The sequence below is a fragment of the Nelusetta ayraudi genome, unplaced genomic scaffold, assembly GCF_046127955.1.
Source record: "Nelusetta ayraudi isolate G7.1 ecotype Tasmania unplaced genomic scaffold, CSIRO-AGI_Nayr_v1 ptg000026l, whole genome shotgun sequence".
Taxonomy (NCBI): Eukaryota; Metazoa; Chordata; class Actinopteri; order Tetraodontiformes; family Monacanthidae; genus Nelusetta; species Nelusetta ayraudi.
Genome location: NW_027466076.1, coordinates 2,213,113 through 2,357,291, shown reverse-complemented (window position 1 = coordinate 2,357,291; position 144,179 = coordinate 2,213,113). Strand labels below are relative to the sequence as shown.

General features: G+C 47.0%; 2 protein-coding genes across 2 annotated transcripts; both read right to left on the bottom strand.

Annotated features, from left to right (window-relative positions):
- Window positions 1-63,085: 63,085 nt before the first annotated feature.
- On the bottom strand, window positions 63,086-83,381 carry sema3e (sema domain, immunoglobulin domain (Ig), short basic domain, secreted, (semaphorin) 3E). The gene is made up of 17 exons (XM_076028946.1): window positions 82,379-83,381; window positions 72,833-72,993; window positions 72,532-72,591; window positions 72,059-72,178; window positions 69,707-69,800; window positions 69,319-69,435; window positions 68,813-68,955; window positions 68,588-68,702; window positions 67,884-67,953; window positions 67,631-67,775; window positions 67,044-67,269; window positions 66,823-66,914; window positions 66,510-66,551; window positions 66,142-66,308; window positions 65,607-65,677; window positions 64,857-64,990; window positions 63,086-63,610 (listed from the first exon to the last, which is right to left on the bottom strand). Exons 1-17 carry the CDS (start codon window positions 82,488-82,490, stop codon window positions 63,086-63,088), a joined length of 2,394 nt encoding a protein of 797 aa, XP_075885061.1. The 5' UTR covers window positions 82,491-83,381.
- A 16,225-nt stretch (window positions 83,382-99,606) lies between these two features.
- Window positions 99,607-126,169, bottom strand: sema3ab (sema domain, immunoglobulin domain (Ig), short basic domain, secreted, (semaphorin) 3Ab). Its single transcript, XM_076028940.1, has 18 exons — window positions 125,882-126,169; window positions 125,333-125,711; window positions 116,411-116,571; window positions 115,948-116,010; window positions 112,721-112,840; window positions 110,913-111,003; window positions 110,039-110,158; window positions 109,372-109,514; window positions 107,733-107,847; window positions 107,574-107,643; window positions 107,314-107,458; window positions 106,991-107,210; window positions 106,810-106,901; window positions 106,680-106,721; window positions 105,562-105,719; window positions 104,158-104,225; window positions 103,137-103,282; window positions 99,607-102,256 (listed from the first exon to the last, which is right to left on the bottom strand). The coding sequence occupies exons 2-18, from the start codon at window positions 125,448-125,450 to the stop codon at window positions 101,687-101,689; spliced, it is 2,442 nt and encodes an 813-aa protein (XP_075885055.1). The 5' UTR covers window positions 125,451-125,711; window positions 125,882-126,169; the 3' UTR covers window positions 99,607-101,686.
- Between the last annotated feature and the right edge of the window lie 18,010 nt (window positions 126,170-144,179).

The following is a 144,179-nucleotide window of genomic DNA, read 5'->3' as shown; positions in this document are numbered from 1 at the left end:
GCTCTTTCATCAGGAGCCCCCAAGAAGCGCCCACAGCAAATTTGGGGCTTCTAGTACTTGAGGAACCCTAACCCTAACCTTAACCCTAACCCTAACCCTAACCCTAACCCTAGCTTCAGCCTTATTTCAATGCAAGTCTATGGGGTGAAATTTCAACTTTGTCCTAGAGACATGGGGCCACTTGCTCTTTCATCAGGAGCCCCCAAGAAGCACCCACAGCAAATTTGGGGCTTCTACTACTTGAGGAATCCTAACCCTAACCTAAACCCACCCTAACCCTAACCCTAGCTTCAGCCTTATTTCAATGCAAGTCTATGGGGTGAAATTTCAACTTTGTCCTAGAGACATGGGGCCACTTGCTCTTTCATCAGGAGCCCCCAAGAAGCGCCAACAGCAAATTTGGGGCTTCTAGTACTTGAGGAACCCTAACCCTAACCTTAACCCTAACCCTAACCCTAACCCTAACTTCAGCCTTATTTCAATGCAAGTCTATGGGGTGAAATTTCAACTTTGTCCTAGAGACATGGGGCCACTTGCTCTTTCATCAGGAGCCCCCAAGAAGCGCCCACAGCAAATTTGGGGCTTCTAGTACTTGAGGAACCCTAACCCTAACCTTAACCCTAACCCTAACCCTAACCCTAACCCTAGCTTCAGCCTTATTTCAATGCAAGTCTATGGGGTGAAATTTCAACTTTGTCCTAGAGACATGGGGCCACTTGCTCTTTCATCAGGAGCCCCCAAGAAGCGCCCACAGCAAATTTGGGGCTTCTAGTACTTGAGGAACCCTAACCCTAACCTTAACCCTAACCCTAACCCTAACCCTAGCTTCAGCCTTATTTCAATGCAAGTCTATGGGGTGAAATTTCAACTTTGTCCTAGAGACATGGGGCCACTTGCTCTTTCATCAGGAGCCCCCAAGAAGCGCCCACAGCAAATTTGGGGCTTCTAGTACTTGAGGAACCCTAACCCTAACCTTAACCCTAACCCTAACCCTAACCCTAGCTTCAGCCTTATTTCAATGCAAGTCTATGGGGTGAAATTTCAACTTTGTCCTAGAGACATGGGGCCACTTGCTCTTTCATCAGGAGCCCCCAAGAAGCGCCCACAGCAAATTTGGGGCTTCTAGTACTTGAGGAACCCTAACCCTAACCTTAACCCTAACCCTAACCCTAACCCTAGCTTCAGCCTTATTTCAATGCAAGTCTATGGGGTGAAATTTCAACTTTGTCCTAGAGACATGGGGCCACTTGCTCTTTCATCAGGAGCCCCCAAGAAGCGCCCACAGCAAATTTGGGGCTTCTAGTACTTGAGGAACCCTAACCCTAACCTCCTAACCCTAACCCTAACCCTAGCTTCAGCCTTATTTCAATGCAAGTCTATGGGGTGAAATTTCAACTTTGTCCTAGAGACATGGGGCCACTTGCTCTTTCATCAGGAGCCCCCAAGAAGCGCCCACAGCAAATTTGGGGCTTCTAGTACTTGAGGAACCCTAACCCTAACCTTAACCCTAACCCTAACCCTAACCCTAGCTTCAGCCTTATTTCAATGCAAGTCTATGGGGTGAAATTTCAACTTTGTCCTAGAGACATGGGGCCACTTGCTCTTTCATCAGGAGCCCCCAAGAAGCGCCCACAGCAAATTTGGGGCTTCTAGTACTTGAGGAACCCTAACCCTAACCTTAACCCTAACCCTAACCCTAACCCTAGCTTCAGCCTTATTTCAATGCAAGTCTATGGGGTGAAATTTCAACTTTGTCCTAGAGACATGGGGCCACTTGCTCTTTCATCAGGAGCCCCCAAGAAGCGCCCACAGCAAATTTGGGGCTTCTAGTACTTGAGGAACCCTAACCCTAACCTTAACCCTAACCCTAACCCTAACCCTAGCTTCAGCCTTATTTCAATGCAAGTCTATGGGGTGAAATTTCAACTTTGTCCTAGAGACATGGGGCCACTTGCTCTTTCATCAGGAGCCCCCAAGAAGCGCCCACAGCAAATTTGGGGCTTCTAGTACTTGAGGAACCCTAACCCTAACCTTAACCCTAACCCTAACCCTAACCCTAGCTTCAGCCTTATTTCAATGCAAGTCTATGGGGTGAAATTTCAACTTTGTCCTAGAGACATGGGGCCACTTGCTCTTTCATCAGGAGCCCCCAAGAAGCGCCCACAGCAAATTTGGGGCTTCTAGTACTTGAGGAACCCTAACCCTAACCTTAACCCTAACCCTAACCCTAACCCTAGCTTCAGCCTTATTTCAATGCAAGTCTATGGGGTGAAATTTCAACTTTGTCCTAGAGACATGGGGCCACTTGCTCTTTCATCAGGAGCCCCCAAGAAGCGCCCACAGCAAATTTGGGGCTTCTAGTACTTGAGGAACCCTAACCCTAACCTTAACCCTAACCCTAACCCTAACCCTAGCTTCAGCCTTATTTCAATGCAAGTCTATGGGGTGAAATTTCAACTTTGTCCTAGAGACATGGGGCCACTTGCTCTTTCATCAGGAGCCCCCAAGAAGCGCCCACAGCAAATTTGGGGCTTCTAGTACTTGAGGAACCCTAACCCTAACCTTAACCCTAACCCTAACCCTAACCCTAGCTTCAGCCTTATTTCAATGCAAGTCTATGGGGTGAAATTTCAACTTTGTCCTAGAGACATGGGGCCACTTGCTCTTTCATCAGGAGCCCCCAAGAAGCGCCCACAGCAAATTTGGGGCTTCTAGTACTTGAGGAACCCTAACCCTAACCTTAACCCTAACCCTAACCCTAACCCTAGCTTCAGCCTTATTTCAATGCAAGTCTATGGGGTGAAATTTCAACTTTGTCCTAGAGACATGGGGCCACTTGCTCTTTCATCAGGAGCCCCCAAGAAGCGCCCACAGCAAATTTGGGGCTTCTAGTACTTGAGGAACCCTAACCCTAACCTTAACCCTAACCCTAACCCTAACCCTAGCTTCAGCCTTATTTCAATGCAAGTCTATGGGGTGAAATTTCAACTTTGTCCTAGAGACATGGGGCCACTTGCTCTTTCATCAGGAGCCCCCAAGAAGCGCCCACAGCAAATTTGGGGCTTCTAGTACTTGAGGAACCCTAACCCTAACCTTAACCCTAACCCTAACCCTAACCCTAGCTTCAGCCTTATTTCAATGCAAGTCTATGGGGTGAAATTTCATCCTAGAGACATGGGGCCACTTGCTCTTTCATCAGGAGCCCCCAAGAAGCGCCCACAGCAAATTTGGGGCTTCTAGTACTTGAGGAACCCTAACCCTAACCTTAACCCTAACCCTAACCCTAACCCTAGCTTCAGCCTTATTTCAATGCAAGTCTATGGGGTGAAATTTCAACTTTGTCCTAGAGACATGGGGCCACTTGCTCTTTCATCAGGAGCCCCCAAGAAGCGCCCACAGCAAATTTGGGGCTTCTAGTACTTGAGGAACCCTAACCCTAACCTTAACCCTAACCCTAACCCTAACCCTAGCTTCAGCCTTATTTCAATGCAAGTCTATGGGGTGAAATTTCAACTTTGTCCTAGAGACATGGGGCCACTTGCTCTTTCATCAGGAGCCCCCAAGAAGCGCCCACAGCAAATTTGGGGCTTCTAGTACTTGAGGAACCCTAACCCTAACCTTAACCCTAACCCTAACCCTAACCCTAGCTTCAGCCTTATTTCAATGCAAGTCTATGGGGTGAAATTTCAACTTTGTCCTAGAGACATGGGGCCACTTGCTCTTTCATCAGGAGCCCCCAAGAAGCGCCCACAGCAAATTTGGGGCTTCTAGTACTTGAGGAACCCTAACCCTAACCTTAACCCTAACCCTAACCCTAACCCTAGCTTCAGCCTTATTTCAATGCAAGTCTATGGGGTGAAATTTCAACTTTGTCCTAGAGACATGGGGCCACTTGCTCTTTCATCAGGAGCCCCCAAGAAGCGCCCACAGCAAATTTGGGGCTTCTAGTACTTGAGGAACCCTAACCCTAACCTTAACCCTAACCCTAACCCTAACCCTAGCTTCAGCCTTATTTCAATGCAAGTCTATGGGGTGAAATTTCAACTTTGTCCTAGAGACATGGGGCCACTTGCTCTTTCATCAGGAGCCCCCAAGAAGCGCCCACAGCAAATTTGGGGCTTCTAGTACTTGAGGAACCCTAACCCTAACCTTAACCCTAACCCTAACCCTAACCCTAGCTTCAGCCTTATTTCAATGCAAGTCTATGGGGTGAAATTTCAACTTTGTCCTAGAGACATGGGGCCACTTGCTCTTTCATCAGGAGCCCCCAAGAAGCGCCCACAGCAAATTTGGGGCTTCTAGTACTTGAGGAACCCTAACCCTAACCTTAACCCTAACCCTAACCCTAACCCTAGCTTCAGCCTTATTTCAATGCAAGTCTATGGGGTGAAATTTCAACTTTGTCCTAGAGACATGGGGCCACTTGCTCTTTCATCAGGAGCCCCCAAGAAGCGCCCACAGCAAATTTGGGGCTTCTAGTACTTGAGGAACCCTAACCCTAACCTTAACCCTAACCCTAACCCTAACCCTAGCTTCAGCCTTATTTCAATGCAAGTCTATGGGGTGAAATTTCAACTTTGTCCTAGAGACATGGGGCCACTTGCTCTTTCATCAGGAGCCCCCAAGAAGCGCCCACAGCAAATTTGGGGCTTCTAGTACTTGAGGAACCCTAACCCTAACCTTAACCCTAACCCTAACCCTAACCCTAGCTTCAGCCTTATTTCAATGCAAGTCTATGGGGTGAAATTTCAACTTTGTCCTAGAGACATGGGGCCACTTGCTCTTTCATCAGGAGCCCCCAAGAAGCGCCCACAGCAAATTTGGGGCTTCTAGTACTTGAGGAACCCTAACCCTAACCTTAACCCTAACCCTAACCCTAACCCTAGCTTCAGCCTTATTTCAATGCAAGTCTATGGGGTGAAATTTCAACTTTGTCCTAGAGACATGGGGCCACTTGCTCTTTCATCAGGAGCCCCCAAGAAGCGCCCACAGCAAATTTGGGGCTTCTAGTACTTGAGGAACCCTAACCCTAACCTTAACCCTAACCCTAACCCTAACCCTAGCTTCAGCCTTATTTCAATGCAAGTCTATGGGGTGAAATTTCAACTTTGTCCTAGAGACATGGGGCCACTTGCTCTTTCATCAGGAGCCCCCAAGAAGCGCCCACAGCAAATTTGGGGCTTCTAGTACTTGAGGAACCCTAACCCTAACCTTAACCCTAACCCTAACCCTAACCCTAGCTTCAGCCTTATTTCAATGCAAGTCTATGGGGTGAAATTTCAACTTTGTCCTAGAGACATGGGGCCACTTGCTCTTTCATCAGGAGCCCCCAAGAAGCGCCCACAGCAAATTTGGGGCTTCTAGTACTTGAGGAACCCTAACCCTAACCTTAACCCTAACCCTAACCCTAACCCTAGCTTCAGCCTTATTTCAATGCAAGTCTATGGGGTGAAATTTCAACTTTGTCCTAGAGACATGGGGCCACTTGCTCTTTCATCAGGAGCCCCCAAGAAGCGCCCACAGCAAATTTGGGGCTTCTAGTACTTGAGGAACCCTAACCCTAACCTTAACCCTAACCCTAACCCTAACCCTACGCTTCAGCCTTATTTCAATGCAAGTCTATGGGGTGAAATTTCAACTTTGTCCTAGAGACATGGGGCCACTTGCTCTTTCATCAGGAGCCCCCAAGAAGCGCCCACAGCAAATTTGGGGCTTCTAGTACTTGAGGAACCCTAACCCTAACCTTAACCCTAACCCTAACCCTAACCCTAGCTTCAGCCTTATTTCAATGCAAGTCTATGGGGTGAAATTTCAACTTTGTCCTAGAGACATGGGGCCACTTGCTCTTTCATCAGGAGCCCCCAAGAAGCGCCCACAGCAAATTTGGGGCTTCTAGTACTTGAGGAACCCTAACCCTAACCTTAACCCTAACCCTAACCCTAACCCTAGCTTCAGCCTTATTTCAATGCAAGTCTATGGGGTGAAATTTCAACTTTGTCCTAGAGACATGGGGCCACTTGCTCTTTCATCAGGAGCCCCCAAGAAGCGCCCACAGCAAATTTGGGGCTTCTAGTACTTGAGGAACCCTAACCCTAACCTTAACCCTAACCCTAACCCTAACCCTAGCTTCAGCCTTATTTCAATGCAAGTCTATGGGGTGAAATTTCAACTTTGTCCTAGAGACATGGGGCCACTTGCTCTTTCATCAGGAGCCCCCAAGAAGCGCCCACAGCAAATTTGGGGCTTCTAGTACTTGAGGAACCCTAACCCTAACCTTAACCCTAACCCTAACCCTAACCCTAGCTTCAGCCTTATTTCAATGCAAGTCTATGGGGTGAAATTTCAACTTTGTCCTAGAGACATGGGGCCACTTGCTCTTTCATCAGGAGCCCCCAAGAAGCGCCCACAGCAAATTTGGGGCTTCTAGTACTTGAGGAACCCTAACCCTAACCTTAACCCTAACCCTAACCCTAACCCTAGCTTCAGCCTTATTTCAATGCAAGTCTATGGGGTGAAATTTCAACTTTGTCCTAGAGACATGGGGCCACTTGCTCTTTCATCAGGAGCCCCCAAGAAGCGCCCACAGCAAATTTGGGGCTTCTAGTACTTGAGGAACCCTAACCCTAACCTTAACCCTAACCCTAACCCTAACCCTAGCTTCAGCCTTATTTCAATGCAAGTCTATGGGGTGAAATTTCAACTTTGTCCTAGAGACATGGGGCCACTTGCTCTTTCATCAGGAGCCCCCAAGAAGCGCCCACAGCAAATTTGGGGCTTCTAGTACTTGAGGAACCCTAACCCTAACCTTAACCCTAACCCTAACCCTAACCCTAGCTTCAGCCTTATTTCAATGCAAGTCTATGGGGTGAAATTTCAACTTTGTCCTAGAGACATGGGGCCACTTGCTCTTTCATCAGGAGCCCCCAAGAAGCGCCCACAGCAAATTTGGGGCTTCTAGTACTTGAGGAACCCTAACCCTAACCTTAACCCTAACCCTAACCCTAACCCTAGCTTCAGCCTTATTTCAATGCAAGTCTATGGGGTGAAATTTCAACTTTGTCCTAGAGACATGGGGCCACTTGCTCTTTCATCAGGAGCCCCCAAGAAGCGCCCACAGCAAATTTGGGGCTTCTAGTACTTGAGGAACCCTAACCCTAACCTTAACCCTAACCCTAACCCTAACCCTAGCTTCAGCCTTATTTCAATGCAAGTCTATGGGGTGAAATTTCAACTTTGTCCTAGAGACATGGGGCCACTTGCTCTTTCATCAGGAGCCCCCAAGAAGCGCCCACAGCAAATTTGGGGCTTCTAGTACTTGAGGAACCCTAACCCTAACCTTAACCCTAACCCTAACCCTAACCCTAGCTTCAGCCTTATTTCAATGCAAGTCTATGGGGTGAAATTTCAACTTTGTCCTAGAGACATGGGGCCACTTGCTCTTTCATCAGGAGCCCCCAAGAAGCGCCCACAGCAAATTTGGGGCTTCTAGTACTTGAGGAACCCTAACCCTAACCTTAACCCTAACCCTAACCCTAACCCTAGCTTCAGCCTTATTTCAATGCAAGTCTATGGGGTGAAATTTCAACTTTGTCCTAGAGACATGGGGCCACTTGCTCTTTCATCAGGAGCCCCCAAGAAGCGCCCACAGCAAATTTGGGGCTTCTAGTACTTGAGGAACCCTAACCCTAACCTTAACCCTAACCCTAACCCTAACCCTAGCTTCAGCCTTATTTCAATGCAAGTCTATGGGGTGAAATTTCAACTTTGTCCTAGAGACATGGGGCCACTTGCTCTTTCATCAGGAGCCCCCAAGAAGCGCCCACAGCAAATTTGGGGCTTCTAGTACTTGAGGAACCCTAACCCTAACCTTAACCCTAACCCTAACCCTAACCCTAGCTTCAGCCTTATTTCAATGCAAGTCTATGGGGTGAAATTTCAACTTTGTCCTAGAGACATGGGGCCACTTGCTCTTTCATCAGGAGCCCCCAAGAAGCGCCCACAGCAAATTTGGGGCTTCTAGTACTTGAGGAACCCTAACCCTAACCTTAACCCTAACCCTAACCCTAACCCTAGCTTCAGCCTTATTTCAATGCAAGTCTATGGGGTGAAATTTCAACTTTGTCCTAGAGACATGGGGCCACTTGCTCTTTCATCAGGAGCCCCCAAGAAGCGCCCACAGCAAATTTGGGGCTTCTAGTACTTGAGGAACCCTAACCCTAACCTTAACCCTAACCCTAACCCTAACCCTAGCTTCAGCCTTATTTCAATGCAAGTCTATGGGGTGAAATTTCAACTTTGTCCTAGAGACATGGGGCCACTTGCTCTTTCATCAGGAGCCCCCAAGAAGCGCCCACAGCAAATTTGGGGCTTCTAGTACTTGAGGAACCCTAACCCTAACCTTAACCCTAACCCTAACCCTAACCCTAGCTTCAGCCTTATTTCAATGCAAGTCTATGGGGTGAAATTTCAACTTTGTCCTAGAGACATGGGGCCACTTGCTCTTTCATCAGGAGCCCCCAAGAAGCGCCCACAGCAAATTTGGGGCTTCTAGTACTTGAGGAACCCTAACCCTAACCTTAACCCTAACCCTAACCCTAACCCTAGCTTCAGCCTTATTTCAATGCAAGTCTATGGGGTGAAATTTCAACTTTGTCCTAGAGACATGGGGCCACTTGCTCTTTCATCAGGAGCCCCCAAGAAGCGCCCACAGCAAATTTGGGGCTTCTAGTACTTGAGGAACCCTAACCCTAACCTTAACCCTAACCCTAACCCTAACCCTAGCTTCAGCCTTATTTCAATGCAAGTCTATGGGGTGAAATTTCAACTTTGTCCTAGAGACATGGGGCCACTTGCTCTTTCATCAGGAGCCCCCAAGAAGCGCCCACAGCAAATTTGGGGCTTCTAGTACTTGAGGAACCCTAACCCTAACCTTAACCCTAACCCTAACCCTAACCCTAGCTTCAGCCTTATTTCAATGCAAGTCTATGGGGTGAAATTTCAACTTTGTCCTAGAGACATGGGGCCACTTGCTCTTTCATCAGGAGCCCCCAAGAAGCGCCCACAGCAAATTTGGGGCTTCTAGTACTTGAGGAACCCTAACCCTAACCTTAACCCTAACCCTAACCCTAACCCTAGCTTCAGCCTTATTTCAATGCAAGTCTATGGGGTGAAATTTCAACTTTGTCCTAGAGACATGGGGCCACTTGCTCTTTCATCAGGAGCCCCCAAGAAGCGCCCACAGCAAATTTGGGGCTTCTAGTACTTGAGGAACCCTAACCCTAACCTTAACCCTAACCCTAACCCTAACCCTAGCTTCAGCCTTATTTCAATGCAAGTCTATGGGGTGAAATTTCAACTTTGTCCTAGAGACATGGGGCCACTTGCTCTTTCATCAGGAGCCCCCAAGAAGCGCCCACAGCAAATTTGGGGCTTCTAGTACTTGAGGAACCCTAACCCTAACCTTAACCCTAACCCTAACCCTAACCCTAGCTTCAGCCTTATTTCAATGCAAGTCTATGGGGTGAAATTTCAACTTTGTCCTAGAGACATGGGGCCACTTGCTCTTTCATCAGGAGCCCCCAAGAAGCGCCCACAGCAAATTTGGGGCTTCTAGTACTTGAGGAACCCTAACCCTAACCTTAACCCTAACCCTAACCCTAACCCTAGCTTCAGCCTTATTTCAATGCAAGTCTATGGGGTGAAATTTCAACTTTGTCCTAGAGACATGGGGCCACTTGCTCTTTCATCAGGAGCCCCCAAGAAGCGCCCACAGCAAATTTGGGGCTTCTAGTACTTGAGGAACCCTAACCCTAACCTTAACCCTAACCCTAACCCTAACCCTAGCTTCAGCCTTATTTCAATGCAAGTCTATGGGGTGAAATTTCAACTTTGTCCTAGAGACATGGGGCCACTTGCTCTTTCATCAGGAGCCCCCAAGAAGCGCCCACAGCAAATTTGGGGCTTCTAGTACTTGAGGAACCCTAACCCTAACCTTAACCCTAACCCTAACCCTAACCCTAGCTTCAGCCTTATTTCAATGCAAGTCTATGGGGTGAAATTTCAACTTTGTCCTAGAGACATGGGGCCACTTGCTCTTTCATCAGGAGCCCCCAAGAAGCGCCCACAGCAAATTTGGGGCTTCTAGTACTTGAGGAACCCTAACCCTAACCTTAACCCTAACCCTAACCCTAACCCTAGCTTCAGCCTTATTTCAATGCAAGTCTATGGGGTGAAATTTCAACTTTGTCCTAGAGACATGGGGCCACTTGCTCTTTCATCAGGAGCCCCCAAGAAGCGCCCACAGCAAATTTGGGGCTTCTAGTACTTGAGGAACCCTAACCCTAACCTTAACCCTAACCCTAACCCTAACCCTAGCTTCAGCCTTATTTCAATGCAAGTCTATGGGGTGAAATTTCAACTTTGTCCTAGAGACATGGGGCCACTTGCTCTTTCATCAGGAGCCCCCAAGAAGCGCCCACAGCAAATTTGGGGCTTCTAGTACTTGAGGAACCCTAACCCTAACCTTAACCCTAACCCTAACCCTAACCCTAGCTTCAGCCTTATTTCAATGCAAGTCTATGGGGTGAAATTTCAACTTTGTCCTAGAGACATGGGGCCACTTGCTCTTTCATCAGGAGCCCCCAAGAAGCGCCCACAGCAAATTTGGGGCTTCTAGTACTTGAGGAACCCTAACCCTAACCTTAACCCTAACCCTAACCCTAACCCTAGCTTCAGCCTTATTTCAATGCAAGTCTATGGGGTGAAATTTCAACTTTGTCCTAGAGACATGGGGCCACTTGCTCTTTCATCAGGAGCCCCCAAGAAGCGCCCACAGCAAATTTGGGGCTTCTAGTACTTGAGGAACCCTAACCCTAACCTTAACCCTAACCCTAACCCTAACCCTAGCTTCAGCCTTATTTCAATGCAAGTCTATGGGGTGAAATTTCAACTTTGTCCTAGAGACATGGGGCCACTTGCTCTTTCATCAGGAGCCCCCAAGAAGCGCCCACAGCAAATTTGGGGCTTCTAGTACTTGAGGAACCCTAACCCTAACCTTAACCCTAACCCTAACCCTAACCCTAGCTTCAGCCTTATTTCAATGCAAGTCTATGGGGTGAAATTTCAACTTTGTCCTAGAGACATGGGGCCACTTGCTCTTTCATCAGGAGCCCCCAAGAAGCGCCCACAGCAAATTTGGGGCTTCTAGTACTTGAGGAACCCTAACCCTAACCTTAACCCTAACCCTAACCCTAACCCTAGCTTCAGCCTTATTTCAATGCAAGTCTATGGGGTGAAATTTCAACTTTGTCCTAGAGACATGGGGCCACTTGCTCTTTCATCAGGAGCCCCCAAGAAGCGCCCACAGCAAATTTGGGGCTTCTAGTACTTGAGGAACCCTAACCCTAACCTTAACCCTAACCCTAACCCTAACCCTAGCTTCAGCCTTATTTCAATGCAAGTCTATGGGGTGAAATTTCAACTTTGTCCTAGAGACATGGGGCCACTTGCTCTTTCATCAGGAGCCCCCAAGAAGCGCCCACAGCAAATTTGGGGCTTCTAGTACTTGAGGAACCCTAACCCTAACCTTAACCCTAACCCTAACCCTAACCCTAGCTTCAGCCTTATTTCAATGCAAGTCTATGGGGTGAAATTTCAACTTTGTCCTAGAGACATGGGGCCACTTGCTCTTTCATCAGGAGCCCCCAAGAAGCGCCCACAGCAAATTTGGGGCTTCTAGTACTTGAGGAACCCTAACCCTAACCTTAACCCTAACCCTAACCCTAACCCTAGCTTCAGCCTTATTTCAATGCAAGTCTATGGGGTGAAATTTCAACTTTGTCCTAGAGACATGGGGCCACTTGCTCTTTCATCAGGAGCCCCCAAGAAGCGCCCACAGCAAATTTGGGGCTTCTAGTACTTGAGGAACCCTAACCCTAACCTTAACCCTAACCCTAACCCTAACCCTAGCTTCAGCCTTATTTCAATGCAAGTCTATGGGGTGAAATTTCAACTTTGTCCTAGAGACATGGGGCCACTTGCTCTTTCATCAGGAGCCCCCAAGAAGCGCCCACAGCAAATTTGGGGCTTCTAGTACTTGAGGAACCCTAACCCTAACCTTAACCCTAACCCTAACCCTAACCCTAGCTTCAGCCTTATTTCAATGCAAGTCTATGGGGTGAAATTTCAACTTTGTCCTAGAGACATGGGGCCACTTGCTCTTTCATCAGGAGCCCCCAAGAAGCGCCCACAGCAAATTTGGGGCTTCTAGTACTTGAGGAACCCTAACCCTAACCTTAACCCTAACCCTAACCCTAACCCTAGCTTCAGCCTTATTTCAATGCAAGTCTATGGGGTGAAATTTCAACTTTGTCCTAGAGACATGGGGCCACTTGCTCTTTCATCAGGAGCCCCCAAGAAGCGCCCACAGCAAATTTGGGGCTTCTAGTACTTGAGGAACCCTAACCCTAACCTTAACCCTAACCCTAACCCTAACCCTAGCTTCAGCCTTATTTCAATGCAAGTCTATGGGGTGAAATTTCAACTTTGTCCTAGAGACATGGGGCCACTTGCTCTTTCATCAGGAGCCCCCAAGAAGCGCCCACAGCAAATTTGGGGCTTCTAGTACTTGAGGAACCCTAACCCTAACCTTAACCCTAACCCTAACCCTAACCCTAGCTTCAGCCTTATTTCAATGCAAGTCTATGGGGTGAAATTTCAACTTTGTCCTAGAGACATGGGGCCACTTGCTCTTTCATCAGGAGCCCCCAAGAAGCGCCCACAGCAAATTTGGGGCTTCTAGTACTTGAGGAACCCTAACCCTAACCTTAACCCTAACCCTAACCCTAACCCTAGCTTCAGCCTTATTTCAATGCAAGTCTATGGGGTGAAATTTCAACTTTGTCCTAGAGACATGGGGCCACTTGCTCTTTCATCAGGAGCCCCCAAGAAGCGCCCACAGCAAATTTGGGGCTTCTAGTACTTGAGGAACCCTAACCCTAACCTTAACCCTAACCCTAACCCTAACCCTAGCTTCAGCCTTATTTCAATGCAAGTCTATGGGGTGAAATTTCAACTTTGTCCTAGAGACATGGGGCCACTTGCTCTTTCATCAGGAGCCCCCAAGAAGCGCCCACAGCAAATTTGGGGCTTCTAGTACTTGAGGAACCCTAACCCTAACCTTAACCCTAACCCTAACCCTAACCCTAGCTTCAGCCTTATTTCAATGCAAGTCTATGGGGTGAAATTTCAACTTTGTCCTAGAGACATGGGGCCACTTGCTCTTTCATCAGGAGCCCCCAAGAAGCGCCCACAGCAAATTTGGGGCTTCTAGTACTTGAGGAACCCTAACCCTAACCTTAACCCTAACCCTAACCCTAACCCTAGCTTCAGCCTTATTTCAATGCAAGTCTATGGGGTGAAATTTCAACTTTGTCCTAGAGACATGGGGCCACTTGCTCTTTCATCAGGAGCCCCCAAGAAGCGCCCACAGCAAATTTGGGGCTTCTAGTACTTGAGGAACCCTAACCCTAACCTTAACCCTAACCCTAACCCTAACCCTAGCTTCAGCCTTATTTCAATGCAAGTCTATGGGGTGAAATTTCAACTTTGTCCTAGAGACATGGGGCCACTTGCTCTTTCATCAGGAGCCCCCAAGAAGCGCCCACAGCAAATTTGGGGCTTCTAGTACTTGAGGAACCCTAACCCTAACCTTAACCCTAACCCTAACCCTAACCCTAGCTTCAGCCTTATTTCAATGCAAGTCTATGGGGTGAAATTTCAACTTTGTCCTAGAGACATGGGGCCACTTGCTCTTTCATCAGGAGCCCCCAAGAAGCGCCCACAGCAAATTTGGGGCTTCTAGTACTTGAGGAACCCTAACCCTAACCTTAACCCTAACCCTAACCCTAACCCTAGCTTCAGCCTTATTTCAATGCAAGTCTATGGGGTGAAATTTCAACTTTGTCCTAGAGACATGGGGCCACTTGCTCTTTCATCAGGAGCCCCCAAGAAGCGCCCACAGCAAATTTGGGGCTTCTAGTACTTGAGGAACCCTAACCCTAACCTTAACCCTAACCCTAACCCTAACCCTAGCTTCAGCCTTATTTCAATGCAAGTCTATGGGGTGAAATTTCAACTTTGTCCTAGAGACATGGGGCCACTTGCTCTTTCATCAGGAGCCCCCAAGAAGCGCCCACAGCAAATTTGGGGCTTCTAGTACTTGAGGAACCCTAACCCTAACCTTAACCCTAACCCTAACCCTAACCCTAGCTTCAGCCTTATTTCAATGCAAGTCTATGGGGTGAAATTTCAACTTTGTCCTAGAGACATGGGGCCACTTGCTCTTTCATCAGGAGCCCCCAAGAAGCGCCCACAGCAAATTTGGGGCTTCTAGTACTTGAGGAACCCTAACCCTAACCTTAACCCTAACCCTAACCCTAACCCTAGCTTCAGCCTTATTTCAATGCAAGTCTATGGGGTGAAATTTCAACTTTGTCCTAATTTGGGGCTTCTAGTACTTGAGGAACCCTAACCCTAACCTTAACCCTAACCCTAACCCTAACCCTAGCTTCAGCCTTATTTCAATGCAAGTCTATGGGGTGAAATTTCAACTTTGTCCTAGAGACATGGGGCCACTTGCTCTTTCATCAGGAGCCCCCAAGAAGCGCCCACAGCAAATTTGGGGCTTCTAGTACTTGAGGAACCCTAACCCTAACCTTAACCCTAACCCTAACCCTAACCCTAGCTTCAGCCTTATTTCAATGCAAGTCTATGGGGTGAAATTTCAACTTTGTCCTAGAGACATGGGGCCACTTGCTCTTTCATCAGGAGCCCCCAAGAAGCGCCCACAGCAAATTTGGGGCTTCTAGTACTTGAGGAACCCTAACCCTAACCTTAACCCTAACCCTAACCCTAACCCTAGCTTCAGCCTTATTTCAATGCAAGTCTATGGGGTGAAATTTCAACTTTGTCCTAGAGACATGGGGCCACTTGCTCTTTCATCAGGAGCCCCCAAGAAGCGCCCACAGCAAATTTGGGGCTTTCATCAGGAGCCCCCAAGAAGCGCCCACAGCAAATTTGGGGCTTCTAGTACTTGAGGAACCCTAACCCTAACCTTAACCCTAACCCTAACCCTAACCCTAGCTTCAGCCTTATTTCAATGCAAGTCTATGGGGTGAAATTTCAACTTTGTCCTAGAGACATGGGGCCACTTGCTCTTTCATCAGGAGCCCCCAAGAAGCGCCCACAGCAAATTTGGGGCTTCTAGTACTTGAGGAACCCTAACCCTAACCTTAACCCTAACCCTAACCCTAACCCTAGCTTCAGCCTTATTTCAATGCAAGTCTATGGGGTGAAATTTCAACTTTGTCCTAGAGACATGGGGCCACTTGCTCTTTCATCAGGAGCCCCCAAGAAGCGCCCACAGCAAATTTGGGGCTTCTAGTACTTGAGGAACCCTAACCTACCCTTAACCCTAACCCTAACCCTAGCTTCAGCCTTATTTCAATGCAAGTCTATGGGGTGAAATTTCAACTTTGTCCTAGAGACATGGGGCCACTTGCTCTTTCATCAGGAGCCCCCAAGAAGCACCCACAGCAAATTTGGGGCTTCTAGTACTTGAGGAACCCTAACCCTAACCTTAACCCTAACCCTAACCCTAGCTTGCAGCCTTATTTCAATGCAAGTCTATGGGGTGAAATTTCAACTTTGTCCTAGAGACATGGGGCCACTTGCTCTTTCATCAGGAGCCCCCAAGAAGCGCCCACAGCAAATTTGGGGCTTCTAGTACTTGAGGAACCCTAACCCTAACCTTAACCCTAACCCTAACCCTAACCCTAGCTTCAGCCTTATTTCAATGCAAGTCTATGGGGTGAAATTTCAACTTTGTCCTAGAGACATGGGGCCACTTGCTCTTTCATCAGGAGCCCCCAAGAAGCACCCACAGCAAATTTGGGGCTTCTAGTACTTGAGGAACCCTAACCCTAACCTTAACCCTAACCCTAACCCTAACCCTAGCTTCAGCCTTATTTCAATGCAAGTCTATGGGGTGAAATTTCAACTTTGTTCTAGAGACATGGGGCCACTTGCTCTTTCATCAGGAGCCCCCAAGAAGCACCCACAGCAAATTTGGGGCTTCTAGTACTTGAGGAACCCTAACCCTAACCTTAACCCTAACCCTAACCCTAACCCTAGCTTCAGCCTTATTTCAATGCAAGTCTATGGGGTGAAATTTCAACTTTGTCCTAGAGACATGGGGCCACTTGCTCTTTCAACAGGAGCCCCCAAGAAGCGCCCACAGCAAATTTGGGGCTTCTAGTACTTGAGGAACCCTAACCCTAACCTTAACCCTAACCCTAACCCTAACCCTAGCTTCAGCCTTATTTCAATGCACTAGCTTCAGCCTTATTTCAATGCAAGTCTATGGGGTGAAATTTCAACTTTGTCCTAGAGCATGGGGCCACTTGCTCTTTCATCAGGAGCCCCCAAGAAGCGCCCACAGCAAATTTGGGGCTTCTAGTACTTGAGGAACCCTAACCCTAACCTTAACCCTAACCCTAACCCTAACCCTAGCTTCAGCCTTATTTCAATGCAAGTCTATGGGGTGAAATTTCAACTTTGTCCTAGAGACATGGGGCCACTTGCTCTTTCATCAGGAGCCCCCAAGAAGCGCCCACAGCAAATTTGGGGCTTCTAGTACTTGAGGAACCCTAACCCTAACCTTAACCCTAACCCTAACCCTAACCCTAGCTTCAGCCTTATTTCAATGCAAGTCTATGGGGTGAAATTTCAACTTTGTCCTAGAGACATGGGGCCACTTGCTCTTTCATCAGGAGCCCCCAAGAAGCGCCCACAGCAAATTTGGGGCTTCTAGTACTTGAGGAACCCTAACCCTAACCTTAACCCTAACCCTAACCCTAACCCTAGCTTCAGCCTTATTTCAATGCAAGTCTATGGGGTGAAATTTCAACTTTGTCCTAGAGACATGGGGCCACTTGCTCTTTCATCAGGAGCCCCCAAGAAGCGCCCACAGCAAATTTGGGGCTTCTAGTACTTGAGGAACCCTAACCCTAACCTTAACCCTAACCCTAACCCTAACCCTAGCTTCAGCCTTATTTCAATGCAAGTCTATGGGGTGAAATTTCAACTTTGTCCTAGAGACATGGGGCCACTTGCTCTTTCATCAGGAGCCCCCAAGAAGCGCCCACAGCAAATTTGGGGCTTCTAGTACTTGAGGAACCCTAACCCTAACCTTAACCCTAACCCTAACCCTAACCCTAGCTTCAGCCTTATTTCAATGCAAGTCTATGGGGTGAAATTTCAACTTTGTCCTAGAGACATGGGGCCACTTGCTCTTTCATCAGGAGCCCCCAAGAAGCGCCCACAGCAAATTTGGGGCTTCTAGTACTTGAGGAACCCTAACCCTAACCTTAACCCTAACCCTAACCCTAACCCTAGCTTCAGCCTTATTTCAATGCAAGTCTATGGGGTGAAATTTCAACTTTGTCCTAGAGACATGGGGCCACTTGCTCTTTCATCAGGAGCCCCCAAGAAGCGCCCACAGCAAATTTGGGGCTTCTAGTACTTGAGGAACCCTAACCCTAACCTTAACCCTAACCCTAACCCTAACCCTAGCTTCAGCCTTATTTCAATGCAAGTCTATGGGGTGAAATTTCAACTTTGTCCTAGAGACATGGGGCCACTTGCTCTTTCATCAGGAGCCCCCAAGAAGCGCCCACAGCAAATTTGGGGCTTCTAGTACTTGAGGAACCCTAACCCTAACCTTAACCCTAACCCTAACCCTAACCCTAGCTTCAGCCTTATTTCAATGCAAGTCTATGGGGTGAAATTTCAACTTTGTCCTAGAGACATGGGGCCACTTGCTCTTTCATCAGGAGCCCCCAAGAAGCGCCCACAGCAAATTTGGGGCTTCTAGTACTTGAGGAACCCTAACCCTAACCTTAACCCTAACCCTAACCCTAACCCTAGCTTCAGCCTTATTTCAATGCAAGTCTATGGGGTGAAATTTCAACTTTGTCCTAGAGACATGGGGCCACTTGCTCTTTCATCAGGAGCCCCCAAGAAGCGCCCACAGCAAATTTGGGGCTTCTAGTACTTGAGGAACCCTAACCCTAACCTTAACCCTAACCCTAACCCTAACCCTAGCTTCAGCCTTATTTCAATGCAAGTCTATGGGGTGAAATTTCAACTTTGTCCTAGAGACATGGGGCCACTTGCTCTTTCATCAGGAGCCCCCAAGAAGCGCCCACAGCAAATTTGGGGCTTCTAGTACTTGAGGAACCCTAACCCTAACCTTAACCCTAACCCTAACCCTAACCCTAGCTTCAGCCTTATTTCAATGCAAGTCTATGGGGTGAAATTTCAACTTTGTCCTAGAGACATGGGGCCACTTGCTCTTTCATCAGGAGCCCCCAAGAAGCGCCCACAGCAAATTTGGGGCTTCTAGTACTTGAGGAACCCTAACCCTAACCTTAACCCTAACCCTAACCCTAACCCTAGCTTCAGCCTTATTTCAATGCAAGTCTATGGGGTGAAATTTCAACTTTGTCCTAGAGACATGGGGCCACTTGCTCTTTCATCAGGAGCCCCCAAGAAGCGCCCACAGCAAATTTGGGGCTTCTAGTACTTGAGGAACCCTAACCCTAACCTTAACCCTAACCCTAACCCTAACCCTAGCTTCAGCCTTATTTCAATGCAAGTCTATGGGGTGAAATTTCAACTTTGTCCTAGAGACATGGGGCCACTTGCTCTTTCATCAGGAGCCCCCAAGAAGCGCCCACAGCAAATTTGGGGCTTCTAGTACTTGAGGAACCCTAACCCTAACCTTAACCCTAACCCTAACCCTAACCCTAGCTTCAGCCTTATTTCAATGCAAGTCTATGGGGTGAAATTTCAACTTTGTCCTAGAGACATGGGGCCACTTGCTCTTTCATCAGGAGCCCCCAAGAAGCGCCCACAGCAAATTTGGGGCTTCTAGTACTTGAGGAACCCTAACCCTAACCTTAACCCTAACCCTAACCCTAACCCTAGCTTCAGCCTTATTTCAATGCAAGTCTATGGGGTGAAATTTCAACTTTGTCCTAGAGACATGGGGCCACTTGCTCTTTCATCAGGAGCCCCCAAGAAGCGCCCACAGCAAATTTGGGGCTTCTAGTACTTGAGGAACCCTAACCCTAACCTTAACCCTAACCCTAACCCTAACCCTAGCTTCAGCCTTATTTCAATGCAAGTCTATGGGGTGAAATTTCAACTTTGTCCTAGAGACATGGGGCCACTTGCTCTTTCATCAGGAGCCCCCAAGAAGCGCCCACAGCAAATTTGGGGCTTCTAGTACTTGAGGAACCCTAACCCTAACCTTAACCCTAACCCTAACCCTAACCCTAGCTTCAGCCTTATTTCAATGCAAGTCTATGGGGTGAAATTTCAACTTTGTCCTAGAGACATGGGGCCACTTGCTCTTTCATCAGGAGCCCCCAAGAAGCGCCCACAGCAAATTTGGGGCTTCTAGTACTTGAGGAACCCTAACCCTAACCTTAACCCTAACCCTAACCCTAACCCTAGCTTCAGCCTTATTTCAATGCAAGTCTATGGGGTGAAATTTCAACTTTGTCCTAGAGACATGGGGCCACTTGCTCTTTCATCAGGAGCCCCCAAGAAGCGCCCACAGCAAATTTGGGGCTTCTAGTACTTGAGGAACCCTAACCCTAACCTTAACCCTAACCCTAACCCTAACCCTAGCTTCAGCCTTATTTCAATGCAAGTCTATGGGGTGAAATTTCAACTTTGTCCTAGAGACATGGGGCCACTTGCTCTTTCATCAGGAGCCCCCAAGAAGCGCCCACAGCAAATTTGGGGCTTCTAGTACTTGAGGAACCCTAACCCTAACCTTAACCCTAACCCTAACCCTAACCCTAGCTTCAGCCTTATTTCAATGCAAGTCTATGGGGTGAAATTTCAACTTTGTCCTAGAGACATGGGGCCACTTGCTCTTTCATCAGGAGCCCCCAAGAAGCGCCCACAGCAAATTTGGGGCTTCTAGTACTTGAGGAACCCTAACCCTAACCTTAACCCTAACCCTAACCCTAACCCTAGCTTCAGCCTTATTTCAATGCAAGTCTATGGGGTGAAATTTCAACTTTGTCCTAGAGACATGGGGCCACTTGCTCTTTCATCAGGAGCCCCCAAGAAGCGCCCACAGCAAATTTGGGGCTTCTAGTACTTGAGGAACCCTAACCCTAACCTTAACCCTAACCCTAACCCTAACCCTAGCTTCAGCCTTATTTCAATGCAAGTCTATGGGGTGAAATTTCAACTTTGTCCTAGAGACATGGGGCCACTTGCTCTTTCATCAGGAGCCCCCAAGAAGCGCCCACAGCAAATTTGGGGCTTCTAGTACTTGAGGAACCCTAACCCTAACCTTAACCCTAACCCTAACCCTAACCCTAGCTTCAGCCTTATTTCAATGCAAGTCTATGGGGTGAAATTTCAACTTTGTCCTAGAGACATGGGGCCACTTGCTCTTTCATCAGGAGCCCCCAAGAAGCGCCCACAGCAAATTTGGGGCTTCTAGTACTTGAGGAACCCTAACCCTAACCTTAACCCTAACCCTAACCCTAACCCTAGCTTCAGCCTTATTTCAATGCAAGTCTATGGGGTGAAATTTCAACTTTGTCCTAGAGACATGGGGCCACTTGCTCTTTCATCAGGAGCCCCCAAGAAGCGCCCACAGCAAATTTGGGGCTTCTAGTACTTGAGGAACCCTAACCCTAACCTTAACCCTAACCCTAACCCTAACCCTAGCTTCAGCCTTATTTCAATGCAAGTCTATGGGGTGAAATTTCAACTTTGTCCTAGAGACATGGGGCCACTTGCTCTTTCATCAGGAGCCCCCAAGAAGCGCCCACAGCAAATTTGGGGCTTCTAGTACTTGAGGAACCCTAACCCTAACCTTAACCCTAACCCTAACCCTAACCCTAGCTTCAGCCTTATTTCAATGCAAGTCTATGGGGTGAAATTTCAACTTTGTCCTAGAGACATGGGGCCACTTGCTCTTTCATCAGGAGCCCCCAAGAAGCGCCCACAGCAAATTTGGGGCTTCTAGTACTTGAGGAACCCTAACCCTAACCTTAACCCTAACCCTAACCCTAACCCTAGCTTCAGCCTTATTTCAATGCAAGTCTATGGGGTGAAATTTCAACTTTGTCCTAGAGACATGGGGCCACTTGCTCTTTCATCAGGAGCCCCCAAGAAGCGCCCACAGCAAATTTGGGGCTTCTAGTACTTGAGGAACCCTAACCCTAACCTTAACCCTAACCCTAACCCTAACCCTAGCTTCAGCCTTATTTCAATGCAAGTCTATGGGGTGAAATTTCAACTTTGTCCTAGAGACATGGGGCCACTTGCTCTTTCATCAGGAGCCCCCAAGAAGCGCCCACAGCAAATTTGGGGCTTCTAGTACTTGAGGAACCCTAACCCTAACCTTAACCCTAACCCTAACCCTAACCCTAGCTTCAGCCTTATTTCAATGCAAGTCTATGGGGTGAAATTTCAACTTTGTCCTAGAGACATGGGGCCACTTGCTCTTTCATCAGGAGCCCCCAAGAAGCGCCCACAGCAAATTTGGGGCTTCTAGTACTTGAGGAACCCTAACCCTAACCTTAACCCTAACCCTAACCCTAACCCTAGCTTCAGCCTTATTTCAATGCAAGTCTATGGGGTGAAATTTCAACTTTGTCCTAGAGACATGGGGCCACTTGCTCTTTCATCAGGAGCCCCCAAGAAGCGCCCACAGCAAATTTGGGGCTTCTAGTACTTGAGGAACCCTAACCCTAACCTTAACCCTAACCCTAACCCTAACCCTAGCTTCAGCCTTATTTCAATGCAAGTCTATGGGGTGAAATTTCAACTTTGTCCTAGAGACATGGGGCCACTTGCTCTTTCATCAGGAGCCCCCAAGAAGCGCCCACAGCAAATTTGGGGCTTCTAGTACTTGAGGAACCCTAACCCTAACCTTAACCCTAACCCTAACCCTAACCCTAGCTTCAGCCTTATTTCAATGCAAGTCTATGGGGTGAAATTTCAACTTTGTCCTAGAGACATGGGGCCACTTGCTCTTTCATCAGGAGCCCCCAAGAAGCGCCCACAGCAAATTTGGGGCTTCTAGTACTTGAGGAACCCTAACCCTAACCTTAACCCTAACCCTAACCCTAACCCTAGCTTCAGCCTTATTTCAATGCAAGTCTATGGGGTGAAATTTCAACTTTGTCCTAGAGACATGGGGCCACTTGCTCTTTCATCAGGAGCCCCCAAGAAGCGCCCACAGCAAATTTGGGGCTTCTAGTACTTGAGGAACCCTAACCCTAACCTTAACCCTAACCCTAACCCTAACCCTAGCTTCAGCCTTATTTCAATGCAAGTCTATGGGGTGAAATTTCAACTTTGTCCTAGAGACATGGGGCCACTTGCTCTTTCATCAGGAGCCCCCAAGAAGCGCCCACAGCAAATTTGGGGCTTCTAGTACTTGAGGAACCCTAACCCTAACCTTAACCCTAACCCTAACCCTAACCCTAGCTTCAGCCTTATTTCAATGCAAGTCTATGGGGTGAAATTTCAACTTTGTCCTAGAGACATGGGGCCACTTGCTCTTTCATCAGGAGCCCCCAAGAAGCGCCCACAGCAAATTTGGGGCTTCTAGTACTTGAGGAACCCTAACCCTAACCTTAACCCTAACCCTAACCCTAACCCTAGCTTCAGCCTTATTTCAATGCAAGTCTATGGGGTGAAATTTCAACTTTGTCCTAGAGACATGGGGCCACTTGCTCTTTCATCAGGAGCCCCCAAGAAGCGCCCACAGCAAATTTGGGGCTTCTAGTACTTGAGGAACCCTAACCCTAACCTTAACCCTAACCCTAACCCTAACCCTAGCTTCAGCCTTATTTCAATGCAAGTCTATGGGGTGAAATTTCAACTTTGTCCTAGAGACATGGGGCCACTTGCTCTTTCATCAGGAGCCCCCAAGAAGCGCCCACAGCAAATTTGGGGCTTCTAGTACTTGAGGAACCCTAACCCTAACCTTAACCCTAACCCTAACCCTAACCCTAGCTTCAGCCTTATTTCAATGCAAGTCTATGGGGTGAAATTTCAACTTTGTCCTAGAGACATGGGGCCACTTGCTCTTTCATCAGGAGCCCCCAAGAAGCGCCCACAGCAAATTTGGGGCTTCTAGTACTTGAGGAACCCTAACCCTAACCTTAACCCTAACCCTAACCCTAACCCTAGCTTCAGCCTTATTTCAATGCAAGTCTATGGGGTGAAATTTCAACTTTGTCCTAGAGACATGGGGCCACTTGCTCTTTCATCAGGAGCCCCCAAGAAGCGCCCACAGCAAATTTGGGGCTTCTAGTACTTGAGGAACCCTAACCCTAACCTTAACCCTAACCCTAACCCTAACCCTAGCTTCAGCCTTATTTCAATGCAAGTCTATGGGGTGAAATTTCAACTTTGTCCTAGAGACATGGGGCCACTTGCTCTTTCATCAGGAGCCCCCAAGAAGCGCCCACAGCAAATTTGGGGCTTCTAGTACTTGAGGAACCCTAACCCTAACCTTAACCCTAACCCTAACCCTAACCCTAGCTTCAGCCTTATTTCAATGCAAGTCTATGGGGTGAAATTTCAACTTTGTCCTAGAGACATGGGGCCACTTGCTCTTTCATCAGGAGCCCCCAAGAAGCGCCCACAGCAAATTTGGGGCTTCTAGTACTTGAGGAACCCTAACCCTAACCTTAACCCTAACCCTAACCCTAACCCTAGCTTCAGCCTTATTTCAATGCAAGTCTATGGGGTGAAATTTCAACTTTGTCCTAGAGACATGGGGCCACTTGCTCTTTCATCAGGAGCCCCCAAGAAGCGCCCACAGCAAATTTGGGGCTTCTAGTACTTGAGGAACCCTAACCCTAACCTTAACCCTAACCCTAACCCTAACCCTAGCTTCAGCCTTATTTCAATGCAAGTCTATGGGGTGAAATTTCAACTTTGTCCTAGAGACATGGGGCCACTTGCTCTTTCATCAGGAGCCCCCAAGAAGCGCCCACAGCAAATTTGGGGCTTCTAGTACTTGAGGAACCCTAACCCTAACCTTAACCCTAACCCTAACCCTAACCCTAGCTTCAGCCTTATTTCAATGCAAGTCTATGGGGTGAAATTTCAACTTTGTCCTAGAGACATGGGGCCACTTGCTCTTTCATCAGGAGCCCCCAAGAAGCGCCCACAGCAAATTTGGGGCTTCTAGTACTTGAGGAACCCTAACCCTAACCTTAACCCTAACCCTAACCCTAACCCTAGCTTCAGCCTTATTTCAATGCAAGTCTATGGGGTGAAATTTCAACTTTGTCCTAGAGACATGGGGCCACTTGCTCTTTCATCAGGAGCCCCCAAGAAGCGCCCACAGCAAATTTGGGGCTTCTAGTACTTGAGGAACCCTAACCCTAACCTTAACCCTAACCCTAACCCTAACCCTAGCTTCAGCCTTATTTCAATGCAAGTCTATGGGGTGAAATTTCAACTTTGTCCTAGAGACATGGGGCCACTTGCTCTTTCATCAGGAGCCCCCAAGAAGCGCCCACAGCAAATTTGGGGCTTCTAGTACTTGAGGAACCCTAACCCTAACCTTAACCCTAACCCTAACCCTAACCCTAGCTTCAGCCTTATTTCAATGCAAGTCTATGGGGTGAAATTTCAACTTTGTCCTAGAGACATGGGGCCACTTGCTCTTTCATCAGGAGCCCCCAAGAAGCGCCCACAGCAAATTTGGGGCTTCTAGTACTTGAGGAACCCTAACCCTAACCTTAACCCTAACCCTAACCCTAACCCTAGCTTCAGGCCTTATTTCAATGCAAGTCTATGGGGTGAAATTTCAACTTTGTCCTAGAGACATGGGGCCACTTGCTCTTTCATCAGGAGCCCCCAAGAAGCGCCCACAGCAAATTTGGGGCTTCTAGTACTTGAGGAACCCTAACCCTAACCTTAACCCTAACCCTAACCCTAACCCTAGCTTCAGCCTTATTTCAATGCAAGTCTAATGGGGTGAAATTTCAACTTTGTCCTAGAGACATGGGGCCACTTGCTCTTTCATCAGGAGCCCCCAAGAAGCGCCCACAGCAAATTTGGGGCTTCTAGTACTTGAGGAACCCTAACCCTAACCTTAACCCTAACCCTAACCCTAACCCTAGCTTCAGCCTTATTTCAATGCAAGTCTATGGGGTGAAATTTCAACTTTGTCCTAGAGACATGGGGCCACTTGCTCTTTCATCAGGAGCCCCCAAGAAGCGCCCACAGCAAATTTGGGGCTTCTAGTACTTGAGGAACCCTAACCCTAACCTTAACCCTAACCCTAACCCTAACCCTAGCTTCAGCCTTATTTCAATGCAAGTCTATGGGGTGAAATTTCAACTTTGTCCTAGAGACATGGGGCCACTTGCTCTTTCATCAGGAGCCCCCAAGAAGCGCCCACAGCAAATTTGGGGCTTCTAGTACTTGAGGAACCCTAACCCTAACCTTAACCCTAACCCTAACCCTAACCCTAGCTTCAGCCTTATTTCAATGCAAGTCTATGGGGTGAAATTTCAACTTTGTCCTAGAGACATGGGGCCACTTGCTCTTTCATCAGGAGCCCCCAAGAAGCGCCCACAGCAAATTTGGGGCTTCTAGTACTTGAGGAACCCTAACCCTAACCTTAACCCTAACCCTAACCCTAACCCTAGCTTCAGCCTTATTTCAATGCAAGTCTATGGGGTGAAATTTCAACTTTGTCCTAGAGACATGGGGCCACTTGCTCTTTCATCAGGAGCCCCCAAGAAGCGCCCACAGCAAATTTGGGGCTTCTAGTACTTGAGGAACCCTAACCCTAACCTTAACCCTAACCCTAACCCTAACCCTAGCTTCAGCCTTATTTCAATGCAAGTCTATGGGGTGAAATTTCAACTTTGTCCTAGAGACATGGGGCCACTTGCTCTTTCATCAGGAGCCCCCAAGAAGCGCCCACAGCAAATTTGGGGCTTCTAGTACTTGAGGAACCCTAACCCTAACCTTAACCCTAACCCTAACCCTAACCCTAGCTTCAGCCTTATTTCAATGCAAGTCTATGGGGTGAAATTTCAACTTTGTCCTAGAGACATGGGGCCACTTGCTCTTTCATCAGGAGCCCCCAAGAAGCGCCCACAGCAAATTTGGGGCTTCTAGTACTTGAGGAACCCTAACCCTAACCTTAACCCTAACCCTAACCCTAACCCTAGCTTCAGCCTTATTTCAATGCAAGTCTATGGGGTGAAATTTCAACTTTGTCCTAGAGACATGGGGCCACTTGCTCTTTCATCAGGAGCCCCCAAGAAGCGCCCACAGCAAATTTGGGGCTTCTAGTACTTGAGGAACCCTAACCCTAACCTTAACCCTAACCCTAACCCTAACCCTAGCTTCAGCCTTATTTCAATGCAAGTCTATGGGGTGAAATTTCAACTTTGTCCTAGAGACATGGGGCCACTTGCTCTTTCATCAGGAGCCCCCAAGAAGCGCCCACAGCAAATTTGGGGCTTCTAGTACTTGAGGAACCCTAACCCTAACCTTAACCCTAACCCTAACCCTAACCCTAGCTTCAGCCTTATTTCAATGCAAGTCTATGGGGTGAAATTTCAACTTTGTCCTAGAGACATGGGGCCACTTGCTCTTTCATCAGGAGCCCCCAAGAAGCGCCCACAGCAAATTTGGGGCTTCTAGTACTTGAGGAACCCTAACCCTAACCTTAACCCTAACCCTAACCCTAACCCTAGCTTCAGCCTTATTTCAATGCAAGTCTATGGGGTGAAATTTCAACTTTGTCCTAGAGACATGGGGCCACTTGCTCTTTCATCAGGAGCCCCCAAGAAGCGCCCACAGCAAATTTGGGGCTTCTAGTACTTGAGGAACCCTAACCCTAACCTTAACCCTAACCCTAACCCTAACCCTAGCTTCAGCCTTATTTCAATGCAAGTCTATGGGGTGAAATTTCAACTTTGTCCTAGAGACATGGGGCCACTTGCTCTTTCATCAGGAGCCCCCAAGAAGCGCCCACAGCAAATTTGGGGCTTCTAGTACTTGAGGAACCCTAACCCTAACCTTAACCCTAACCCTAACCCTAACCCTAGCTTCAGCCTTATTTCAATGCAAGTCTATGGGGTGAAATTTCAACTTTGTCCTAGAGACATGGGGCCACTTGCTCTTTCATCAGGAGCCCCCAAGAAGCGCCCACAGCAAATTTGGGGCTTCTAGTACTTGAGGAACCCTAACCCTAACCTTAACCCTAACCCTAACCCTAACCCTAGCTTCAGCCTTATTTCAATGCAAGTCTATGGGGTGAAATTTCAACTTTGTCCTAGAGACATGGGGCCACTTGCTCTTTCATCAGGAGCCCCCAAGAAGCGCCCACAGCAAATTTGGGGCTTCTAGTACTTGAGGAACCCTAACCCTAACCTTAACCCTAACCCTAACCCTAACCCTAGCTTCAGCCTTATTTCAATGCAAGTCTATGGGGTGAAATTTCAACTTTGTCCTAGAGACATGGGGCCACTTGCTCTTTCATCAGGAGCCCCCAAGAAGCGCCCACAGCAAATTTGGGGCTTCTAGTACTTGAGGAACCCTAACCCTAACCTTAACCCTAACCCTAACCCTAACCCTAGCTTCAGCCTTATTTCAATGCAAGTCTATGGGGTGAAATTTCAACTTTGTCCTAGAGACATGGGGCCACTTGCTCTTTCATCAGGAGCCCCCAAGAAGCGCCCACAGCAAATTTGGGGCTTCTAGTACTTGAGGAACCCTAACCCTAACCTTAACCCTAACCCTAACCCTAACCCTAGCTTCAGCCTTATTTCAATGCAAGTCTATGGGGTGAAATTTCAACTTTGTCCTAGAGACATGGGGCCACTTGCTCTTTCATCAGGAGCCCCCAAGAAGCGCCCACAGCAAATTTGGGGCTTCTAGTACTTGAGGAACCCTAACCCTAACCTTAACCCTAACCCTAACCCTAACCCTAGCTTCAGCCTTATTTCAATGCAAGTCTATGGGGTGAAATTTCAACTTTGTCCTAGAGACATGGGGCCACTTGCTCTTTCATCAGGAGCCCCCAAGAAGCGCCCACAGCAAATTTGGGGCTTCTAGTACTTGAGGAACCCTAACCCTAACCTTAACCCTAACCCTAACCCTAACCCTAGCTTCAGCCTTATTTCAATGCAAGTCTATGGGGTGAAATTTCAACTTTGTCCTAGAGACATGGGGCCACTTGCTCTTTCATCAGGAGCCCCCAAGAAGCGCCCACAGCAAATTTGGGGCTTCTAGTACTTGAGGAACCCTAACCCTAACCTTAACCCTAACCCTAACCCTAACTCCTAGCTTCAGCCTTATTTCAATGCAAGTCTATGGGGTGAAATTTCAACTTTGTCCTAGAGACATGGGGCCACTTGCTCTTTCATCAGGAGCCCCCAAGAAGCGCCCACAGCAAATTTGGGGCTTCTAGTACTTGAGGAACCCTAACCCTAACCTTAACCCTAACCCTAACCCTAACCCTAGCTTCAGCCTTATTTCAATGCAAGTCTATGGGGTGAAATTTCAACTTTGTCCTAGAGACATGGGGCCACTTGCTCTTTCATCAGGAGCCCCCAAGAAGCGCCCACAGCAAATTTGGGGCTTCTAGTACTTGAGGAACCCTAACCCTAACCTTAACCCTAACCCTAACCCTAACCCTAGCTTCAGCCTTATTTCAATGCAAGTCTATGGGGTGAAATTTCAACTTTGTCCTAGAGACATGGGGCCACTTGCTCTTTCATCAGGAGCCCCCAAGAAGCGCCCACAGCAAATTTGGGGCTTCTAGTACTTGAGGAACCCTAACCCTAACCTTAACCCTAACCCTAACCCTAACCCTAGCTTCAGCCTTATTTCAATGCAAGTCTATGGGGTGAAATTTCAACTTTGTCCTAGAGACATGGGGCCACTTGCTCTTTCATCAGGAGCCCCCAAGAAGCGCCCACAGCAAATTTGGGGCTTCTAGTACTTGAGGAACCCTAACCCTAACCTTAACCCTAACCCTAACCCTAACCCTAGCTTCAGCCTTATTTCAATGCAAGTCTATGGGGTGAAATTTCAACTTTGTCCTAGAGACATGGGGCCACTTGCTCTTTCATCAGGAGCCCCCAAGAAGCGCCCACAGCAAATTTGGGGCTTCTAGTACTTGAGGAACCCTAACCCTAACCTTAACCCTAACCCTAACCCTAACCCTAGCTTCAGCCTTATTTCAATGCAAGTCTATGGGGTGAAATTTCAACTTTGTCCTAGAGACATGGGGCCACTTGCTCTTTCATCAGGAGCCCCCAAGAAGCGCCCACAGCAAATTTGGGGCTTCTAGTACTTGAGGAACCCTAACCCTAACCTTAACCCTAACCCTAACCCTAACCCTAGCTTCAGCCTTATTTCAATGCAAGTCTATGGGGTGAAATTTCAACTTTGTCCTAGAGACATGGGGCCACTTGCTCTTTCATCAGGAGCCCCCAAGAAGCGCCCACAGCAAATTTGGGGCTTCTAGTACTTGAGGAACCCTAACCCTAACCTTAACCCTAACCCTAACCCTAACCCTAGCTTCAGCCTTATTTCAATGCAAGTCTATGGGGTGAAATTTCAACTTTGTCCTAGAGACATGGGGCCACTTGCTCTTTCATCAGGAGCCCCCAAGAAGCGCCCACAGCAAATTTGGGGCTTCTAGTACTTGAGGAACCCTAACCCTAACCTTAACCCTAACCCTAACCCTAACCCTAGCTTCAGCCTTATTTCAATGCAAGTCTATGGGGTGAAATTTCAACTTTGTCCTAGAGACATGGGGCCACTTGCTCTTTCATCAGGAGCCCCCAAGAAGCGCCCACAGCAAATTTGGGGCTTCTAGTACTTGAGGAACCCTAACCCTAACCTTAACCCTAACCCTAACCCTAACCCTAGCTTCAGCCTTATTTCAATGCAAGTCTATGGGGTGAAATTTCAACTTTGTCCTAGAGACATGGGGCCACTTGCTCTTTCATCAGGAGCCCCCAAGAAGCGCCCACAGCAAATTTGGGGCTTCTAGTACTTGAGGAACCCTAACCCTAACCTTAACCCTAACCCTAACCCTAACCCTAGCTTCAGCCTTATTTCAATGCAAGTCTATGGGGTGAAATTTCAACTTTGTCCTAGAGACATGGGGCCACTTGCTCTTTCATCAGGAGCCCCCAAGAAGCGCCCACAGCAAATTTGGGGCTTCTAGTACTTGAGGAACCCTAACCCTAACCTTAACCCTAACCCTAACCCTAACCCTAGCTTCAGCCTTATTTCAATGCAAGTCTATGGGGTGAAATTTCAACTTTGTCCTAGAGACATGGGGCCACTTGCTCTTTCATCAGGAGCCCCCAAGAAGCGCCCACAGCAAATTTGGGGCTTCTAGTACTTGAGGAACCCTAACCCTAACCTTAACCCTAACCCTAACCCTAACCCTAACCCTAGCTTCAGCCTTATTTCAATGCAAGTCTATGGGGTGAAATTTCAACTTTGTCCTAGAGACATGGGGCCACTTGCTCTTTCATCAGGAGCCCCCAAGAAGCGCCCACAGCAAATTTGGGGCTTCTAGTACTTGAGGAACCCTAACCCTAACCTTAACCCTAACCCTAACCCTAACCCTAGCTTCAGCCTTATTTCAATGCAAGTCTATGGGGTGAAATTTCAACTTTGTCCTAGAGACATGGGGCCACTTGCTCTTTCATCAGGAGCCCCCAAGAAGCGCCCACAGCAAATTTGGGGCTTCTAGTACTTGAGGAACCCTAACCCTAACCTTAACCCTAACCCTAACCCTAACCCTAGCTTCAGCCTTATTTCAATGCAAGTCTATGGGGTGAAATTTCAACTTTGTCCTAGAGACATGGGGCCACTTGCTCTTTCATCAGGAGCCCCCAAGAAGCGCCCACAGCAAATTTGGGGCTTCTAGTACTTGAGGAACCCTAACCCTAACCTTAACCCTAACCCTAACCCTAACCCTAGCTTCAGCCTTATTTCAATGCAAGTCTATGGGGTGAAATTTCAACTTTGTCCTAGAGACATGGGGCCACTTGCTCTTTCATCAGGAGCCCCCAAGAAGCGCCCACAGCAAATTTGGGGCTTCTAGTACTTGAGGAACCCTAACCCTAACCTTAACCCTAACCCTAACCCTAACCCTAGCTTCAGCCTTATTTCAATGCAAGTCTATGGGGTGAAATTTCAACTTTGTCCTAGAGACATGGGGCCACTTGCTCTTTCATCAGGAGCCCCCAAGAAGCGCCCACAGCAAATTTGGGGCTTCTAGTACTTGAGGAACCCTAACCCTAACCTTAACCCTAACCCTAACCCTAACCCTAGCTTCAGCCTTATTTCAATGCAAGTCTATGGGGTGAAATTTCAACTTTGTCCTAGAGACATGGGGCCACTTGCTCTTTCATCAGGAGCCCCCAAGAAGCGCCCACAGCAAATTTGGGGCTTCTAGTACTTGAGGAACCCTAACCCTAACCTTAACCCTAACCCTAACCCTAACCCTAGCTTCAGCCTTATTTCAATGCAAGTCTATGGGGTGAAATTTCAACTTTGTCCTAGAGACATGGGGCCACTTGCTCTTTCATCAGGAGCCCCCAAGAAGCGCCCACAGCAAATTTGGGGCTTCTAGTACTTGAGGAACCCTAACCCTAACCTTAACCCTAACCCTAACCCTAACCCTAGCTTCAGCCTTATTTCAATGCAAGTCTATGGGGTGAAATTTCAACTTTGTCCTAGAGACATGGGGCCACTTGCTCTTTCATCAGGAGCCCCCAAGAAGCGCCCACAGCAAATTTGGGGCTTCTAGTACTTGAGGAACCCTAACCCTAACCTTAACCCTAACCCTAACCCTAACCCTAGCTTCAGCCTTATTTCAATGCAAGTCTATGGGGTGAAATTTCAACTTTGTCCTAGAGACATGGGGCCACTTGCTCTTTCATCAGGAGCCCCCAAGAAGCGCCCACAGCAAATTTGGGGCTTCTAGTACTTGAGGAACCCTAACCCTAACCTTAACCCTAACCCTAACCCTAACCCTAGCTTCAGCCTTATTTCAATGCAAGTCTATGGGGTGAAATTTCAACTTTGTCCTAGAGACATGGGGCCACTTGCTCTTTCATCAGGAGCCCCCAAGAAGCGCCCACAGCAAATTTGGGGCTTCTAGTACTTGAGGAACCCTAACCCTAACCTTAACCCTAACCCTAACCCTAACCCTAGCTTCAGCCTTATTTCAATGCAAGTCTATGGGGTGAATTTCAACTTTGTCCTAGAGACATGGGGCCACTTGCTCTTTCATCAGGAGCCCCCAAGAAGCGCCCACAGCAAATTTGGGGCTTCTAGTACTTGAGGAACCCTAACCCTAACCTTAACCCTAACCCTAACCCTAACCCTAGCTTCAGCCTTATTTCAATGCAAGTCTATGGGGTGAAATTTCAACTTTGTCCTAGAGACATGGGGCCACTTGCTCTTTCATCAGGAGCCCCCAAGAAGCGCCCACAGCAAATTTGGGGCTTCTAGTACTTGAGGAACCCTAACCCTAACCCTAACCCTAGCTTCAGCCTTATTTCAATGCAAGTCTATGGGGTGAAATTTCAACTTTGTCCTAGAGACATGGGGCCACTTGCTCTTTCATCAGGAGCCCCCAAGAAGCGCCCACAGCAAATTTGGGGCTTCTAGTACTTGAGGAACCCTAACCCTAACCTTAACCCTAACCCTAACCCTAACCCTAGCTTCAGCCTTATTTCAATGCAAGTCTATGGGGTGAAATTTCAACTTTGTCCTAGAGACATGGGGCCACTTGCTCTTTCATCAGGAGCCCCCAAGAAGCGCCCACAGCAAATTTGGGGCTTCTAGTACTTGAGGAACCCTAACCCTAACCTTAACCCTAACCCTAACCCTAACCCTAGCTTCAGCCTTATTTCAATGCAAGTCTATGGGGTGAAATTTCAACTTTGTCCTAGAGACATGGGGCCACTTGCTCTTTCATCAGGAGCCCCCAAGAAGCGCCCACAGCAAATTTGGGGCTTCTAGTACTTGAGGAACCCTAACCCTAACCCTAACCCTAGCTTCAGCCTTATTTCAATGCAAGTCTATGGGGTGAAATTTCAACTTTGTCCTAGAGACATGGGGCCACTTGCTCTTTCATCAGGAGCCCCCAAGAAGCGCCCACAGCAAATTTGGGGCTTCTAGTACTTGAGGAACCCTAACCCTAACCTTAACCCTAACCCTAACCCTAACCCTAGCTTCAGCCTTATTTCAATGCAAGTCTATGGGGTGAAATTTCAACTTTGTCCTAGAGACATGGGGCCACTTGCTCTTTCATCAGGAGCCCCCAAGAAGCGCCCACAGCAAATTTGGGGCTTCTAGTACTTGAGGAACCCTAACCCTAACCTTAACCCTAACCCTAACCCTAACCCTAACCCTAGCTTCAGCCTTATTTCAATGCAAGTCTATGGGGTGAAATTTCAACTTTGTCCTAGAGACATGGGGCCACTTGCTCTTTCATCAGGAGCCCCCAAGAAGCGCCCACAGCAAATTTGGGGCTTCTAGTACTTGAGGAACCCTAACCCTAACCTTAACCCTAACCCTAACCCTAACCCTAGCTTCAGCCTTATTTCAATGCAAGTCTATGGGGTGAAATTTCAACTTTGTCCTAGAGACATGGGGCCACTTGCTCTTTCATCAGGAGCCCCCAAGAAGCGCCCACAGCAAATTTGGGGCTTCTAGTACTTGAGGAACCCTAACCCTAACCCTAACCCTAACCCTAACCCTAGCTTCAACCTTATTTCAATGCAAGTCTATGGGGTGAAATTTCAACTTTGTCCTAGAGACATGGGGCCACTTGCTCTTTCATCAGGAGCCCCCAAGAAGCGCCCACAGCAAATTTGGGGCTTCTAGTACTTGAGGAACCCTAACCCTAACCTTAACCCTAACCCTAACCCTAACCCTAGCTTCAGCCTTATTTCAATGCAAGTCTATGGGGTGAAATTTCAACTTTGTCCTAGAGACATGGGGCCACTTGCTCTTTCATCAGGAGCCCCCAAGAAGCGCCCACAGCAAATTTGGGGCTTCTAGTACTTGAGGAACCCTAACCCTAACCTTAACCCTAACCCTAACCCTAACCCTAGCTTCAGCCTTATTTCAATGCAAGTCTATGGGGTGACATTTCAACTTTGTCCTAGAGACATGGGGCCACTTGCTCTTTCATCAGGAGCCCCCAAGAAGCGCCCACAGCAAATTTGGGGCTTCTAGTACTTGAGGAACCCTAACCCTAACCTTAACCCTAACCCTAACCCTAACCCTAGCTTCAGCCTTATTTCAATGCAAGTCTATGGGGTGACATTTCAACTTTGTCCTAGAGACATGGGGCCACTTGCTCTTTCATCAGGAGCCCCCAAGAAGCGCCCACAGCAAATTTGGGGCTTCTAGTACTTGAGGAACCCTAACCCTAACCTTAACCCTAACCCTAACCCTAACCCTAGCTTCAGCCTTATTTCAATGCAAGTCTATGGGGTGAAATTTCAACTTTGTCCTAGAGACATGGGGCCACTTGCTCTTTCATCAGGAGCCCCCAAGAAGCGCCCACAGCAAATTTGGGGCTTCTAGTACTTGAGGAACCCTAACCCTAACCTTAACCCTAACCCTAACCCTAGCTTCAGCCTTATTTCAATGCAAGTCTATGGGGTGAAATTTCAACTTTGTCCTAGAGACATGGGGCCACTTGCTCTTTCATCAGGAGCCCCCAAGAAGCGCCCACAGCAAATTTGGGGCTTCTAGTACTTGAGGAACCCTAACCCTAACCTTAACCCTAACCCTAACCCTAACCCTAGCTTCAGCCTTATTTCAATGCAAGTCTATGGGGTGAAATTTCAACTTTGTCCTAGAGACATGGGGCCACTTGCTCTTTCATCAGGAGCCCCCAAGAAGCGCCCACAGCAAATTTGGGGCTTCTAGTACTTGAGGAACCCTAACCCTAACCTTAACCCTAACCCTAACCCTAACCCTAACCTTAACCCTAACCCTAACCCTAACCCTAACCCTAGCTTCAGCCTTATTTCAATGCAAGTCTATGGGGTGAAATTTCAACTTTGTCCTAGAGACATGGGGCCACTTGCTCTTTCATCAGGAGCCCCCAAGAAGCGCCCACAGCAAATTTGGGGCTTCTAGTACTTGAGGAACCCTAACCCTAACCTTAACCCTAACCCTAACCCTAACCCTAGCTTCAGCCTTATTTCAATGCAAGTCTATGGGGTGAAATTTCAACTTTGTCCTAGAGACATGGGGCCACTTGCTCTTTCATCAGGAGCCCCCAAGAAGCGCCCACAGCAAATTTGGGGCTTCTAGTACTTGAGGAACCCTAACCCTAACCTTAACCCTAACCCTAACCCTAACCCTAGCTTCAGCCTTATTTCAATGCAAGTCTATGGGGTGAAATTTCAACTTTGTCCTAGAGACATGGGGCCACTTGCTCTTTCATCAGGAGCCCCCAAGAAGCGCCCACAGCAAATTTGGGGCTTCTAGTACTTGAGGAACCCTAACCCTAACCTTAACCCTAACCCTAACCCTAACCCTAGCTTCAGCCTTATTTCAATGCAAGTCTATGGGGTGAAATTTCAACTTTGTCCTAGAGACATGGGGCCACTTGCTCTTTCATCAGGAGCCCCCAAGAAGCGCCCACAGCAAATTTGGGGCTTCTAGTACTTGAGGAACCCTAACCCTAACCTTAACCCTAACCCTAACCCTAACCCTAGCTTCAGCCTTATTTCAATGCAAGTCTATGGGGTGAAATTTCAACTTTGTCCTAGAGACATGGGGCCACTTGCTCTTTCATCAGGAGCCCCCAAGAAGCGCCCACAGCAAATTTGGGGCTTCTAGTACTTGAGGAACCCTAACCCTAACCTTAACCCTAACCCTAACCCTAGCTTCAGCCTTATTTCAATGCAAGTCTATGGGGTGAAATTTCAACTTTGTCCTAGAGACATGGGGCCACTTGCTCTTTCATCAGGAGCCCCCAAGAAGCGCCCACAGCAAATTTGGGGCTTCTAGTACTTGAGGAACCCTAACCCTAACCTTAACCCTAACCCTAACCCTAACCCTAGCTTCAGCCTTATTTCAATGCAAGTCTATGGGGTGAAATTTCAACTTTGTCCTAGAGACATGGGGCCACTTGCTCTTTCATCAGGAGCCCCCAAGAAGCGCCCACAGCAAATTTGGGGCTTCTAGTACTTGAGGAACCCTAACCCTAACCTTAACCCTAACCCTAACCCTAACCCTAGCTTCAGCCTTATTTCAATGCAAGTCTATGGGGTGAAATTTCAACTTTGTCCTAGAGACATGGGGCCACTTGCTCTTTCATCAGGAGCCCCCAAGAAGCGCCCACAGCAAATTTGGGGCTTCTAGTACTTGAGGAACCCTAACCCTAACCTTAACCCTAACCCTAACCCTAACCCTAGCTTCAGCCTTATTTCAATGCAAGTCTATGGGGTGAAATTTCAACTTTGTCCTAGAGACATGGGGCCACTTGCTCTTTCATCAGGAGCCCCCAAGAAGCGCCCACAGCAAATTTGGGGCTTCTAGTACTTGAGGAACCCTAACCCTAACCTTAACCCTAACCCTAACCCTAACCCTAGCTTCAGCCTTATTTCAATGCAAGTCTATGGGGTGAAATTTCAACTTTGTCCTAGAGACATGGGGCCACTTGCTCTTTCATCAGGAGCCCCCAAGAAGCGCCCACAGCAAATTTGGGGCTTCTAGTACTTGAGGAACCCTAACCCTAACCTTAACCCTAACCCTAACCCTAACCCTAGCTTCAGCCTTATTTCAATGCAAGTGTAGTATCTGAAACTGCTGCTGCCTTCCTATGCATATGACACCATTTGATATATGGCAGAATGTGAACTCAATCTGAACCCACTGCTGCCTTCCTCCCAAAAAGGGGAATTATTGTCCATGTATGGTTTTGTTATTACCACTGTTATTTGATTGAAACCAGATGGTCATTAGGGGTGTAACTATGAATGCATACATCCCCCCCATATCCTGGATCTTCCTCCTCTTCTTGTTGGGAGGCATAAAAGGTGATGCGAACAAAGCATCATTGGAGTTGCTCACATCTGGCCCAGAGACCTCCACAGGCTTTCCATGGTGCCTGTCTGACTCTTGACTTCTTTGAAATAAACCAGTTTTTATCCAACTAAGTCTGTGTCAGTGAAGACTCCTTCAACATCTACATCACCTGAATCCACCAGAAGAATTCACCACAAATTTGGCGTCACGAACAGGATCTGCTGTGGCTGCTGACGCTGTCGCCATCTGCTTCCTTGGCCTGGCTGCTGCTCCTTGTCGACAAAAGGTAATAATGCGCAATGTTCCTTTTGTCTTAGGAGTGTTGGCTGGTTCAGTTAGGCCTTTGGCTGGCTGTCGTCTGGTCACACTGTACAAAGATCATTTGTGTGGGTGTGGATTTGGGTGTTGATGTTGTAGGACCCTTCGTCAAAATTCTTTTTTTATTATTTTAAACGTTTTAGGATACCTTGGGAAGTTCGCTGATATGCGAAGATTTTTGTTTTAGTTCCCCTGGAAAGTCGCCGGCGTGCGAAGTGTAGGTTGGTTTGGTGGAGTTCCCCTGGAAAGTCGCTTTTCAGTGACGTGTAGGTTGGATTGGTGGCCAGGATGTTCGCTTTTTAGTGAAGTTTGTTGTTTTAAGTCTCCTCCAGGACGTTCGCTCTTTAGTGAAGTTTGTTATTTTAAGGCTCCCCCAAGAAGTTCACTGTTTAGTGAAGTGTTTTATTTGTGCACGTGTTTTGAGCGTCTGGGACGTTCGCTCGAGCTGCCGCGGGATTTGACCTAAGCCCTCTGGGAGGCCGTCTAGCATACGTGGCCGTGAAATCCTGGATGTCCGTTAGGGATATTCTGGTCAGCAGCTTTCGGGCGGCTGGAACTGTGGGTTAAATATCAGGTTGTAAATGACCTCTCTGGCATATGCTGACGAGTGATGTTTGATGCCGTTTGATCTGATATCCACACTTCAAGGTAGCACAAATTTAGTTTGCATAATTTTTATGCTGTAGTCTTTTTCTTTGCGGCCGTAGTTGATATGCCGGTTAGGAGTGTGTGATTGTGTTATTTCTGTCGGGTACCGTTGTCTGTGTTTTTCTTTTGAGGGGATGTGTGTGTGTATGAGAGGAGGAGTGACTGGGATTTTTGTTCTCTGTGTGTCTGTCTTGATGTTCTTTGTGTGTGGAGAAGTTGGAAGTTTGAAGTTTTACATCACCTGTGTTAGAGCTGATATTAGAAATATAGTGGTGTATGTGGAGAGGTTGAGCTGATTCTCTCATTGTTAAGTTTATGAGCCTACTGGGGACTTTTGCATAGACTGAAAATAAGGTGTTTAGAGGGACATATGTCTTTCAACATCTAGTTAACTTATGAGCCCCAGCTAGAACGTTTTATTGTTTATTAGAATATTTTGAAGTTAATTTCTATGAGCCCAAATGAGGACTTTATTAGAATATTTTGAAGTTAATTTCTATGAGCCCAAATGAGGACTTTTTAGAATATTTTGAAGTTAATTTCCATGAGCCCAAATGAGGACTTTTTGCTTAGGTAACATTTTTGGAGGTCTCTGTTGAGGTGGTGAAGAGAGGAGCCTCATCAGTAACTTTCTGTTGCACCAACACACATATGCGTTGAATGTGCTGGCTCTTGTGTGCGTGTGGCGCTGGCTGTGAATGAGCAGCCGGAGCTGTGAGTGCGTGCAAGGGGAGCTAGATAAAGAAACGTGTGGAAATAAAGAATTTTCATTTTGTTAGTTTCAAAATTGGGTGATTTTGTGGGTTTTTCTTTTCTCATAAAGATTGTGTGCATTTTCTTTTAGTTCATTTTGGGTTATCTTGGCCTTGGAGGTTTTTTGGACTAGGGCGTGGTCTGTCTTTGTGTGGTCAGTCAGGGGTTGGTGCGCCTGGCTCCCAAGGAGCTGAGTGGGGTGTTTCACCTTCGGTGGTCAAGTGTGGACTGGAAGTTCTTTCCGGCCTCGAGGGGCGGGGCTTGTTCGCTCCTCCTACAAGTGGGGGTTATTCTTTTTCCTCACCCCCTCCTCACAGTTTTTGAGATAAAAAAAAAAAAAAAAAGGGGGGAGTAGGTCTGATATGATAGAGCGGTTTGGCTATAATAGAGCGGTTTATTAACTTTTGTTGATGGCTGTTTATAATTTGATAATAATTGTTTATAACTTTATAAACTAAAATAATGATTTCTCAGTAAGTAATAATAAAAAGTAAATAAGCTTTGTGTTTTCTTTAGAGAATTTCACCAGTTTATTTATTATCTAATTTTTTCTCTTTTCCTTTTCTGTATTTGTGATTCATCTGAACCTGGATCCTTTGGAGGCAGACAGGAGGACGAGTTGCCCTGTTGGTGACGGCATAGAGGTCTTGCATTTAAGACCAGTGAAATTTATATATACATGTATTGTTTATGATTTGGAAATTACGCTTGCTCTCTTGTGGCCTCCTTTTGAACAGGTTCGGAAGGACATAAAATACGTTTATACACATTCCGAACTATTCTTGCATACTCTGATTTTTTACAGGTCATTTTTGAATCTTTTGTCTTTTTCTAGCTCGGTGCATATCATCTTGCTTTACCTTTGTTATCTCTGTTTTTGAAAATTAAGGGTCAATTTTTTAGAATTCATAACTGAGTTTATTTTTTAGATTGAGAGCCCATATCGGAAACCTTTCAGTTCTTTTTTTTACAGTAGATAAACCCCGCGAAAGACGAAAATGACGGAGGTTGTTGCTAAACCCATAACACCACTTGAGGTGATGCAGAAAAATAATCCTCTTGTTAAAGGTTTACCAGAAGCCTCTAAGAAGTGGAACAAGCGTTGGCCAGATATTGAGAGACCCTGGCCAGTTGAAGGTACTTTCAATTCGGATGTGATCAAAACAATGAGCGTGCTCATTACCGCATACAAAGCTAAAGAGAAGAAAGGTAAAAAAGGTAGATCACGTGCTGAGAAGAGACAAATTGAACTCGCAATGTTGCAGCTTTTTGAGGATGAGGGACAAAAGTTGAGAGCTGCGGCTGAAGGAAAAGATAAAGTGGCTATGGAAGTAATCGCCAAAGCCACAGAGTCAACAGCGACACTACTGGAAAAAATCAATACTCCTTTCTCGCATACTGCTCCTGTGAAAAATCCGCCATCTTATCAGGAAGCGGAGTACGTTGACATTTATCCACAGCTTCCAGTAATTAAGCAAAAAGGTAATTACAGTATTAAAGATGACCGGGACGAAATACTCGAGACGGGGAAAGCAAAAACAACGGTGAAAATGTATCCTTCCACGAAAACTAAAAATACAGCAGTGGGGAAACTAGAGGGTAAAATGAGAAAGTTGGAGCTGGATGATAGTGACAGTGACTCGGGAGAGGCCATTGGCGGCTACGATCCTGCCATTAAAAAGATGCTGGCCAGAGCGGAGAAACTAGGATCTAAACTCCGGAAAGCAAAGAAAATAAATCGAGATCCCTCTGATGAGAGTTCAGAATCTGACAGTGAAGATGATCCCGACTTTGATCACTCTTCCATGGGAGAGAGACAGAAGTCTCTCAGGACCCTTGAAAAGAAAATATTGCAATGTCGTTCAGACATTTGTGAGGCCAGAACTCCAGAGGTCTGTAAAAAACTGGAAAGAAAATTGAGTGACTTGGAGTCGATGGAAAAATCTTTCCATAGGGAACAATCAGGCTATGCCTTGCGTTCAAGAAAAGGAGGAGCATCTGCTAAAATGTGCCCAGTGGTCGTTCGCGGACAAACCTTCGAATATAAGCCTTGGCAAAACTCGGACATGTCCGACATATTGGAGAAACTACCAATTCTCCAGGATGGGGCACATCCTTGGATTTCAAAATTAGAGGAGCTCATGGTAGGCACACAGTCTGCAGTGGGTGACATCAAGCGACTCTTAGCTAGCCTCATTGGTGTCCCTGCTATGGAGGAACTTTTGCAGAAGGCTAAGATGCTTCGCTTCATAGGTACAGCGGTAAATGATGCTGAATTATTTGCTGCATATAGAGGTCAATTTTGGGGTGCGTTGCGTGATGCCTTCCCAACAAACGTACACCCTGACAACATTCTAATAGAGCCGTTGGGAGATCATGAGAATCCCAGAGCTTATGTGCCAAGAGCTCTCCAATCTTGGAGAAACGTTACCGGCAATGACCCCGACGCTAATCAAATGGAACAATCTATTGTGCGGACTAAAATCCAACAGGGACTGCCACTGGCAGTACGCAGTAAATTAGCAGAGGTAGTTGGTCTCGGCGGCATGGCCAAAAACGTGTACATTGATCACATTGCCCATCAGGTTGAACTTTTTCGGAAGAAGGAGTCTGACTTGAAAACTCAAGAGCAGGAGACTCTCAGAAAACTCAATCAGTTGCTGCTAGGCGATAATAAACGCAAAGAGAAAACACAAGCAGTGGTCATGACAGGTCAACCTGGTCAGGTGTCATCGATGCAATCCAATCAAACCAATGTTCAACTTTACAGACCACAACTTCACTAATTACTACTCAGCAGACTATGACGCTGTTGACTACATCTTTAAGTACTCATGTCACTCTACAAGCTGTTACTATTCCGACGATGACAACGCGACGGGCGGAGACGACTCTGTCTCCAAAAGATGACAATGTGGTTCAACCAACGACTGTGACAACTACAGTTGTTACGACCGAATCTATTCCGAAGCAAATTGACCTGGGAGTAGCCTTACGGGATTCAGAAGGGCGACACAAATCTTCGCGTGCCAAGGCGGGACGTGATCACAAACACAAAACTTTGCGTGCCAAGGCGAGACGTAATCACAGATGGACAGCGTTTGGATTCGATTCATCTGTCTTGGAGATTTCGGATCCATTTGCGGCGAAAAATTTGTGGTTTCAACAGCTAACTCATGCAGTGAGATCACAAGCATCAGTAAAGGGCCCATGCATCGTAAGAGTGCCTTCACCAAGCACTTGGCCTTCAATTCTAGAGGCAATAGCAGAGCCGTTGCCTTACGAGTGTCAATTTTCTTTGTTGACATGGCTTTTCCATCTCCAAAGGGGTATGGACCTGAGATCGAGAAATGTGTCGATGGATGAGAACACCGGTATTTGCGATCCTTACAGAGGGCTGCCATACATTAATCTATTGGATCAACAGGATGATCTTTTAGCAGCAGTACCTGATTCTATTGGGGTGAAAACTGGGAGAGTTCCTACATGTTTTTGTGCCAACGATACTTATGACTTTGTGTTTCTATTCTCTTCCTTGTGGGCGAGTGCCCAAGGGGGGAAATAGTATGTGTACTCATGTTTGATGTTTGATGTATCTCTTGTAATGGAAGTACATTTGTGATGTTCTGTATACAAAAGATACTGGCAGATATTTTCTCTGTTTCAGGACGATAGTTGGGGAGCCTACGTGGGGGTGTCAACTATGTTCAGAATGGACTCAGAAACTCAAATAAGCTGATGAACACTGGAGGACCCTGAATGAGGATGCAGAACATGTGAAGATCCTGCATCAGGGGACTGTGAACAACAGAACTCATTGAAACCACTGTGTATTAACCACTGTGTTTATTTGTATTAACCTGAATTAATCTGAATTGCAACACAACATTTATTTTTTGAGAATAAAGTTATTTGGGGGATTTTATCAGTAGGCAGATGCTTATGGGAACTCAATCTCTTTTTCTTTGTTTTGGTGAACAGGGACAGGGGTGTTAGGCAGGGAAAGGTCCACGGTGTAGGTCCGATGGGATGACCAGCCAAGCCCTGGATGTTTTTGATTTTGTTTTTGAGTTTCTCATGTGTGTGTTTGCCAAACTTTTCCCTGAATGCTGTTTTCTCTACAGAATTGATTTGGAGGGCCGTAAGGTGGTCGCCTAGGACAGAGGGGCCGTGAGAGAATTTTCCTATCTAGAAGGTTTTGATGGCTTTGATTGAAAGATAGCTGTCTGATAGGTTTTTCGCTCTCACACTCTACAAATTTACAGCGTTGCTTATAATCATTATGATATATGAGGTGACAATTACCTCATCAAGTTTGTACTTTGTATTTGTATTTACATCCTTTGCGATACATATATCATGTGTGGGTATCTTCTGTTTGTTTCGAGACTTTATGAAGTCTCGAAGGGGGGAAATATGTAGTATCTGAAACTGCTGCTGCCTTCCTATGCATATGACACCATTTGATATATGGCAGAATGTGAACTCAATCTGAACCCACTGCTGCCTTCCTCCCAAAAAGGGGAATTATTGTCCATGTATGGTTTTGTTATTACCACTGTTATTTGATTGAAACCAGATGGTCATTAGGGGTGTAACTATGAATGCATACATCCCCCCCATATCCTGGATCTTCCTCCTCTTCTTGTTGGGAGGCATAAAAGGTGATGCGAACAAAGCATCATTGGAGTTGCTCACATCTGGCCCAGAGACCTCCACAGGCTTTCCATGGTGCCTGTCTGACTCTTGACTTCTTTGAAATAAACCAGTTTTTATCCAACTAAGTCTGTGTCAGTGAAGACTCCTTCAACATCTACATCACCTGAATCCACCAGAAGAATTCACCACACAAGTCTATGGGGTGAAATGTCAACTTTGTCCTAGAGACATGGGGCCACTTGCTCTTTCATCAGGAGCCCCCAAGAAGCGCCCACAGCAAATTTGGGGCTTCTAGTACTTGAGGAACCCTAACCCTAACCTTAACCCTAACCCTAACCCTAACCCTAACCCTAGCTTCAGCCTTATTTCAATGCAAGTCTATGGGGTGAAATTTCAACTTTGTCCTAGAGACATGGGGCCACTTGCTCTTTCATCAGGAGCCCCCAAGAAGCGCCCACAGCAAATTTGGGGCTTCTAGTACTTGAGGAACCCTAACCCTAACCTTAACCCTAACCCTAACCCTAACCCTAGCTTCAGCCTTATTTCAATGCAAGTCTATGGGGTGAAATTTCAACTTTGTCCTAGAGACATGGGGCCACTTGCTCTTTCATCAGGAGCCCCCAAGAAGCGCCCACAGCAAATTTGGGGCTTCTAGTACTTGAGGAACCCTAACCCTAACCTTAACCCTAACCCTAACCCTAACCCTAACCCTAGCTTCAGCCTTATTTCAATGCAAGTCTATGGGGTGAAATTTCAACTTTGTCCTAGAGACATGGGGCCACTTGCTCTTTCATCAGGAGCCCCCAAGAAGCGCCCACAGCAAATTTGGGGCTTCTAGTACTTGAGGAACCCTAACCCTAACCTTAACCCTAACCCTAACCCTAACCCTAGCTTCAGCCTTATTTCAATGCAAGTCTATGGGGTGAAATTTCAACTTTGTCCTAGAGACATGGGGCCACTTGCTCTTTCATCAGGAGCCCCCAAGAAGCGCCCACAGCAAATTTGGGGCTTCTAGTACTTGAGGAACCCTAACCCTAACCTTAACCCTAACCCTAACCCTAACCCTAGCTTCAGCCTTATTTCAATGCAAGTCTATGGGGTGAAATTTCAACTTTGTCCTAGAGACATGGGGCCACTTGCTCTTTCATCAGGAGCCCCCAAGAAGCGCCCACAGCAAATTTGGGGCTTCTAGTACTTGAGGAACCCTAACCCTAACCTTAACCCTAACCCTAACCCTAGCTTCAGCCTTATTTCAATGCAAGTCTATGGGGTGAAATTTCAACGTTGTCCTAGAGACATGGGGCCACTTGCTCTTTCATCAGGAGCCCCCAAGAAGCGCCCACAGCAAATTTGGGGCTTCTAGTACTTGAGGAACCCTAACCCTAACCTTAACCCTAACCCTAACCCTAGCTTCAGCCTTATTTCAATGCAAGTCTATGGGGTGAAATTTCAACTTTGTCCTAGAGACATGGGGCCACTTGCTCTTTCATCAGGAGCCCCCAAGAAGCGCCCACAGCAAATTTGGGGCTTCTAGTACTTGAGGAACCCTAACCCTAACCTTAACCCTAACCCTAACCCTAACCCTAGCTTCAGCCTTATTTCAATGCAAGTCTATGGGGTGAAATTTCAACTTTGTCCTAGAGACATGGGGCCACTTGCTCTTTCATCAGGAGCCCCCAAGAAGCGCCCACAGCAAATTTGGGGCTTCTAGTACTTGAGGAACCCTAACCCTAACCTTAACCCTAACCCTAACCCTAACCCTAGCTTCAGCCTTATTTCAATGCAAGTCTATGGGGTGAAATTTCAACTTTGTCCTAGAGACATGGGGCCACTTGCTCTTTCATCAGGAGCCCCCAAGAAGCGCCCACAGCAAATTTGGGGCTTCTAGTACTTGAGGAACCCTAACCCTAACCTTAACCCTAACCCTAACCCTAACCCTAGCTTCAGCCTTATTTCAATGCAAGTCTATGGGGTGAAATTTCAACTTTGTCCTAGAGACATGGGGCCACTTGCTCTTTCATCAGGAGCCCCCAAGAAGCGCCCACAGCAAATTTGGGGCTTCTAGTACTTGAGGAACCCTAACCCTAACCTTAACCCTAACCCTAACCCTAACCCTAACCCTAACCTTAACCCTAACCCTAACCCTAACCCTAACCCTAGCTTCAGCCTTATTTCAATGCAAGTCTATGGGGTGAAATTTCAACTTTGTCCTAGAGACATGGGGCCACTTGCTCTTTCATCAGGAGCCCCCAAGAAGCGCCCACAGCAAATTTGGGGCTTCTAGTACTTGAGGAACCCTAACCCTAACCTTAACCCTAACCCTAACCCTAACCCTAGCTTCAGCCTTATTTCAATGCAAGTCTATGGGGTGAAATTTCAACTTTGTCCTAGAGACATGGGGCCACTTGCTCTTTCATCAGGAGCCCCCAAGAAGCGCCCACAGCAAATTTGGGGCTTCTAGTACTTGAGGAACCCTAACCCTAACCTTAACCCTAACCCTAACCCTAACCCTAACCCTAACCTTAACCCTAACCCTAACCCTAACCCTAACCCTAGCTTCAGCCTTATTTCAATGCAAGTCTATGGGGTGAAATTTCAACTTTGTCCTAGAGACATGGGGCCACTTGCTCTTTCATCAGGAGCCCCCAAGAAGCGCCCACAGCAAATTTGGGGCTTCTAGTACTTGAGGAACCCTAACCCTAACCTTAACCCTAACCCTAACCCTAACCCTAGCTTCAGCCTTATTTCAATGCAAGTCTATGGGGTGAAATTTCAACTTTGTCCTAGAGACATGGGGCCACTTGCTCTTTCATCAGGAGCCCCCAAGAAGCGCCCACAGCAAATTTGGGGCTTCTAGTACTTGAGGAACCCTAACCCTAACCTTAACCCTAACCCTAACCCTAACCCTAACCTTAACCCTAACCCTAACCCTAACCCTAACCCTAGCTTCAGCCTTATTTCAATGCAAGTCTATGGGGTGAAATTTCAACTTTGTCCTAGAGACATGGGGCCACTTGCTCTTTCATCAGGAGCCCCCAAGAAGCGCCCACAGCAAATTTGGGGCTTCTAGTACTTGAGGAACCCTAACCCTAACCTTAACCCTAACCCTAACCCTAACCCTAGCTTCAGCCTTATTTCAATGCAAGTCTATGGGGTGAAATTTCAACTTTGTCCTAGAGACATGGGGCCACTTGCTCTTTCATCAGGAGCCCCCAAGAAGCGCCCACAGCAAATTTGGGGCTTCTAGTACTTGAGGAACCCTAACCCTAACCTTAACCCTAACCCTAACCCTAACCCTAGCTTCAGCCTTATTTCAATGCAAGTCTATGGGGTGAAATTTCAACTTTGTCCTAGAGACATGGGGCCACTTGCTCTTTCATCAGGAGCCCCCAAGAAGCGCCCACAGCAAATTTGGGGCTTCTAGTACTTGAGGAACCCTAACCCTAACCTTAACCCTAACCCTAACCCTAACCCTAGCTTCAGCCTTATTTCAATGCAAGTCTATGGGGTGAAATTTCAACTTTGTCCTAGAGACATGGGGCCACTTGCTCTTTCATCAGGAGCCCCCAAGAAGCGCCCACAGCAAATTTGGGGCTTCTAGTACTTGAGGAACCCTAACCCTAACCTTAACCCTAACCCTAACCCTAGCTTCAGCCTTATTTCAATGCAAGTCTATGGGGTGAAATTTCAACTTTGTCCTAGAGACATGGGGCCACTTGCTCTTTCATCAGGAGCCCCCAAGAAGCGCCCACAGCAAATTTGGGGCTTCTAGTACTTGAGGAACCCTAACCCTAACCTTAACCCTAACCCTAACCCTAACCCTAACCCTAGCTTCAGCCTTATTTCAATGCAAGTCTATGGGGTGAAATTTCAACTTTGTCCTAGAGACATGGGGCCACTTGCTCTTTCATCAGGAGCCCCCAAGAAGCGCCCACAGCAAATTTGGGGCTTCTAGTACTTGAGGAACCCTAACCCTAACCTTAACCCTAACCCTAACCCTAACCCTAACCCTAGCTTCAGCCTTATTTCAATGCAAGTCTATGGGGTGAAATTTCAACTTTGTCCTAGAGACATGGGGCCACTTGCTCTTTCATCAGGAGCCCCCAAGAAGCGCCCACAGCAAATTTGGGGCTTCTAGTACTTGAGGAACCCTAACCCTAACCTTAACCCTAACCCTAACCCTAACCCTAGCTTCAGCCTTATTTCAATGCAAGTCTATGGGGTGAAATTTCAACTTTGTCCTAGAGACATGGGGCCACTTGCTCTTTCATCAGGAGCCCCCAAGAAGCGCCCACAGCAAATTTGGGGCTTCTAGTACTTGAGGAACCCTAACCCTAACCTTAACCCTAACCCTAACCCTAACCCTAGCTTCAGCCTTATTTCAATGCAAGTCTATGGGGTGAAATTTCAACTTTGTCCTAGAGACATGGGGCCACTTGCTCTTTCATCAGGAGCCCCCAAGAAGCGCCCACAGCAAATTTGGGGCTTCTAGTACTTGAGGAACCCTAACCCTAACCTTAACCCTAACCCTAACCCTAACCCTAGCTTCAGCCTTATTTCAATGCAAGTCTATGGGGTGAAATTTCAACTTTGTCCTAGAGACATGGGGCCACTTGCTCTTTCATCAGGAGCCCCCAAGAAGCGCCCACAGCAAATTTGGGGCTTCTAGTACTTGAGGAACCCTAACCCTAACCTTAACCCTAACCCTAACCCTAACCCTAGCTTCAGCCTTATTTCAATGCAAGTCTATGGGGTGAAATTTCAACTTTGTCCTAGAGACATGGGGCCACTTGCTCTTTCATCAGGAGCCCCCAAGAAGCGCCCACAGCAAATTTGGGGCTTCTAGTACTTGAGGAACCCTAACCCTAACCTTAACCCTAACCCTAACCCTAGCTTCAGCCTTATTTCAATGCAAGTCTATGGGGTGAAATTTCAACTTTGTCCTAGAGACATGGGGCCACTTGCTCTTTCATCAGGAGCCCCCAAGAAGCGCCCACAGCAAATTTGGGGCTTCTAGTACTTGAGGAACCCTAACCCTAACCTTAACCCTAACCCTAACCCTAACCCTAACCCTAGCTTCAGCCTTATTTCAATGCAAGTCTATGGGGTGAAATTTCAACTTTGTCCTAGAGACATGGGGCCACTTGCTCTTTCATCAGGAGCCCCCAAGAAGCGCCCACAGCAAATTTGGGGCTTCTAGTACTTGAGGAACCCTAACCCTAACCTTAACCCTAACCCTAACCCTAACCCTAGCTTCAGCCTTATTTCAATGCAAGTCTATGGGGTGAAATTTCAACTTTGTCCTAGAGACATGGGGCCACTTGCTCTTTCATCAGGAGCCCCCAAGAAGCGCCCACAGCAAATTTGGGGCTTCTAGTACTTGAGGAACCCTAACCCTAACCTTAACCCTAACCCTAACCCTAACCCTAGCTTCAGCCTTATTTCAATGCAAGTCTATGGGGTGAAATTTCAACTTTGTCCTAGAGACATGGGGCCACTTGCTCTTTCATCAGGAGCCCCCAAGAAGCGCCCACAGCAAATTTGGGGCTTCTAGTACTTGAGGAACCCTAACCCTAACCTTAACCCTAACCCTAACCCTAACCCTAGCTTCAGCCTTATTTCAATGCAAGTCTATGGGGTGAAATTTCAACTTTGTCCTAGAGACATGGGGCCACTTGCTCTTTCATCAGGAGCCCCCAAGAAGCGCCCACAGCAAATTTGGGGCTTCTAGTACTTGAGGAACCCTAACCCTAACCTTAACCCTAACCCTAACCCTAACCCTAGCTTCAGCCTTATTTCAATGCAAGTCTATGGGGTGAAATTTCAACTTTGTCCTAGAGACATGGGGCCACTTGCTCTTTCATCAGGAGCCCCCAAGAAGCGCCCACAGCAAATTTGGGGCTTCTAGTACTTGAGGAACCCTAACCCTAACCTTAACCCTAACCCTAACCCTAACCCTAGCTTCAGCCTTATTTCAATGCAAGTCTATGGGGTGAAATTTCAACTTTGTCCTAGAGACATGGGGCCACTTGCTCTTTCATCAGGAGCCCCCAAGAAGCGCCCACAGCAAATTTGGGGCTTCTAGTACTTGAGGAACCCTAACCCTAACCTTAACCCTAACCCTAACCCTAACCCTAGCTTCAGCCTTATTTCAATGCAAGTCTATGGGGTGAAATTTCAACTTTGTCCTAGAGACATGGGGCCACTTGCTCTTTCATCAGGAGCCCCCAAGAAGCGCCCACAGCAAATTTGGGGCTTCTAGTACTTGAGGAACCCTAACCCTAACCTTAACCCTAACCCTAACCCTAACCCTAGCTTCAGCCTTATTTCAATGCAAGTCTATGGGGTGAAATTTCAACTTTGTCCTAGAGACATGGGGCCACTTGCTCTTTCATCAGGAGCCCCCAAGAAGCGCCCACAGCAAATTTGGGGCTTCTAGTACTTGAGGAACCCTAACCCTAACCTTAACCCTAACCCTAACCCTAACCCTAGCTTCAGCCTTATTTCAATGCAAGTCTATGGGGTGAAATTTCAACTTTGTCCTAGAGACATGGGGCCACTTGCTCTTTCATCAGGAGCCCCCAAGAAGCGCCCACAGCAAATTTGGGGCTTCTAGTACTTGAGGAACCCTAACCCTAACCTTAACCCTAACCCTAACCCTAACCCTAGCTTCAGCCTTATTTCAATGCAAGTCTATGGGGTGAAATTTCAACTTTGTCCTAGAGACATGGGGCCACTTGCTCTTTCATCAGGAGCCCCCAAGAAGCGCCCACAGCAAATTTGGGGCTTCTAGTACTTGAGGAACCCTAACCCTAACCTTAACCCTAACCCTAACCCTAACCCTAGCTTCAGCCTTATTTCAATGCAAGTCTATGGGGTGAAATTTCAACTTTGTCCTAGAGACATGGGGCCACTTGCTCTTTCATCAGGAGCCCCCAAGAAGCGCCCACAGCAAATTTGGGGCTTCTAGTACTTGAGGAACCCTAACCCTAACCTTAACCCTAACCCTAACCCTAACCCTAACCCTAGCTTCAGCCTTATTTCAATGCAAGTCTATGGGGTGAAATTTCAACTTTGTCCTAGAGACATGGGGCCACTTGCTCTTTCATCAGGAGCCCCCAAGAAGCGCCCACAGCAAATTTGGGGCTTCTAGTACTTGAGGAACCCTAACCCTAACCTTAACCCTAACCCTAACCCTAACCCTAGCTTCAGCCTTATTTCAATGCAAGTCTATGGGGTGAAATTTCAACTTTGTCCTAGAGACATGGGGCCACTTGCTCTTTCATCAGGAGCCCCCAAGAAGCGCCCACAGCAAATTTGGGGCTTCTAGTACTTGAGGAACCCTAACCCTAACCTTAACCCTAACCCTAACCCTAACCCTAGCTTCAGCCTTATTTCAATGCAAGTCTATGGGGTGAAATTTCAACTTTGTCCTAGAGACATGGGGCCACTTGCTCTTTCATCAGGAGCCCCCAAGAAGCGCCCACAGCAAATTTGGGGCTTCTAGTACTTGAGGAACCCTAACCCTAACCTTAACCCTAACCCTAACCCTAACCCTAGCTTCAGCCTTATTTCAATGCAAGTCTATGGGGTGAAATTTCAACTTTGTCCTAGAGACATGGGGCCACTTGCTCTTTCATCAGGAGCCCCCAAGAAGCGCCCACAGCAAATTTGGGGCTTCTAGTACTTGAGGAACCCTAACCCTAACCTTAACCCTAACCCTAACCCTAGCTTCAGCCTTATTTCAATGCAAGTCTATGGGGTGAAATTTCAACTTTGTCCTAGAGACATGGGGCCACTTGCTCTTTCATCAGGAGCCCCCAAGAAGCGCCCACAGCAAATTTGGGGCTTCTAGTACTTGAGGAACCCTAACCCTAACCTTAACCCTAACCCTAACCCTAACCCTAGCTTCAGCCTTATTTCAATGCAAGTCTATGGGGTGAAATTTCAACTTTGTCCTAGAGACATGGGGCCACTTGCTCTTTCATCAGGAGCCCCCAAGAAGCGCCCACAGCAAATTTGGGGCTTCTAGTACTTGAGGAACCCTAACCCTAACCTTAACCCTAACCCTAACCCTAACCCTAGCTTCAGCCTTATTTCAATGCAAGTCTATGGGGTGAAATTTCAACTTTGTCCTAGAGACATGGGGCCACTTGCTCTTTCATCAGGAGCCCCCAAGAAGCGCCCACAGCAAATTTGGGGCTTCTAGTACTTGAGGAACCCTAACCCTAACCCTAACCCTAGCTTCAGCCTTATCGTCAACACGAATTCAATGCAAGTCTATGGGGTTAAATTTCAACTTTGTCCTAGAGACATGGGGCCACTTGCTGTGTCATCAGGATCGCCAAATTTGGGGCTTCTAGCACGTGAGGAACCCGAAACCCTAACCCTAATTTCAGCGTAAAGCTTACCCCTGACCCTAATTTGGGGTACTTCAAAGTTGACAACTTTGCCATTGACATCACGGTATTTTTCATTTTTTCACGTGGATTATTTCCAAAACTATACAGTAGAAATGGACTTGTGAGGTATCATCATAAAGTATGGGAGCTCTACTATCACCATCAGTTGACATATTTCACGGGAAATCATTTTTGGCCTTTTTGTGGGACATCCTCTGCAGTATTCAGAGACGCTTTTCTTCCATGCTGAGCTGCGTGAACACTCTTGAGAGACTTCTACTGGAAAACTAATCTTTCTGCCTCATTGGACTTTAAGATGGAACTCCGCCAGTTGTTGGACTCAAACCTCCAACCACAGGATTAATACGGCAGCGCTCTTACACCCTGAGCTATCGGCTGACTCTTGAAGTTCATCCACTGCCACATTCATCCTTCATTATTGGGCCAATGAACTTGAACATGGATCTCTGCCTTTACCCTAAAATAACTGTCATCTGGTTCCAACTGGGATTTGAACCCACATCTCCTACACCCCAGTCAGAGGTTTAACCTACTGAGCTAAGCAGCTTGTGAGCTTGGTGACTGTGTAGGCAGATTAGTAGCCCTGTTTATACAGCCATCCTCATTATTGACTCTCTGCTTATGATAAACACACGACTGTAAACTGTTTTAATTTTAGTATACAGTGACCTTGATGTATACCCATATCAATTGATCCTCTTGATTTAATCGTGACTCAAAAGTTATGTGGAAATGAGTTGAAGAATTTTCTATTTTTTGTCACTTGTTGTCCTTTGTTTTAATTGATTATTTGTTTGTGTGTCTTTGTCACTGCTGTCTCGTTGTCAGTGTCAGGTGAAGCACTGAGGCCTTTCTGGTTCTCTGCTCCTCAGCGCTGAAGACGGTCTTGTGGGGAGCAATGCTGACTCCCAACTCTGAGGTCACAGGATCGAAACCCAGCGTGGACCAGAGGTACAACACTGGTGTGTGTGTGTCTGTGTGTGTGTCTAAACCCAAAACAACCTAAAACAAACAAAATCAAACCAAAAACCAAAACAAAACCTAAAACCAACAAAACAACCAAAACTTGCGTTGCGTCCGTCGAATTTCCGAGCATTTCAATCTTCAAGCATTTGGAATTTCCTTCAACTGAGATCAACAGGAAGCAGCAAACAAGTAAGTGTCCTTCCTTCTTTTCAAAACTCTATTTGAATTCAATTTTAAAAGAGTGAGGAGAATTTTTTGGTCAAAATTGGACATAAAACTTCAGCTTCAGCTCCACTTGTTGTGTTTCACTTGTACAAAGTGACAACTGTTTATTTCTCCTGCAGCTGCACTTTATTCAAGAGGCCACCAATGTCACATCCTGGCATCATCCACAGTCCTCAGGAAGCTGCTCAGCAGGTTGGCTCAGTGGGTTAGACTGCAGACTCTGGTGTGGGAGAGCAGGGTTCAAATCCTGGTGTCCACCATGAAAAGTTTCTTTCTTTTGAAGTCAAAGTGAGAGAGACAAAAAAAAAATAAAATGAAACATCATCTCAAGAGGACAGAAAGTTCTGTTTGTATGTTTTTCATCAGGACAAAAGATTTAAAAAAAAAAACTTCAATCAGCTGTAACTCACCAAATTGACCGTCCAGTCATAATTTAGGATGAGATGGGATGGTGCAAAGCAAACTGTCAACATGTCCAAAAATCTGAAAAATTGCATATTGAATTGTGGGGTTTTTTTTCTGGGAGAAAAAGATTCAAAAATGACTTCAATATGGCTGAACCTCACCACAATGAGGGTCCTATCTTAGCATAGCACGAGACAGAGTGGCACAATGCAAAATCTCCTGGAACCCAAAACTTCCAAAGTATAAATGGGCCAACAGGAGGACTTCAAGAGTGGCCCAATAGCTCAGTGCATTAGAGAAAGAGCTGCAAGTCCCAAGGTTGCTGGTTCAAGACCCATGAAAGACTGACTGACGTTTTCAATTCAAGAGGTGCAACTCTGCTCGTCATCAGAATTCAACCATCCTCTGCAGTATTGACAGACATTTTTCTTCCATGCTGAGCTGCGTGAAAACTCTTGAGACAGTTCGACTGGAAAACTAATCTTTCTGGTCCATTGGACTTTAAAATGGTACTCTGCCAGTAGATGGCTTCAAACCTCCAACCACAGGATTAATACGTCAGCGCTCTTACACCCTGAGCTATCTGCTGACTCTTGAAGATCATCCACTGGCACATTCATCCTTCATTATTGGGCCAATGAACTTGAACATGGATCTCTGCCTTTAGCCTAAAATATCTGTCATCTGGTTCCAACTGGGATTTGAACCCACAGCTCCTACACCACAGTCAGAGGTTTAACCTACTGAGCTAAGCAGCTTGTGAGCTTGGTGACTATGAAGGTTAATAAGTCACTGTGTTGATACAGCCATTCTCCATGTCACCCTCTGTTGATGATAAACACACGACTATAAACTGTTCAATTATACAGTCAAATGTATGTTACATTGACTATATAATTTGATCTTCTTGATTTGATGGTGATACGATGTTCTATGAGGAAATGAGTTGAAGAATCATTTGTTTTGGTTACTCATTGTCCTTTGTTGTGTATCTCTGTAGCTGCTCCATGTTTGTCAGTGTGTGCTTGTCAGTGTGTGTGTGTGTGTGTGTGTGTGTGTGTGTGTGTGTGTGTCAGGTGAAGCACTGAGGCCTTTCTGGTTCTCTGCTCCTCAGCGCTGAAGACGGTCTTGTGGGGAGCAACGCTGACTCCCAACTCTGAGGTCAAAGGATCGAAACCCAGCGTGGACCAGAGGTACAACACTGGTGTGTGTGTCTGTGTGTGTGTGTCTCAACCCAAAACAACCCAAAACAAACAAAATCAAACCAAAAACCAAAACAAAACCTAAAACCAACAAAACAACCAAAACTTGCGTTCCGTCGAATTTCCGAGCATTTCAATCTTCAAGCATTTGGAATTTCCTTCAACTGAGATCAACAGGAAGCAGCAAACAAGTAAGTGTCCTTCCTTCTTTTCAAAACTCTATTTGAATTCAATTTTAAAAGAGTGAGGAGAATTTTTTGGTCAAAATTGGACATAAAACTTCAGCTTCAGCTCCACTTGTTGTGTTTCACTTGTACAAGGTGACAACTGTTTATTTCTCCTGCAGCTGCACTTTATTCAAGAGGCCACCAATGTCACATCCTGGCATCATCCACAGTCCTCAGGAAGCTGCTCAGCAGGTTGGCTCAGTGGGTTAGACTGCAGACTCTGGTGTGGGAGAGCAGGGTTCCAATCCTGGTGTCCACCATGAGAAGTTTCTTTCTTTTGAAGTCAAAGTAAGAGAGACGGAAAAAAAAAGGAAACATCATCTCAAGAGGGCAGAAAGTTTTCATGAGGACAAAAAATAAAAAACCTTTCAATCAGCTGTAACTCACGAAATTGATGGTCCAGTCATAATTTAGGATAAGATGGGATGGTGTAAAGCAAACTGTCAACATGTCCAAAAATCTGAAAAATTGCATATTGAATTGTGTTTTGTTTTTTTTCTGGGACAAAGGGATTAAAAAATGACTTGAATATCGACTTCAATAATTCAACCCAAAACTTCCAAAGTATAAATGGGCCAACAGGAGGACTTCAAGAGTGGCCAAATAGCTCAGTGCATTAGAGAAAGAGCTGCAAGTCCCAAGGTTGCTAGTTCAAGACCCATGAAAGACTGACTGACGTTTTCAATTCAAGAGGTGCAACTCTGCTCGTCATCAGAATTCAACCATGCTCTGCAGTATTGACAGACATTTTTCTTCCATGATGAGCTGTGTGAAAACTCTTGAGAGCCTTCGACTGGAAAACTAATTTTTCTGGGCCATTGGACTTTAAAATGGAACTCTGCCAGTTGTTGGACTCGAACCTCCAACCACAGGATTAATACGGCAGCGCTCTTACACCCTGAGCTATCTGCTGACTCTTGAAGTTCATCCACTGGCACATTCATCCTTCATTATTGGGCAAATGAACTTGAACATGGATCTCTGCCTCTACCCTAAAATATCTGTTATCTGGTTCCAACTGGGATTTGAACCCACAGCTCCTACACCACAGTCAGAGGTTTAACCTACTGAGCTAAGCAGCTTGTGAGCTTGGTGACTATGAAGGTTAATAAGTCACTGTGTTGATACAGCCATTCTCCATGTCATCCTTTGTTGATGATAAACACACGACTATAAACTGTTCAGTTATACAACCACATGTATGTTAAATTGACTATATAATTTGATCTTCTTGATGTGATGGTGATACGATGTTCTATGAGGAAATTAGTTGAAGAAACATTTGTTTAGATTACTCATTGTCCAAATTTGTGACTTCTAGCGCGTGAGGAACCCCGAAACCCTAGCCCTAACCCTAGCTTCAGCCTTATCGTCAACCCTAATTCAATGCAAGTCCATGGGGTGAAATTTCAACTTTGTCCTAGAGACATGGGGCCACTTGCTTTTTCATCAGGAGCCCCCAAGAAGCGCCCACACCAAATTTGGGGCTTCTAGTACTTGAGGAACCCTAACCCTAACCCTAACCCTAGCTTCAGCCTTATCGTCAACCCTATTTCAATGCAAGTCTATGGGGTGAAATTTCAACTTTGTCCTAGAGACATGGGGCCACTTGCTTTTTCATCAGGAGCCCCCAAGAAGCGCCCACACCAAATTTGGGGCTTCTAGTACTTGAGGAACCCTAACCCTAACCCTAACCCTAGCTTCAGCCTTATCGTCAACCCTAATTCAATGCAAGTCTATGGGGTGAAATTTCAACTTTGTCCTGGAGAAATGGGGCCACTTGCTTTTTCATCAGGAGCCCCCAAGAAGCGCCCACAGCAAATTTGGGGCTTCTAGGACTTGAGGAACCCTAACCCTAACCCTAACCCTAGCTTCAGCCTTATCGTCAACCCTAAGCCTATGGGGTGAAATTTCAACTTTGTCCTAGAGACTTGGGGCCACTTGCTTTTTCATCAGGAGCCCCCAAGAAGCGCCCACACCAAATTTGGGGCTTCTAGTACTTGAGGAACCCTAACCCTAACCCTAACCCTAGCTTCAGCCTTATTTCAATGCAAGTCTTTGGGGTGAAATTTCAACTTTGTCCTAGAGACATGGGGCCACTTGCTCTTTCATCAGGAGCCCCCAAGAAGCGCCCACAGCAAATTTGGGGCTTCTAGTACTTGAGGAACCCTAACCCTTTGAGGAACCCTACCCCTAACCCTAACCCTAACCCTAGCTTCAGCCTTATCCTTAACCCTAATTCAATGCAAGTCTATGGGGTGAAATTTCTTGAATTCTGTAGCACTTCATCATGTGAACTCAGCGCGATGACGTCAGCAGACACGCAGGGGTGAAAGCGGAGGGGGTGCAGCTTGCCGGCGAGGGTGACACCCCGCTGGGTTTGATCATGTTAGTCATGCACCCTTCTATGCACGAAATAACCGTTTTGCAGGGCGTGCATTTAGCTGCTTTATCATTTTCTTTTGTAAAGTGAAGACAAACCTTGGAGTGCTGCTGCACACTTTCCATCGCTACCTACTTGCACACTGCTCTGCGTTTGCCCCTCCGCCAGGAATCGAAACTTAAACATTTGAACAACTCCGTGAGCATCGGAACCTTAGAACCGGTTCCAGTCGATGCTTGATGCTCGATGCCCAACCCTAGTGATGCCGCAGTGCCTTGTCCATGGTTTAGCCCCACCTTCACCCTGGCACTGCTGAGATGGATTCCAGCACACAGCACGACCCTGAGCACCGGAGCAGCAGTGATAGAAAATGACTGACGGGACATATAAAATGCACAATACGATTATGAGATTTATTATTTTGGTCTTATAAAGTGAGTCCTCCTGAGGCGTGTCAATGACATTCATGTATTAGAATGTGCATAACTAAGAGCATTTCCTCGGGTGCCTTTCCGCCATAAGAGTTCTTCCACGTGAATGCAAAAAACACAAACATGGGCAGACTGCAGAGAGGAGGTGGGCATATTGATTGGCTGAGTGGAGCAGCTCTAGTCTATAACTCCAGTCCTGTCCAGTGGGAGAGACAAACACACCGGTTGCCTGCAAACTGTAAAAGCAAAACCTTGAATTTTTAATGCCGGGATTTTCTTCCAGATTCCAAAATAAAATCCAGAGCCAGTCGGGGGAATTCCTCCCGCTTTTTCTGCCCAAACTAGCCGGAGCTCAAACTCGGATATCTGCTCCCGCTTGCTCTCGTCCAACCTGCAGAGTCAATACGGCACGGCCGGTGTGCCGCACTTGCATTGCCATTGCCTAACAGCCAGCTGTTGGTGCTGTCACAGTGCAAAGGTCAGTGTGATGTAATAAGGAAAAAAAGCACAGGGATAAACGGGAGGGATTAGAGGAGAGGACAACTCCCACACGGGGCTACAAATGCAGTGATTACACCGAGATTAATGACACAGCATCGGCTGCATCTCGCGCACACACGCACAGACACATGTGCGCAGACAGCCAACGGGATGGCCGCTAACTCCCGCCAATGCCTAATGTTCTGTAACACTTGCGGAGCTGCACCCAGACACAAGCGGGAAGAGAGACGGACGTCCTCGCAGATTCTCAGGAACGCCTTTTTCTAAAAATACCATCTGGCGACGGCGGCGAGCAGCATTGCTCAGCGTTGTGCGTCCGACACGTCCCCAATTTTTGTTCTATTTTCGGGGTGCCGGCACCTCCTCTCGCGGTTCCACGTTTGCCACATCAGCCGATAAAATAAACCAAAAGACCCCGCGAGACGCAGAAGGGGTTGTGAGGTGCGGATTGTTTGTTATTTGTTGTGTGTGATTTGTTATCGCTGTGCCGTGTTGTTTGCACATGCGATGCAAGTGCCACACCTGCAGCCGGCTATTTATACGACTGAGTGTCATGCTTCGCCCCAGGCGGCAGAGGTCGGATCATTTCCCCCAGACTGCTCATCAGATGCAACTCTCTTCCAATTCAAGTGCGTGATTCCATCGAAGGCCCTTCCGTTAGTGCTATTGCTAACCGTGCACTTTACGACCACGTACGCAAGCATGTTTTAATTAATCCTTTGCTTTGTTTTTAATGACTGTGATTATGTGTGTGTGTGTGTGTGTGTGTGTGTGTGTGTGTGTGTGTGTGTGTGAGACCAGCCCAGGGACAGAAGATGTAAATTAGCAGCTTTGCTAACTCTTGCATATTTGCAAAAGTGCTTGCGCTAATTTTCATTAATACGCTTGTCCCTTTCAAATTAATGTTTAAATAAATAAATAAATAAAGCCTCCCCCTCTAATTTGCCCATTCATTTCAATGTAGTTGCTCTCCCAGGGCACACACCGAAAAAGGTTTTGACTTTTTGATGAGAATGCACAGTAGTGTCAGTTCCCACCATGCCTCTGTAACTCACATGATTTGGCCAATCAGAACCATTCTGGAGAACGTCACTTACAGACACATCAGGACACAGCCAATCAGCACGAGCTGACACACAGCAGCAGGTGCGACGGCGTGACATCACGCTAGCAGTGAACTCTTTTCTGGCGATTTTCTGGCCTTTTAAACAACTAAAAGACCATAACTGAAAAATCTACAATAGAAAGATTTGCTATGAATCGCCTTTCAGGTCACAGTCGTCCTGTCAGCCGTTTCAAGGGCGTTTATTTTTGTATTGCGGTCTACTGGAAAAATGCTTTTTGGGTCCATGGGATTTCTTTTTTTGGTACAGTACCTCAAGTGGCCACTGGGGGAAAATCGGTGCGCATGCATATTGCCAGTCCGGTAGTGGTATCCAGTTCTTATAATACACCCATGCACACCACACACACTCTCTGTTTCCTTCCTGCTATCCTCATCTCACGCTTCCTTTCCTTCGCGGCCTGTGTCCTCTGAATTTCTTCTCACCGCAGCGGGCGGGCGGGGGGAGCGGCGAGTCAGATGATCTACACCTCCGACGACACTCTCACTCCCTGGGCCGCACTCTCTAAATCTCATGTGACGCGAGGTGCGCGAGCTGCGGGAAGCCTCGCAAGACGGGCCTCATTTACGACCTCTCGTGTCCTCGCCGTTTCCACTCTTTGGGGGATTTATGTTTTTTTTTTTTTAAGGGCAAATTCAGGCCACATGCTGGAGGCGGTCAGTCCAGCCTCCCTGTGATCTGAATGCTGAACGTCCCGATGGCTTTGTGGAGGAGGGTTGGGGGGGGGGGGGGGGAGGGGCACCGGACCTCAGAGGCAGCTGCGAGAGGGAGATAACAGCTAGCGTTTATGTTGACGAGTGTGGATATCTGTATTTTTTCACATTGCTTTTCATTGAATTTTTTTTTTTCCCCGCCCTAGCGCCGCTCATCCATTTACGTATGTTTACATACATTGATCTGAAATACACGCCTAAGAAGTTCCACCTCGACTGTTGGTTGGCAAATTGATCGGGCGAGCCTGTTGTTCAGTGTTTGATCTTTAACTTGACGTCAACGTGAGAAAACGAGAACAAAAACTCATCCAAGTGACACCGTCTTGCGTTTCCGGCTTCCAGTCCTGCATTTTCCGTGCTTTGCTACTCGCAGTCCTCGCCATTCGCCTTCCCTCCCTGCCATTTTCCTGCTGTAATAGAGTGTTCTGCTGCATTGGCTTCAATTAGGGACGGCGCTGTAGCGACGGCAAAGCGAGCCTTCGAGTGGAGGGAAAAAAGGGACGGCATGCCGAGAACGCGAGGCGGCAGCCACAGACACTGTTTTTCATAGTGCCCTTTGACCCCGCCAGTCCTTTCGGTAGATCAATGGAAGAATTTATGGCACTTCACTACATAAAACCAGTCTCCTCTTTGTCCCCTGACCCTTGAGGTAACGATTTTTTGGGGAGATTGGAAAACCGGGCGGGCGAGCGAGTGAGCATCCGTCCCTGGGTGCGTCCTGATTGCGCCTCCTGCCTGTGTCAGTCGCTCTGTATTGGCAGCAGGTGGACGCAATCAGCGGCTGCAGGGGCCCCCGCCGACGGACCCAGGGGCCAGTTTTAAACCTTGACAGAGTCAGAGGCTGCTGCCACAGGGAGGCTGTTTGAATGGGTTCAAAGCCTGTTGCTATGGCAGCCGTGTGGAATAAATCAGCAGCATGGATTCCGACTGTACGGAGACGGCGGCACCCTGCCGACCGCCGAGCCAAGCGAGACCCAGTGTGAACTAGTTTGGCGCCGGTGTTTCTTTTGCGGCAAAAACAAGAATATGTATGTTTGTTTTTTTTTTTTTTAAAGAAATCGGAATCACTATTAGATCACGTTGCAACAGATTCTGTTTCTTCTCGTAGGTGCTGCACGCAGGAGCACTGCAAATATTTGTATTGAATGTCAGTGGTGGGTAATGTCTTTGCCTGAATGCAGGGGTGATGGTCTGTTCCATCATATTCTGCTTTGAACAACAATTTTCATTGCCGTGATGCAGGGTAGGCAGGTCGCACAGCAGGTGTCATATGTTAAGATTGAATTTGGACTTGCATTTCTGTGCATGTGTGGATGTGCGTGATCATGATAGACTGAGAATATTCCCTCCTATGGCTGAATGTTACCAGTCTATTATATATAGGATTACAATCTTGTAACCAGGTATCAGGTGGCGGGTCTTACACATGTTCTATTATTTATTCCCAAATGAATGGCTTTCTGATTCTTAAATAGGCCAGAATCTATGTGTGTCTGTCAGTGTGGAAGAAACTCACCTTCAAAGGTTACACCAGGGGAGAGCGGCGGTCCATCTTTTTTTTTTTTTTTTTTTTTAATGACAGATATTTCATAAGGTGTTAAAAGCAGACACAGTATTTTCCTTCTATAAGACACAGTTAAATATGCAACTCTATAATAGGAAACAACACGGTTAAAAAGTATAAAGTGACGGAAAAAAAAAACGTGGACATAAATAAGGCACAAAATGGAAAAAGTAGCGATCCCTCCGACCGGACGCAAGCTATTTACAGGCGTGACAAAGCATTTTTCTCTGAGACGTCCAGTGACTGCTTCTCCGTACATTGGTGAGGCTGATGCTGGCGCAGCCACAGTTACACACGTTTTCCTGCTTTGAGCAAATTGTAACGGCGCTCATCGTGGCTATAATTACAAAACCCCGTCGACCGCACAATGATCATCTGCTAGCGAGCGCGCGGGGGGTAGGGGGGCTAAAGGTGTGATGGGAGCCGGAAGGGAGGCTAGCAAGTGCACAGCTAGCTAGCAAACGGCATGGCCTGACCAATAGGAATTCAAGATAAATAATAATAATACTAATAATAGTAAGATACCAAATACACACCTTAATGCTGACACATCCGAACACAACGTCGACGATAATAGTTGTAATCACCTGGCGTGACGTTTTTTTTTTTGTTTGTTTTGTTTCTTTACAAGTGCTTAGTCATTATTTCCAATGAGAGAATCAAGCAGACAGACATGCCTTGAAATTTTGGTGTCGCTCAGAGCGTCGGCCTCACGCAACCGGAGCCGCGTGTTTTTGTTTTTTGCACTGCACAAAAGCAAGAAGCACAACGTTTTCCAGTTTCACGACATCACACACACGACCACAAAAGCCAAGAAAATAAGTTAGCGCAGCGACGAGCAAACAAAGAGGAGAAGGTCGGAGATTGTCGTGCCGGGAGGCGGAGCGTGAGGTTTGGTTTCGTTTGGGTTGGCAGCCGGGGTCGGGCCGCGTCTGTTCCACGGCGGCTGATGCTTAATGTCCTGTCGCTTCGGATCAAAGGCGACGCCGTTTCATCCTGTTTGTCGTCTCCTCCGAGTTGCTCGGTTGATACGGCCGTTCTTTAGCATACACGGCGGCGCCTTATTAGCTCATCCCGACTCGAGGGAGGCGGAGAAATGTTGTCTCTTCAAACGGGAGGGAACACGACAGTGAAATCAGCGGGTGATAAATGTCGCTACAGAAACGGCGGCAGCCTGCTTCTACTGAGGCTTCTTATCTTTTCTTCTTCTTCTTTTTTTTTTAAATGTTGCTGCTCTTGTTCAAAGCAAGAAATGAAAAAAGCTTTTACACGGTACAGTGAGTCTGACCTTTATGGTGATTGTGTGTGTGTGTGTGTGTGTGTGTGTTTGTGTGTGCGTGTGCGTGTGTGTGTGTCCACTCTCCTCAGGTGTCCACCGTGTGCCGAGGCGCTCGGTGGGAGTTCTCGTCCGCTTTCCCTTTCCCCCGCCTTTCGCCCGCCGCCGCCGCCGCGTACTTCCTCTTGGCCTTCTTGCGCTTCTTGTCCGAGCACCACACCCTCTCGCAGTATTCCTCCACCCGCTGGGCGTTCCCGTAGCCAATCAGCTGCAGGAAATCCTTGTACCACATGCGGGAGTGAGACCCCGGGAGCGAGGATGACGGCAGCGGCAGCGGTGGCGGTGGCAGGGCCCGGGGGCCGACGCTGCCGCGGCCAGTAGGGGGCGAGGGCGGGCGGTGGTGCTGGCAGGTGGTGGCGGCGACGGCGTCGTTGGGCCCGCGCGTGGCCGACTCCACCCGCTCGCCCGGCAGCACGCGCAGGGAGACGCGCAGCAGTGTGTGCACGTAGCCGTGCTCCACCGTCTGGCACACGTACACGCCGGCGTCGGAGGCTCGCAGCCGCAGGAGCAGCAGCCCGTGGGAGGTCACCACCACCCGCTCGTCTCCGCGCACCTGCACGGAGGAGGAGGAGGAGGAGATGGAATCAATTTTATTTTTCTTTTAGATGAGAGAAATTCTCCTTTTTTTTTTGCAGCCGTCGATTGTGGGCATCCTCCAGTGACACATTAGTTCCTCTACCAAAGAGGAACTTTTAATTAAAAAAAAAGAACCTAGAGAAGTAAATTAAGTGACGGATAAATTAATGGGCCCTGGCACTTTACTAGAGCATTTAATTAAATTATACAATGTTATTTGAGGTACGCAGTCCATTCATTTGTGTTCTTCTTTTTTTAGGCTAAACTTTGCTTCTGCAGACAAACATAGACTTTCTAAACACATTACCTACATATTCAGTGATTGTTTGAGAGCATGGATGGACTGGCAGTATAGCGGCGCACTAATCTTTCCCCAGTGGCCACTGGAGGTACTGCAACAAAAGAATCCCATGGGCCCAAAAAAACATTTATCCCCATAGACTGCAATACAAAAACATATGACTTTAAACCGGCTGACAGGACGACTGTGACGTGAAACGCGATTCATCGCAAATCTTTCTGTTGTAGATTTTTTTTTTTTTTAGTTATGGTCTTCTAGTCGTTTAGAAAAACGATAAAGTCCAGAAAATCACCAGCAAAGAGTTCATTTCCAGCGTGACGTCACAACGTCGTACGTGCTGCTGTGTCTCAGCTCGTTCTGATTGGCTGCGTCATGACGTGTCTGTAAGTGATCTCCAGGGTCGTTCTGATTGGCCAAATAGATCATGTGACTTACAGAGGCATGATGGGAAGTGACACTACTGCGCACGCTCTATGAGCCCATTAATGCGGAAGTCAAAAACTTAAAACAGTGCTTGATTTAAAAAAAGAGGGGGTTTTCAAAGTAGATGCTGTGCTGTGCAGGCAGGTTTTCAACCATGGTTGATCTCCAACCTCTTTTATAATGCTACAACCATTGGAAACATCCAATAATATCGATGTATATGCAATAAAATGTCATACTTCAACAGCGAATATTGAGTGAAAAGACTAATACATCAACAAACAAGAGCATTCAGCAAGTATGATGTCTGTGTGTGTCTGTGTGTGGGCAGGTGCGTTACTTCATGCGTGCAGGTCTATGCATGCTCACCCGCACAAGGTGCTCATATATGCATGTAGGTGACTCAGCAATTCATGCCGCCTGCCGCTGGAGTGTGACAGTCCTGTATTTCATTCTGCAGCCCTGACGTTCCCTCAACGAGCAGCAGCACCGAACTCACCTCCTGCTTGTCTTCGCCCTTCTGCAAGAACCACAGCACCCTGGCTTGAAGCGACCGGGGGACGCACTCCAGCAAGGTGCTGTTGCTCTCCACGCCGTACGCCAGCCTCTCCTCGGCTCTCTCCCACTGCCCGTCTGCACGCAAAGGCACGGTGGTGAAAAAAACAAAAAAAACAAAAAACAAATATGAGAACCAACTGATGAGGATCTTAAAATCACGAGAGAATCACACATTTGTGCTTATACATATATATACATATATATATATATATATATATATATATATATATACATATCAGGGCTGTCGAAATTAACACGTTAATGACGCGTTAACTCAAACTCCTTTGAGTTTTTTTGTCCTGTTAGTCGTGAGTTGACTCAGGATGCTAATGCGATTAATCACAATTAAGATTTTTAATTGACTAACAGCAACAACATTCTTATGTAAAAACAAGATCCATTCTATGGGTAAGAAAACCAAATAACTTATTGTACTGTGACTATGCATTTTTATTAATGTGTTTATGGGCAGCATATTCGGCTTTTACCAATATAAAAATCCTAAATTATCCCAAATATTACACACTGGACCCTTAAGCTGTGCCGGTTGCCGATTCTAATGAGCCAGTAATTTTTTTATTTGTTTGGTATTGCAAGGGAATACATACAAGCACACACACACACACACACACACACACACACACACACACACACACACACACACACACACACTGCCATTTCGCACACTAACCATCAATTTGCAGTCCATTGCACAGCTGGACAGCGTTGCCATGGCGAACATCCTGTCGCCTGAATCGTCTGCTGAGATTGGAGCAGGGAGAGAGGAGAGGGGAGGGGAGAGGGGGAGAGTGAGAGAGGCGAACATGTCATGAAATTGCCAGCGATCGGTGAGAGGGAAGAAAAAGAGCAGTGAAGGAAAGTGGTGGAAAAGGATGCTCGGCGCATACTGATGGCCGTTACATAACACAGGGGGCCGCCATGTCTCCCGCAGCCTGTGATACCGACTTGATAAGGGGGGAAAAAATAGAAAAAAAAGCAGCTTCGGAGCATCGTGACATTCAGCGATGCAAGATGCACTGATGGAACAGAAGTGTGCGCTGCACTTCGGTGTCAAGTGCTGATATCGCACAAACACACCTGTGGGAGTGAGGCAGTGAGGCTTGCCGCTGAATTTTGAGTGTGTGTGCCTGTGTGTGTGTGTGTGTGTGTGTGTGTGTGTGTGAGTGTGTGTGTGTGTGTGTGTGTGTGTGTGTGTCCCTGCCTACCTCTTGGGGTAGACTCCAGCAGGGTAGAATCTGGAGCAGGTGATGCCGTCCCAGGCGCAGTAAGGGTCTCTGGCCAGGCAGCAGTCGGCACATTCGGAGCCGTAGAGGTCACACTGGTGCAATCTGACCTGGGCCACGCCCACTTCCGAGCCCACGTACAGCTGTTGCTGTGGAGGCGATCACGCAAACAGGGTTGTGATGAACACGAAAGGGGGACAGCGCGCGGTTGAAACCGTTAAAAGTTGACGCGCATGCTTCTGGGATCGGTCCACATGTCAAGATCTTGAGATGTGTCAATGTCATCCCCTTGTGGCCATGCAGCGGAATTGCACGAATAGATCAACTGTGCATTCAAGCGGCGTGCTTACCCTTTTAGGGGAAATGATGATCTCCCGTATGGCTGCGGGCTCCTGCGGACAAGGCAAGGCACATTTCACAACATTGAAGCTTTGTTCCACAAAAGTCATCTGACAATCGCAGACATTACACTCCTTGACATGGCACCAAACAGCAACTGTGTTTGCACATGAATAATAATTGCTTATACATATCAAATACAGTTTGGACAGTTTTGGACACTCCGGTATCTATGCAGTAACTGCTGTAGCAGCAGCAGGGATGCACTATGATACCGCACAATGCCACCTTTACTCAAACACATTCCAGTGAAAAATAGCATACCTTGAACACTTGCAACTCCTCCAGCAGCACCTCCTCCGTAGTGTCGGTGTCTTTGTTGTAGATGGTGATAACTTTCAACACCACTGAGTCATCTAACGGGAAGATATTAAAATAACATATCTGCAAAATTTTGATCGCATCAGACACAAAACTGTATGTTTGCGCCCAAAATCTTGCACGCAGTGTGTTTAGAGGCATTCACTCGTGACAGCTGTGTGTACCGGTGCCGATGTAGAGGACGTGGTAGTGTCCATCCTGGGCCTGGACTCTGTCCACTGCGATCTGGGTCAGCTTCCTGCTGCCCGGTTCTGTCTGCAGCAGGACGGGTCTGCGGTGCTGGGGGAGGATGGACCGGTACATCACGGGGTGGGAGCGCGCAAAGCGCAAAACCTCATCGGGAAACTCCTTGGAGCTGGCGAAGCCGCCTCCGTTCACCTTGCTGGCGCACTGTCGAGGGGGTAACGCGAGGATGATGGTGAGAGCAGCGTCCGGAGACGAGAGGTGGGCTTTCATTGCCACTGGAGCTTGACGGAGTGTAAGGTAAAAGAAATGAGAATGCTGCCGTGCACCCTGCGTTGGCTCTCGGTGTCTCTGCTTGTGCTGCTGATGTAGCTACAACCCCACCAACATTCATCACGGCTGCCCTACACGCTCTCGACGCTGCCCTCTTGGAAGGACGCGTCTTGTCGGAGTGCCGGGAATGCATAATGACGCTGAGCACCACCAGCCGACATCCTCCAATACCCTCCTCAGCCAGGAGCCTCTCCTCAACCCCTCCAAAGCCCATCGCGCTGGCTCAAAGACTCACCGATCCTGGTCGGGGGTACGGGACCCTGTCCTCTTGTGGAGTCCAGTGATGCTCGGGCTTCTCCCGGTAGGCGTACGGACCATTGAAAGCAGCTCTGATGTCGTCCATTTGATAGACACACACTGCGTAGCCTTTAAAAACGGCGCTGCAAAAAAAAGAAGAAGAGAGATTTCATTTTGGCTTGGTGTTCAAGGAACGAACGGACACAGTGACTTCCACGAGGATGTGACTGCGTCGCCCTCACCATCCTCACCTGGTTGTGCTGAAGAGCCCGAAGATTTCTGGGTTCTTTCCGTCCTTGTTGTTGAGTACAAACACATCCTCTGAAACACAGAGAGGAGAATTTAACATCTGCATCGGCCCATTTCAATTCAGGTCTGCGTGGTCAACATCAGAAGTGGACAAACTTTTTCACTGGTGGGCCACAATAGGTTCTAAAGTGTGGCAGAGGGGAGCAACCTCACGGTATTTAGCACTTTATGTTATGACTCTTAAAACATTGAAAATATGGATGACATACAGCTATTTTATGACTAACTTACTATTAATATCATTTCTTCAAGTTCGGCTGGCCAGATTAAAAAGCCTAATGGGCCGCATATGGACCCCGGGCCATAGTTTGCCCATGCCTGTCAGATATGCATTTTTTTTTTTTAACAGAACATGCTATGCTAATACACGTATTTAAATGGTGTGTCCCAAATGGAATTAACTGATAAGAGAAAATAGCTTGCAGATTGGAGGCGTATCATACAATGTAATTAAAATGTACATAGAATGGGTGTTGTGCTGAATGTGATAAATGATGTTTTTCACCACTAGATGGCATCAAACCTTATGCAGTGGGCCTTCAAGTGTTAAAATGCATTTTAATTAATCAATAATAATTATAAATAAATGAAAGTTTATTCCCAGATCATCAGCAGGTCGTGCAAAACATCGATCTTACAGCCTCACCGAGATCGTCAAAGTGCGTGTCGATGCCGTTCGGCCCGGCCACGGAGCAGATGAGACGGGTCTTCAGGAAGGAGCTCCATCTATTCACCAGCATCCTCTGACCCCCCTGATCATTCTGACAGATTGGTAGCAGCACAGGGAGAGTCAGCACAGGGAGAGTCAGCGCAGGGCCGCTGCAGCTTCAGCAGGAAGCCGAGAAAGTTTACAGGGCATTAGCTTTCTCACCGCGCACACTCGGCCAACGTGAGTGTATACGGCCTTCTTCGCTCCCTCGACATCCGACTCCAGTTCGGTGAAGAAGAAGTAAACCTTGTCGTCATCCCTGTCGTCGTTGTCGGGGATGATTGTGGAGCCCACGAACTTAGGTTCTGTTGGGGGAAAAAAAAAAATCACGATTGTGATGATTATTACAGGTAGTAGAACCATAATTAGGAGCAAACCCCCCCCCCCCCCCAAAAAAAAAAAACATGCATGTTTTTCATTCACTGTTTTTTTTTAGCTGTTTTACAAATTCACACAATTCCACCAAAACAGGATTTCTGACTAATTAGTTTTGCAGAACAATCTTCATCATTTAATAATAACTCCTTTTAGGTTAAATTGATAATCAGTAATTATTTTACAAACTAAACATTGAATACAAACATGTCATGTCATTAAGTGTAATTAAAAACCCTATATCTTATTTGCACCTATATCATCATAATATTAATAATAATACAGTCACTAACCACTGAGCTGCTGCCTGTCATTTCTCTCAGTGCGGGTGTGCGTCTGGTCGTTGAGGCGACACAGGGCGCCATCGTTCTCCCAGTAGTCCGTATACAGGCCAATATACAGCTCTCCACCTGACAGAAACATACACACACGCACACATTGCTAATAATTAGCTATACATGCTTTATTAAGGGCGCAACGCCCTCATGTTGGGGATCGAATAGTTTCACGCAAATGACCACAAGATGGCAGCATCTACTTCTTAAACCGCGAGACAAGTGTGGCCGAACCGCCTCGCGGTTGGAATCGTTACACATGCAGATAAAATTAGCACATGCGCCACAGAACAAGGTCTCGCGGGTGTTCAGTTCGTGCAGACAGATTTAGCGAGCTGTGTCTTACCGGCGAGTGTGGACGTGACCGGGCTGTTGGGGTTGTATGGACAGCGCCCCCTGCCACTCATAACGCTGTCTTCCTCAAGTGCGAACTGCCTGTCCTGGGATTGAAAAACATGTTTTAATATTCAAACTTTTTCGTCATTGGATCTGAGACTCGCGTCAGTGGACATCTTGTTCATTCCCCTCGGCAATCTTGTCTTACAACAACAACATGGGAAGTGAGTGAGGCTTCTAAGGAAAATTTCCCTTTTGTTGAAAAGCGGTTTATTCATCTGTTCTCACTGACTCTATAATTTGTTGGAAAACTGGCAACTTTAGCGAATCTAAGCATGTGACTGGCAACACCCATCACACAGAGACACAGAGAAGTATGGACATGATGTGGAGAACACTTGATATAGAACTTTTTTGCGACTCTTGGTGTCATTGTGCCACCACTGAAAACCGTCTTATTGCAGTTACATTTCAGCGCAGCCAGTGGCAATCCAATACCTGCACTATCTGGCGCCTAATCCTCCGAGATGACCATGCTAGTCTGAGAAGATTCCAGGGTCATCTGTGGAATCAGACATCGTGCAGGGTAACAACCCTACCCAACAATTGGTTTGAGTGACCAGGTCAGAGGTCAGCATTGGGGGGGAGGTGATACTGCCATAGGTTTCTACCGCCTGCTAACAAGTCTTTTTATGTTGTTCAAAAAAGAAAATTAAATGAAAAGGTTACCATCATAGCTTGCTTGTTCGTTCTTGCTGTTTTTCTTTTTTTCTAAGGAAAATTTGGCACATTTTTCTTCACGGAGGTGATGGCAATCTAACAAATACGTGATCCATTGAAAATATGACCTCACAGCATCACTGTCGGCCAAATGCTCCGGCTTCCTAACCGACTCCACAATCAGAGCTAATTGTGAGGTGACAACTGAGATACGATCCACTTCTTTTGAAAAGCTTAAACAGCTACGCAGCGATTACTGGCAAAGTCTCGTTCCTGCACCCTATGCAAAATAAACCCCGGCAACATGTGAAGGGGCAGGTTGAAAGAATTACTGTAGCAAAGGTGCAGATCTGAAAGTGATGGATGAGAGTGTGGACGGGAGATAGATGAGGCAAGGAGTGATGGATGAGAAATCAAAGGACTGTTGTCTTAATGTGTATAACCAACTTCGACTCTCTTGAACTTGTTGCCCTGCACCGCGTTCACACAGGCACGCACACACACACACACACACACACACACACACACACACACACACACCAGCTCCCCGTAGAACCAGAGCTCATAAGCTGCGGGCCACCACACTGTTTATGACTGTCAGTGGCAGATCACAGAGGGTGTCGTGCGTTGATTTATGAGCTGGCGGAGAACCCCACGGTGCTCCGACGACTACCCTGAGTTTGACTGTAACTGAAGTCGGTTTCTAAGTTAAACTCATTCATCATGAAACGCGGCCTACCCAAACCGAATGGAAAAGAGGCAGGATGGGCTGACTCAGGATTAACCTTCTCTGATATTCAAGGTAAAATAATCATAAAACAGCCGTAATTGCAGAGGAGGGAAATATAAGAAATTGTAGAATTGTATTATTTTTAACACCCAATCTAAATACAGTATGGTTTAGGTTTTAAAGGGCAATATGAATTACGGTCAGCCGTCATTGTTTAATAAATGTGACTCAGTTTGCTTTAATTGTTCCTCCAGACAAGATGTAATTTCATACCCTACATATAAAATTATTTTCAGGAAACCACATTGAGAAATGCAAGCAGGACTCAGATATGCGAGCATAGCACTGTTCAAATATTAATCAATAAGTCACCGCACACCCGCGCGCGCACACACACACACACACACACACACACACACATGCATCTGTGAGCATCCTTGTGAGGATTTAGGACAGGCTTCCATTCCAACCCTAACCCTAACTACAATGTGCCCAACCCTGACCTTTGACCTCAGAAGTTGCCGCTCCAGTCATGGACATCCCATCCTGCTCCTTACCTGCGCTGCTCTCACAAAATGAAAACTTCCAGAGATTCCATAAAATTGGCCACATATGTCTTCAGATTCCGTGCTCGTTGTTGGCATGTGGGTTAAAACCCAACCGTAGTAGCGTAGCATGTGCTAAGGGTTTAGGATCACAGCAGTCCAAGCTGTACTAACAATCCCAGCATCTCCTGGGTGGAACCTTGTCCAAACAGCATGAAGAATTTGATGACAGCCAGAGAAATAGGGTAGAATCCATGCGAACAGATCCCTCTAAATTCTTGAATCTTACGCAGATAATATCTCAACTAAAGTTTAACAACAGTTTTATCTATTGCTTTAAAAAAAAAAAAAAAAAAAATCGACATACCTGTCCTGTGTGTCCCACTCGAGCCAGGCCGCAAACAGGGTTGAAGGCTCCTGTTCCGCACACCAGTAAATGGGTCTGGTTGTACTTTTGCAAGACCTTGACGTAGTTAGCACATTCTGGCTGTTGGAAGAGGTACAAATTAATTAAGTGATGGGAGAGACTGCGGGGAGGCGGAAGGGGTCAGATGGATGGACTGAGGCCAAGCAGGGGGGCGGGGGGGATGATGCGATGGGAGAAATGCCATGGTTCATCATCAATGACATCAATACCTCAGGTTAAAGAAAGGTTAATGAGCACAGTGGCAAATGTAAACCAGCGCAAACACACTGATTGAATCAATCTCCATAATTGACGTACTTTAGCTTTATAATAGGTTAATCGGATTTAGGATGTGCAATGTCATGTTTGGGCTTCGAGCTTTGGCCACGGCCCCCACAGGGCTGCTGGAGGCACAAATTGGTATGCAGCCTTACCTTCTCTCTCCCCTTCATCAGACACTCCTCGATCTGAGAATCTGTACTGGCCCACTGGATCTAAAAGAAAACACACTGGGTTACAGGCAGTGAAAATGAGCATGAAAAACACTGTCAAAATTCATTTAAAATTTGTTTAATAATAATATATAGACCAAACCACCATTATGTCTGCTGGAAAAAAAATATCAGGGACCAGCACTGACATATATAGCATGAAACTGCTCTGTTTGGCTAACCCATTACCCCCAGAGTGCGCAAGTTCAATGTGTCTGACTTCCTAGCAGACGGTCTGGCCTACCTCTCTTGGATCTGTGTTAACCCGGTCCAGACTCAGGGAGAACAGAGTATTTTTGGCCCCGACGTAAAGCCTCTGGTGGCCCTCGTCCAGCAGCATGGTCTGGGGCTGAAGAGACGCTCCATGTCCCTGGAACACCCACGACCTGTTCAGCTGCCAGAGCTCTGCAGACAAACAAGCGCACACATCGACAAAATAATTACAGCAACACGATTGAAATCTGCAAATTACCGAGGATTCCTGTCGGGTGACGGAGACTCGTGTCATCTATTGCAATGACCTGCATTGCCTGAAAAGATTACGTTTGGATGTGTAAACTCTCCTTAAGGGATTTGGCTCGCCTGGGTTTGTAGCCTGTCTCTGAATCCCATGGCCAAGGACCCTCTGCCACATGTGTTTCTGATTTGCAGCTCCCACGAGAGGACAAAGAGCAACAGTAGGCTTATCATTCAATCTCATCTTCACATTTTCTACACCTTTTTCTCCCCTCCCGTCAATTTAGCCATGCGTCTCGGGCAATTGGCTCGTTCAATAAACTTTAAGTGCACCCAGTCTCCTCTTTGGTGAGCATTTGTATTTCCAGCAAATCACAGCGGACCTCCCAGACGTCTCTCCGTCGCCCCGGACTCAGCTTACGGGTCACAACTGCGATATGAGGCCTGGGAAAAGATGGTGTGATTAATAAGAGGGACATTTGATGTGACCTATGCTCTCTTCTACCAGGAGGAAGCAGTTTTATCACACAGGAAACGGAACCACTCTCTTTATCTGCCATTCATTTTGAAATCGCCTGCCACTCCCTGTCAGTCTTGATTTAGATGATCCGGTATGCCTTAAAGGAAGCGGTGTTCCGTGACAGATGTGTCATTACATGTAAACATGCTCACACACTCATCCAAGGTAACCGCAGAGCAAGTAGCTACACAGATAGTTTGCATGCAGTCAGATGTGAACTGAGGCTGACAGGCAGCTCATTTATACGAGCTCTCTGTCAGCTTTTGAAAGCCTCGAGTGCAAAAGGATTGGAGGTGAGTTAAGCCCCAGGGGTGAGAACTTCCTCTCAAAAATCTTTCACTAACACACGAGCGAGCTGACGCAGGTGTCCTTGTAAAACGAAAAAAAAAGAAAAAAGAAGAGGGAATGTGCTCAACAGAGCTGTTAAAACACACTGATTCCAGCCCAGAAGAAGGGTGTGCGATCGGATTCACCGCGGACTGTCGTCAGAGGACTCCCTCATGTTGGAAGAGGGGGAAAAAAAACGTCAACTTGAGCACTTGCGTGGTTAAATCTACTGCAGCAGTGAGGGAAAGTTCACGCAAAGTTGACGTTTTCACCCATTTTCTACTCACCACAATGTCAGTGGAGGCTCTGGAGACATTTCCTAATCCACATAACGGCTCTGGGGTTTCACAGGGAAAACCTCCACCCAAGGCCAACACAACAGAAGTGACCTCGAACTCAGAGAAAACCAACATAAAATGACTCCGTACTTTCTCCACACTTCTTGCATTGTGCCACCCAGGTGTCGGTAAGACTAAGCAGTCTTGTGGCACTTGAAACTTTTTGTTTTTTTTGCCCGAAATATCAACCGAACCTTTTAGCGAAGAGCAGAAGTAACTTGTTGCGCAAGCTAACACTTGTTCCCGCCAGTGAGGTTAGAGTCGCTACACAGCAAACTTGTGTGACAATGTACAAGCAGTTTAAGGCCATGTTATGTTTTACTTTTTTTGTTGTTGTTTGTTTGTGTTATTTTCAAGCACACAGCTAGCGGCTACACAGCTAGCAGGTATAAAAAACCTCCATCAATCATCAATCAATGTCAAATGAAATGTAAACTTTTTGGGAACAATCCCTTTGAACTTTGAATCATTCTGAGATATTTCAATGTGATTTTGTGTGGGCCGGGGGGGGGGGGGGGGCAGTTATGTTGAAATGAAGTTTGTTATGTTTTTAGTGATACTTGATCCTCAAGGTGGAAGGCGAGAGCAGTTATCCCATTTCTGCAGATGACTCATAGCAAGTGTGTACATTGAGTCGGGGGTGGGGGATGCTTCTATTTGTTTAACATTGGATTAGGTATCCACAAAGGAGTGGCTGTGTATATTTGGCTGCTATTACAATTTCTGTGTTGGAGACAAGCGGCCGTTTGTTTTAGCAGCATTAGCGCTCGGGCTGGTGGATGGCGGAGAGCGAGGGCATGTGGCAGTGATGTTGTGCCAGGGTTCAGACATGCTTCCTGTAATTATCTAATTTACACACACATACACACACATACACACTCAGGGCTCCCAGTTTTTTCTGTCCTTGTCTATGGTTTTCTCGATTTCGCTCTCTCTCACATGCACAGACACACACACACACACACACACACACACACACACACACACACACACACACACACACACACACAAACACATACATGCTTACAACATGCCCCCTTCCACACTGGTAAAAAGGTAAAACATAAACATGATACTAACAATCTGTCCCTGATGCTCTGAAAAATATTTAATCTCAAGTGAGCATTTTGAAAAGTTCCATTAAAAAAAAATCACCAAGTAGTTGGAGAAGTTAAAATAAGCTAACTTTGTCAATTGAAGTTGCAATTGTTGAAGCTGGTACAAACTAGAAACTAAATATTTGCCATTGCAAGTTACACCATGGTAGCCTGACCAATCAAACCAACTATAAATAGCTAAAAATAAAGAGAAATATGAATAAATAAAAATGAGTTTGCGCTGGCTTAATACAGTACAGTACAGTACACATACACTTGCTAGCTCTTACTCCAACATGTGCGCCTATACAGAGGAGATGTGAAACCATTCACACACTAACCCCTTCCTACTCCTCTGAGACTGTGGCACTCCACTCACATTTCTCCCAGAGTTAAGCCGGACTTGGATCAGCCGCGGCCCTCAAAGCCTGAAAACCCCCCGCTATTGTACAAGTGTCCAGCTGGGCCCTTGTACAGTCGGCCCTTTCTTCGAGTTACGCGTCTGCAACCACTCGTACCGATGACGGACTCGGACGGATATTCAGAGCGAGGGGGTAAACAGCGCGGCAGTCAAACCCTGTTACCTTCCAACCCGGCGCCTGTCGGCGTCAATAAGGATGAGTGGCAGCCGATCCGTGTCGACAGCTCTGAGCCTCACGCACCACCATTCCGACGTGCGCACGCCCGCGTTAATTCACAGGGACTCACGGGTGCGTTCCGTAGCGTGGTCGACAAAATTGACTGATTTGGGCCAAAGCTGTAATCATATTTTCAAATATAAAGAAAAGAGGGGTGTCGATAGACACAACAGCGTAATTGCGCTTGATTGCAGAGCGCGGTTGGCGCGTTGTGATCTCTCAAATGCATCGAGAGACGCTTGGGAGTGCCGAGTGTTGTCTGAAAGGGCTCAAGTCTGTCATTATGTGCACCAGCCAAAGACGTTTGCCACCACAGCTTAGAGTGGAGAATGAAAAGGCGGAGGAGGAGGTGAGGACAGGGAGGGAGGGAGAGAAGGAGGATGGGTTCCAGATTTTTCTCTTCCTGCTCTCCGAGGTATTTCATTGTGTGCAGCCAGAGAGGGTTACTTCGCCGTCAGCTGAGGATGAGGAGGAGGAGGAGACGGGGGTTTCTCCATCAGCGGCGGAGCCAGGGAAACACAAAGGCCCACTGTGATCCCACTTTAAATGTACCGCGATGAACGGGAAATTAAACGGGACTCCCCGAAGACAGACGCTTTCATCGGCTGCCTGCGGAGCTCCGAGAGAGACCACCACCACCACCCAACCCCAGCCGCCAACCCCCAGACGATTTTGGTGAAGTGGAGTCGAAAGAGGAGAGCTTTGCGGGGCTTTGAGGAGGAAGCAGAAAGTGGGATGGTGGTCGGGAGGTAGCGGAGGGAGGTCGGGTGCCCACAGTGGCGCAGTCGCTCGTGTGTGGAGGCCGCAATCACCGTTTAAAGTCGATCCCGTCCCGGCCGCGCGAGGCGCGTACCTCCTGTCAGAAATCGAAAGTTTTTGCAGTGGCGTGTTTGCAGTTTGGGGGGGGTGATTCATGGCCTCGTTGAGTAAAGGCACATGGCCTGGAAGAGAAACAAAGTGGGCGAGTTCTTGGAGTCGGCTGGAGCGGGAGCGGGGACAAGAATGAGGAAGCAGCCTGTCGGGCCCCTGGGTGAGCCGGTGAACAGGGGCGAAATGCTATTATCGATACTCAGCCGCGGCTCCCAGGAAAACTCTTGTGTGTAGCTGAAGGTAATGATTCTATGGAGCCAAATTAAAGCCACATGAAGCGTCCCGGCTGCAGGCCAGTCATAGGGAAAAAGCAAATGGATCCTCCCCCCCCTCTCCTCCTGTAATAAGGACTGAGCGCAAGTCAGTTAGATTATTGATGTTATAAATCAGGAGAATATCCGGACAGGAGACAGTTCAGGGATACACCTCATAATATAGAGTGCCCCTCTGGTGTTGTTTAAATTGCATGGAATAACTACGCTGTGACTTCTCTGCGTTTTATGTGTTTTTATTTTCTTCTGTAAAAACATTTCAAAGGTCCCATATTTTTCCCCTGCTCAGATCTTTATTTTTCTTACTGAGCCCCGGCAGAGCGGCTGCCACATTTGATTTTCCCCCAAATTCAATAGAGCTCCAAAAAAAAAAGAAAATACATAGCACTGTGTTTACAGCCTCTCATAAAATGTCTTGGTTGAGCTTCTTGATAAAGCTAATGCTCTGTTGGACCTTCGGAAGGAGACAAAGACACAAAAAGCAACATTCACACACAGCATCAGTGAGGTCTGTGTTCCCTTTATGATGTCACAAATGGAGAAATGCCAGCAAAAAGTCAAGGACGGAGTTCGCTGACTCATGAGAGGCACGTTATTGCAAAGGGAATTTTGCAGAACCCCAAGAAATGTCCCGACTTGCTTTTACTGCTCTTGCTATCGCTGAAAATTCTGAATCGATGAATCACAACTTCCTGCCAAGTTGTGGAGAAATAAAAAAAAAAAGAAATTAAATATAGGGATGAGCAGCCGCTGTGTTACATGTTTGAACTTCATTCAGGTCCCAGTTGCACCGGTGGATGTTAGCATAATCCCCTCTGGCCAAAAAAACCACATCGGCTCCCCCACACATGTTTATGATCCTGGGCGGGGGTGGGGGGGCTAACGTAAGCTATGCACTGTTTGTCGATGCGTATGCTGAAGTGATGGTCAGATGCTCTTTGTTTAAATCTCTTTCATCCCAAGTGCTGCTGCTCTTCAAAGCCCTTCACAAAAAAAAAAAAAAATGGACCAACCAAAAAAAGGAAAGCGAAGCGAGCCCAGTAATTCAAGTCGTGGACCGCGATGAATGAAAACAAACAGGGATTTCTTCGCCACGCTCGTTGTCGTGATTGGAATTTTATTCAATTCTTGGAATTTCGCAGAACAGATGGGATTATCCCAGTACCCTTTTCCTCTCCCCCTTTCTTTTATGGAAAGCATAAATATGTAAACCTTGTAAGTCTCGTACTATAAAAAAAAAAAAGTGGCATTTTCACCACCTGTGACCCTTCCACCATCCACTTCCAACACCTGTGAACATCCCCTCCGAAGGCCGAAACAGCCTCGTTTCTCGTTTTCTGCTTTAACAAACTGGCCCCGTCCTCTCGGCGTGGCCCTGTCGCCGGGGAAAAGGTCAGAGAGGATATTAGAGTTGTACCAGCTGCCTTCCCCTCCGGACATCTCATTAACGAGCCGCCGAGCGCACACATCGCACAATGGGAGAGGAAGGGATGCTGAGAGGTGAACGGACAGAAAGGAGGAAAGCGAGAAAGCTGGAGAGGGATGAGAAGGAATCGGCCGCGCAAAACAAACCTCGCAGGGGTGTTTTTTTTCTTTCTTTCTTTCCTTCTTTTTTTCTTTCGTTATTATTCATCCGTACCCTTTGTTTTCTCGTACAGCTTGCCACATGATCCATGGCTGCCCGGCGACCGCGGCCCGTGTTATAAATGTTAATCACGGATCCTTGTTGTGCGTCAGCGGAAGAGATTTTGCAAAACTTTTAACGTTGTGCAAAAAAATAAAAAAGGAGAAAAGTTTGAACCTGCTCAAAGAAAGAAAATCCCCTTTCCTTTTCCTCGACTTTGTTTTTGCCAGACGTAACTTTAGGCCATGCTGGTATTCCCCCCCCTCCGTCTCTCCTTCAGATAAGAGTCACCTTCAGCCTCGTCATTTATCGCTTGTAAAATACATAGCGGGAGGTTTACTTAGAGGAAGACTTGAAATTATGGATCAAAAGTGGCTTTCAAATGCCAGTAATTGCTACCTGTGTTCGCACCTGCGTGCACTTCTCCTCTGTTTGCTCAAATACAACCGTTTTCCAGAGGTGTGACGAGGAGGGGAAGATGTCTTCTGACCAGCACAACTGCCAAGACTCACAAACCTCCGAGTCCATTTTTTTCTTCTTATTATTATTTTATTTGCAACATTTTCTGTCTTGCATGTGATTCTCCCCATCCAGCGTATTAGCCCAGGGCAAATGTTGGCACGAGCTAAGAGAAGCCAGTGTGTTTATATATACTCGTAAACTTGTGCAGTATTATGTTAAAGCTGCCAAAGCAAATTATATCAAACTAATCTCGGGTTGCATGTTTACATCATGCTTAAGTGATTTTGATTTTAACGTAAACACAACATTGGCAGGCGCGCTCAAAGGAAATCCTACGTCCGTGTGGTTCATTTGTCAAGTGTTATTCCATTGGTCCCGGCTGCTGAGCTCGTTCATGTGTACGGAGGTTTTAAGCTCGTCGGCAGAAATAACAATGATGATGATGATGATGATGATGATGATGATATGCCCAACCGTGTTATTTCTAAGGAATGTCGGAAACAAATTTGGGATCTTTTACGGAAGTTTATTTGCTCCAAACAGGTACAGCAGCCAGTGGGCGTCGGTATTAAAACGTCTTTGTCCAAATGAATGGTCCAGCGTCTTGACAAACGATTTGAAGTCTTTGCATTAGAAAGTCAGTGTGTTGTTTAAAGGCAGATTAAGCTGCTTTTATTAAACGATACACACGAGTCGGTCCTGCGTCACATGGCCACCAAAAGCGGGATTGACGGTAACGACGTGGAGTGCAGCGGCTCGCAGGAAGTCCTGCCCGCTGCGAAAGCGACACATGCTAGCGGTGCCGCAGCTTCATTAGCAGCAGAATTGATGGTTGCCATAAAAGAAGCCCTCATTTCGCTCCACAGGCCACGAAATGCGAAGCCGCTTGCCAAGAGCCTTTGGATGATGTAGAACCAAAGATAATTGAGCTCCGTCCAAAAACACAGTACAAAAAGAGCAGATTTCACTTCCCGCTGTATAGCTAAACATTTTCGGGTGGAACCGTAACCCAGATTTCGGAGGGATCCGATTGGTGGAAAGTTGAGGCATCCGAGCTGTTTTGACGTCCTTAGTCTGTATTTAAGCCCTTCAGAAGCTGTGCACTCGCGGATTAGACGCAGACTTTGTGATCTTAATTCGATTCCTGATCCCATTTAGGTAGCAACATTTGAAAAGTGGAGTTAATTGGGGGTGTAAGCAAGTGTAAGGATGACTGGGATGAAAGTGAAACAAATGGGGGATCTCCAGCGATCCATAAGTCCGGACTTGGATGTGCGGATCAGATGAAAGGGAAACAACAGCAAAAAAATAGAAAGGAAAAAAAAAAAAAAAAGATTCCGTGCCGCATGTTAGTTGTGGCTAACATCAAAGCAAGCAGCGATGCCGCATTGCAATAAGGTCACTCTGTGCACATGTGACTGCGACGTGAACATGCGCAAGAATTGACCCCCTGAAGCTGCGAGAAACCCGATCTGGTGTTTTCATCACTGCTGCTATTGATCCGGCACTCGCTTGTTGTCCGTTTCTGACCAGAGGCAAGGTGAAAATCCTCCAGCAGGGATATCCAATCCTTTTAAAAGTGGAGGGTCTGCTTTTTTCCAGCCCGTTTTGATATAGCAGGCATTATGTTAATGCTTTCTTAGTCCTCAGGGCCGAGTAGCTAAAAACCATCTCCCTATCGATCTCCCTGAACCGCATCCAAGTCAGAGGCGTGCGAAGAATTCGCACTATTCCGCCTGTGGAAGTGTGTAGCTGTTTTTCTCTCTCTCTCTCTTTCTCTTTCTCTCTCTCTCTCTTTTCCGTGCTCACAGAATTGGCTGGTGGAGCCCATGAGGCATATATTAAGGCTTAGCTGTTTTTCATTCCATAATGATAGGATCCAACTGGAGGCTTTTTGGTAGCGCGCACTGCTAGCCAGAACACGTATCAAAGAGGAGAAGCGGATTGGGGCATGGGGGGGGGGAGGGCGTCAATCACAGCAGCTGCCCCCCACCACCACCACCCTTCCCCCAGGCAGGTGGTGAATTATTGGAGACGTCTGTCAAGATCGGATCATTTTTCTAAGAAGGCGTTAAAGACTGACTGCCTTTCGAGCGATTGGTTGGCCTCCCTGTGCATCCGTGATGCGGGGAAGTCATTTTTCTTGATGCTTCTGTCTGTCTGTCTGTCTGTCTGTCTTGTCTTGTCTTGATGTTTCGTGTTAAAAATAAAAGATAAATCAAGCGAAACTTGCCCACATCCGAAGCGAGCAAGCCGCGCTCCACTCGACGCCGCATCAACGAGTTACGGCGCCAAGCGAATTCCCCACCAGTGTCTGCGCAGTGACTGACGGGCTTACGTGGAATCATCTCCTTCATTTTTGATATATTTTTTGGCAAAAAATAAACAGAGAGGTGGCGCGGGAGAGTAAAAAACAGATCGAGAAGATCGAGAAACCCCTGTTACTGTAGGAGAGACGCACCACAATCTGTCTGCATTCCAAACGGGCACGGACGGCCATATCACACACGCACGCACACACACACACACAAACATACACAAAAAGACACCACACACACACACACCTCACATCTCCATCTCTGCAAAGAGAAAAGCCACATTGTGCATTCTCAGCCACCGTGGCTGAGGGATCAAAACAAACTAAAGCGGGAGGGGTGGGCGGCTGCTGGCGAGGGGTGAGAACCGGAGGGGCGGGGGGGGGGGAAGTTGGGGGGAGGGAGGGGGTTCTCCCGGACTTGAGTGAAAGTATGCCAGAGCGGGAGCTGCTGCTGCAGACGCCTTGGAAGACTTTTTTTTCTTTTTCCCTCTGGGGCTGCGCTGCGACTTTACAGCAACTTCAAAAAGAAAAACTCATTAGATAGACTCAACCTGCTGCTTTTCACCGCCCCCGCCCCCCACACTCTACATACACACACACACACACACACTCCCCTGACTGTCAGAGACAAGACAGAGCGTCAGTTGGACAATCAAGACCTTTAATTATTAACATCTGGACCGGACTGCTTTTGTTTGTCGGCTCTGGAGATCCTCCTCCGTGACGGCCGCGTGCGTCTTTGAGGTGAGGCTGTGGCGACTGCGTGCTGTTGCATTAATGACGAGCCCGTATCGCCGCCGTTGCAACACAACCACACACACGCAGACTCACACAGACTCGCCATCACTTTGCGGCCGGCGGCTTCCTACCTTTGTGCGAGAGCCGTATCCTCGGGTAGACGGCGTGGGCTGCCCGGGTTGGGCTCAGCACCACGACGCACAGCAGCGTCAGCACAGTCCCCGCGCATTTATCCATCCTCATTGTGACAGGCGCTCCACATTTACTCACAAAAACCCCCAAAATTAAAAAATCCTAATCCGCAGCAAAGTCCAGGAAAAGAAACGACAAAAAAAAAGAAAGAAAAGTCCCCTTGTTGCCTCTGGTGCCAATCACCACCTGGACTATAAATATCTAGATGTGTACGTCTTGTCTATTGAGCTTCTATAACTGCTTCCTCCCGATGGCGGTCCACTGATCGCCGCATCCGCCCACCACTTCTGCTGGACAGCTCCGGCTATTCTTCTTGTTTAGTCTTGTAACCAGGGAGAATAGAAGTCCAGTTGCTACACTCACGCCGCAGTGCCCACTGCTTTCTGTCCATATGTCCGTCCGTCTGTTTTGGTTTGGTCCTGCGTGGCTCTGTGTGTGTGTGTGTGTGTGTGTGTGTGTGTGTGTGTGTGTGTGTGTATTGTGTGTGTGTGTGTGTGTGTGTGTGTGCCTGGCCCCGGTTCAGGTTCTCTCTGTTGATCAAATCAGTCCAGAACGACTAAAAAAAAAAATGAAACAAAAAAAAAATCAGCAAGTTTGAAATGTAATGATGGATAAGGAGCTGCTGATTTGTTAGAAGAAAAAAGAAGAAGAAGAAGAAGAAGAAGAAATCTCAATCAGTGAAATCAGTCTCGCTCTGTTCCAGCAGTACAGGAACGCATGCAGGAGCTGGAGTTGCTGCTGCTGCTGCTGCTTCTTCAGCGTGTCCTCAAGCTCCGTCCTTCCTCCTGGGTGGACTGGAGCCACTCGCTCTCTGGACAGGAGCCCAGGAAGGGGAAAAAAAGAAAAGGCAGAGTGAGAAAGGGGGAGGAGTGTCGGGGGAGCCTCGTGCCTGACGTGCCGTCTCTCTGCGCCAGGGTGGAGAGTGAAGCTCCGGCTCCCTGAGTCTGCTCACGCCTCCTGAGGAGTCATGCAGTGCAGTGCAGGGAGGCTCCGGAACCTCAGAGAGTTGGTGCTACTGGTCCCCGCTTGAAGGCTTCCTGCCAGGGAGGTTTGGCTCGGAGAAGAAGCCTGGGTGGGCGTGTGTGTGTGTGTGCGTGCGTGCGTGTGTGTGTGTGTGTGTTGTGCAGGGTTGCTTAAATAGATTTACAGAGCCCTGCTTCCAAATTGCCCCCAGAACTCCCTCCGCTCTCGCCGGCAGCTGGATTATTAAACGTGTGCTGCGTTCTGACTCCTGTGTCACTCCGCGGACCCCCCACCCCCACACACACACACACACACAACCAACCCCAACCGCCCCCCCCTCCTCCAGCTTTCCCTTTCCCCTCCGTCCTCACCTCCCTCCCTCGCTCGCTCCCAGCCCCCTCAACGGGGATCCCGAGCCGCGCGGATTGCATCCTTCTGCTTTCATTTTTCAATTGCTGCCCCTGCGCATGTTTGTTTCTGTCATTACCGCGGTTACCATGGGTTTTTCTTTTTTTCTTTTTCTAAGGCTCCTTTCATGGCAATTTTCCTCCGCCTTCCCTCTTTAATCTCTGTTTGTCTCCCCAGCCCATCTCGCACTCTTTATCATGATAAAAACCTACTTATTAGTTTATCCTCGTGAGCTCCCTGCCCTCAATAATGCCTCTGCGCACGCCTCACCCCGACTTGGTATTCCAACTGTTGCTGCTTGCGCATGCCGACAGGTTTTATTTTTGTAAAGCTATTGTCGCTATCATCTGAAATATTAACCAGAACCTCATTGACATGCTGGCTCCTCTCGCGTCCTTGCGGTCTCTGTTCTTGTCTCAAGGCCTCCTGAATCTGATTAGCCGAGCGCACACTCCCGATACATAAAAAAAGAGGTGGCTGGAGGTTATTGAATTTAAAAATGTCCCGGAGGAAATTCCGCGAAGAGTCCTGTTACTGGGTTGTGTCTCCGTCCCGTAAGGCTCCCTGTCATCTGTTCCTCCCTGTCTCATTCCCTTCGTGTCTGCCCGGAGAAGCCGACATGAAGTCATGACGAACCCCCCTTAAATGAAACCATTCCATTAGTGTGGAGGCTCTCTCCCAACCTGTGTCTTGTTAATGTTGCAGGGCGGCTGTCTTGTGATTGTTGAATCCCCGGAATAGGAACTTAATGAGAACCAAGTGCGGCAATCACACTTTCACTCCATCAGTTCCTTGACAGCGTTGATATTTTGTTGAAACTGTTTAGAAATCAGGGTCTTCCAGCGAAGAAAATGAAAAATGGACACTTTATTGGAATTTTTTTTTTTTATGTTGAGCCCGATGACCAAACGGCGAGCTTCTGAATGATGACATGGGCGGTTCATGGCAGCAAAGAACGATGAGGCCCTAGCAGCTGCAGCCCAACCCCCTAACGCCACCCTGGGCTCCAACAACTCCAACTCCCACGTTGCACCTGTTCCCTGTCAGAACAGAAGGACTTCTGTGTGTGGTGTGTGTGTGTGTGTGTGTGTGTGTGTGTGTGTGTGCGTGCGTGTGTATGTGTGTGTGGGGTGGCAGTGCTCTTGTTACACGCACCATGTCTGTTATTCGTTCGCCGGGTGCAATTATAGACCCTCATCTGTTGTCGCGGGTGAGACAACTGCTTAATGTCGGCGTCCCGCCGAGCTGACACCGCCCGACTGGCTGTGGCGCGCAGCTTCATCAGCCGGCAACAGGCGCATTAATGGAGCCGCGTTTCAGCCTCGCGTCTCAACGGAAGGTGCGTCCGTTTGCGACCCCGACGCTGGATTAATTGCTGTTTAAAGGGGCGCTGAAGGGGCTAATGCACGCAGGCAGGTGGGCAGCGTCTGAGGCTGCTGGCCCTCGACTCACTCTAATAGCAGCAATCAGTCAGGAATATGGCCCCAGACTGAAAAACACAGTGACAGCTCAATCCCCTGCTTCCCTTTTTCTTCCAATGTATTAAAGCCAAATGTTTACATTAGCGTGACTGACGTCGAACAGCAAGGTCCTTTTAAATGTGCCCCAGTTCCACCACTAGTGCCTAGTAGCACTAGTACTGGTAGTATGGAAAATGTAAATGCACGCAATGTCTTTGCATTGATTTTATGGTAATAACATTGTTATTATTTAGCAATGAATAACATCGCAAAATGACGTTCAGCAATGTTAAATGCAGTGTGACTTACTGAAGCTGAAACTGATAAATGGATTGTGGATGCTATCATTTATTTAGCACCTTTGAAAGCCACACATTAACCTTATGCAAAATATCAGCCGCGTACAAGACAACTACTTCGGACCGGGTTGCAGACACGAGCGAGCTGATTCAAAGCCACTAGAAACAACACCTTTGCTATTTGGATCTTAAAAGTATCCGTGCAAAACCCTCATTTTCACAGTTACAATTGTTTCTGATGGCTCGGAATCTGTTTGCGCATGCATTGTAAATCAGGCCCCAAGTTGTCAATTCATAGACCAGACTAGGGCTGCAGCCATCCAATATTTTGGTAATCGATTATTCTATTGAATATTCCATCGATTAATTTGATTAACGATTAATTAATCTATTAACGTCAGCGTGCAAGTTCCCACCAGACGTGGTCCAAAAAGTCAAAAAAATTTGGTCAAAGGAAATTTTACCTGTCAGTGTTAATTTTGCACTCAAGTGGATTCTGAAGATTCGTCCGATCCTGAGCTGTTTCTGAGGAACATTTCTGTCAATGTAGTTCGCCGCAGACTCCGCTTGCAGGTCAGCCGCCGCGTCAGACACGTCAGAGTCGGACGACCTCTCACTCAGCCCTGACACAACTACAAATGCCTCCTTCCCGCAGCCTCGGTGTGAAAAGACTGTTTGATTGAGTGTCGACGTCCAGCGTTTGTTTGACTAAGCCGTGTCCAAACGTCTGGGCCGGCTCTGCTTTCATGCTCTCTGGACACAGAAAATATTTTTGCTCATGTTAATGCTGTGTCAATATTCGTCCCCACCACCCCGGACCCCCCTACCCCCTCCCCCAAGCCTCCCTCAACTCCTGACCTGCGGAGACAAGACGTGCGCCTCCCCCACCTCGCCACCCCCCCCCCCCACCTAAATTATATGTGCAAACACGCGGTGGCTTAACGCAGCCCCGGAATGCAGGAGCGTTGGAGCGGAAATGAAACGAAGGGACTGACCCGACGTGCCAAGGGTGTTTACATGCACTTCCAACTCCAACCTAGTGTTTGTGTATGTGTATCACCTATCGGTCGCCCAGTGCGGGGCACGGGGCTCCCCCGCTGCTCCGGGGCGCTCTGAGGATGCAGCTCTGAGAGCTACTGATCGTCAGGACGTTTACACAGCTGGCTGTCACATGGCCGCTGAAGCGTGAGGATCTGACTACCGAGAACGTCGGCGAGAATTTTAAGGCAGGTAGCGCGCGGTGATTATGCCGACTTTGGACCGTAAGATCTCCGAGCCGAGGTTCAGTTTTCGGAGACAGTACAAGAGAGTGAGTTGGCGGTGAGACGACTTTTAATCGTAGGAGAACAAACTGGAAACTCTGAATGTCGTCCCTATTATTTTCTATTATATTTTAGGTATATTTTTGCTTTTGTGTCTTTTTACAGAATTGACTTTTAGGTTTAAAGGTTAAGTTTGTAGTATTTGGAGATTTTGAGAAGAAACTGCGACATGAAATGGTTACATTTCAGCACTGTTTCACTCACACGCCCTCTCCCGTGCTTGCCAGTGAACTACGGTGGCCTTCGCACGCAAACCTGGATACCTCGTCCACCTTCTTCTTCGTTGGTTTATTTGAGGACATGAGCGTTCACGGTACATACGAAACACGCTGTCAGGGGGAATCGATTGTCCACATCAGGCTTCCTTAGAAATATGACGGTGCAACGACACTTCTTGATCTCTGTATATTCTTATAGATATGTAAGAATTGCTCTTTGGGTAGGAAATCAAATTACCTTATTTAAGTTTTAAGTAAACACTTTTACTCATGTATTTTTATGGTCAGTATATTAAACTTTTACCAATGTAAAAATCATAAATCAGGCCAAATTTTACACACTGGACCTTTTAGGTCTTTTTTTTATTCTATTGTCTTTTAGCTGAGTGTTTTAGTTGCTGGGCTCCGGTGCCTCCACACTGGGTGGTGTGTCTGGTTGGGGCATCATCCCGGGGTCCCCTCTCATAAGCGGTTGTTTCCTCTGAGGGTTCCTCAGCGCACTGCCATTTTATTGGCAGAGGGTGGGGGCGAGTGTAGTTGGGAGTTGGGGGGCGGGAGGGGGTGAGGCCTTATTAACTGCTGCAGTTTTGTTCAATGTTTTTATTTTTTTATCAAGCACTTTGTATTGTATTTTTTTGGGATATAAGGTGCTACATACTGTAACTACAGTTTGGTTTGATTCTATTTATGTGCAGGCAGTAGGTCAGCGTCTAACTAGGAAGCCAGGTGTGTTATGGTTGGATTCGCCGCGTCAGCAAACCGTGAACGCTGTGGTACGAAACCCGCTGTGTGCACCTTCACGCATATGAAATAATACTTCGCCTCTTCCACCTCCTCCTCCGTGTGTTTGCAGATAAGCGCAGAGGAGGTCTGCATACATTCAGTTCCACCCCCATGGTCTCCCCCCTCGGACTGCCGACCCCTCGGGCCACGGTGGTTTGGAAAAAGTATTCTCCTCCTTCTCACCGTGTTTGTTTTTCTCTCTTCTTTTTTTTAAACAACATTAAGCACAAAGTCTCCTTCACTACAAAACTATTATCAAAAACCTAAGGCCGCTGGACTGGTTTTTGCCATCTTGAAGACATGTGGCCTCTCATCCAAAAGGCTTCTTCAGTTTGCTGTAAATTCAGTTTCTCCAGCCAACCAAACAGCTCTGAAATAATCCCACAGTCCCTATTTGCATTTTTTTTTTCTTTTACCCTCCTCCAATGAGGCGGGTGATGACAGGTGTGGCTCTTCGTCAGTTGTGATCTTCTCAACATATAACCCTAAATGCAGTGCCTCAAAGGTCAAAAGGTCAAAATTATTATTATTATTATTATTATTATTATTATTATTATTATTATTATTATGTTATTACTACAGTATAACAATTACTGTTACTGTTTACTGTTTCATTTTTTGCATTCCATTGCAACTAACTATATTATATTACATTTTTGTATTGTACTGTTTTAACACCTCCAACACCCTTATCTGTACTTCCTACTTTTTAACTTTTTTTTTTTTTTTTTTTTACTTTTTTCTTTTTAGCCCTTATTCAATGACGTTGAATTAATTAAAAAAAAAAATCTTTAAATACTGTCTTTATTGCACACTCACGTCGGCTTCTGCCACACCAACATGTCACTGCTATGTAACTTGACGTGACAGATAAAAATCTTTGAAGTTGTTTCCAAGATAGTAAAAACTCATGCCGGTTGCCTCAACTTTAACACTTCTACACTAGGACAACCTGGCTATCAAGACACCCGACACGCCGGCCAGCTTGACCTCCTACCTGCGATTCGTCTCCGAGGGCGTTTGTAAGCCGCAGGGTTCTGGCTGATGAGAAAGGCAGCCACAGGAGCGAGCTCCCGCAATCATAGAGGCCTCAGCGGCCGACCGAGACACACCTCCGAGTGAGACGTGGACCATCTGGACTCATCCATCATCGGTGGAAATACGTCACGTTAAAAGCTACAGGTATGTCCGTTTACTTATGGCTGCATGTCACGGACATGGTGCAAATACCTGGCAGTCGTCCTCGTCTGCTGTCGTATGTCATGCTCCGCACCGTTGTTGCATCGTGTTTTAAAAGCCAGAAGAGAATTCTTTTTTTTTTTTTTCTTTCTTTCCAAGGTTCTGCTTTTTGAAAATGACATTTCAGCCTTGACAGTGTGCCATCTCGAAGCAAACAAAATCCAGGTATAAGGAATAATCCCTTCGAGTACAAACATTTTGATAACTTATTATTGGGTTAAACGATCGTCCGTGTAGCCAGGCCGCTAAAAGGCGGCGGGTGGAAACTTGGCAAGAGCGCTGAGTTTTTAAACATTGTAGGAAAAACCGGAGCTATACATTACATCAATTTCCTCTGTGTTTAACTGAAACACACACACACACACACACACACACACACACACACACACAAAAAAAAGGTGCCTCAGTCTGGGCGTGCACTGCCAGTCCATGTGTGGCCACATTCAAACGCCAAGCTGTTTGCTTACGGATGGTAAAAGTGAAGAAAACATTTTTTTTCTCCATCAGATTTGTGGTCAACCCGCTGCAGTTGTTCCCTGAAAAAAATATGCCGCACAAAATGATTTAAAGGGGGCAAAAGAAATCACGCGTTAACCCTTTCACCTTTCCCTCGGGGAGTCTCATAAAGCCTTGAGCAAACAAGAGACACGCAAAGCGAAAGGCAAAGTGGAAGCGACCCAGTGCTACGCCGTAAGATTAGTGCGCGTGAGTCGCGCTTTGGGCGTTTTCGACTTTTATTAGTCACAGAAAAATAACTGAAGATTGTGTCACTTCTTTCCTGCAGGTTCATTACTTAATCCTTAGCGAAACACAGCTCAGTTGAGCCCCGGTCCTCTGGGGTTATTAAGACGACCAAGAATGCGACGTGACTCGGGGAGTGAGGGGCGAGCCGCTGGGGGAAGTAGAGGGGGGCAGGGGGGGCTTGCTGTCGAAGTGTTGTTGCTGCTACACGCTGCGCTATCAGCTCACCTGCTAACCCTACACTCAATCACCCCCCCTCCCCACACACACACACACACACACTGTAGGAGAGGTATCAGTGGCATGTGTCGAAGCCTCCTGCTAATCCATCTGCACGTGTCACTGAGTTTACGTCCCTTCCTAACAGGCGCCCCCCCCGAGAGAGTGCCACACATCACGGTGAGACGCGCGAGCGCAAAAAAGCTTTCTCGACACAGCAAGGGCGGCGTCGCAAAGTTGGGCGACTGGCGATTGGAGATTATTCCTTTCTGGAGATCTTCACTCTAATTGAGTTAGAGCCTCGCGTGGGTTCCAATCCCCTGGCAATGACATACGTAGCATGCTAGCGTACGTTAGCGCGAAGACTGGTTGCAGATGAAACAGCTGGCGCTGTCGTAAAATATCCAGCTTCCTGATTGCCGCGCGCAGAGGACGCACAATCCACTGGCACTGGCTCGTATCCGACCGTCATCATCAGCCAGATAAAAGGGCTGCGAGAAGAAAAGAAAAAACATTCCCACGGCAAATTCCTCCGAGTGTTTGCCGACTCCAGCTGTTGACATGACCCGACGACGGTCGCGCTAATTTTCACCTGCGTTCCTTTTGCCGTGGCATTATTGCGTATCGGAGCAGAACTGATTAAAGGCTTTTCGTTTCCGCCCAAACATCGTGACTCACTCTTCGGCTATTTCGTTATAAGCTTGGGCGAAGGGAATGAAAAAAACAACAGCGTGTTCGGAATGTTTTTCGACTTCAAACGGCTCCTCGCGTCGTCTGGATGCGGTGTGGTGGGGCTCACGAGCTCACTGCCCTCCGCCCGGAGACCGTCCAGGGAATAAGCGACGCTGTCCGCACTGCGGTGACAGCGGCGTCTTTAGCACATCCACTTCAAGAATGTGAAGAATTTTTTTTTTTTTTTTTTTTCCTCCGTCATGTTCAAGTCTTCGCTGCCCTAGGGGACGCCGCGAAAACGGAGCAAACACGCAAACTGGCAACGTCCTTGAAACCAATATTACATGTAAATGAAAAATGTATCACGTTCAGGTCGGGATGTTTTTGATTGACAGCCTATTTTTTTCTGTGTGATTTTGCGTTTAACATCCACGTCAACAAGTATGAGCAACTGCGCTGCAGTGAGAAATGTCTGAATCTCCTCAAGCTATTCGGGCAGCAGCACAATGTAAACCACCTTGACTGTAGAGTGGATCAGCAACATGTGTGAAAACTGCTGCACTACTTGCAGGCCTGCTCACTGTAAAGCAGAGGCCGTACAGCTGAGATCTCAGATTTTCACAAAAAAAAAAATGTATGTATGTCCAGGAAAAATGAAAAATAATTCAGGGTTAATATTTCAATTGTTTATAAAGTGTCCATATAGTCCCGAAAGTGTCCCCGTCCAACTTTAACAGCCTGAATCAGAAAGAAAGACGTCCAGTGGATTTCACACAGTGTATTTTTTATGTTCAATCTGGTTTGTAAACCAATTCCATTGGTCTGCGAAACTTCTGACAGTGACTTTGGCCGCTAGCGTGACAGCTAACCGATTCTCGGTCTGGTGCCTCCACGACTTCATTTGTCACAGTGTTTTTTTTCTTTCTTTTTGTTTGTTTGTTTTTTGTGAAACGGCTGGATGAACAATTACACAGAGACCACAGACAATTTCCGCTCGGGCTACGGTGGTAAACACGAAAGTCTCCGAAAGACGGTCGAGACGTAAACTCCCAAACATTTTTTTCCTGGAAGAAAAGAAAAAAAACACGCACTCATTTTTGCGTGTGTCTGTGAGAGAGTGTGTGTGTGCGTGTGCCACAAGAGCACACCCAGTTTCTCGCAGCCAGCACGCAATATAGGAAGATGAGAGGGCAAGAAGGGCGGATTAAGGCAGCGCCTTGAAAAATATGTTCCCTTCTCCACCACTAATTGGATAATGTGGCGTCGGAATCCGGCAGGTGTGGTGTTTGCGGGCCAAAACTCCGCCAGAAGGTCACATTTGGAAAAGTAAAACACCTTGGATTCCACCTGCAAATGAAAGGTCCCGTCATCCACGTCATGATCATCCCATTACCGCCAGTGCGCTAAAAATAGTTAGGGAAACCAATCTTGTTTCTTGTTCTTGCTGGTCTGGTGGAACACAGTGATTAAAGTGCGGCTTCTCGACACACATAAGTCACGTGCAAGAAGAAATGCATTTGTGTTGACATCGGGCAAAGGTTTGAGAAGTGTGGTGGCAAAAATGAAGGTCTGCAAGAGGAATCCAGAGTCTGCTGAGAGTTTTATCACGGAGCTCCGGACACGCACCCGAGGCAGGCTCGGTGTGTGTGTCGAGAAGAAGGGAACAGTCAGGTTTTATGCAAGTTTGGTAAAAGGGGGACAAGGCCAAGAGGAACAAAGGTGGTCTGATCCTGGAAGGGCAACTGGTTAAACAAAAGGCTCCGAGTGGTTCGGTAGTCATGCCACAGGAGATGGCCCAGTGCATAGCAGCAGGAGAGCACTACTGGAAACCAGATGTGAGAAGGAAGGAGGTGTGATGTCCACGCAGACAGTATGCAGATTCTTCACAGTTAGAGGCAAAGCAGAAACAGCCATCACAGAAGGCAACAGCAGGCTGCTGGGGTTGATGTTGCCGAGCGTGTGATCCCACGTTCAATAGTTGTTCATTAGCGCATTTCTGAAATTAAAGAGAATACAATAGAAGACTTCATTGTCATTGGACATTGCCCGACAAGATTTTGTTTGGTACTCTTCAGCCTGTTAGACACACAACAATGAAGGGACAAATAAAGACGATACAAAAACGTCAGCAAGGTAAAAAAAAAATAAAATACAATAACACAACAGTAAAGTAAAGTGCATGACCACAGTATAAAAACAGTGTATATTCCAGAAATGACCACATAACTGGAGCTCTCTTTATCTCGGAAAGGGGTTGGATATCCAATCATCAGGAAAGTTAGTCATGAAAACGCACTCAGTCACCGGATGTGTGGAAACAAGTGCAAGCACCATAAAACCTCAATCGTCCAAAGTGACTAAGTTGCTTCGTAGCAACTTCCTGTTGGTGGTCAGAGTCACTGCCATGAGACTCAATATAGCGCACCACAGAGATGACTGCAGATAAATAAGCTCGGCGCTGTGTCTCTATAAAAACACACAGCCCTAAAAACAAAACAAAAAAAAAAACTCTAGGGAGGATTTACACATCTCTCTGACATCCGTGTGTGAGTCTTGATCTGCTCTCATAAAGCCTTCCTTTGATTCACGCTGCGAGTCATTCTCAGTCCAACGTAGGCTGGGTCGACTACAACTCATCCAACCGAGTGCTCACACTGTCCATGTAAAAGGCTCACTGGCTCCTGGTACAGAACTTGCCTGTCAACTTGAAACATGTTCGCTTACTAGCAACAATGCTAACTAGGTGGAACCATGCTGGTTTGATAACTCATAATATACGGTTTGTTCAAGCAGACTTGTTATAGCTTGGACTAGATAGTAGCTTTCCCAGAGGTAAGCTAGCCGCTAGCCACTTTTATCGTTGGTAATGTCAGATGTGCTAAAATTCCCTTTTATGTCGTCGCTGCTACCTAAAAAAAAACCCAATAAACCTCACTGACAATAGATGACTTGGAACAGATAGTCCGTCCTCACTTACTCCTGTACTGTGTGATGAAACAAGATCCAAAGGGCAAGAAATCCAATTTGACTCTAAAATGACACACGCTAACAGGCTCATATTAGCTTAAATTGGTTTGCCTATTCAGCATTTATGTCGTGTCCTATGCTGTGTCTCACATTGTGGTTGGTTTGTTTGTTTTAATTTATTTATTTATTTTGTAAATCTAATGAAAAAGAAGAAACTCAGCTTAGTCAAAGTTAAAAGTCATAGCTACAGGCAATACCATTGCACAACACATTAACAACAACTGCGTACTGGCTGTGTAGCTTGTGTAGAGTCATGATTTGTTTTTCTGAATGAAAGTAGCCAACACTAGTCAGACCTTGTCCAGCTCGCTTTGCACCTCTGTGATTTGACCTTTAGCTGATGTTGTTGTTTTGTCTTGTCTCAAATTGAAGGAAGAAACCAAGGATGGCAACATGGATTTCTTCATAAATTCAATTCAAGTGTTTTCACTCCTTGTGTTTTTATGTGACGCAACACGGCACAGCGAATGATTGAATGTTTGTTTGTTTTTTCTCCATTGATTAGATCACATGCATTATAATAATAATAATAACAAATGGTGAATACACATCTGGTGTTCACGCTTCAGCTTTGTTTTTGTGCTTCTCTCAATTGCAAACACTTCTGTCTGTCTGTGAGCTGGCAAGTCTTCGCTGCTTCACTGGATTCGCTGCAACCATAAATTTGCAGCGAGCAAAATATCCAAATGTTTCGCACACGCAGATGGAAAAACGCCTTTTTCCGCCTGAGCCGCGCCGACGGGGACTGTGCGTGCGGGTGTTTACATTTCCTTAAGTCTCTCACTTACGTGAACACATTTTTTCACGTGGGCTTGCGCCCACAAGACTGCGCAGGCGGAGACAGGGATTTATGAGTGTATATTCAAAATCTTGACCTGGGTTTTTGAGAAAGTTCAACAGGTAAATTTGTATCTGAAAAAACAACCTGATTTCTAAACGGTAAAAACTTTTTTTTTTTATTCTGTCGCCATTGCCGGGGCCACAGTAACTCAGGGCGAAGCCTTAAGCCGGCTGATGTGCTCCAGAGATTCCAGCCGGTCCTCACAATCAGACTGAGATTAGAAGCGAGGACGGGAGCAGCCGAGCAGCAAGTCAGACACTCGATAGTCTTCCTAGACAGAGTTCCACCGCTAAACTGACCTCCGCTGTGCCGACCCCTGACCCATCGCGGGGCCTGCTGAGGTCAAGCGTGCGGCCTTCACTCACCCGCTGTCTGATCCCATCTCATCGGCTCCTTTCAGCAGCTCCCGGGATTTGTTTTGATTGCCTCCGTCATACCGCCGGTGCAAAAATCTGCCTCCCTCTCTCCTCCAAGGCTCGTCAGATTACCAGCTGTCTTTTTTTTTTTCTTCTTCTTCTTCTTCTTCTGCTCCCGTTCATTGCCACATTCCTGCTGAAGACATATGCACAGACGTGAATCAGAGGCTGCAAAATTCTGCAGTTCCTCATTTTTATTTTTTTTTAAAACCCCACGTCGTCCTTCACCCGTCTTGGCCCCCGATGTGCGAAACAAACACGCCGCGTTCTCCTTCGGTCCGAGCCAGGTTTGCTGTTCTCCAAGCGCTAATAACGGACTGTCTAGACAATTACATCGCACAGCGGCGTACATACGTGCTGATTAGGCGGAGGTTTGCGCATCGTTGCCACTTCATGACAGCGAAGTCACGGAGCAGCAAAGACAACAAACGCGTCTGAGCATTCCTGGCAAAGTACACACCCTGCTTTAATTGCATGTTTATAAGTGAGACTCTTGCAAGCGAATTTCTATGTTTTCTTTTTTTTTTTGGTAAGCTTAACTTTATTTGAAAGAATTGCAAGTTGGCTGGAACCAAATGTGAACATAAAACTTCTAACGCAACCAAGTCGCACAGAGTTTTGTTCCGAAATCTTGCACATCCGTTCTTTCCAATAAGACACTTTAGGCAATGAAGCGTTTTCTTTGGAGTTCTTTATGCCAATCAATATATTTCAAGTTTGTATTTCTTTGGATTTTGCTGATCAGGTCTTTCCACCTTAAAAAAAAAAACATCTCAAATTTTATATTAATTTTCTGAGTTTGTGGGTTTGTGGTTTTAATAAGCTGAAAATCTTAATCAGCAAAGTGACAACAAGGAACTGCTTGAGATGTCAATTTGCGTGGAATGGCTCAATAAGATGTGTTGGTTTCATCTTTTATGTTAAATTGCCAAAATAAAACAACTTTTACTTGATATTCGAATTTTTCGGGTAGTACCTGTGTGTGTGTGTGTGTCTATATACACAATTTGACCCTGTTAAGTGTACTGTAGAAAAGAAAGCAGAGAGCATTCCATTAGTGAGTTATAACAGTAAAAAATATGGCACCCATACTTTCAGCACGTCTCTGTCATGAGGGTAAGTAGATAAGCATGTGACAGCCATAAAAAAAACAAAAAAACGATGGAGCAGCTTCTTCCTGCGCAGGAAATACTCTCGCTGCCAGGCAGCCCCGGCTAAATACTCTGTCCTTCTGTTTTAACTCAGGCGAGGAATGCGCTCGCGCACGCTAGCGCGGCGCTAAGGTGCAAGGCGGCTGTGATGGAGAGCGACGCGTTTGCGTTGACGGATACCAGACGGGGGCTCGAAACGTTGTATCGCTCATGATCCAATTAATTCTCATCGGCATCGCAGAATTTAGTTTTCAAGAAAACAGCAGCAAGAATGGACTGTAACGGCGGGAGAGGAGGAGTCGCGGCCACAGTCTAAGGGTGGAGGCCGGTCGGCCTTCGGATCAGATGGAGTGGTGGACGACGTGATAAACAGTGGAACGGGGACGCTGCCAGGAGTCCGTCAGTGGTTGATGAGTCACAGCTGGTGGAAAAAAGGAAGAGCTCATCACCTCGGCCAGCGAGTGGCGAGGTCGACTCTCTCCGTGCTGTCAGCAGGAGAACTTCTTCTCTTTGACCCGACCGCCTTCTTGCCGTGCTAATGGGCCCAGCAGCGTCTGCAGTCATTTGTTAGACCAGGAGACGTCGGACATGTTTTGGCTGAGCGGGTCAGAATGTGGATGGTTGGAGGCCGCTGGATGTGGCACCGCATGAAACGTTGCGGTGGGAATCTCCGAGTCGGACTGTTTGCGCTGAGACCACCCCCAAAAAAAGGTCATCACGCGCGAGAACGCACGGGCCCAGCTCGAGGTTTCGAAATCTTCTGCTTCTTCGGAATTTTTTCCATCAATCTTCCGGAACGAACCAAAGTGTTTGAGTCTGGAGCTGACCTGGAACAGAGCTGTGGGAACGTGCCGGGGACGTGTGCGTGCGAGCGCCCAACTCCTGCAAGAAGCCCCGGTGGGCCCGCCGGTGATGCATCGGCCTACTGTACATTGACGGAATGACTCCGTCTCTGCTTCGTTTCACTTTCTGGGAGCCTCCCGATAGGCGGTGGAACGCATGGATGCTGCTTCCCTGCGGCTTTCAGTGGGTCAAGAGTCTGTTGCACTGTGTGTTTGTCTTCCTGACTCCCTCAGCTGCTTGCCAGATGACTCCTGATCCACACCTTCCCCTCGAAGAGCCCACAGAGAGGCAGGAGTTTCACGTGATGAAACCGAGTGACTAATCACACCCCAAGTTTCTGCGAAACTCCCTAATGACAGTGTTTCCACATCCCAGGAGTCCTGCACGGATCATCTAGACCACGGACAGGCAATCTGCGGCTTCTGCTTCTCCTTCTGCTGCACCTGATTGTATTTGCTGTTTATTTAACGCACGTAGCCATGACAAACACGAAGAAAGGCAAAGTACTAGTGGGAGAGACGGAAGGGTGAGCTCAGCACCAGGGTTGTTTATCAGAGCCTTTTTCATTCCAACATTTACCACATTACATTTAGGGTTAGGGTTGGGGTTTGTATTGGGGAGTTGGAGTTGGAATTATGGTTGGGTTTAGGGTTAGGCTTTTTTTCCCCCTCAAATTTTCAGACATGTCTGACATTTTGTCATTTGTTCCCCTTTTCCGTGCTAAACCATAATAGAACAATCATTTCTGCAATTTTCAGGTTCTTCTAAGTCAAAAAAAAAAGTGTGTGATTTTGCATTGCATCACTCCTTTTAATGTTAAACTATATTAGAACAATCATTCCTGTGAGTTCTGGGCTGATCTGAGAGTTTCAATTTTTTTGGCACCCGAACAAACAGTGTAATAGTTTAACCTTTTTCCTCTGAATTTCTGACATGTTGTCTTTTCGACTTGTATCACTCTTTTTATATCTTACCTTTCATAGAATACTATCATTCCTGCGACTTTTGGGCTGTTCTGGAAATGTTTTGGCCCCTGAAACAAACAACATATTTCTTTTTAATTTGGGACATTCAAGAATTTCATTTACAACATTTACAATATTTATTTTTTCGGTGCTTCTCATTTTTACCTAATTCAAATAAAATTTGAAAAGAAAGAAGGTGGAGCTTGCTGGCACAAGCTCCTCTTACCTGATCCTGCTACTCCCAGTTGAAGGAAATTCGAAATGCAGTGATGATGATGACGACGATGATGATGATAATGATGATGATGATGATGATGATGAATAAGTGATAATAGTACTACAGCTTTTTCAGTGTAAGTATACACTGTGGTTAAGCCATATTTGTATTTCTTAACTTTTATTTATTTCCCACAAATGTAAAACTGTGTATATAAAACTTTACTGGTATCACTACCAAGTAGGTTCTGCTGCTCCAGGTTTTGTATGTTGCTTTTTGATCGCAAAAGCTGCCTACCTCTGCTCTGGATAAACCAGAAAAACAACAATTGAATAAAGTGACAACACGCGGCCACTGGAGGGCAGTGATGCTCCGCGCTGCTGGTCTCAGAACTTTGTCGAGCTCATTTGGGTGCGGATGTAAAGCTTTGCAAAGCTTTCCGTGCTTGGGTTTCATGACGATGCTGTCTGCGCAGCATCCACTAGCGTGTTTCCTTTCAAGTTGGCATTAGACGTCTAATTAAAAATACCTTCAAGTTACTGAACAGAAAAATCCTCAAATATTGCTCTGTGATTCTGTTTCATGAAAGTAAAGGTCAGACCTGATCATGTTCAAAAACTAAGTCCGAGCTTGACATACAAGCAAATATTGCAGCGGTGGAAGTGGCAACAGGCCTGAAGGCCAACGCTGCCATTAGTGGAGAGACCTTTGACCTCAGCAGAGGTCAAAACACCCTCTTTTTCCATACTAATAAATAAACTTTGTAGACGTTAAAAATGCAATAGTTATTTTGAGCGTTGGCAAAGGCTTGTGCACCTTCCTTTAAAAACCTCTAGAGGGCAGAAGTGAGACATACTTCAAAATTCTGCTCCTCGAGTTGTGCTAATTTCACTGTACGACGCTGGTTTGGGCAACTTAAACTGAACAACAGAACACTGCTGCACCTTCGACCATGGACACATGGTAATATGCAAATCCAGCGGCTGAGTCTCGACCGACGATCGAGCTTCATGTTTTATTCACGTCACATCAAGGTCTTCATAATGTAACCCAGTAATTCTTCGGCCGCCTGAGGCACATTCTGGTACACAGCTACACTTTTGAACACACATTATGAGAGGAACTTGAGCTCCGCTGATAGCGCTGAATGTATTATCTGTCATTTTTCAACAAAAAAAAATTCACTCATTAAAACATTAATTTGCTAGCCTTTCATTTAGATTTACAAGAGTTAACTCAATATTCCCCCCCCCCCCCTTATGCATGCGGCAAGGTGCTAAAATGCCATCGTCTCCGCAGGAAACCCTCCTCCTCCTCCTCCCCCTTCTCAGAGCTGACAGCGGCGGGAGGAGGCACATTAAAAATAGATTTAATGAAACTGGCTCTTTATGAAGAGACATTTATTAGATCAGTAGAATACATCACCACCGTCACCATCATCATGCCAAAAAAGCAGCAGCAGCAGCAGCAGCAGCACTTTTGTTTCGTTTTTTTTTTTTTCTTCTTCTTCTTCTTCTCATTTCCACGGTGTGTCTTTGCCAGACGCGGCGAGGCACCACCTTCCTCCCGACGACACCGGCGATCCCATCAGACATCTCGTCTCGTCTCCGCTCAGAGTTCCGCAACTCTATAAATGTTCCCGCTCCTCTCTATTTGTTCTGCGGCGGACGCGTCGTCGTCCGGAGAAGCTGCGGCCCTGCGGACATTTTGGACCCCCAACCTGCCTCGAGATCTGAGGAACATACCTACTAATACGGATTAGTGCCCTAACAGAAACACTATGTACAGATTCCAAACGGCTAATATTGTGCACTGCGTGAGCCTGAACAAAAACAAAAAAAACTAAACAAAAAACAAAAAACGAACAAGAAAAACGACAAAACAACGGCGACAACAGCCGGACTACACCATCACAGGAAACACTACAGTCGTATTCACATGCAGCTAGTACACACAGTGTCACACTTGTCGAACACAGAGCGCCGGGGGTCGGGTACGTTTACAGGAGTTTCACAGCTACATTCCATGATGGTGTTTGTTTTTCTGTGTTTTTCTTTTGTTTGTTTTTTTTTATGTTACATGCAGTGAGAGCGGCTCTTGGCGCTGCCGCCGCCACCGCCGGAGAGTCTGCGGCCGCGAGGCAAGTAAACGTGGAAGATTTCACACAGAATGGATACTGGCTTATTGCTTAACGCATCTGATATGTAATACATGTTGGATTAATAAGAAACCTGGAGTTATAGTTCCTTTTAAAAAAAAAAAAAGAAAGAAAGAAAAAAAAACCCTCCAAAGGTTAAATTAATAGAAAATAAAGCATGTTTGATTGATACTTTATCAATAAATACACACCTTTTGATTATGTTATGATAACAGCACATGGAAGAACTCTGTATGTTGTAATGCAATTAGCAGTGACTGGGACTTTTTTCTACGACCACCGACACTGAAAGGGAATAAGTGAAAAAAAAAAAAGAATCACAAAACTCGACTTTGTTTGAGAAGCTTATCCGCGGCATGGACGCACAAACACACACACACACACAAAAAAAAAAAAAAAAAAATTGTACAAAAATCTCCTTGCTTACCACTGATTTCACTCAGGAACATTATATTAAATAAACTTCTATCTGGTCAAACGACAAAGTTGACAAATAAGTGTGAGCCATTCCCTTTACTATGAGGAGGAACTAGAGTATTTACACATCTCAGCTACATTATATTGTTAACGAACGGCGAGCGTCTCTTGCAGCGTTCGGGCCTTTGCTATGTTTCATATTGTAATGAGTTGAGACACATTTTGAGTTAAAAAAAAAAAAAAAAATGACCCAACAACCTTTAACCTGTGCTTTTCCAAGAGCATCACTTGAGATTTTTTTTTTTGTCTATTTTGTGCTTGAGATCTGGTGGCGGCGAACGCGCTGAACCTCTGCAGCTCCGTCGCCTGGTCGCTTGTGAAGTAGCAAATGAGGCAGTTCCCCCCCCACCCCCGACCCCCCACCAGCTATTTTATTTGTATCTACACCAGGCCGACGCTGAGTAAAGAGGACACCTAACTAGCATGCCATGACACACTGACGCAGTCAGTCCTGCAAACGTGTCCGTCCGGTCCTTCTCGACGTACCCCTCCCCCTCCCCCCTCTGCATTGTTCCTGCCACAGAGGCCAGCTGGGATGAATGAACTCCGACGGTTCGCAACATCCCGTGTTCGGCCGTCCTCAGCACTAGGGGGCGCTCTAAACACGGCTGCCCACGCAGCGGTGAAACGCACCATTCGGCCAACTTTTACCCTCCCCTTCAAAGTCACGGTGAAAGGATAGTCTTCGTGTCGGTTTCGGAGGAGAGCTGCGGGTGAGTTAATCAGGGTGCGAGAATGAGAGCCGGCTGTGATTTTTTTTTTTTCCGTTGTTGGATCTTTTTTTTTTGTTTTGTTTTTCAAAGCGTTCAGAGTCAAAGGTGGCGAGTCTCAGACGCTGCGGGGAGCCCTCTCCAGCTCGTGGGTCCTGCGGTTGCGTCCCTTCTGCCTCTCCTGCAGGTGTTTCCACTTGGCCGCCAGCCCTTGAGCGTGCATGTGCGTGTGAGCGTTCATCACAACCTTCTGCTGCTGCTGCTGCTGCTGCTGCTGCATTTGAACCTGCTGCTGCTGCTGCTGCTGCTGCTGCTGCACCATGTGGGCTTTCTGCTTCCTGTGCTTCCTCTCGCGCTTCCACACCTGCTCGCAGAACTCGTCCACGCTGTTCAGGGTCGGGTGGTTGACCAGCGTCAGGAAGTCCCGGTACCACAGCCGCTGCACGGGGCTCTCCTGGGGCAGGGGGCGCTCCTGAGCGGCCGGGGGGTTGCTAACGGCCGCCTGGTCGCCGCGGTGCAGCAGGTCGTCCAGGCGCTCCGTGTCGATGACCTCCAGGGTGACCTTGAGCAGCGTCTGGATGAAGCCGTGCTCCACCGCCTGGCACAGGTAGATCCCGGAGTCCCTCTTGGCCAGGGTGCGGATGAGCAGGCCCTGCTCCGTGCGGATGAAGTGCTCCTCCGACTTGATCTGGAGGAAGGAAATCAGACATTGGCAGAGAGTCCGGGGCGAGACGATGAGTCACCCAGCCAAATAATCAAAGGTCCAGTGTGTAAGATTTGCCTTCATTTATGATTTTTATTAGGGAAGTCTGATATTATCGGATGATAAAGGCATTAAAAACTAATATCGTAAAATATTGGAATTTTTTTTTTTTTAATTTCTCCCGAATTTAGTAGTTATGCCAAAGAACGAATTCCTCGAATTTCCTGGTATTACTAAATAGTATATAACAATACTTTACTCGTCTACGCTTGATGATGTCATCAAACCGCATCGAAGCGTAACAGCATCGAAACGTTTCAGCAGAGTTGTTTCAGTGGTGGCTGGCTGCTAGCAAAATAGCTTGTTCGTAACTGACGACATCATGCGGGACATCCAGCATGATGTCAATCACAATACAAAATTAGCCATAATGTGTTAATTCCACGTCCGCATATATCGGAATCAGTTGATATCAGTCGATTTCGGTTGATTTTGGTATTGGAAATTAGGAGTTGGATAATATCGGGATGTCGAATATCGGTAAAAAAGTCGATATCGGACGTCCCAATATTATCCAACTTCTAATTTCTGATACCAAAATCAAACGATATCAACTGATTATGATATATGTGGTTCGGATATCGGTAAAAAAGTTGATATAAGACATCACTCATTTTTATATTGGTGCAAACTTAACATCCTGCCTGTAAATACATTAATAAAACGATAAACGCATCATAGACGCCCACCTGACAGTGGTCCTAAATACAAAACGCGCTGTCAAGCCTTTAAACAGCAACGGCGCAAAATGAAGAGAAGCTATTTGATAATCGACATTTCAAATCTGAGCAGTTCGGTGTCGCACCTCTTGCTTGCGGTCGTCGGGAGAGTGCTGGTACTGCCAGAACATCACGGCTCTCTGGGACTTGGGACTGCACTCGAGGAAGGTGCTGCTGTTCTCCACGCCGTACACTGTTTTATCCAGGAGGGTCGACCGGCCGTTCAGCTCATCTACACAAAAAAAAATTCAAAAATCAAACAAGGGGGGATTTTTTTTATTTTGTTTGCACAGATTTGTACTGTGCAAACACAGTAAAAAAATAAATAAATATATATAAATATATATATATACATATATATATATATATATTGTGTTTGCACAGATAATTTTTTAACTGCGGCCTCTGCTGTGAGGCTCCTCTCTCCATTTCAGTCACACAGCTCCGTCTCTTTTCACGATACTTAATCTTCTGGCTCAAAAAAATCTCCCACAATATGATGTTTTTCCTTCGTGGTGTTATGAAAGAGAGAGCGAGTGTGCGTGACTTTTATTTGGATGTTTTATTGGATGTTTGTTTGCGATTCAGGAATTTGGGACAAACTCCACTCCCTCGGTGGGACTTCCTGCAGAGTTTGCGGGGAACGCAAACATTTCGTTTTTTTGTAAAAGAGTGCTCTTACCCCTCCAAACCAGCCAGCTTTCAAGTGACATTATTTTTCTTTTGTTCTTTTTTTTGTTGTTTGTTTTATTGAAACGGGGCAAAATATTTATACGAGGGAAAGGAGGCTTTTTTGGAGCCTGACCACAGGGCCTTGCGACAGAGAGGAGACTTGGAGGAATCCCGGCCATGTTAATTACAGAGCTTTTGCAAAGGCCGGCTCTTATCTTCACACCGCCAGAAACGCATAAAAACACAGGCGCAGCACACGCATGCACGCACACACGCACACACACACACACTCTTCATCATCCTGCCAAGAGCCGACAGCGGCGCCGGGAGCCTCTGTGTTGGCCGATAGGAAACAGACACAATTGTTTTTTTTGTTTTTTTAAATTATTATGATTTCCCATGAAGCATTAAAGGGAGTTTTTCATTTTGCAATACCGTGATGCTGCAGATCCGAGCATTGTGTCAGCGGGTCTCCGTTCCTGATGTCCTGCCTCCTCGTTCTCCTGCGAGAAAAACACAAAAAGACAAGAAGACGTTGTTTTGTTTTGGTTTTTTTGCACACGTGGGAGAACGTGTGCGTGCACGATTGTTCCGAGCGCGGTTTTGGCGTCAACACAAACAGATCGGATCCTTGTTGTCGGCTTTTAATTAGGGGGAGGGGTTTGCGTGTGACGGCGGAGTCGCGGCTCTTATCAGTCATCTGGAAGTGACGTGAGACGTCGAAGCCGTCGAACCCAACTCCCCCTCCCCCACGACGGTGTTGACACTAAACAGCGAGACGTGAAACTATGGAGACGGCAAACATCCAAACCGACCGCTGTCGGGCTTCGCTCTCTGCCCGTCTCGCTAGCGGAGAGAGCGCTCCGATCAATAAGGCCCCGCGGAGCTTCGAGTGGGAGGCGGCGCGCTGATCAGTTTCCACCAGACCTCTGACACCTGCTGCCGCCTCGCTGGCAGTTCGTCGGCGGCAGCCTTCAGACGCGGCTCTTGCGGCTTTAAACGCGCGGCGGTGAGAGGAAAAAAAACTCCACACCAGGAAGGTTTTTATTTATAGCGTTCCACTGTATGTGTGCCTGAGCCTGAGTTTTTCACCTCTTACCCACCACCTTAAAGCAACACTATGTAGTTGTTCTACCTTGAAATACCTTGAGTTTTAAAAATGAGTGGGAAAAATCACAGTGACACAGCACCACCTGCTGATCTAGAACATTACTATATGGTCATATTTCTGTGTATATATAACTTTGGTTGCCTGCCCGGCACCCCCTCAGAAGAACACACCTGCCCTTGCTCAGCGACTCTCTCTTCTCATGCTCATCTATTCTGATGACACCTACTTTGGAGCACCTGCCTAAAACCAGGGTAAGTTGTGCAATTACATGAAAGTGAATCGCAACAAAAAGAGATTTTGAAGGTGTCAATTTAAGCTCTATAAAAAAAAAAAAAAGACGACACCACATCACTTAGGGCATTTTTTTTTTTTTTATTGAGTCCAAATTCTCATTCCCATGTTCAAAGCCCGGCTCCGTCACTTGCAGCGGTTCCCACCTCCAGAGCGTGTCGACTCTTTGGCGGGGACTCGCAAAATTACACGTGCACGCCAACTAAGATGTGATTAAACGCGGCATCTTGTAATTTGGCGGAGCAGTAAGTATCTGACTGCGCGGCGCGTAAACATTTTAAAACGCTAGCTGGGAGTTTGTTGTTGCCGTTGTTGCTGCGTGCAAGGTGTCGAGAGGTGTCTCGTAAAAAAAGATTGAACAAAAAAAAAACAACCTCCAACGACTGGGCGGCGGCGGCGGCGGCAAGTGTGTGAGCGTGTGAGCGTGCAGTCTGTACCTCTTGGCCATGGGAAAGTATCTGGAGCACTCGGTGCCGTCCCAGGCGCAGTAGGGGTCCCGCGCCAGGCAGCACTCGGCGCAGGCCTTCCCGTAAACCTCGCAGCGGTGCAAAGGCATCTGGGAGACGCCCACGTCCGAGCCAAGGTAGAGTTGTTGCTGCGCAAAGGGAGACAACAGGCCACGTGTTTGTTTGTTTGTTTGTTGACCAACTAGACAAGACGAGAGAGTACTGAGATCGAGACAAGTGAAAGACCTCAAAGTTCTTCATGGCTCCAGTGATGAGGCGAGGAAACAAAACCTTTCTTCTCTGTCATTTTGTATCAGTTATTACTATATTTTATATCTGGTATTATTTGTCGTTGGCTGAGTCCGCCCAGTCCGAGCCCGAGACAACACAGAGTAAAAATACCTCAGAGTCCGAGACCCTTAAAAACTGGTCTGGAGACCAAGACCAATCTCGAGCGCTACAACACAACACTCGGCGACGACAATCCGCCTGTTCCCGTCTCCCTCCCTGGGTGGCGCGCATTTACTCGAGTTAATGTGCCTATTTCTGGCACCACTCGTGTTTGTTTCGCGTGGAGAGACGCCGAGGCAGGAATGTGGACCGACGGCAGGCACGACCGCAGCCACTCGCTGCCCTCCTGCCTGTCAATTAGCCGACTTGTTTTGTCTGTAACTGCCATTACGCTGACAAGATAAACTGACTGGCAGAGAGGCAAAGTGTTTCATCTTGAAGCGTTTTTTTTTTTTTTTTTTTTTTTAAAAAGGGCAGAGACAAGCGAGCCTTTGTCCCGCCGGTACAGACAGGCGTTCCTTTGTTACGTGCTACGCGGTTGCGCAGGAAGGGGGCGTCACCTGGAGGAAAAGCCGTCTCAAACTCTCCAGGCTTTTTCACACAAACAGAAATAAACAATAGTTGAGCGTAGCAATTTGGATGCCATTTCAATTGCACTGTGTTTGTCTACATTTTTCAATGAATTCATTCACTTAAAAAAAAAAAAAAAAAAAAGTCCTCACAAAAGGTTTCACAGCGTTTTCCTCCGCTGCAGGGTTTTTTTCTGCCTTAATTTCAGGTTTCAATTTTTATCTGCTGTGAGAATTTTGATACGATACCTGTTTGGTTGAGAGCTCCATCGCCTTGATGGCCGTCGGCTCCTGCCAGGAGTGAAAGAGATCGACGGATCAAGATGAGTCTTGTTAAGTAGACTCGAAGATTGAACATACCGTAAGTAATGAGACTCACTCTGAAAACAGTCATTTCCTCCAGCAGGACTTCTTCCAGGTCGTGCCACGAGCCTCTGGGGATGGAAACCACTTTCAAGATTGTCCCAATGTCTAGCAAAAAAAGAAAAAATAATGTTCTTGTTCCAGTTTTTCTTCCATTACTGCATAAGATCTGCAGGAGAAGAGGCATTAATGCGTACCTGTGCCAATGAACATGACATCGTACTGGCCATCCTCTGCCTCCACTTTATCCACCACTATCTGGGTGAACTGGTAGTCCACATCTGTTTTGACTATGATGGGTCGATTGTTGATGGGGTACACAGGGTTGAACATGGCCGGGTGGCTCCTGGCGAAGGTGACGACATCGTCCGGGAAGTCCTTGGTGGTGTCGAATCCTCCGAAGGTCTTGCTTGGACACTGCAGGGAAAGGAAAATGATCCCGTGGCTGTGAACTCTGGAAATACTGGAATTAAATCTTCCAACAAACTGGCCATTGAGAAACAGGTTGTAACATCCTCACCGTGCCAGGACGCGGGTAGGGAACTCGACCCTGGAAGGGGACCCACTGGTAGTTCGGTCCGTCCCTGTGGGCGTAAGGCCCCAGGAACACTCTTCTGATGTCGGCCATGCTGTACACGCAAACCGCTGAGCCTTTAAAGATGTTGCTGAAGGGCAGAGAGAAGGAGTCGGATTCGGAAAGTGCCCCCCAAAAAAGAAGACAATAAACAAAACACAGGACGTGCATGCTGTGCACAAGTACTTCAGGGGACTTTACACTACCTGGAAGTAGTAAACACAGCATATATGATGGGGCTCTTGGGATCCTTTGTGCTTATGAGGAAAACATCCTCTAGAAGACAATACAGTGCACGTTACAAATGAACTCTCCTGAAACGAACTGAACTGAACTGAACCGTAACGTCCGGGAACGAAACCTACGCAGTTCGTCAAAGTGAGTGTCTATTCCGTTGCTGCCAGGCACGGAGCAGATGAGTCGAGCCTTTAGGAAGGTGGTCCACTTGTTCACCAGGCTCCTGTGACCTCCCAGGTCATTCTGTGGCACAAAGCACATTTACAAAAAAATCACTAAAGGTGTTTTTCCACTGGCTTGCTTGGCGTGAAGTCGTTCCGGTACGGCTCGGTTAGTACCAGTTTTCACTGGCCCCTACACGGTTTTCAAGAGTTACCATTTTGGTACCTGCTCCCTTGGAGGATCCAAGCGTGCTAAGCAGGGACCATAGTGATGACATAGCGCAGAGCAGGGTACTGATTGGGTAACAGTTTTGATGAAAGCCGAGTCGGAGTCTCTCGCAAAAACAAAAAAATAGCCATTTTTAAGTTTAATAAACAAAGTGTTTCATTCAGCATTGCCTTGCTATCTTTCCTCAGCTCTGGTCTGGTCTCAAAGCAGACTGTGTTTAGACTGTGACCTTGTGGGGATTAGCTGAAAGTTAATGGACTCTGGAGTTCTTCCACTGATTATACGAACACAAAAAAAAAATGAAAGACCATTTAGTGGCTATTTATGAAGAAAAAATCCTAAGCAATTAGCCATTTGGGTAATTAATTTGCATCACATCAATTTAGTGATGCCGATGTCATCACTTTATCTTTCCTCACAAGATTGTTGTTGTTGTTGTTTTATGGCTGGAGACTGTGTGGCATCAAGAACCGACCATGAAGAAAATGGCTGTATACATTTTCACATCCATACACATTTAGGAGATAACCTAAACTTTTAAATAAGTAATTACATATTTTCCCCTGTAAGAAGCTGCATTTCAGGTGGGAATTTGCTTTGTTTTTGGCCCAAGTCTGTGTCTTGTGCTTCTGAAAACCCTCTCACGAGATGTTGCATGTGCAGTATTTACAACTATTTCTCACAACATGCATCTAGAAGCCAGGTACGGAAGCAGCCATTAAAAAAAAAGAACTGCTTGTAAAAAAAAAAAAAAGTTGACGCTGTTGATTTATGAATCTGAACGTATCCAACAATGCAACGGCCCAAAACGAACACACACAGACACACATCTTGCATAATGGTTGGAACTGTCTAGCACAGCAGATTCTTGACATTCTGGGTAATTAGGCAGCCGCGGCACGAGGCGCAGCGTGCAGCTCAACAGAAGGCAGAAGGTTCGGGGCCAGATCTGCAGTCAGCTGGATGGATTCCTGCCTAATGAATACGAGCAGGATATGGAAGGAGTAAGACGATACGAGGCCGGCATCCGCTGCAGCTGGAGGGTGAGGCCGAGCCAATCAGCGCCAAAGCCTGGCGCTAGGCTAACAAACGGAGCCTGGCATTTGGAGCGTCATGGCCTCTCAGGTTCTGGTGACATTTAACGTTTCTCTCAGGTTTCCGTCAGCGGTGACGGACGAGGCGAAACAAAGCGGCTCTTCAGCAGGCTGGAATAATCTGAGATAACAGACGTTATGAAAGCCTCTCTGACATCCGTCAAGGGTTTCTTTTTTTTAATCAGGGGAGACTTTTAGCATCGGGCCCGTTTCAATTGTCTGTCGGGCTGTGTGTGAGGACTCGGAGAGAGCTGTGGCTACAGTGGTGCGAGGAGAACTTTACCTTGCAGAGCTGCCCGATGCGAGCGTGCGTGGCCTTCCCGGCGTGCTCTCCGTCGATGGCGTTCTCCTTGAAGAACAGGTATATTTTGTCGTCCTCCGGGTTGTCGCTCTCAGGAATGAGGTGAACGGCCACGAACCTGGGGTCTGGAACGAAACACGAAGACACGGGGGAAGAGAAAGAAGAAATTCTATTTAAATCTGCCATGACACTTTCATGTACTTCCAGATTTTAGTTTTGACCTTTTTTAATTTTTCCAAATTACAAATATCTTCAAGTAAAAAAAAACAAAAAACATGGATATGACAGGACATTTTCAACAACAATTTAATACTTTGTAAATGATACAAAAAAAGCATTGTGAATCTGAAATCTGAATCTGATAATCTTTAAAAAAAAATAAATAAATAAATAACATCGACAGATTTATATCTTTATAATCTCACAATATCTGAGTTTTTCTAAAAACAAACAAACAAAAATAAACACATCCTTCGTTTTTGCAGTTTTACATTAGAAGCCCTCCTGGGCTGAAACAAGCAAACCCATTACAGTGCTTTTATAATTCCACATCACTGCACTTCCAAGTTCTACTTAACATTGCTACATACAAGTAGCACACTGAGCCAATCAACATGAAAAAAAAAAAAATAACATCAGGGTCTCTCACCATTGAGCCAGCGGGAGTCGTGTTGCTCCGTCCTGATTGGGTGGTGCTTGCCAAGAGTCCGAAAGATGGCAAAGTCCCGCCCCATAAAGTCAGCTGACGTCCCAGCATAAAGTTCTCCATCTGAGAAAAAGAAAAATATTGCTTTGGTGCCAGATTTACATGGCACAGATGCAAAAAAACAGTTTGGCAGCTGTAAACAGCCAACGGAAGGGAAGAGGAGCCAGAACACATGTTCAGTTCAGGACTTTGTTTCCCCAAGAAGGACACGATGAACATCGGGAGTGTGAAATTGATATCAACGCTGTTGGCAGGGCCGAGGAGGGCGGCGGCAGCGGGCCGGAGTGACATACGAGGAGGGACAAGACAGAGGTGTGAGACATGGCAGGGGGGGGCATAATAATGTTGAGAAGGGGAGGGAGACAAAGGGGAGAGGAGATGGAGAGTGACGGGCTGGAAAATGGCCATCTGCTGGGTTAAACGCTCTGATATAACACAAGGTGACTGATAATAATTGGGGTTAAAGAGGGACGATATGGTCACGTAACCCTGGGGGTTTGCTTGCCAAGGAGGGGGCGGGGGGGTGTGCTCCATCATTATCGGCCGTGCACGCCCAGCACGTAAACTCACTGCAAGCGGATTGAAATAGTTTACAGCGCCTCCTCAACGAGGGGTGTGGAAACGCCAACTACAGGGGAGATGCACTCATTACAGATGAATCGTCACCCACGCCGACTCGGCTGCGCTTGTATATCTGGAGAAATTAAAGAGTCGGGGCGCCAGGCTGCTTCTTTAAACCCCCCCCGGGTTTCCACGCCGCCTCACCGGGACGGAGCACGAGCAGGCCGGCGGAGCACATCCGCTCTTAAAAACTCACCAATTAGCAAGGAGGCGGTGAGCAGCTTGGGATCGTAGGGACTCTTGCCCCTTCCGTTCTCCACGTGGGGCTCCAGCCTGAACACGCTGTCCTGGGAAATTTAGAGAGAGGGAGAGAAAATAAAGCGCAGGAAGTTGAACCCAAAGATAAATATAAGCTGAGCAAATAGTTGGGGTCTGAAAAGCAAAAGTGGAAATGTGAATCGTACTTCGAATATGCAAAACAAAATTTGCTTTACCAGTGTTTTCTGACAAAAGGTCTATCCAGCATTGTGCCAGCTTGACCAGCACAATAGTAGCTGCGTCCACATTCTGACTTATCTATCATGCAGACACTCTGGCCAGTAGGCCACTGTAGCCGCATTTCCATTACAGTTCTGCGCAAAAATAAAAGCAATATTTCTAAACTTTCGACAAAGTACAATTGCACACAGGTGTTTCTATTGAATGGTGTGAAGCACATATGACGTAAATTCTCGTAAAAAATTTTGCGGCACTTTACGAGAATTACGCTTTTGTTTGTTTATGTTTGTGTGCTGTCAAGAATGCTTGTTATATTTTTTTCTTTTGACTACAAATCCTTTCTCCTCTGTCCAAACATAACGCGCCATTTTCACTTGAAGTGATCTGGTGACGTAAATGCGAAAAAATCATTCCATTACACTTTTGCGAAATCTCTCTATCTTGATATGTCTGATTAACCACCTCATGACAGCATAAAAACCTTTTAACGATACTTGAGAAGTTTTTCCAAGTTTAGGTGTTTCCATTACGAGTTTTTTATCGTGATATTTAGGTTTTGCACAATTCTAGGGGTAACGGAAACCCAGTGACTCCACTTCCATCTCAATCGCTTCTATTTTTGCTATTTCCTTTTTTCACACCAACCGGTCAAAGCAGACGGACGCCCTCCAGAGTTGCGGTCTGCTTGAGGTTTCTTCTCCCTGGGAAGTTTTTCACCCCGTGCTCGCTCTGGAGGGTTGTTTCCATTGGTTTGCTTTTTTATTGTGCAAAAAGCCTTGAGATGCCTTTGGCTGTAATTTAGCGCTCTATAAATAAAAGTTCATTGAGTGATTGATTGATTACAGTGGTGTGTGGTCCCAGAAGTAAGCGTGACATCCAATTTTGGAAGAAGCACTGACACAATATCCGCTCCTGTGTGCCATTTATTTGAAATTTGAACCAAAATTGCTAAAAAACAAAATAACAAAAGCGGCAGAAGCAGCTGATTTTGACTCTGCAGCCAAAGTTTTAAATTCCGCACTCCTTGAAACGTATCAATACGCCAGAGAAGAAAATCCAACCAACACGCCTGTAGTTAAGTCTAATTTCCACTGTCTCTTCCAGCGGGAGAGTGAAAACGATAAATCTCATCTTTCGAGGAATCAACTGCGCTCATCAGACAAATTGCATCTCTAGCCACTGATCCATAGGCAACAGTGGGGCCGAGACGACTGCTGCTTCTGATTGGCTGCGAGCGGGACCCTCTGATGAATGGGAAAAACACATTTAATGGCCTGCATGGGTGACATTTGGAGGAGAAGAAAACAATTTCCCTTACTCATACTCGATGACAGCCGCGTGCGTGCACAACAGCTGTTCCGCATCGAATTTTCCACACCATTTCACCGAATCCCGCTGCTTTTGTGTGAGCCGCACGGTCATTTATCAGACGAATAAACAGCCTCGGCAGCTGTAAACATCAAAGCCCGGAGCGCGGCGCGAATTTCACAACTCTTCGTCGTCGGGCTCGGTGAAAACCGCGGAGAGGGAGGTAAGGGAAAGGGGAAGCGGGACGGCGGTTCGTACCTCCAGTTTCTTGCCCACCTCCAGGTAGGAGCACACCGGGTGAAAGGCCCCCGTCCCGCACACGTAGACGTGGGTCTGGTTGAACGGCTGGAGCACCTTGACGAAGTTGGAGCATTCCCTCTGAGTGGGGCAGAGACACGTGACAGGCGGTGAGCGACACAGAGCTCGATCGTCATCAAAGCCTCGGAGACACAAACGTTTTGCATGAGGACATCTGTGGCGACAGCAGCAAGATCATTTATCATTCTGTTCCCCTAGACACCCACACAAACCAATTCATTCCACCATTCAAGGAAATAAAGTAAGTGTCATTTTAATATTGGAGTCCTTAATTAACCACTAGATGAAAGATTGATGCATTATTGTGTTCTGGGACAAAGAAAATTAAAGTTGTGTCTGTTCCTGTGTATTTTTTAGAGTTTGGTACGCCCATGTTTACCTCGACCATTCCACATGTCCGCTACCATTTGGGATCACTGACTCAATTCCGCATTGAACTCCATTCTTACCAGATTTATAAAATAACATTCTCAAATTGACCATTATGAGTGCACGATTAACAAGTATGGGAACATTTTAGCGTTTTAGGAAAACCATTTCCAATGTCTAATTAAAAGTGATTGAAAGAATTCCATCGCCATCCCGTCATGTGTCCAGCACATCCTCACTGATTTCCGTGCACTTGTAATGTTTGTAGAGCATTCCAGTGGATTATTTCGTAAAGTTGGTTAGAATGGAGTTCAATGAAGAAATGAGTCAGTGACCAGGCAGTAGAACTCTAGAGATTATTCACATCCTTGTTGGTCTCAATGTGCCGCATCCCTACTCTGCCATACGACACCCCCCACTTTATCCCTCTGCTAACACGTGGCCGACCTGAAATAAAACCGACTGTGTCATCACATTTAGTGAGAAGAATAACGCTGCAAATTATGCACGACTAAGTTCGTCTGGCTTTTGGTGGTGTTGGTAGTGATGGAGCGGGGGAGGGGTGCAGGAAGCTGCTTTTGTTGCTTCAGCGGGCGCCTCTCCCTTGGATTAGCGCAATCTGGTTTTCGCTGCTGCCCCTGTCAAACTTCTGAGCGCTCAGTGTTGAGGATGCCAGAGGGACGACACGGACACTGAACCAGTGTCAGGGAATGTCGGTCAGCAGCTCAGAGCTTTTTGTCCAGCAACGCTGAGCCGCATCACAATTAAAAGTGGCTTTCGCAGCAGAAGTTGTTCAGATGACAGAAATTAATAAATCCTTAGTAGCTGCGTTTCCATTACAGGTTTTTTTGCTAAATAAAAGTGATAGTTCTAAAATTTCGACAAAGTACAATTGCGATTTGAAAGTGTTTCCATTGAATGGTGTGAAGCGCATAAGCCGTCATTTTCGAAAAAAATAAATAATTAAATAAAATCTCGTCTCGCGGGATGTAATTCTCGTAAAATCTCGTCCGGCGAGATTTACGAGAATTACGTTTTTCGTTTGTTTGTTTACATTTGTTTGCTGTCAAGAATGGTTGTTATGTTTTTCTCTTTGATTACTTGTCAAAAATAATCCATCTCCTCCTCCGTTCAAACATTCAAACAGCCTTTTTCACTTGAAGTGAACCCCCGTACGTCACGTCCGGTGACGCGTAAACACCAAAAGTGTTTTGATCACGTTTTTGCGATATACCTCTTTGTCAATACATCTGTATAACCACCTCATGAGAGCATCAAAACCTTTTGGCCATACTTGAGAGGTTTTTCGAAGTTTAGGGGTTTCCATTAGCAGTTTTTTTATTGCGATATTTGGGTTTTGCGCAATTCTAGGGGTAACGGAAATGCAGCTATTCAGTAATTACCAAAAGTGTTGTACAGAAAAGAAAAAAAACTTTTAAAACCTCCTTTTTCTTTTTTTTCTCTCTTGGTGAAAAATTAAGATTTGTGCAAAATTTTGCAAAGATATGAAATCGCTGTGTTTTATTTCCCCTTCTGCACTATCACACACTTCACACTCATCTCCCACATTCCTCCCTCGCTGCGAAAGCGCCCGGAGTGATTATTTAAAGAGCATCGGGGAGCATCGGCGGACCGGCTCTCGCACCATCTCCCTTCAATTCTCACTCTCCTCCCGCTCTCACAGAAACACCAGCCCTGGGGGCATCTTATTCATTTCTGCCACAGTGTTTACACAAAACACACAAAGGACTTCATGGAGCCTTGGACAAACCACAGAGAGGGCCGAGAGGAGAGGAGTGCAGCGCTCGCTCGCTCTGTTCTGGCCGGCGCCCAGGACGTGAACTGAGGCACGAAACAGTATTTCCACCATTTTCACATTCCAGCCTTTTGCCTCGGGCTCGATTGAAAGGCAGAATTCAAAACACGGACTCACGGGGGGGAAAAGACGAGTTTCGCCACAGACGCTGCTTCTTCTGAGAAACAGAGAGACTTGGTGCTTGGCTGTCTTGTCATCTGGGGATGGAGGTCTTAAAACCCCAGTCGTGCTTTTTTTTCCTTCCTGGTACCGACTCCATATTTCATGATTTGACAAACATTCTAAACAATGTTTTTATTGAGGCCACTTCAGTCCAAATACCAGTCCAGTGGCCTTAGGTTAACTCTAAAGACTACGATGACCTGGACGACTGAGAACCTTCACAGAAATATCTGAAACAAATGAATCGTACACATATTCTTCAAAGGTGCATATGTGTGACTGAGTGGGTCAATGGCACAACATTGCAGATATTGTCCTCAAGCCTCTAAGGGCTCATTTTCTTATGCTTAGAATGATATACCCCCCCTAAGACCTCTTGGGGAAAATTAGCACACACATCCTAAAAGCAGGAAGGGAGGAATGCGACTGTGTCTAACACCGCTGATCCCCGACTACATGACAATAGTTCTTACACATGTTCGGTTAAAGCTGGAAGTCTGACACAAAACTCACTGGGGCCTCACTCGATTAGACAAAGTCTAGGTGCCCACAGGCTTGAAAAGTGATTAAGGCCAAATGATGATCTCAGTCTTGGTCTCTTGGAAATTAAGACCAGACCGAGTGGGAGCAAGGCAGCGCGTCCGTCCACGCACAGGTACGAAACCAGCGAAACTGAGGAAAATATCCAAGTTTCCTTTTTATTCGGGTCTTCAGAGTTGTGTGTTTTTTGAAAGTGGAACAAAATGTATCTGAAAACAACATCCATGTTGGTGTTGGGGTGGACTAAACGCTGTAGGGGGAGTAGCTCTGCTCTTCTTACCGAGGTGTCTTTTCCTGCCCACTTGCACTCGTCCCTCCTGGTGGAAGAGGCCGGCCAGGGGATCTGCAACGCAAACACAGTTCCAGATCGATGTTACACGACGGGCCGATATAGCTGCAGCTTTGTGTGTGTGTTGTACAAGTTGAAGAGGTCACAATGCGATTTGTTATCCACTTTGTTTCAGTTTACTCCATTATTCATCCAGGTGGCCAGAGAGCATCTAACATGCCAGGCACAGCATGTGATCGTGTGCAACAGCTCCGCTCTGAAATATTTATGAGGCACTTTTGTGTAGGGGAAAAAAAAAGGCAAATCCCGGGATACCTGCGCTCCTGACTGGCACTCTGGGTGGAAGATGCGCACTTAAGTCGGTCAGAAGCGCAAACAGACTCACAGCCAGACAAAATGGATGGGCGGGAAGAACAACTAGACTCAAGTTTGTGAGTCCCTTTGTTTGCGTTACCTTTGCGTAGTCCCTGCTGACATTGAGGAGGTTGAAAGAGAAGATGTGGTCCTTGGCTCCCACCACCAGTCTTCCTCTCTCCTCATCCAGCAGGAAGGTATGGTAGGCCGAGCTGTTGGCCAGGCCTTCAAACGTCACAAGGTTGTTGGACTCCAACATTTCTGGAGGGGAGGGGAGAAAAGTAAACGGTAACTTGCAGTGAAAATCTCTGAATGTGAGCCCCCCCCCTCTTCTGAGGAGCAGCAGGAAACCGTCGCTGGAACTGAACCCACAACTTTCTAGACATGATGTAATGCCAATCTCCACTGCAGCCACCGAAGAAAGGAAATTATGTTATGGCTAGGTTTAGACATTTACTTTTTATCATTTGTTAACCTCAAAAACTCCCGAAAACAGTGTATTTAGCACTGTGTTAACAGACACTCTCTAAAAGTTTCCTTGTATGGAAAGAGATCACATAAGTGAGGCAGCTGTGCAGTGGTCTCAAGGTACTAGTGCCCTTTGTGACATCACAAAGGGATGATTTCATTATTGTGCCAACTCTCCCGTTCCACACAAACACAACTTGTACTGCTGTCTCAGCGTCTCCAACAAAGGCATTAGCCGTTTGGCTATTTTGGTAACAGCCTCGACTTTTTCTTCTCTTAAACACCTCCTTTATCTCTTCTTATTTATGTATAAGTGCCGTGTTGTAAAGGCTTTCTCTCCTTTTCACTAAAAAGTACAAAGCCCTCTGTCGGAGCAAAGCAAACGACAGCCAGTGGAGAGCCAGCCGCCGAGCCAAATTGGACTGAGCAGGCTCATGGCGGCACTGGGAACCAATGAGGCGAACTGCTGTCTGCATGAGGAAATGACCTTGACCACGGCGGCCAGCGAGGTGCAGTCAAACTGGAAAACTGGGAGGAATAATATACGAGTTTGGCAGAGGCGCCAGCGGCCAAACCGCACCGGCCATTTGGACGCGTTACTACGGGCAACAGCGAACGTTTTGCTGTGTAATGCGACGACGGCCTGCCAAGTCTGGCGCGGAGGCGACATTTGCTTTCACAGCGGAAATCCGAAACTTGTAACAAACGGCCATTGAGGGTCTAATTACTGTAATGACCTCGATAGAAGCCATTCTGGCTGTAGCATTATAACATTTTAACACCTTTCGGGTGACAGGTGTTTACACACACATGCACGCACCCACGCACGCACGCACGCACGCACGCACATACACACACACACACACACACACACACACACACACACACACACACACACACACAGGTACGTCAATGTTTTGTCCTTCTAACTATTTGTGCGCCAAAACCCTGCCCATTCATATATGGAAACCATTTTGAATCATGAGCTATTTAGCATTTCTATTACATTGGGGGGGACCCAAGGGCGCAGAAATGAGAAAGCTGCTGTTTAATAAAAACACAATAAATGATTAAAGGGCCCATATTATGCAGAATGCTGGTTTCTAATGGTAAAATGTGCCCCTACACTGTGGGGCAGGGAAGGAGGGCAGTGGAAATTATTTTTAAAAAAATAATAAGGGAAAGTCAATTCTGTACATTTCACGTCTTTTTACTTTTTCGCTCCAGATTTTAGAAAGCGTCCGCTGCAACGTGCAGTTTAGGAAATCAAACCTTTGTGATGTCACAAAGGGCACTGATACTGACCATAACATCATCTGGGTATTTCTTTGTTCGCCCCCTTTTTAATCTGCTTCCAAACAAAGTGGCACTTACAACATTTAGCTCAAGTTTAAGTGTTTTTGCTGGTGGTTGTAAACAAAGGGCTAAATATGCCATTTTCCAAATATCTTTTGTTTTGTTTTTTTTAGCTCATGTAATTTGCTTCACTCGAGTCTATAGTACGAGGTAAAGACCTGCAAGTGCGTTCGACATGGACTTTTACATTTACTTAATGTCTATTCATTTTTCAATTTGGATTTTTTTTTGTTTTTGTTTTTGTTTTGTTTTTTTAAAAAAACAATAAATATTTAGCTTTTTATGTTGTTCTATTTTGATTTTTTTTTTTTTCGTTAAAAATTGTTGTGAATGATTCAACCTCGAGAGCAGTTTTCCATACTTAAAAACAGTCTTGACCTTTCCTACAGGGCAGCAGAGTGAAGATGTTTCACTCTTTTAAACGTGTCCAAGCGTCGCTGTGTTTGTCCGAGCCTCTGCGACAAAGGAGCTTCTGAGCAAACAAAAGACTTCCTGTGTGCTCTCTTCCTCTCCCCCTCTTTGTTGGGGAGAAAAATAACAAAAACGTTCATGAATGTTTCAGTGATAAGGACGCGGCGCCACAGCCCCGCCCCTCCACTCCATCGGCCCTCCACTCCACCCCTAAAGTGTGTCAGAACCCGAGAGAACGAGAGGACACAAGCGAAGGTACCACGAGAAAGAAGGCAACCAGTCAGAGACGGCGTCCCGCTGGCAGGCTTTACTCATTCATAAAGTCCTCGAGTGGAAACCAGGTTAAGCAACGGTCACCAATGTTTGCTATCTGAACTTTGACAGCCGGTTTTCTGCGGAGATGAGAGTTTAAAATGCCTCTTTGTTTGCGCTTGGCGTGACCTTCGACTCGCCTGAAGCACCGAGTTCCTCGCCGGAACCGACGGCCCCTTCACAGTCACAGTTCGCTAGAAATCTCCTGCATGTGTGTGGATATATTTCCAAAAGTTCAGGCGGGTCACATATTGTAGAAAAACTGGAAAATAACTTGATAGAAAATATGGCAAACACACACACACACACACACACACAGGTATTATGTTCTTTCTGAACATAATCATATTTATTTCTGCTGACCAAGAACACTTGAACCAAAACTAAAAAAAAAAAACTAAACTTTTTGATATAGTGCCATTGTGAATGGCGTGCTTCTTTTGTATTAAAATCCCCCCGATTGCTTGTGCTGCCCTTGTCATTTTTTCTATGCTATGAATGTTGTTTTTTTTGCTGTTTAACGGTCTCTTGTAGCAGGGCCATTTTGGTCATTTCGCTGCACACACAGTATGATGATGTGCTGTAGAACAGCAAGAAAAAAAATTAGAAGTAGAGTTAAAAATTAAGTTGATGAACTAAAACACCCCCCCAAAAAACAAAAAACAAGCAACATCTAAATTTGGAAAAGAATTGACGGAGGGGAAGACAGCTGTGTTGTGGAGGATGCACGGCCGAAGCTCCAGTGTCCGACTTCCTGGTTGGTCTCCGTGTAGCACTGTGGCATCCCGTCAACGCGCATGCGACCGCGACTCACACGCGCGCTCACAGGATAGGCAGCGCACAATGGGTTAAACAATCTGTGCCCCGGTTGTCATTGTCTCCGTGACTTAGGCGGTTTCCTGTTCCGCGGACCTGACAGACGCAGATGGTCCCGAAGAGGGCGAGCTCCTCGGGCCAGTAGACGTCTGCATAACGCAATAAGCCCACCGAGATTTGAAAGTGCGTTTGAAGTGGTGAGACCGGGCTTTTCCATAGGCACCCAGAGACATAACGGGATTGAAGCCTCACGTACAGCAACCATTCATTTGGAATTCAAATTTAAAAGACATTTCCAGATTTAATGCCGACCCGCCGCATTAATAGGTCTGTAAATTTCAACACGGCTTCGCTCCGGGGCTGTAATATGTGCTTTATTAGATCATTTATCTTGGCATATTAGTAATTTCATTTTACGAGGGGATTACTGGGTCTCCGCATAACGCAGCCGTAGTGTTCAACGTTGAATGATAAAATAAAAAATAAAAAAATCCTCAAGGTCAAAAAAAAAAAAAAAAAAAAGGATTGCAGGAAAAGTTTTTTTTTTTTTCTTTACGACGGTCCAAAGCTGTGTCCCAGATTTATGTTGCGCCGTAGCCTTGGTGATCATTCATTAGCGGATCCAGCGTAAGCCATCACCGGCTGCACAATAACAGCCGCCTGCTACCTCTGGCCCTCCATCACCTGCGCCAAGGCCGACGCTTTTGTGTGGGAGAGAGGCAGCGAGCACAGGAGAGGAGCCGTCCTCCAACCGAGCTCAGCCAAAAGGGACGGGAATTAGTTTTCCTCTGACAAATTATAGGGAGGAAAAAAATATATATCTCTTTTCAACCATCTGTCAGCCAGGCAGGTAATTATGTAAACACAAAAATGTGGGCGTTAATGGTTCACCTGGAATCGCAGGGGGGGAACCATAATAACAATCTCAGGTAGTCGGTGCACAATCAGTTTATCTGTGGGAATTACAAGCAATTAGCCATTAAATTGCCACTCCCGTTTTGTAAACAGGATGGTGTTGGAGGTTGTTGATGTTGTAAAAATCGCGCAGACGCGCTAAATTGCACTCGAGCTTCCCCTCAAAACCGCAGCCGCCCTCTCGCAGAGGGCAGAGAGCGCCACCGTCACGTACGCCCACCGTACGGCTACACCATGGCAACACACCATTCAGCAGAGACCAAGTTATTTAAAGCCGTTCACCCAGAGACTCACACTCGGTGGGTATTGTGCGTAATCCATGTGTTTGTGAAACATGCACCTCGGGCCGACCGCTACGAAGCAGGATGTGTGGTTAGCAAGGTAGCCACAGGGCAACTTTGACTTTTTTTCCGCACAACAAAAGCTGATTAATTTCTTACCAGCTAACTTTCAGCCACTGCTATGGTGTGTGTGTGTGTGTGTGTGTGTGTGTGTGTGTGTGTGTGTGTGTGTGTGTGTGTGTGTGTGCTTGCATGCATCTGGGTGAACTTCTTGTGCCTTTCTGCTAGCTAAGGACAAACCGCATCACAGTTGTCCTGATGCCAGCAGTAGAACAAGACGATCTGGTTTGCCATTAATTAAAATTATTATTTTCCTCTTGGTGAAACCACAGCATGGCAGCAGGCACGTCAGAAGCTGGCTATTGCATTTCGCCCCAGGGAGAAATGCACAAACAGCAGCAATTAGCGATAAGCTAGCACAATGCTCAGACACCTTCATGGAAGGGGTCAAACTAATGTTCGCGTCTTCGAAACTTATTTCCTTCGGCTCCATCTCAGTCTGAACCGTGTTAGTGCCCTGTCAAGCCTTGCAATTCAGTTCCACCAATCACAGTTGTGGCAATCTGTGTAGCTGTGGCTAATTAGGGGCAGCATTCCCAGCGGGCCGGTCGCTGGGTTGAAATTTATCACGGATGTTTCTTCTTGCACGTTGCGTCTCCCTTTGCCCACTGTCTGTTGAGTGCAGCCTGGTTGATGGCGCAATCACGTTTTGTGCAATTGAACATTTCATTTGGTGATGCTTGAAAGTAACGTGGCTTAAAGTAAGTGACAAAACAGATACTAGGAAGAGCAAAAACAGTGATGAAAATTGGTTTTAGCAGTTTAAGCTCGATAGTTATTTGTCTAAATCCACTAAAGTATAAAAGCCCAGATAGATGGGTATTGACGAGATGCTAATGTTTGACTTTATTACTGTAGATATAATGGGGGGGCGGGGAGGATACTGTTCACAATCTGCTCTTATTAAACAGATTGTGAAGCAGATTCAACATATGACTCCAAGAATGACTTTCACCTTCAACTTTCACAAAAAAAACCCTCTGTGTGATTAGCAGATGCCACAGTTCTTTATCGTAAAAATTTTGGGCTAAAGCTAATGCTAAGGCTACTTTCGCAGCAGCACAGAAACACAGGTGGATCAGCAAATGTTTGGCTATGTAACAGGTGGCAGCTGCTGCCTCTTTTTTTTCTAACCGGCTTCCAACTTTGTGGCCGCGGGGCCGTCAAGATCCCGCAAGCGTCTCTTTCAACCGGCTGCTGCGTTCCCCCCCCCCCCTCCTGTTGTTGTTGCTGCCTGTTTTCACTTCGTCGTCCTTTCTCCCAATTTATTCGGCGACGCAAAAACAACTTCCCGTCTATTTCTGTAGCACTTCTCCATAACAATGGAATTGTCGATAGAGGGCAGAGGGGGCAGGAGGGAGAGATGGGGTGAGAAAGACAGAAAGAAGCAGTGAGAGAGAGAGAGGGAGAGAGAGAGAGAGAGAGAGAGAGAGAGAGAGAGAGAAGGGGGCAGATGGAGCGGATGCGAAGAATCAACAGTCCCATGTGAGACCGATAAAAATAAACTCTTTTAGCCTACATTTTCTCCGCCTTCCTCTCCTCTACTGGAGGGCACAGGGAGCTTCTTCGTTTTTTATTTTTATTTCTAAGTGCTTCCTAAGAAATGCATAAACACATCTGAACAATAACCCACGTGTGGCGACGCTGTACGCAGGCGGGGCCGCCCGACGCTCGGCAGCGGCGCTCGTCTCCCCCCCACCCGCGTGACCTGACGTCATGACGGCGACGGCTGACGTGGTGCGACTTCAGCTGTCATCAGTGGGGTTTGGTGGATTTTCTTGTTTGGCTTCAACTCACTCATAAGCGGCAACACGTTTTGAAAGTATTTAATAATGTTTGTTTTTTTTAGGACACTGGGATAAATTGTTGGGTATTTTGGTTTGGCTGTGTTAAAAGTGTCTTGGAAAATCTGATATTTCTTAAAAAGTCAAAAAAAAAAAAAAACTTAAGATGAATGACCAGAACCCACCACCAGGGTGCACAAGCTTATATAAAGTGAAACCGCCAGTGTGAAAGTGACTTTGGCCTGTTGTAGCAGGTGTGCTGACTGTCGAATGACGACAAAGACAAACGTAGCCGCTCTGATTAAACGACGAGGCGCAAAGAAAAACTAAACATTATTTTTTTTGATGTCATGGTGCGGTTTCGCTTCGAGTGCTGCCTCCCCCACCTCCCCCCCGGCTGGCAGAGGGTGAGGAGTTTAGCCATGCGGCAGCGAGAGCGGCCGGCCTGCTCGGGTGCGTGCGTGCGTGCGTGCGTGCGTGCGTGCGTGCGTGCGTGTGTGCAAAGTCCTTGGCTCGGCTCAGAAAAGGGGCGGACAGGTCGGAAAGAGACGGAGTAAATTTGGCAGCGCGGCCGCATCCTATAAAAGCCAAAGTGCCCGCTCTGCCTTCCCGCTGGACTGTAAACAGCAAGTGCCGTTCTTCTTCTCGCTCTGATGAACCTGCAGGCCGCGTCGATATCTCTTCGTACGAGTTTATCCGCCTCGGAATCGGGGCTCTGGCTGCGAACAACGGGCTTGCCTCGTCGTCAGCCGGCCCCGTTCGGCCGTCGATCCAGTTGGAGCTCGGCTCGTGTTTGGCTAGCCGCGGGGCATCGCCGTCATCTCCGCTGCTCTCCTGACCCTCAAACCATCACTCGCAGAAGATCCGCAGGGGTCCCGCGAGGTTTCGTGGCAGGCGAGGTCTGGGGTGCGTGGGCGGGAGCGGCTGCGTTTTCAGCGTGTCGATGGTCGCTGCTGCTGCTGCTGCTGCTGCTGGTGGTGATGGTGGTGGTTGGTTTGGAAAGTGGCAGAGCTGAGCTCGCTTCAAAGCGGGTACGAGCTCTTGTTGTGGCAGCCTGAAGTTGAATTTTCAGATTTGGCTTTTTTTGGGGGGGAAGGAAGGAAGGAAGGAAGGAAGGAAGGAAGGGAAAGTGGAAAAACAAAGGCTTTCATGTTGCCCCGCGCTGCTTTTCTCAGTTTTCCCAGCGACCTGTAGAGGTCAGAGTTCCTTCACCTCAAAGTCCCCATGTGGCAGCGGGACGTCAAACTTGCTCTCCCACGGCGGCGGTGGCGGCGGCAGCGGCGCCGAGGGAGCGAACCAGCCAAAATTTCCTTTTTTCTCCTGCGGCAGAAGGTCTGAATATGCCTCGCGCATATCACAGGGGTTATACATAATTTATACGGCGGTATAAATGATTCATAACGCAATAATCCCACGTCACTTGCCTAATGGGAGCGACTGTGGATGATAATGCTCGGCACTATTTTATGACTAATATTTCCAACACAGCCGCAGACTGGGGGGGGGGGTGGGTAAGCGATACCTGCCGAGCGGCATCTGGCCGCGGTTTCTGAAGACAGAGCCAAATGTGCTGCCGCTAAATGCAAATGAGACCTAATGGGAATTATGGGATGGGAGCGAGAGAGAGAGAGACAGAGAGAGAGAGGTAGAGAGGGCAGCCAGATGAACAGAGCGCTGGCAGGCTGCTACCTGAAGGCCCCACCAGCTAATAGAGATATCACTGCACGGACGTGTTGACTCAAACTGACAACGTGTTGTTTTAAATGACTGATGCTCACAGGTACCATTAGCCAGCTACAGATGGCCATGTGTTATTTTGGGTTTTTTTGCATGTGTGTGTGTGTGTGTGTGTGTGTGTGTGTGCATGCTCGCGAGCATAATTATGGATCTCCCCGGCGCCGAGCGAGAAACATTTCACTTTGGGGAAGGAAGCCATCTGCTGAAACAGACCTGCGCCATTCATCCTCAGTCTAATTACCATGCAAGGGGAGGGGGGGTAGCGAAGCGGAAAAAAAATGACAACCGGGGAAAACATTAAAAAAAAAAGAAGTAATAGGGGAGAGGATGGAGGGGGGAGGGGAAGGGGGGATGAATGACATCCAGTTGCCAGGGAGGTTGTTTGTGGCACTTTTCAGGGCAAAACTGACAACACGAGTTGATCAAAAGAGGGACGGACGCACAGGAGGATCAGTCTGCGGTTGTCTCCGAGGCGTAATAACAGAGCGGGTCGTTCATTATCGCTGATATCACCGATTCATTCCGAGCAGAACTAAAAGGCTCTCGGGAGCGCGAGCGTTCAGCTGAAAGAAATGCAGGAGTCTCTCTTTTAATTCAGAGAGGATTGAACGGATCACACTTCACACAGCCAGAGCGCACCCCGCAGTAATTATTATTATGATCTCAATTATTTATCATTCTACAGGCATTGGAGTCTGAGGGGCCTTTTTATTTGCAAGCCTCTTAGAGGGGGGTGGGGGGGGTTTGCAGGTTGGATTCGCAGGAAACAAAGTGGCTCTATCGGCAGTTAAAATGCAACGTCTCGCCGTTGGAGAAACTGACCTTTGTAGGAGAGTTTAAGACGGGGGACGTTGCTCTTGGCGTGCTGCTCTCCTCTGCCCTCCGTCCAGAGCAGGAGCACCCCACACAGCAGCCAGACGCTGCCCCAGAGAGAGCCCATGGTCCTGGGGTGGAGTTTGGAGATGTCCTTCAGATAGTTGCCTCCAGGGTGGACGTTCTCTCTCTTGTCCGGTGCCGCAGGGGGAAAAAAAGCTATTCTGGTGGAGGTAACGCTCCTAGTGTTCCGCAGGTTTCGATACGAAGCCTCTGGTCAAGTCCTGGCTCAGCAGATATTAATAAACACTGAATTAAAAAATTTTTTTTTTTAAATCCCAGCTTTCAGGGGTCAAAAATTAAATTCCAACTCCAGAAGAGCAGCGACCTGCAAGGCAGATTGGAGGATCATGGGTCAATGTCACAGCAAGTTGGAGCCTCTCACACGTGTGACTCCAAGTTAAGCTTAACCAAACCAGAGCTCGAAAACAAAGATAATTGCCGGGGACGGTCTGCGGACGGCGACCGCCGCTGATTTTCGGCGCTCCTGTAACTCACCCAGCGTGCAGCTCCTCAGCCGGCGTGCGGCCATCCACGTTACCGCCGAGCGTCGAGTTCAAGAGGGAGAAACTGGTCCAGTTGGTTCTTCTTCGGGCTGATAATCCAGTCCGCTTGGTAAACACGATCTGAGACGGCTCTTCTTCTTTCACTCACTCATTTGAAAAAAAAAAAAATGGAAAAAAAAAAGATCTACCTTGCTCTCTCATTTCACTGGGCTGCTCCGTACGAGTTGAGCCCCACTCTGGGCGCAGCGCTGTCCTGTCGCTACCGCACGAGGCTCACAGTGCAACTGAGAACAGCTGAGATAGACGGCATAGTCAGAGAGAGGGAGGGTGGGAGGGCCAGGAGGGAGGGTGGGTGGAAGTGGGAGGGAGGGGGCAGGAGATAGAGAGGAAGAGAGGGAAAGAGAGAGAGAGAGAGAGAGAGAGAGAGAGAGAAGGATTAAGTGTAGGTGGGAGAGAGGGTGAGAAAGAGCATGAAAAAGCCTGGGAGAAAGACGAGAAAAGAGTGAACGGCAGAGTAGTGGGAGAGAGGAAGGTGAGGGCAAGAGGCTGCAGAGAGCTTCGAAAACAGAAAAACAAGGCACAACAATAGTAGAGCGGATCGCTCGCAGGAAGTTCAGTGTCAGGGGAAAGAAAATTGGAAAAATGCTCAAACACGTGAAACCTTTTTTTTTTTTTTTTTTTTAATGTTTTGCAAACAGGGAACACTGAAATAGTTCAGTTTTAAAGCAGTCGCTTCCCGAAATTCAGGCCTCCGCAGATTCCGCATAACTTTCTCTGTGTTTGAAGTGACATTTCTTCCAATTCAAGAGATTTCTTACAAAGATTCATGAAAAAATAAAGTCTTGTTGAATCTTACACCTTAATAAAAAAGGGCAGGTATTGTCAAGTCAGATGTAAATATAATAAAATTACAAAAAGGACAGTTCACAGCCCCATTATTATACGTTATGAATTGCCCCAAGAGGGGGATTAAATAATTTGGCATTCTGGGTACAAAACATCTTCTTCATTTGAATCCAAACTGTTCTTTGATTCAATCTTGCAAACCGTGTCTGCGCTACAGAAACCTGAACAGTCGGCGAAAGCACAACACTCAATCAAGATGTATTGGTACTTCACCTTCAGATAAAAAAAGAATGCATCAGAATGTACAATTTTCCATGACATCGGTCTCATAAACTACACGAACAGGCACATGTAACTCCAGTCTGCTCTTTCCAAGAAAGCCGCAGACATTCCTGCACACGTATCTGACCGGCGTCCCTCAGACGGAATTACCTTGAAGCCGACTGCGAGCGAAGAGTCGGACATTTTTGCGGAATTATCTCTCAAACACACGGTTACGTCTTGCCAGGCCTACATAGCCGTCTGCAAACGGCGCCACTGAAATTACACTGGTCACATGCCTGAAACACAAAAGTTTGCATTTCGGATGCTATCTTCACTTCAAGCTTAACCTAATTGCCAAGCAGAGCGTTTAGTTGTATGTGTGACAAATGTCATTTGGTGCAAGAAAAAAGACAGGAAAAGTTTCGAGACTGACTACGTAAAGGTAGCTCTTCAGATAAGAGGAGGATCATGGGGTTAATTGCATAATGCACTGACAAACTTAAAAAACAACAACCCAACACAAATGTTGACTTTCCACTGAAGCCTGATCGTCTTGATGAGAAACAAACTGTGAGTCCCTCGGAAATAATCCCCCGAATAACGTGTAAAACTCTTCCTGAAAACAAAACACAAACGGATGAACAACCCCAAATAATTGGCCCAATGTAAAAGCAGATTGACTGGGCATTTTTCAGACCACTCCATCATGGTCCGAAGGGGAGTTCCCCCGTCCTTTCTCTGAAACCGTCCCAAATGAGACGTCAATCTCACTGTGAACAGCCGAGCCTCAGTGTGCCGCTTCCTCCTCGCGGTGAATGATAATGACTTCAAGCGCCAATGGCGCAGTTAAGGCCGCTTAACAGGCTGTATCCATCTGGATAAAGAGCCATCAGACAGTGGGAGGAGAGCTGAACTAATCCTGTAGTGAGTGGATGGGCCTCTTGGTTATGCTAATGTGAGCTGGTACTTGGAGGTTCCAGGGAGACCACCGGAGACTATGGGGGAACAAGTGTCACGCCACAGCCTCCGCTCCGCAAACAGAATGGATTAGGGGCTCGGAAACAGGCGGGTCTCCCTCGCCGCGCAACGTGGGATTGGCAGTGTCGACGTGGCGCCTCATTATTCCGCGGATCGTGTAACACAATCTGCCATAACTGGGGCCAGACGAAGCGATTGTTGCGGGTGAATTAGGAGTGAATGGCCCACTTGAGAACATTAGCCCAACTCCTCAACCGCCCGGTCTTGTTGCATGCTAATAAGTCACCCGTCAGTCGATCTGTCGGGGTGACTGGTGAGTTTATTGCTAATCACCACTTAGGATTCATCTTGATTAGCAAAAAAAATAAACAAATGTGAATATTTATGATTTGAAAATGGTCAAGTAAGTTATCATGGTGTAAACATACTTTAAACTTGCGGTTGCTTGGCTATTCACAACAACTTTAGCCCTTAGTTGTACTTTTTTTAACTGTATTACAGGTAAGGTCCTGAAAAGCTCTAGACTCACCAGCCACTTTCTCAGGCACTAGTGTTCTGTGATCTACTGCATGCTGTGCGCCTTTAATTTCCTGTTTGAGGGGATTCTGAACTGCGTCGACTGATAAGAAGTTGGAAGCGCCGGCGTTCAGGAGTAGGCCCAGTGTTGGCGCACCGTGGAAATGCACGGATTGACTACTAAAGGGCAACGATTTCTGTTTCAGTGCACAAGCAGGATGTCAACGTTGGGGAGCCATCAATCCATCCATCCATTCATCCATCCATTTTCAATACCCGCTTATTCCTGAGCTCAGGGTCATAGGGGTCTGCTGGAGCCTCTCCCAGCTGTCACAGGGTGAAGGCAGGGTGACACCCTGGACGAGTCACGTGGGGGAGCCAACCCTTGAAAATGTTCCTGTTTTTGACGGGTTTTTGAAGCAGCGTCGCCTTCTAGTTGCCTCAGTAAGTGCCTTTCATAACAGTTTTGCAATCCTATCCATGAGTGCTGATCATTTGTGAAGAAATTGCAATGTGCTCTTTGTCGCCACTTGGTTTTACCTCCAGTTGAAGAACAGAGTACTTTCTTGAGGAGGATGGGGGTTGGGGGAGTTTGGTGTTTCTATGCCGCCATGTGAAGCACCAATTCAACTTTACATACCGCTTCTTTTCACTAAGACAGAAGCCACAGTGTACGTTTTACTGCCTCGGAGTCCATCACCTCATGGCGCAAGTGCGGTGAGAAGTGGGGGCTTGAACTGAAGGGGGTCGGAGCAGTGGGGTCGGAATGGGGCGGAACAGAGACGGCGACGTGAAGATCTCGACGGTCCTCGACCCTCAATCCTCTCCACGCACAAGCTGCTCTCCTCGGCTGCTTCCCTCTGAACCTCACCCCCACCAACGCACCCTCATCCCCCAACCCAACACATAACACGGCCCCCCCATCTGCTGTCAAGTCTTCCCCAAGCATCCCTCGGCACCTCCAGGCACCATGTGAAGAAAACTTTCCAGCACTTTCTCCTTCCCTTCCTCTCTCCTTTTCATCTTCTCTGACCTCCACCTACTCTCCACTCGTCAGAGAGCATTATCCCCCCCCCCGAATGAGAGGGATTTGGCTCCACGTCGCCCCAAGACAAGCAAATTAACCACGTTTGCCGGCCACCTCCGACCCCTCCCCCTCCTTTTCAATACCAGCCTGCGCGGCTGACCCAACCCGCAGTCGAGGTTGACTTTCCCAGTGAGTGACTGGAACAGGCAACAAGAAGGGGGCTGGGAGGAAAAGACTTGGGGGGGGGGGGGGGGGGGAGCGCAGAGGAAGCGCTTAAATCAAAGCCACTGAGCGGAACGCAGCAGGTTTAAGTTTTGAACGGTCGGTTGAATTTTTTTTTTTCCCTCAGGCAAAGCGTCGAGACAATCATTCCCAATGTGCCCTCAGCACCTCTGAGCCAAATCAAACACTGCGAGACAGTTGAAACGTCCAAGCAACGAGCGAGACAACCGGGACAGACGAGCAGCGACGCGGTTGGTCCCACTGCCACAGATATCAGGTTCCCGCAAGACGAAACCGGCCGTGGCGGAGAGAAAAAACATCCCAGATTAAAAATAATCCAGGCTGACCATTGTTTCGGAGGCACCCTGCCGGCCCGTAAAACATATGGAGACGCACGGCACCCGTCACGGCTTCAGAACTTTCCGACTCCGCCTCCGGCCCCTCTCCAGACTCATGAGAGCGCGGCATAAATAGACGAGAGCTGTGACGTGCGCCGAAGCCGCGCGCGCTGTTGGTGATTTACTTTCACGTCGTGAAAAATTGATGAGGAAAAACTACAGCGCACAAAAAAAAAAAAAGAAAGCCTCCGCGTTATGAATAAATTACCGCGAAGGAGCGCATCGTGTTCGACACAGACGCGGCCGCACCCTTATTGTGGCGGGTACCGGGCCGACTGCGGTGAAAACAAGAGCGGGAATTTTATCGATCGGGCTAATTCCATTTTTTTTTTTTTTTGGAAGGGGCCGTTGTTGAACTTTTGAATGTAATCATCCATCACAAGGGGAAAACTAGTGTAAATTCAGTTCCCGATGTTGTTCATCAGGAGGAAGTTTACCACCACTGGGCTTGAACACACGAGACCTCGAGACACAGTTTCTTCAGCCACATGAATTTATCATCGTCCATCAATATTTCAGCCTCCACGCAACCTGCTTCTCACCTCCACAGGGAAAAACAAAGATTACACGTAAACAAGGGCAGGACTGTGGCCGGTCACACGTTATGGGGGGGGGGTGGAAATCATTTCATCTAAACAAACTGTTTTCTTTTATATAATGTGAGCTGCAACTGAAGTGTGGATCGCACAGGAGGAGAACATGGCATGTGAACGCAGGACTTTGCTGTTGTTGTTTGTGTCAAACCAAAATGCAGCAAGCTCTTGGTCTGTCTTGCTGGTCTTCGGATTACAAACTGCAGCTCTTTAACTCGAAGCCCTCTTTTGGTTTTGCAGCGACATGGACGTGTTTTCAGATATTGTCCTTAAGTGCCTTGAAGTTCCAGATTGCCTTGTACATATTCATGATGTTTTTTTTTTGTGCGGGTCTGTGTTTGTTCTGCGGGGGCTGAGACACAATTTTTTTCTTTGAGATGCCTCCTTCCCCTCAGAGCAGCATCCCGTCTTAGTGAATTAACTTTGACTTTATAAATGTATTTGTCCCAAACGTTTTTGTCAGTTTAATACACATATGGTGAAGTGAGGCACTACCTGTCAGAACTATCTGTCAAGGTAAAACTGACTATTTCTGAAGACCCAGTGAAACTTCCATAGTCAGTATATTTAGGGGCCGTGTAGCAACTGCAAAAAACAAATTCACTAATTCACCTATAACAAAATTGTTACCAAATATTACATTTTTGGACTATTTGATTCCACAACAACAATAAAAAAAAATGGCGAGGAGACACTACCCGCGTTTGCATTACATTTTTTTGCAAAATAAAAGCGATGTTTAAAAAATTTCGTCAAAGTACAGTTGCGATTTGCATGTGTTTCCATTGAATGATGTAAAACGCATAAGACGTAATTCTCGTAAAATCCCGTCCCGTGAGATTTATGTGAATCGTGTTTTAATTACGTGTGAAAGCAAAAAAAAGTGTTTCCATGACACTTTTTGCGATGTACCTCAATGTCGATACATCTGAAAAACCACCTCGTGAGAGTGTAAAAACCTTTCAACAATATTTGAGAGTTTTTTTTCCCCCGACGTTTATGTGTTTCCATTACCAGTATTTCATTGCGATATTTAGGTTTTGCGCGATTCCAGGGGTAATGAAATCGCAGCTAGTGTGTTGAAAGTGCATTTATGTGTGTGTTCGTGTCAAGCAAGCGTGGGTATGTGCAGGGACGGACATGCTGAAACTCATCACTGAATCTGTTTATTGACTCTGCCCAGAGTGACAGCAGTCTAGACATCACACAGCTCACTTCCCTCGGCTGCGCTGCAAACCAGCTAAGTGATTAACGCGCCGTTTGCCTCGTGACACCCTAAACCATTACTGATCTCCTGTGATTGAAACCAGGCAAGACTGTCAGTTTCTTTTCTTAAAGGCTTGGCCCTTTTTCTCAAATTCAGCACACTTGAGAAACATGAATTTGATTGAGCGCTTTCAGTTTCGGCCACTTTACCTGCCCAGAACATATAATAGCCCAGTTTACACCAGAGAAAGGTACTTTTTAGGGGGGTGCAGGCAGGCAAAATGTCATGTGTTTTCATTTGACAGACTGAGTATTGACAGACTCGGCTCTCGCACCCTGTGGTCCAGTGTGAGAACATGAAAAAAAAAGTCACTACGGAAACATAAGAAACATATCTTTATAAAGTAGACATAACACCCCCTCCTACCCCCCACCCCTCTGGGCCAGTGCATGACTTAAACCATTTTCCACTTATTGTGGGCAGTGCCAATGTCACAGTGTTGTGTGGGAAAACACAGGAGCTACTGTTCTCCTGGTTCACAAAGTTCAGTGCACTCCACTTCCAGGACAGGGTTCATCTGTCCCTGCACCACTGCCAATGACAATATTCAGCAGCCAATCACTTGCTGATGCATTTGCCCCGAGGAAGATCCACTTCCCACCGACGGAATTCCTGCCGCCGTCAAAATTCCGCCGCATATCAGTTGGTAAAAGTTTGTGTTTTCATACTCAGACTTATTGAGTGCTAAAGATTACGAACAATATTGAAGACTTAGCACTTGACCTCTGCGGGCTCTTTGATGAGAAAAGAAGACTGTCAGCTAAAAAGCCTGTGACTCTCAGGGTTAAGCCTCACCTCTAAGCTCATAAATCCAACAATGTCACACATCTGTAAAGTCAAAAACGCGACAGAACTGAAGCAGAGCAGAGCGAGAGTGTTACCCACAGTTTTGCTAGTTGTGGGTCCAGCTGAAACCTCATTTGTTCGGTCATGTTAAGGTATATCGGCTCTGCGTCTTTTTCTTCACAGCAGTGGAAAAAGGGTTTCGGACAACTTTAAAAAATACCAAGATGAAAAATGGCAAAACTAAATTTACTTGGCCTGGATTGCTCGTCAGCAGTATTATCTTGCTGAAACGTGCCATTTTGAACCGGAAGAAACCGTGCATGTGCAGACTGGGGCATGTGGTCTTGCAAAAACATCATGAACGTATGGCACGTCCAACTTGAACAAGGTTTCTGTCAAAAGGCTGCAACACTTATCGCAATTCAAGTCGGATGCAAACGCTCACTTCGACCGCCGCACCTCAAACGTCCTTGCCGAGGCCTCCCTGTGCATCTCAATGAAAGAACTTGCCACCGCTGACCCCTGAACGTGCGCGCATCGTCAGGTGAGCCCATAAACAAGACCTGCCTCCTGACATTTGACGATGGATTAACCGACCTTACCGATAGAGGCGGAGACCGAGCGGAGGCGGGACGAGATCGATTCATCCGAGGGCGTGCGGGGGAGGGGGCTCTATTATAATAGGGCTTCGGGTGTTAAGCTGAGGTCAAACAGAAGGGATCGAACCTTCCCAGGCTGATTTACGCCACCGGTCGGAACCTTGACTCTGACATAAACCCAATGGCCCACATTGAACCTTGGACTGTTTTGTCCTCTCTGAAAACAATCTGTCCGAGCCAGAGTGAAGAGGGACACAAAGGATGAAGAGAGGATGAGGTGTTGGGGGAAGACAAACGCCTTGTAAAACCAAAGAACAGGTCAAGGCTATTGTGCGATAAAGATTATTCAGTGGGTGTGCTTTCAATATCAGGGGACCATGAATCAGCGGTCGTACAGCCTCAGTGGTCGAAAGCACCTCGACTCGAGGTCCCCGCAGCCTCCGTTTTCCTCGCGAGCTTCTCGCCTTGCTGCCACCCGCTCAGCCCGCATCAGTCCGCATTGGTCCGGACAACTTCCAATCTTCCCGGTCACTCCACCCAGAGAGCTCGTTTTTTTCTTTTTGCCGACGGCCCCCAAGGGAGGTTGATAAAACAGCACCAATTCGCCGCTAATTAGCCAAGAGGAAATTGCACCTCATTTTAGCTTGTGGCTGGACATGTAGCTGGAATGTGACACGACACGTCCAGCGGGCCCAGGTGTTCACTGTAGCTCCACGTGGACACTTTCACTTCAGGACGTTAAAGAAAATAAAGGTTTTTGGGTTGTTGTTAGTTTTTTGTTCAACTTAAAAAAAAGCTGAACAAAAAAAAAAAAACGTACAAGCCAAGCTTTAGCTCCGCCCCTTTCCCTTCCGTCCACAGGTATGTCTTCAGTCATCATGCTCGGACTGCCAGGTGCAGCTGTAGAATTTTAACAAGATCTTTAACATCCGACCCATAAATAATGCCGTGGCAACTGGTGTTTACGGCCAATGGTTCCATTTCCATCGTCCATACATTCTCCTTGGAAGCTCCGAGCGACCCTGCCGAGTTTATTGATGAGCGCGGAAAACTTGTTTTCAACTGATTGGATTTCGTGTCAAATGAAAAGCGTTTTTGTCTGTGGGAGCGCCCCGCGGACAAAAGCAGTTCATTATGACAAAGTGAAAATGTGTTATGTTACACTTCTGAGTTGAAAGCCTGCATTCCTGTCGGGTAATAGATTGCACTCTCCGGCTGAGATGAGTTTCTGCTTCAAATTAGGTTGCAGGAGCCTCGACAACCAACCCCACCACCGCCACCACCACCAAGGAGAGGGGGGTATTATTGTTTGACCCTCCTCAGTTCAAGTATCAATAACTGCTGGGCTTGTCACGCTCCGATGAATGAGGCTTTCTACCTCAGAGAGAGAAAAAAAGAGACGAAACGAACGGGCGAGAGAATATCTGTCTCCCGATCTCTGATTACAGCACTGATAACGACACACCAGGCTTGAATCCTTTCAACACTGTGGCGGCAAAACCTCATTTCATTCTTTCAAAATACACAACGAGGAAAAGCTGTGCGACAGAAAACATAAAAAAAAGTGAAGCCTTGGTCCCAAACTCACCCTGCAAGTCTTCCCTCTCATTTATTCAACTCTCCTTGATGCCTCCAGCCGTCACATCCTTCCGCTCGGCTGCCTGATGGAAGCTTCTATAAATGTCGGGCTCCGAGCGTATCGATGGGAAAAACCGGAGATGAAGGCAGCCACTGTTACGGCGGGCCGAACACATTCTGGGCAAGGCGGCTGACTGGATACAAACACTAACAAAAGAACTCCGCAAACTCACCCCGGCGTGCATCATCCTGCCGTTTCTATTTCTGTCCGCGTCCCTCGGCCCTCCTTTGTTCGCCGGCTCCTCGCTGCTGCCCCGCGACCGTGTGCCAGCGACCTGCCAACTCCAATCAAGCATGTTTGATGTTTTCCGATAGCGGGGGGAAAGATGAATGCCCTCGCTTGGTTCCGCAATATTGACGGATCCACTGATCCACTGATCCACTGAATCACCGCAGTGTTGCAAACATGGATTTAAATGGTGGCAAACAAGGCGCTTCGTTGTTCGACGGCTTCAGAAGCTCGCTGAGCCGTCGTCCCCCATGCGAGGGACCCGTCTGTGCGAAGCGAGGCTCTTCATTATGAACGACTGGCCTCCTGTAGCATAACTCATCAAAAAGCCGCCCGGTGCTGTGGCTTGTTGTGTAAGTGCTGGTTAATCTGCCTGGTTTGGTCGAAAACAATCAAACGAGGTAAAACAGGACACGCTGAACGCCGATGGTGCGAACGCATTGTGCGTCGTTGTGCGGAAGACAGCGTTAGCTACGTTAAATTAAGCACTCAGCCAAACAGGCGGCAGTGTATTATCACGCCCCTCTGGCTCCGCCAGTGTCACATCCACTGTGGAAATGCGATCATGCATGCAACGCATCAAACTCATGAATTATATTGCACTTGCCCTGTTTACAGGGTCCAAAAGGGACTCTTAACTAACAGACCAAACTTTGGCTTCTTTAATGAAAGACGTGTTTCATTGAAGCTTTTGGAGAAATCCCATTTACTTCAAATCCTGTTGCCATCTCTGCCTTCCTCCTGCAGACCATGGGGGAGGAACACGGGGGGTGGGGTCGTGTTGGTTTGAGGAGGGTGTAAATGACACTCGAGTCCTCTCAAGCGAAACTCACCTCAGGACATCAGAGCCATTAGATCACTCTGCTGTTAGCACTAGTAAATTAAGTAAAACATAAGTATCTCCCAGAATTTAGTGACGATTTGGAGTTTTATATGTAAAAAAGGCCTCAGTTCAATGTCAAGTTATTTCAAGTCGCATTACTCAGTGTGCTGGGTCTCTCAAATAACGCTTAAAAATGTTAATAACAGTCACATTTTACACAAAAATGATTTTGAGTTGCTACAATTGAGAAAGAAGATAAATGGAAACAATCTGATTGGTTGCTCTCAGCAGCGCTGAAGAAAGCAGCTCAGAATGGAGTTTGGCAGATTCAGATAGACAGAGGTCTGTAAGCACTGTACATTTTTTGAAGTGAAGCAGTCAAGAATGTTTGTCATTCTCAGTTTGTGAGTGAGCAGCGGCGGCGGCATCATCCTCTCCAGGCAGTTCAGCCCCAGTCTGTTCCTCAGCTGCTTTGGCAGCCAAAACGGACAAACTGTCCCCTGCCGCCGCTCCTCTGCGCGGGGCCATTATAAATCATGAAAGTGCTCCGATTAGCTTGAGTATTAAAAAACAAACTTCTCCTCCGGTCGCTCGCGTTTCCGAGATCCGCGAGGGGAAACTGCTGGATGACACTTTAATGTCAAACTTCTCGGAGGCAGCCTGCGCCACATTAGTGGCAGCAGATCAGAGCGATAGCGCGGCGGGGGCGGGGGAGGGGCAGCGGCAGCGACGTGTCGATTCATCATGTCTTAATTAGTCCTAACTTCATTAACTTTATCTTAATAACACCGCGCGAGAATTAATGACTCATTTGGCTAATTAATACGTCGTGTGCGTATGAATTTGCCGCCTTCGGAGCGACGCCGGCGAACGCTAAATAATCACTCGGGCTAATTTAATAAGACTTTGTCCTTCAGTGACAAAAGACTGACTTTTATTGGGAACAGCAATGCGACCGCGGAGGGCCTGCTCACTCCGGTTTCCAGGAATGTTTGGGAAATGTGTGCGCTTGTGTCAGTCTGTGTGTGTGCGTGTGCGACGACACGTGCAGGCATGTCTACATGTGTCAGCGGCCGTGCGTGTCGTACGATGCGACGGGGTGAGATGGGTAAAACGCAGGAGTCGCCACGCCGCCTGCTCCTGCAGAAAAGGGGTCGAATGTGACACTGTGTCACAGTTTGCAAACAGAGGGGGTCCGGTGGGGGCACACAGGGGTCGACCTCACAGGTCGGATGGCGTGAACCAGCGGAGCATCAGCACCGGCAGACGATGGGAAGTAATTTCAATCGAAGCAACGATTACCGCAGAAAAAAAGCGAACAAAAAAAAAGCGGGGAGGAACCAAAGGCGACCAAAGGCCGCCAACGAGAAACAGAGATTCAAGAGAAACTAACCAGCGTGAGCCAAAACCAGTAAACATTTATTTTCGCAAAGCGCATAAACACAAGCGCTAAATCAAGCCGTCGTTGGCAGGACGAGAGCTGTGAAAGAAAAGCTCGTAATTTAAGGTTAATCAATATTCTTGGGTTAGTGGTGGCGGGCCGGGGGGCTGGGGGGCGGAAGGGGGAAATGTGAGCTGGTGTCAAGGAGAATTTTTCCAAGATAACCCGGCAGATAAGAGTTGACAGCAGGTCTGAGGTTCACACAATTGAGAGAGATTGCTGCCTAAATGGAGTCAGTAGCGACAACAGAGCTCCAATCATCGCCAATGAATGTCGCTGTTGTTTAAATGGTTGCAAACTCACTCACTATGGGACCATTGTAAAATAATTATTCAGGGTTTCGTACTATAAAGGTGCAGATGAACGGAAAATGAAAATGAAATATTACCTAGAATGCAGCAACTCGACAAAATAAACCACAGACATTATTATGAAAACCACACTGAACCACAGCGGAGTTGGTCTTAGCCGAAGGTTGTTTCCAGCAGGTGATGACAGAGGTGTGTGTTGCACAGAAAGAGCGGCTGGCAGTTTGGCAGGAAGCTGCACACTCGGTTTTCTGTAGCCCTGTGGAGTTTTCTTTGTAAATTACAGTATGGGGCAACTTTACAGGAATCCAGGCTGACAACTCAAGGATCCGAAAATATGTATAATGTGGAACCTTGAATAGAAGAAGTTCACCTATTTTCCTCCAGGATGGCACTTTTCTCTTTGTTTAAATAAAACATAAATGACTCCACATTACGTTACTCTGTTGCAGTGATTTAGGAGGATACGATTTTGTTCAAAAGTTGTGGTGACCAGATTTTCAACACGACTTAATGACTTGAATCCTGGGGTCATTTGTGGTTGATTTAATGTCCATTTTAAACCTAAATAACATAAATAAGTACAAATGTGGAACTCTTCTTGTGTCTCTTGGAAGCCGCCTGTCATCAGAGTTGCTACTCCACTGGCAAAAGGCCAGACTCTGGTAGAAAGTCGGTTCTGATGTAGAAATATGTGACATTCCAAAAGGCAATTTAGAAAAAGAAAAAAAAAGAAAAAAAAAAAGAAACAGGCCTGTTTCTCAGTGAAACCATATAAATTCCTGGTATTTGGGTTTTGGGTAGACTGCGGTCAGATGTAGACACATCGTTTCATCCTTTGAACCAGCTCAAAACTCCGTGTGAAGAGAAAGTAATGAATGGAAAGAGTGTAAGTGACTCTGTGTTTTCTGCCAATCCATATGATGACAAAGGAGGTTGGGGGTTGCCACATTTCCTGTTGGATGGAATTCAACAGACGCGTTGTCTGCGGTCTCACTCCAAGCAGCGAGGCTGGTTCCCTCCATCTACACGTTTGGGCTTAGATAAATTTGCAAACAAAGGACAAATCAGAAAAAAGGAAAAACCTAATTTCCCTCTGATCCTTCCCCGTGTGCGAAAATAGTAGCTGCTCTCTTTCTGGCCGTGTTCTTATTTTTCCATATTTCATATTCAAACATCGGGCCCGTTTTTCTTGGAACGTGTTCAAACTCGACACAGAAGGAGCTGAGCAGTAGCGGGAGAGAGTTATGCTAACCCCTCTTAACCCCGCGTCCATGTGGTAACGGTCAGCGGGACTTAATGAGGGCTATTCAGCTGCCAAGACAGAAACAAAAAGCTGCGTGCACAGTGCGGGCTTTGAAAGGAAAATTGTAGACTAAATATAAGGAGGCAGGTACGTTTTCAGTCTGAGCTAGCCAAAGTATAACACCTCGCCAGAGGATCAGCAATTATTAGTCATAGATATACCAGGGCCGGGACTTTATCGCGTTGATTAAAATGTTACATACAGAAACATCACAATGCTACAAAATTTTAGCACACTTGATTTTATAGACCAGTGGTTTTAAAATGGGAGGCCACCAGGGGACAGTAGTGGGGCAACATACATTTGGAGAAAAGAAAGGGAAAAAAATGCTAATAAATAAATGAACAATAGAATCAAATAATATTTCATTCATTATTATTAACTGATATAGCCCAATTATTGATTCATCATTGGTCTCAATGACATATTTTAATGTGGAGATGGGGTAGACTGGGTCTTTCCCTTCTTACAAAGCCCAACCCGAGTGCTAACCTTAACTTTAACTCCGACCCTAATCCTAATCCTAAACCTAACTCCAACCCTTACTCCAACCATAATCCCAATCCTAAACTCAATCCTAACCCCAACTCCAACTCCAACCCTAACGCCAACACCAATCCTTATCCTAGAAAGCGCAGTAGTAGTTAGGCTGCGCCAATCGATGCCAACAACAAACGCGATGGACGACAACGCTAACACCGCCTTGCGTAGCTCGGTGGGTGGGAAATTTACTTTGAAAAAACAGTGAGATGGAAGCCTGGATAAGAGCCCTGTTCTGTGCAAACAGTGCAACAAAGAGTTTTCACTCCACCGCAGTTATTCAAAGCTTCCAGCACAACCTAAATGCAAAACACATTGCATCCAGTATGAGCACGGGTGCTAGCAATAACGTCAGAGCACTTAATACAACCAAGCAGAGTCTGCAACTCAAACATCCATGTGCGATTAAAATACGATTAATTACAATTAATGAATTGTAAAGGCCATAATTAAGTTGATACATTTTTATCAATATATAATATATTATACACAGAAAAGACAAAAAAGCATTTACAAAGTGTAAATAGGCAAATCAGTCCTAAACTCAAAGCACCTTGTCCACCTCTTGCGCTCATCCCCCTGTGAGGCTGAGAGGAAAACAGTCCCTGGAACCAGCCAATCAGACATCATCCCTGGCATCATCACAAATGACGTCAAGTTCAGCGGCGTCGTAACTTTGTTTTGAAAAATGCGCAACAATTACACAAACAAAATAAGATCACTGCTTCGCATTTCTTCTCTTCAATTCCCGCTGTTTGTAATTACGTGTGAGGTTGGGAATTTCCGCCAGACCGGTCACCCTCTCTCTCTCACTCTGTCACTCTCTCTCTCTTACACACACTCTCTCTCTCTCTTCCCTAATCTCTCCTGAGACTGGGATGGTTATGAATTCAGGCGTTCTGACAAGCACAGACCGCCGTCAGCACCTTCGACTGGTTCCCACACAGTGCGGCGGGACCTTAAATCAGGGTGAAAAATTTTCAGCCACCCGCCAGACTGCAGTGTGTGGCTCTCTCAACAAAACATCTAATTACACTCATGAGCGATCTGTGTAAATAAACACTTTCACATGTGGAGAGGAACATTTCCAGCATTGTGAGATGCTTTTGATTTCTCAGACATTTCCCAAAGGCGCGTGTCACGACTGGACAGCGGATGGGATGGTTTCGATTATTTTGTCATAACACGCACGTCCGCGAAAGGGTGGCCTTTTTTCCCCAATTATTTGGTAAATATACACTGTATACATTCAAATTTCCTTTTCATTTAGTGGCCTTTTTTCCACTAAAAATTTGAGTGGAAAGTGGAAAATATAGTGTCAGTATGCTGTGATTTGATTGACATTTGTCATGCGAAATCAGGAGGATGTAATATCAAAACAGATTCAGCTATTTTTTTTGAAAAAACAAGCAAATTGTACGTGAAATGCGAAAAACTGGTTTCCATATTGATGCAGTGCAGATTTTCCTCCCGTGTCTTTGCGCCTAATTGGGAGCTGTGACAGCTCTCCTGCTCAAAGCATCATCGCTGCAGACCCACTCGCTGCTTATGGGACTGCATAAAAGCCCTAATTTATAACTTAGCATTGAGCACCTCCTAATTCCATAACCTGGGCCGCGGACGTAAATACCACACACAAGCCGCACCGCAGGCGCTGTTTGCCCGGCAACAGCAGCGATGTGATGTACACAAGCGGCCGTGTCGTGAGAACACATGGCTTCCACGATTCTTGGACGGCAACACACATAACACAACACAACACAACACAAACAAACTGCGGTCGAGATTCACATGGTATGAGACGATGACATCACTGAACTCTTTACCCCAAAGTTGGATCAGCGCAGATAGATGTGCTACATCTCCTTGAACAGAATGAGAGTTAAAAAAAAAAAAATCACGTGCTCTTACAGTAACAGTCCTTCCTGATGTCCCCACTGCTCTGCTTCTGCCTCTCACGCTGGTTGTTGGCGTCGCTGCTCTTGACAACCGGTTCTCAAGCAACCGACCCGGTCAAATGAACAAACAAACCTACAAATAGGTAAATTCAAGTCTTTTTGTTTGGAGGGTTTGACTGTCCGCTGCTGGTCTGTGGAGATGCAACCTTACCGCAAATGTATTGATGTGAGTGTCAGAGTCACCGGGGAGCAGAGCGCTGACATCAGCTCCTCTCAGGGGAGGATGAGGGCTGGTGCCGGGCATGCCCGCCCGCTCGCCGCCAGGGCCCCTGCGGGGGAAATCCGGAGTAAACAGTATTTGGCACAGAGTTGAGAGGACGATGGAAAGAGATGGGTGGTCAGGTGGGGAAAGTGGAAAAAGTGTGTTTGTGTGTGTGTGTGTGTGTGTGTGTGTGTGTGTGTGTGTGTGTGTGTGTGTGTGTGTGTGTGTGTCAGTGGTGTGAGCTCCTCCAGAGAGGATGGGACACAAACATCTACAGCGGAGATCCGGCGAGCAACTGAATAACAGCCTTCAAGACAAGCTGTGTGAGCGAAACTGGGACACGTCGCACAGCAGAGCAGAACTGACTCAGAGGTACTGGCGATTTATAACCATGCCCGTTCAGACTGCCAGCCAAAATCCGATTTTGAGCCCATCCAGATTGAAACCGGATGGCTCTTTTGTCGTCTGAACAGTCACAAATCACACGAAATCCGATTTTTGCAAAACAAATTGAAACCACTTTCGGGAGGTCGTTTCAAATGGCATTTGGACAGATGTGTGGACTCAGTGTGAACAGCTCCAAACACACCGATCGGTTATGACCGTCCGTGACGTCACTCTGCGCAACGCAAGAGCCAATGCGCCAGACCAGAGGACGCCAGACCAGAGGGCGCCATTCCAGGTGCGGAGCTGGAACGTCATGGAGCAGACAGAAGGAGTAGAAAACAGCAGTGCCTGGACAGAGGAGGAAACTCATTGGCTCATCAGATACTGCAGCTCCATTCAAGCCAAGCTCCAGGCCATGTATCACAACAAGTGCCACTGTCGCAATTATATGACGTCACACACTGCACACGCAGGACGACGCCTCCGCTCTGACGTCATTGCTACATCAACCTGTCAGATGGGTCAATAAGGTGGCCCAGTCTGAACAGAGCCACATCCCATTTAAACCCTTGCTAAAAACAGTGTGGACAGTCAACCCTAAAAATCCGATTTGAGATGGAATTTGATTTGAATCCCATTCGCAGTCTGAACGCAACCATAGTGCCTCACTGTACAATGAGTGCCAGCCCCCTGGTAACCATTCACAATATCCCAGCCCAGCAGCACATTTTCCTCCGCAACAGTCCAACCGATGACTTCATGCAGCTGTTTTCCCTCCTCAATCCTCATTCATGAAAGATCTCCAAATGCTATTGGAGTGTCTGCAACTGAGACACCCACGTTCTCCCCACACAGAACAAGGAAGCAGCGAGAGACACACCAGGAATTGCTGTATGTCTGTGAAGGTTCTCAGTGGTCCGGGTCAACTTAACGTAGAAGAGTTGATATGAGGCAACTGGACTTTTCGCCTCTCACCCGAAAGGCTTCTCCTGCTGATAATCAACACCTTTGCTAATAGGAGGTACCAACAGCCATTAGCCCCACCTCCAAGCTGCTGGTGGTTAAATACATGGGACTCTCCAACCTTTTTCCAGAACTGAAGAAGCCTTTCCCATGAGAGGCGAAACGTCCTCAAGTCCAGTTGCCTCCACTTAACCCTTCTACACCAGGAACTGCTCTAAATGCCAGTGTTGGGCGCACTTTCAGAGGTGAATCCGTCCTTCTATATCATCATGCATTTATGCATTGCACAGCGGCCTGCCTCGGCGTCATGTGTGGGCTGGGCGGCGGCGTTTAAACTTTAATACCGGTTATTCGTATTTTTAAACAAAGCAACACAGAGACGGGGGAAAAAATGCCTGTGTCACGCTATGGCTGAGCTCGGCTCAGCGGGTTCACTTCTGGTCACGTCTTCCTCCTCCTCCTCCTGGTCGCCTTCCACTGCCAGCCCGTCGTTCCACAGGAGTGATCCCCGGCATGTGTTGTCAACACCCACAACCAGCACCAGTCGATCCCCGCGCTCTCCAGAGCAGCACGCCATGTCTGGTTGCCCTCGAGGCCTGGCCTCCCTGACTCACTCCATCTGTGTCATCAGTAGGCGATTGCCTCGCTCGCGCTTCGCACCTCCAGCCAACGGCGCTGCAAATTTCATTAACGCAGCGACGCCCCGAGCTGTTGCCCTGACGAGAAGCAGACAGGACCAAAGACGTCTCTGACACCGAGCAGTGCAGTTCGGTGGGAGGTGACAGTGCCGCTCGCCTGTTAATTGCCAATCACGCGGCAGCAACTCGATTGCGTTTCAGCGCGCTGACGTGGTGAAGACGACTTGCTTAAGTTCATTTGAACATGTTGAACATGGTTTTAGCTGGTTTGACTGCTACTGATCTACTGGGATGGCAAACATCTTGATGGTTGACAAAGAAAGGTCCCAACAGGAACAGGAACAGAACTCCAGTTTTCACA

Excerpts from the sequence above, each read along its gene's own strand:
- sema3e (XM_076028946.1), bottom strand. The coding sequence starts at position 82,490 with ATGAGGATGGATAAATGCGCGGGGACTGTGCTGACGCTGCTGTGCGTC. Across the intron at positions 72,179-72,531 it reads TGATGAAGGGGAGAGAGAAG|CCAGAATGTGCTAACTACGT; the intron begins GTAAGGCTGCAT and ends CTCTTCCAACAG. Across the intron at positions 64,991-65,606 it reads CAATGGACTGCAAATTGATG|ACGGGCAGTGGGAGAGAGCC; the intron begins GTTAGTGTGCGA and ends CTTTGCGTGCAG.
- sema3ab (XM_076028940.1), bottom strand. The coding sequence starts at position 125,450 with ATGGGCTCTCTCTGGGGCAGCGTCTGGCTGCTGTGTGGGGTGCTCCTG. Across the intron at positions 111,004-112,720 it reads AGGTGGGCAAGAAACTGGAG|GACAGCGTGTTCAGGCTGGA; the intron begins GTACGAACCGCC and ends TAAATTTCCCAG. Across the intron at positions 103,283-104,157 it reads CTCGGATCTGCAGCATCACG|ATGAGCTGAACGGCCGGTCG; the intron begins GTATTGCAAAAT and ends TTTTTTGTGTAG.